The sequence below is a fragment of the Fistularia commersonii genome, chromosome 9, assembly GCF_037954325.1.
Source record: "Fistularia commersonii isolate RoL2024-O1a breed Wild chromosome 9, RoL_Fcom_v1.0, whole genome shotgun sequence".
NCBI classification, from domain to species: domain Eukaryota; kingdom Metazoa; phylum Chordata; class Actinopteri; order Syngnathiformes; family Fistulariidae; genus Fistularia; species Fistularia commersonii.
In genome coordinates, this window is record NC_141292.1 from 5023906 (window position 1) to 5140192 (window position 116287).

At 40.1% G+C, this 116287-nt stretch overlaps 3 protein-coding genes and 1 long non-coding RNA gene across 7 annotated transcripts; 1 reads left to right on the plus strand and 3 right to left on the minus strand.

Moving 5' to 3' along the window:
* Positions 1 to 3597: 3597 nt before the first annotated feature.
* On the minus strand, positions 3598 to 34257 carry nup214 (nucleoporin 214). The gene is made up of 36 exons (XM_086152116.1): positions 34078 to 34257; positions 33333 to 33528; positions 33057 to 33211; positions 31933 to 32131; positions 31733 to 31803; positions 31573 to 31630; positions 31301 to 31404; positions 29649 to 29755; positions 29475 to 29544; positions 28961 to 29084; positions 26866 to 27024; positions 25015 to 25432; positions 24703 to 24839; positions 23080 to 23159; positions 22507 to 22590; positions 22228 to 22377; positions 21421 to 21579; positions 21211 to 21314; positions 20932 to 21105; positions 20552 to 20640; positions 20379 to 20465; positions 19906 to 20214; positions 19571 to 19738; positions 19182 to 19293; positions 17431 to 17503; positions 16198 to 16261; positions 15938 to 16022; positions 15354 to 15400; positions 13704 to 15242; positions 13512 to 13579; positions 13257 to 13425; positions 12942 to 13091; positions 9587 to 9758; positions 7802 to 7947; positions 7446 to 7479; positions 3598 to 4851 (listed from the first exon to the last, which is right to left on the minus strand). The coding sequence occupies exons 1-36, from the start codon at positions 34117 to 34119 to the stop codon at positions 4815 to 4817; spliced, it is 5940 nt and encodes a 1979-aa protein (XP_086008242.1). The 5' UTR covers positions 34120 to 34257; the 3' UTR covers positions 3598 to 4814.
* Positions 34258 to 34288: 31 nt separating this feature from the next.
* On the plus strand, positions 34289 to 102497 carry LOC147231036 (uncharacterized). 2 transcript variants are annotated; one of them, XR_015106589.1, is made up of 4 exons: positions 34289 to 34371; positions 44973 to 45109; positions 57827 to 57928; positions 101578 to 102497. It is a non-coding gene; the product is annotated as an uncharacterized LOC147231036 (long non-coding RNA). The 2 variants fall into 2 exon arrangements; XR_015106588.1 differs by lacking the exon at positions 101578 to 102497 and having other exon boundaries at positions 34290 to 34371; positions 57827 to 58215.
* nacc2 (NACC family member 2) lies at positions 35019 to 75017 on the minus strand. Of its 2 annotated transcripts, none has more exons than XM_086152117.1 (7): positions 74788 to 75017; positions 45776 to 45939; positions 44908 to 45669; positions 42287 to 42463; positions 40858 to 40963; positions 40501 to 40598; positions 35019 to 40409 (listed from the first exon to the last, which is right to left on the minus strand). In XM_086152117.1, exons 2-7 carry the CDS (start codon positions 45885 to 45887, stop codon positions 39889 to 39891), a joined length of 1776 nt encoding a protein of 591 aa, XP_086008243.1. In that variant the 5' UTR covers positions 45888 to 45939; positions 74788 to 75017; the 3' UTR covers positions 35019 to 39888. The 2 variants fall into 2 exon arrangements, with proteins under 2 accessions (XP_086008243.1, XP_086008244.1); XM_086152118.1 differs by lacking the exon at positions 74788 to 75017 and adding an exon at positions 46953 to 47420.
* On the minus strand, positions 78397 to 80102 carry tmem250 (transmembrane protein 250). 2 transcript variants are annotated; one of them, XM_086153056.1, is made up of 2 exons: positions 79873 to 80102; positions 78397 to 79607 (listed from the first exon to the last, which is right to left on the minus strand). In XM_086153056.1, exon 2 carries the CDS (start codon positions 79438 to 79440, stop codon positions 79021 to 79023), a length of 420 nt encoding a protein of 139 aa, XP_086009182.1. In that variant the 5' UTR covers positions 79441 to 79607; positions 79873 to 80102; the 3' UTR covers positions 78397 to 79020. The 2 variants fall into 2 exon arrangements, with proteins under 2 accessions (XP_086009182.1, XP_086009184.1); XM_086153058.1 differs by having other exon boundaries at positions 78546 to 79607; positions 79903 to 80039.
* Positions 102498 to 116287: the final 13790 nt, after the last annotated feature.

Consider the following 116287-nt stretch of genomic DNA (forward strand, 5'->3'; position numbering starts at 1 on the left):
GTTTTTCACAATATTTCTCAGTATATTAGGCCCCATACTTGAGTCTTTGGGGCATACAATCAAGATTTTCCATGGGCATCACCAGACCTCCATGACCTGCAGGCTACTGACCGTGGAAAATAATCTTCTTTCGTGGAACGAATGAACTTTGCTGCATTTGGGAAACGTGAAAAATGGATCAAAACACACGCGCAAATGTGCATGTAATTCCAGTGTTTATCCCCTGGGGACTGTATGTCAATAATGCACTTTCACAGAAAGTGCTACAAAGATAAATGTCTTATTGTTTATCCTAACTGAATAGACGCACATATTATGTTTGGCTTGTCACTCCGTGGTTCTCGTGATGTTCGTTTCCTGTGACATTCGTGAATCTCCCCAACAACCATGATCAAGTCTATTAGATAAGCCTTTAAGCTCGTTCCCCGGTAATCCATTCATATGCAGAGTGAGGGTCAAAAGTGAATCGCTCTGGCGTGCACCTGTCTATGTGGTGTCAGGGAATTGTAACAAATACCTTTGCAGGAAAAGAGCTCTTTCTTACGGATGTTGCGGGCCGTGTTAAAATCCAAACATTTGGTGGAACGCTGCTTTGAGGTATCGGTTCAGGTGGTGATAATGAACTACATAAACCCTGTGAGTGGGTTTTACAGCGAGGAAGAAGGTGAAAAGGGTGTAAGCAGTTAATGGTCCTGAAGGTTGGCTGGACTTCAATCTCTCTGGGGTCATTTGGGTCCTGCTGTCTAGAAAAATATTGCAAAAAAGTTATAAGAAATTAAGGACACTCGGGTAAAGAAACTTCTCAGTTTACTTGTGCATTTCTATTAAAAAGGGTACATGCCTACAGTCACGGAAAACTAAAAAAAAAAAAAAATGCAGATCCTGATTGGAGAAGAGAAACTGCTGAGCTGGCAACCACACAGTTTGGGGACCGACTCAAAGAACAAGCTAAGCAAATCGAAGCAGAAAGAAACTGGATTTCGGCAACTTTTTCAGCTTGAGGAGGCACAGACCATCTGCAGAAAATCTTCGTTACTGTCATTGATGTCAATGAAAGGACCGTGAAACTTCGTGTTATTTCCTGTTGATGCATTTATCGCATTTTTTAATACAAGCCAATATCAACAATTATCAATTTCAAGCAATAGTCAAAACTCAACTGCTATAATAATGGCTGGAGAGACAAGAAAAACTTGAACACTTTAAAGTATGTGGCTTTTACAGGACTGGTAAAACTAATTGGAGTAACAGAGGGGTCCATCTGTTGCTACCTGATATCAAAATAAAAAAAACAACAACAAACTATCCAAAAACTCAAGAGTTTTGCGGATTTTGTTAAAAAATAATACTTTATTGATCCCCATTGGATATGTCCTGGATGTACTATCCTCGCCCTTCATGGCCGGTCATAGAGAAAACTTTGGTTAGAAATGTTCAAATTGCCACATAAATAAAAAAAGAAGCAAAAGGACATATAACACATTGTTCGATTTCAAATCTATCCGTATAACTTGAATGTTTTCCAGTGATAACCTGGATCGTAAAATGAGCAAGAATATTTATTACGGAGCGTAAGGCATTCTAGGAATTGAAAAAAAAAAGATAAAAAAAAAAAAATTAGGCAAAATAAACATAAAGTGTTGCTTTCTAAGTTAGAGCAGGATGTGTTAGAGAACTAGAAACCATACCTCAGTTGGGGGGGGTGGCTGAGAAAACACTGAACGGGGTGGGGTTGTGCTGGGGGGGCCGTGGTGGTTCAGATTGAGCTATTTATATCCGGATACCATAATGACAGCTGTCATCCCCCCAAGTGTCCGTGACACTTCCCTGCATTTTCCATCCTTCCGACGGGAACACAGGAAAGGAACGGCGCGCACGACTAATGACTGGCGCTATTTGCGGTTAGGTAAAATAAAAACAAACAAATGAAAAAAAAGAAAAAGAGCTCGGCTGTCAATGTTTTCAGGGAAGTCAGTAGTGGGGTGGGTGCTGAAAATCTCATAAGCTCATCCGCATTAGCTGAAAGCATTAGCGACTATCTAACTGTCCCTGCTTCTCTAATCTGTCTGTGCGTCCAACTGTAATTCTTTACCTGGAAACATCAAATGTATCTGCTGCTAATCCAGACCTTCAAAACACCTGAGAGAAGGTAAAATGGTTGCTTGTTGTTTCGTGGCTGACCACTCATAAAAAAAAGAACAGTAAAAGGTTGTCTTGGGTTTCTATCTTTTTTTTTTTTGTTGGATGTTTCCAGCCTGTCAGGTTCCTGTTCTGTCTATTTAAGGCTGTATGAGATTGTGAATTGTACCATTTGAGCAGGTGGCGGGTTCGAGGGGCTGCATCATGACCCTGACATTTCAGCGACGCTTCCGAGCAATTCCGACCTCCGCCCGTTCGTCGAGGTGAGATGAGGGTCGGCAAAGTGACGGTGAAAAAGCCTGAAGCTTTGGGTGGGTGGGAGAGAGCGATGGAGGGGGGTATAATTGTCTTCATGTGGCCGCATACTGCATCCAGGATTTAATATGAGCCATAAATCCTGATCAGCATTCTCCCACAATCCAATTAAGCCCAGAATGCAACCCAAAGACTCCTCACTGAAGTTGGAGGGATGGACTGAATATTAAGAAGGATTTGGTGCCGATTAGGGATCCATTTGAACACGGCTTTCATGCGAAAGCTCACTACCTCGGTCCACGGCCAGCGCCGGTTGTCAAGCGTTCTTTGTGACACAGAACCGCTCGTAACATAAATTAGTAACAGTTTCTCTTAGAATCTTTAAACACTTTCCTCATCACGTGTTTCTAATCCATCACTGTTGACTTTGTGGGTTGATTTCATTGACGAGAACTAAGCAAACAGTTTATCATCCTCTCCAGGATTTGTGTGTTTGGGGAAAAAAAAAAATCCTAATGTACAACACAGTGTTACACATCAGGATTTTTGTTTTTTTAGTGTGTAGTGTTACTAACACTACTCGAACATTAAACAAACACCTTTCTGATATGAGATGTAATCATCAAAATAAATAAAGCACCTGTTCGTTCCCCTGGAATAAAAACCCAGTTAAAAACAGAGTTTAAGAATTGCTGTATTTTCTTTAAGCGTGTTAACTATAATTTACTTAATTTCAAAATCTTGATCTCCGAATTGAAAATGAGCCGTTGTGATCACAGTTTAACACAATGGTATTAAAATTGTGAAAGTTTTCATAGATGAGTGCCAAGAGAGACGTAGAAACTTTTCAGAATATTTCTTTATCTTTGAGGTCAGTTGTCTGTCAAAAAAAGTCATAAATATAAATAGAAATGCATAGATTCAGGCATTTATGTAGTTGTGTAACACAGTATAAAAGACCCTTGTTTTCATTAGTAATTATTTTCTAAATCAATTGATTGGTCTATTGATAAACATCCCCAAATGTCCACATATCACTGATAATGAGCCAAAACTCAAAGACACGTAAAGGAATATTTGATTGACACGGAATTAGAATTGTATTTTTTTTGTTCAATAAAGTATGAGCCAAACTGATCACAACAGTGGATGATAATTCTAAGCTAATTGGAAAAAAAACATCACTAGACCTCCGGACAAAAATTTCATTTTGAAATGTCTCTTTTATTTCCAATTTTCACGTAAAAAAATACAGCGAGGAAGTTGATACAAAAAAAATCCAAATATATACTTTTAAACAGCTGAATCTGTATAATTTGACTACACTTTACACCAAGATGTATATTTCTGACATTATGATGACAGAAATTGATGTACTGCACGGTGCAAAGGAAAAAAACCCCACAACGTTTTACATGATTCCACAAAAAGAGAGTAAAATATACAAATGTGAAGCTGCAAATAGTCGACTTTTCATATTCAGCAAGCCAAGCTGAAAAGTTTATATCCCAAACCAATGAGGAAGGCAACTTTATCCCTCCAAATACATGCAGTGAGTATGTAAAAACTGCACAAATATTAGTCAGTAGAATTTTATGAATAATAGTAACACATTGATAGATAAAAAAAACACCTGCTTGAACTGGAACTAAGTAGAGTAACTACTGACTAAGAAATTGTGGAAAAATTTTCCCGTTCAAGTTGACAATGACAATTTCTTATCGCCCAGAGGGCACCTTTACCAATATGCCTGCCACTTTTTTGTAAAAGCTTTGCAAAATGCTATATAATGGAAGATGAAATTGCTTACATCCTTAAAAAAATTACAAAAAAAAAAACAAAACAAAACATTATAAAATACTTCTCTCAATACGTTGTGTGAACGTGAATAAAACACAAATATCATATCCATTACAATGGTCCAAGTTGATATTTTCACAAATGCTTATGTACTTTTTTTGATAATAGTGTGAGCCTTTTGCTCATTACATCCAGTAGATTTACTGTCCATACGGTCTTTGTTTAGTTATGGTGAAGTCCAAAAAAAAAGGTTTTCAGATCGTCATGATTTAATAATGTGGAAAATCAGGGCTGACTTGTGTGAAAACATACTATCTATGGAATATCTTTACATTCACTCATTAGAACCTCTGCACTCCTCACGCTGGACAAACTTGCGCTAGTATTGATGTAGACACTGCATTTCTTTCATTGAAAAAAATAAAAAAATAAAAAAAAATCAGCAGATACACAAATAAGTTGTGCTTTTCCTTTTATAAAGGAAAGTTATATACAATGAAAATGCATGGAAAACCTGGGTTCAACTTCACCACAGTTCTCCCCTCGCCCTCCTCCCACCGGGTACTTGATTGCAGACCGTACTACAGCAGTGACATCTAGCCTGTCATCCTTTCATATATCTAGCTTCTCCAGCCTGCAAATGTCTGAGCATTGGGTCTGGAAGAGGAAATAACACACAGAGCAGAAGGGATGAGCACAAAAAAAAAAAGCAGGAACTCCAAGTCATAGAAATTAGCAGCTCTTCATTTTCTTACCCAAGCAGGGACATTTGGATGCGATGAAGTTCAAAGCTGTCTATTATGGCTTAGAGGCTGAGTTATTAACACGTTGAATGTTTATGTCTGTACTGATAGAGAAGTCTTAGGGAGGGAGCTCTTCAGGCACTGAGTCTTTGTATTATTATTTAAGGATTAATGGAAATAAGGCCCACTGAGCACCGAACACATTTTACTTCAATCCCATCACTCACAACCTGGATTTGGGACAAGCTTGAATTTAATTCCTTTTGCACAAAAGTAGTACTTGGAAAGATGAGGGGTCTTGTTAATTAAAAAAAAAAAAGTGTCTGAAATGAATACGTAAATAAATAAGTGACGGAGAAATAAATGGTGGGAATGAACATCTGTCTCACAGTGTGATACACCTCGCCGGTGTGAAGAGCCTGTTTCAGCGCTGACAGGGTCGTGAACACACCAAAAACTTTGGGGGACAGTCAACTCGCATCCGTGTTGTACTCTTTTATTCTCTGAGGTAAGGTAACTGCTCCGCGTCATGAGATGGTTGTCTATGCTTATTAAACCGAAAACAGGAATAATAATTACAAGAAAAAACAAAAAAACAAAAAACTCTAAACCTCAGGGTATATGTATATATGAAGGCCACATTTTGTCATGTCTATCACTCATGATACTTTAATGGGGAATCTGTGTGACAGAATGACTTTGGAGAAGTCAGGAACGAAAGAGACTAAATGAAATGGAAAAGAAAGTTTTTTCTTTTTTTTTTTCGATTTTGCCTATTTGGTGACGCATGAATTTTTTTTTTCTTTTTTTCTTTTTTACAATCATACATGTTTGAGCTTGAGAGTAAAGTAAACCCATAAGAAACAAACAAACAAAAAAAAAAAAAAAACGAGTCAGAATCAGCCAGCAATGATGGACTAGACTTCTTTATCATTTATCCTGATCACTCTCGGGACCTTGAGCTGTTGCACTGGCATATCATTGATCCATATTGGCATGTTTAACCAGCTGTCCTTTTCCCAGTATGCAATCTGGCCCTTTCACTGAATTTCTCTGGCGGATGGTTGAAATAATTAATTCCCCTTTCTCTCTCACTGCCTTTGGCTTGTTGCTGCTTCACCTCACTTCTTAACATTGACGTTTGAAATTTAAGCATTTATTTTTTCTCTTTCTCTATGTGGCTGCAATGGCGACCAGCAAATGTGACTGATTTTTGAAAAGAGCATAAAACTTAACCTGCTTGTAATGGCTACAAGTTTTATTTGTAAATACGTAACTAGTCAATAACTAGTCTGTGAGACAACTTTGGCATGCTTTTGCAATTGAACATATATAGCATGTTATCTGCATCAGAGAGGAGCTTTAAAATTTTCAGATTTTATTTTAAGTTCCATGGTGACTGATTTCAGTTCAAAATTAATCAGATGTTAAAATGATCTGTTTATTTTGAAAAGAAAATAAGAAAAAAAAACAAACAAAACCTGTACGATAACGGACAAAGAAAAAAAGGTGTTACATTGTGAGGCATTAAAACAAAAGCGAAAAATAAAATACGAGGAGCATAATTACGGCAAGCAAATGCCTCCGAAAGCGGTTGCCTTCTGTCTACATGGCAGTGCACACTCTAGAATGCATTCCAGTGGAAAACACCCCAGGGAGCACTGGCTACCATGTGACGTGCAACAGCTAACACAGGAGGGAGGTTGAAAATGGAATTCATGGATGAGAGAAATTAAAAGGCATGGGCAGTAGGATGGGTGTGCAGAACAGATCACACAGGGGAGCTAATATTCGGCAATGGTCACCAGGTCATTATATGATGCACGGCCCGTGTCAGGGACAGTTACTTCTCACAAAGCTAAAAATGATGAGCTCTGGCAGATCAACCCTGGGAGCACTTCAAAGTATCACCTTTTTGCAACATTAAACAAACACACACACACACACACACACACACACACACACATTTTAAAATATATCATTACTATTTGCTTTTAGTCAAGGGTTTTGTGCACTGGATGACAAGAAATTACTGAGCTTGATTTGGCACAACAGCCTTGGAGATGAGCGTGTCTTTTAATGCACAGGGAGGAATTGGACATGAACGGGGGCAGATGAGGTGGTATTAAGTTAGAATTGTTTAATGGGGTGCAGTACTGTGGAGAGTAAGATATAAATTTCAGAGTTCACACTGAAGTCACAGCAGGAAACTGCCAAAGAGAAGAAAATGTGGGTTTGCACATGTCTTTGTGCACGAAGATTTACACCCACCAGCCACTTTAACACCCGAATAAACCTGCATCTGCTTATGGGGCAAATGTCTTTAACACTCAATGTAGGCATGTAGGACTGCAGACAGAGTGAAAAGAATCGAGTGAGATTTTGAATATGGAAAGCTCTACAAAGGAAAAACTGGATGCAGGAGCACATTGAAAAAAAAACAGAAGCTGGATATACGCATACATAAAGAATGGGCAATGAGAGATCATTAAAACTGAAGACACTTACTGATTTGTAGACCCAAAGGCGTTTCCAGAGAACCCTACACACAGGAGAGAGAAGCCTTATTGTATATGGCAAAATTGATATCATAAGCAGCAAAAGCATCAAACACTGTAAATAAACATTTAGGATACTCAGAGAAATGAGTATTGTACCTTGTTATAACTTAAAAAAAATGAATACATTGAATTTGGGATATTTATATTGTAAGGGGATAATGTTTTCAGTAGATGTGATGGAAGTGAAAAGCATTCTAATTAACTGTGTGTATTTGAAACTGCAGGCATGACTCAAAATTAGCTGTTTATTTAAAGTACATGTACAGATGATCAGGGAAAAAAAAGGATAGTTAGCGGTCTTACCCCCGGCCTGAGGCTGCTGTCCAAAGGCTGAGAAGGTGCTGGGCTGACCTCCAAACCCAGAGCCCTGCTGGGCTAGACTCTCAAATGATGGTGCACCCTGATTGGCTAAAGCACTAAAGGATGATGCGCTGGGAGGTGAGGCAAATCTGAAAACAGCAGTGCAAGTATTGTTATGTAACAAATGGGTATGACAGAAAAGACAAAAACAACTACCGGTATATGATTCTAAAAGGGGTTGGTAACAGGAATTAGTCAAAAAGAAATCAAGGCTGTTTCTGACACCTGGTTGGAAACAGATGTTTTGAAAGATATAAACAGAAAGAAGCAGAAAAGCACTGCACCTGCAACTGATATGCTCCGGCAATATTGCTTACTTAAGCACACTGGGAAGGCAGGAAGGGTAAGATGTTTGAGGTGTGTGTGGATCTGTGGGCGTGTGTGTGTGTGTGTGTGTGTGTGTGTGTGTGCATGTCTGTGTGAGGTGACTGGAGGATTGGGAGTTGAGGGTTTAAGTGGAAATCCTTTCTACAGGCCCTGTGCCCACTGACCCCCAAGGGAACGAAAAGAGAGAATAAACACTACTGGGGGGGAAGGATAGAAAACAGGCCAGTTTAATCTGCAGGCAGCTTGATCTCAGAATGAGATTATCTGCGGGGAATAATCTGGCGAGCAATATTGCTCCATAGTTTTAGGAGTGTGGCCAGGCTCAAAAGTGGAAAGTGAGAAAAGCATGCAATGGAGGCACACAGGTTGAGAAACCAAGCGTCACGCTCAAATGGTCAGTGCAGGAGGAAGACAAACGATTTTTCTCCCTTTTTATGTTTTCCTAAAATGAAATCTCAGATAGAATTATGCAGATCTATTGGAGGCTGTGTGGAGGCTCATTTACAATAAATCTCAAATGATCCTGTGATTCTTATATGAACAGAGTATGAATGCTCTGCAATAAAACCAATCAAAGGAGAATAGGATATTACCAATGCAGTGAATAAAAACAGGGGATTTATATCCATGACAATTATAGTGACTCCCTCTGTGTGCAGATATTTGCCGTCAGTTTCAATCTATACCCACAGGGCGGTACAACCATCTAATCATATTATGTCATCTGGCTTAGATCATCAGCTTAATATCATTAAAATCAACTTGCAGCAGCTTTAATGGAAATTATGAGCCTGTTGAAGCTGAGGTCATTTGTTCTGTTTTACTGTTAAAAGGTTGTGTGTATAGAATTTTGGATTGAGAAATATATTTCAGTTGGAATATTTATAGTTATTTTATTTTTTAATAATCTACAGAATTCAATATTTGCGTTAGCTTTACATTTAGTGGGAATGTGGACTCTGCCAGTATCAGCCATGTTGGATCTGGCGGCCAGAAAAGATGTGGAATTTAATTTTTTACTCAATGGAACTATTGAAAGCTAGTTCTTCAACCGTGCAAAGAACACTTCTCGGTTCTTTTAAGAAATGGTACAGGTTTTCCATTCACATGAGGTTTTTGGTAAAAAGCTCTGCTACAGCTGCATTGTTTACGTCCTTGTCTGGCTGATTGTGTTATGTTGAAACTGGCTACCAGTCAGATACAACAACTGATATCCCAGCAAAATATAACGGAGAAAAAATGTGGACAAGAGATCAACAGGCAGTAAAAAAAAAACAAGCTAAGGAGTGTGAAGTAAGTAAACAAGCGGGGTTGTGCTGTGTGATTTGAAGGAGGTGAAGCTACAAGAAAATAATCTGACTCGCATTGCTACCTTCTGTGCTTTTTTTCAAGGATTCTTACCCAAATCCTCCCATGTTGGCCGCTGCTGTTCCCTCTCCAAACACTTTATTAGCTGAGGAACCCATGGGACTGTTGAAGCTAGGGTTTGATCCAAATGTCGCAGCAGCACCAAATGACGGGGCTGAACCGAAGGCAGGTGGACTGCCAAAAACTGGTGCACTGCCAAAACCACCTGCAGAGGAAAATACAAGTTCTTATTTTTTGGTTGTCATTAATACAGAGTGGAAGAAAAAAACTTATCATTTTCTCAAGTGGCCATAGAAGATTACTTGTGCAGTTTAGTTGTCAATGAAGCATGCAAGCAATGCTTATTTACGTCTTACTATTCGAAAAAGAAGGGATCTACGACCCCTAATGAAGAACAAAAGTGTTGCTATGAATATGTTTAAATATTACCACGCATGTTATATGCAGTATGGCTGACACAACATTTAGGCTAGTATTAAAATGTTGGAGTTGTGTTAAGGGGAAATAAATCACTACAATATACATTTTATTCAATGTTTGTCAGCCTGCTAAAAATGATAAACAGATTTTTGTACACCCCCACATATATATTTATGTGAATATGAGAGGGAGAGAGAGAGTTCTGTTGGGTGGAGTGCATGACTGCGCTGGAGGAGCACATGGATACAGCTTAATGTCAGGATAAATACTTCACAGCAAGTTAATGCCTCGGATGTATGAGCAGCAGGGGGAAAAGTGTATACTTAAATTACAGGCAGGTGACCACCATACTGTGGTAAATAATTGATTGAGCTAATGTGACAATGTTACATTCACCGTACCTAGACGAGATAGAATAATAGTGTTTTGAAATAGTACCGGTGTTGTGGATGAACAGCTTGAATGGCTGCCAATACAACAGTATCAATTTATAAACCTTTGTTAAACATTCATATAAAACACAACATTGTGGAGACCAAGCCATTTGGACAATCTAAAAATTCTGGGTATCTTTACATTAATCCCCATTAATTTGCCAATTTATTTTCTATCTTTAGTCCTGCTAAAAACTACCTCTCACAACAAGAATCTCTGTTATACTGTACATAATATCATTTTACATTTCATTGCATTCAGGAATGGAATCTGTGGATTACAGGTAGATCTTATAATTTTACACAAGGTGTTTGCGTGTATCTGCTAATTTAATTTATGCTTTTTAATACCCTTATATATATTACCCTTTAATACCCTTTTCAATATCTCTATTTATAATAATGTCAATAATTTACATCTGGAATACATTTTGCACAGTAGCAGATATGTACATACTACCTTTTGAGTGACAACGGAACTAAAGAATCAAGTGGATTTAACTTTGTGTATAATTATCACTGCAAAGTTATTAGTTGTTTCCTTTTTGCTCCAACTCTGGTGTTGTAAGTTCGCGCACTGCCAGAATACTGGCTGAATTAAATAGCCGATTAAAGGATTCTGCTAGTCAATCAAGTCCGATCATCACACTAATCCAATCAAAATTATTAAATGGTTACATAGACAAATAAAAATAAATTTGCTAATAACAATGGTCTTTACAGATCAAGTGTATTTAAATTTTGAATGCTTCTAGACATTGAATTTAATGCTTTAAAATGCTTTTTAAGGCCTTAAATTTTGCTAAAGCTATTGAATGACTTTTAATGTTTTTTAATTATACGTGGAAACCCTGTTAAATCATATATATGAAATTGTGTATATTACATATAAAAATTGTATAAATTTGATTCATGGCCATTTGGGATGCTATCCTTGTTGCCTTTTGCCCAGGTCATCATCAATGAGAACTGCTTCTCATTTGACTTAAATAAAACAAATGTTAAACAAATAATACCAATTACATTTCAAATGTATGGAATATGTGAAATGTAATTTATGGTTTTCACCAAGGAATGTGATTGCATGGACGGATGTGTAACGTGACTGCTAGTATGTAAAATCTGCAATACAGGAATACAGATCTGATTAGTATTTTATTTTTGTTAAACATCTCTGCAATTTGGACACTTCACAATATAGTGTGATCTTTGTGAGGTAAAGCAAAGTCCTAAATCATCTTTTGAGGGGAGCAACAGAAAAACATTTCTTATTTGCACTTATATCTTATCTTGCCTGTCTTTTATCATAGACAAAATATATATTCTGTTTGTAAGTAAGACAACAGGAATATGGTATTTCCGAGACTCTTTTCAGTCAATAGGACTGTCAGAAATTCCTCAGTCAAATGTGGACTGTTTTGTCCATTGAACTAGAAACTGGCTATATTTTGCAAACTGAGAAGAGGTGTTTCTGATTTGATCTGTTTTGTCAAGAAAGCACTGACAGCAGTATTGTCAACCCCTTTCGAATCCACACAAGCCCAAGTGTAAGGTTGGTCTTATACTACAAAACAGAAAAGCACACTGTTGGCTGCAGGTGTATCATGCTTCTGTTTATACTTTCCCGAGCTTGCTTTTCACATGCATGAGCAGAAGGTCAATGTTTACATGGAAAATGACAGGGATTGCAGTTTGAAAAGCAGTTTTTCCAGTGTGGACACCCACAATGATACAGTGATGTGGTGAAGTAACAAAACGGTTTGTACCTTAAAAGAACAACAAAAAAAAACAAAAACGCAGGCTTACCAAACGAATTTTCGTTAAATCTCATGTGTTTGAACAGTTTCCTACACTAACCTATAGCTCTGTCTACACTATAGATTGAATTAAACGTTCGGTCTACATCGTGAAAAGGGAAAAGGCAGAATGCTGAATTGAGCCCTCAAGAAATGGCCTGCAGTGTAAAGTGTGACATCTAGGGGTAAAATGTGTGCATTGTCTAGTTAATTGTTATGATGACCAAAGCCAAATTACCATTGAATTGCAATATAGATGACACCGACTATATTTTCTTAATTACACAAAACACACACTGACTGATTTGTTTCCCATTAATTTGGCATCGGCAGTATTCTGGCAGGTGATGCTAGAGCAACCAACAACCTTGCTTTCCACTTGAGTGAGGAAAGAAGGGTACTTGCTGCAGCTTAGATCATAAATAAAGGGAAACATCAAAAAATTGGTGCTGAGGGAGATTGGGAGTTGACTGTGGCACAGATTTAAAAAGGCCTTTCATCAATTATTCTAATTCATGAATCTGTGTGTTTGTGTGAGAATTATCAACGTCCCTTTCTTTGCTGTTGTGGTGCTCATTTACATTGTCTCCTTTAGAATAAGACCCAACATGCTAAAAACAAGTAAGTCTTAATTAGGATCATGAATTATCAGTATGCTGCTGAATGCAATCAGAAATATCATTTCCCTGGCCTGTTATATATTAGTCCAAGCAGAAAGCTATTTGGAAAAAGCTGTACCTGGCTTTTGCGGGGTTGAAAAGGAGCCGAAGCCCTGTGATGCAACACTGCCTCCACCAGTGCTGAAGGTCCCACTAGCTTTCTGCTCTCCAAATGATTGTCCAAAACTCATAGCCTTGGATGTGTTTGTCCCAAAAAGACTGTTGGTGCCTGGAGGAAACACGAGGCCATACATTTAGCTTGAATGACCAGGAGAGTAAGCTGTGGCATCTTGTACAGAAAACAAGTATTTACTCAGTATAAGGACAAAAGTACAAATTAAAGTTAATTTTAAGGCCTTCTGATATTGCAATCTCTCTTAAAGACTTGGCCTGCCTGTCTGGGTAGACTGTCCAAATCCAGTGGCGGCAGTGGGGCCAAATGGATTCTTATTGGCAGCTTCTTCACTGGGTTTGCCCCCAAGGCCACTGAAGAGTCCTCCACCAGTAGATGAGCCTGCAGTGTTGTTGGAACCTGAACCAAACAGGCTTCCTCCTGACGATGGCTTTGGTGGAAAGAAGAAGTATATGATTATCCATTTTACCCTTAAAAAAGCCTGGACTTCCTAGAAATGAACCGAGAGGCGAATACCTGTCCAAATACACTCCCTGTGCTTGGTTGTTGACCAAACGCAGGTGTACCAGAGGTGCATCCAAAAGCTAAAGGAGAGGATCATACAGAAAACACATCTCAGATATATTCTTTGTCCACTCTATATACAGTGCCGGTAATAATACCAAATATCAAAAATACTTTGACATCCACTGTCATGTGGCCTCTTACCTGACTGCTGTCCGAAGCTGAATCCTGTAGATGAAGATGTGGTGGTGTTACTCCCAAACACAGAGCCCTGCCCAAATCTAGAGCTCTGTCCAAATGCCGGGGCTGTAGTTTGTCCAAAAAGCCCCGTGCCGGTGCTGCTGGCTGTGCTGGTATTACTCGTGCCAAAGGAGAAGGAACTTGCATTGCTAGGAGTAGAAGCACCAAAAACACCTCCTCCTCCAGTGGTAGCACTGCCAGAGTTTGCTCCAAATGCCAACTGTCCAAAAGAAAAACCACTGGCCATCCCAGCGTTGCTAGCAGGCTGGCCAAAGCCACTCACCTGGCCAAATACAGAAGTGCCGAAACCAGTTCCAGATGATGTTCCAAACGCAGAGGAGCTAAATTCTGTAGATACAGGTGCTGAGGGAGCAGAGGGTGCAGAGGAAGTTGAGGAAGCAGGGGGTGCAGCAGGTTGCCCAAACACAGTGGTAACAGCGGTTGGTGTCGTATTGTTTACAACTGTGAGGGTGGCAGTGCCGGTTGTCGATGCAACTGTATTGATAACTGATGATATTGCGAGGGTGCTGCTGTCCGTTGTTACAGGAATAGGCTGAGTAAAAATAGATCCGGGCTTGTCACAGGTGGAAGCCTGAAATGCCGCTTGGGTATCTTGTGAAACAGGGGCTACTGCAGGGCTGGTCACAACTGGTGTGGGTCCTGGTGCAGTGGTGGTGGAGTCCGGCGTGGCTTCTGTTGCCGGAGCAGCAGTGGCTGTCGCTGGAGGAGCTGCTTCAACAGATTCCAAAACAGCGGTAGGAGTGTCTAGAATTGGGGCGGCTGTGGCCAAAGGGGGTGTTGGTGACTTAAAGGTGGATGGAGCCTCTGGGGCGGGTGTGTCTACTGCTGCTTCTGGTGCTTCAAAGGTGGCTGTGGTCTCTGATGACGGTTCAGAAGCTGTGCCAGTTTGAGAGGTTGGTGTGGGCTCTGAAGCTTGTGAAGTCTTTTTTGGATCATCTGATGATTCTAAAGAGGCCGTGAAAGGACTGCCGAACGATTTGTGTGCAGGTGAGGCAGCAGCGCTAGACTGTGGCACAGAGAAGGCTGGCTTTGAATTGGATTCAGGAGGCTTGAAAATGCTGCTTGTTGCTGCTGTTGCCTTTGACAAGTCTGCTCCTCCGGAACCTTCAGCAGACTTTAGATCAGCACCTAAACTAAACTGTGCTGCTCCTTTCCCTATGTTAGCATCCCCGAAGGAAAAGGAGGCAGGCGTGGGTTTAGCGAGAGTATCTTTGGCTTCTTCACTCTGGCCTACTCGTAAATTAGAAAAAATGCCGAGAGTTTCTCCCCCAGTTGTTTTAGAGGGCTGTGGCTCAAGGTTCGGGGCAGTGGTTGAAGATGTAACTTTGGATGCATCGCCTGCAGGGTAAGCAGGCAAATCAGGTGATTCAGCGACAAGTGTAGGGGAGGTCGACTTTGCAATGAGGGGGAAAGGTTCATCTCCAGCCTGACCAAATGTCATCTTGCCATTTCCCACAAAGGGGAATTCAGTAATGTCCTTTGCTAAAATGACATACAGAAAATTAAAGAAATAGATGAGTAATCGCGATCAGTTCATGGAAGCTTGACATATTTCACGGTTCCCTGTATCCCAAGCTTTTACACTGGTTTTACCTGGTGCCATTGCAGCTCCAACAGAAGACAACTGGAAATTTGTGGACCTATGAGAGAAATAATTAAGTCAAAAAAGAAAAACAGCAGATTACGTTCAATTATGAAACTTATTTCTGAGTGGTGTAATTTTTCAAGAGATTTAATGGAACTTCAGATTAAACCTGATGACTTAACAAGATACAGAACCACACTGTTGCTTCTACCTCCAGTCCCCCAACCCATGTGAATTTACAAAGCTGCAAGGCTCAGGAAGCAATTCATTCATTTAACTACCTACTATTCAGGTAAGTTAAATTACTTGTAAATCTTCCTCCCGTTGCAAGAGTGATGTAAGATTGGTGAGGTGCAGTTTAGAGTGGCTGTGTAGAGGGCAGCGTTTGTTTAATTCAACATGTATTTGTATAGTTTCTCAAATGTGGGTCAAGTAAACCCAAAATTATTCAAGCCTTTTGATGCCTTTTGATTAATGCGTGATTTTTACATCACTTTGTCATTTCTGAGATGGTAACAGAAAGCAACAAAAAACACACCGCTCTTTCAGACCCCCAACCCCTTTTTTTTATTATTATTTTTTTTTTACTTACACTGGCGTGAAGGAGAAACCTTTGCTGGTGTTTTGCTCAGCCGAGCTAACAGAAGTGACAGAACTGTCGGTTTTGGATGCTTGACCTGAGGAACAGGGAAGTATGTGTTCTATCAAGATAGAAAAATTACCACTGATATAAATTTCACGTTAAATTGTCAGCATTTTAAATTGGGGATAAAAAGGTGTTGGTTACATTTATCTTATGAAGGAAAAAATATAGGTAAAACCAAGATGTATACATCCCCATTCAATTCTCACCAAACACGAAGCTTCCCTGTGTTGCATTTTCTGCGGCTGATTTCTGGACCCCTTGGGTTGTATTCTGCAGAATCAGCAGTAAAAACAGCAAATATGTTGAAGCAAATTTCAGGAAATAAAAATATTAAAACTAATTGTATGCATCTCCAAAGAATAAATTGCATACTCAAACACAGTATAACAAATTAGGGTACTGTTCAAAGAGCTGTTGTTTTTGATAGAATTCTGGTTGAAATCTCCTTGCTGGGACAACTGGACTTGAATTTTTTCACTTGAAGACGTTTCACACCTAATTTGAGAGGCCCTTTCCGTTCAGAACAGAAGAAGTCCAGTTGCCCCAACCAGGAGATTTTGAAAATAATTCACCATGACCTGGATGACATGTTATTTTTCTAAATAATTGTGAAGAACATGGAAAGAAAGTAAATGACTTATTCAGCAGGAGGTCACTGTGTCCTGTCACTGCCAGTAAGTTTAACATGGGCCTGATGCGTGACAACCATTTGTAGAAGAAGTTCCTCTGTCACCCAAGTGATATTTTTAACACCAGAATGCGAAAGCACAGGGAAATTTCTATCCCATGGTACTAAAGGTTAGCATTCACAAGGAAAAAATGTCAGTAACTACTTACAAAACTACAACAGTCTTCAATATATAATTCAATCCATTTAAAATAATAGCTGCTGCATTATAAAAAGTAGCATCTTTTTTTTTAATTACTTTTTGGGGTTTGGCAGTTTACTTACTTTAGTTTATTTTATAATAACTCAAATTAGTGCCTTTTCTGTTGAGTAAGTAGGCATAAAAAATTATATAGCTACAAGATGCCTTGGCTGGATGGAAGTTCATCATTGATTGTGCTTGACTTGCTTCATGATTTCATGATCATGATAAGCTTTTTTCTCCTCACTCACAATTCTGAGGGTACTCTTCAGTGAGAATAGTTACACTTGGAAAACTCCTCTGACCATACAGATGTTAGACATAAGATATGGCTAATGTGACGACAACGCTTTACAAACAGCCAAGAAAATTGTGATCTAGCATCATGTATTACATTAAAAAAAGATGTGAAAGAGATGCTGTCACAGATTGAAATGTCACGGCTTGTTCAATTAAACCGAAGCTTGGCAAAATAAAACAAATAAAAGGCATAGTGTCCAATGGTGTAATGCATTTGTGTTAATGAAAATAAAAAAAGATGACAAGAGTTATAGCTGCTTTGATACTCACTCGTTTCCCTTGGTTGGATGAAACTGAGGATACCCCTGGTTGAAGAGCAGCTGATGGATCTGAAACTGTTGAGCTGGTGAAAACAATAACAGTGGGAAGATGTAAAGATCTTAGTGTGATTACAGTGTTCTGTCCACGATTAACAAAATGAAAAAGAAATATTACCCACACATTGCGAAAACTGTAATATGTTGCATGTGGTATCAAGCTTTATTACTGCAGATGGGGATAATGCTGCCAAAGTAAGGGTTCTAAACTCAATAGGATATCAACCTTAGTTAACATAGTTTTTGACACATTTTGAAAGTAAAATGCAAAATGCATTCTTGGTCCCCTCATTGAGCAAAGAATATAATAGCTTGTGTCTGGGGCATTACTGCATGATGCCATGAGTATTTGAGACAAACTGTGGAAAAGGCTCCCAGTCCAGTCATCTTAATCTCACAGTGCTTACATTCGATATTTGTTGCTGTGAAAAGACTTCATCTGTGGAAAGCCCTAATGACGGATCGTTTGCCAAAATATCAAGAACAAAAGTGGAGCACATCCCAGAGGTGGAATTAGTAAGGTAGAGGCTAAAAAAATAAGTGAATGTGAAAGGACTGAAAACCACTTGAAAGAAATTAGTCAAGGCTATTTGAGGAGAATATAACGAAACAGTTCTACTGTTGCAATAGAGTCTTTACCTTTGTTTCAATTCGACTCTTTCCTAATAATATTACTGTCATGAATTACATTGATTAACAATGCTGCGGCAGTACAACTCATAATGTCAAATTGAAGATGATCCTATGGCATTGTAAAAATAAACAAAGACAGAAAGACTCATCGATGGATCAATATCTCCTGTTCAGCTAGCCCAATTTTCAAAAGAAAAACTTCATATACCTAATTATGGTATATATTTGGTATATACCAACCAAATGTACTCTTGTTTTTGCATTCCTATAACAGTAATAACAAATGATGAAAAAAAGGCGTTAAAATGTACCCTATGACATTTTGTAAGATGACGAGGAGTCACAAAGGTCAGCGCTTCAACAACTGAATGTACTGCTGCACAATGGGTATTAGAAGAGATGCACCTTCTCAAAAAAAAGTCCAGGACTAAGCAGCTCCACTCACTTATTATTTAATCTGCGCATTTAAGCTAAATTCTAGGTCAATATTTGAGCAGCTCATTAATTGCAGTCAGGGGACTTGGGTTGGGAGGCCAGTGAGGGTTTTTAAATCAGTCTGGTTAATTAATTTTTGCAACAAGTAACTGCCAGACACAGTGTAACAGACTGTTGTTTCTCTGACAGATTAATTGTGCAAATACTGATGAATTCAATCAAAATGATATTTCCAAATAAATGGATATAATAAAAAATTGAATGTATCTCTTAATTTACTAAAGGTTCACTCTGGAATAATATTAGTATTAATAGTATGAAATAATAGTATTTTTCTATTAGGTCCAGTCCTTACTACGGTAAAAACCTTAAAAGATATATATATAAAATGCTGGTAATTCATTGGAAATATAAGGAAATAAAGCCCATTTTTATTGCAGTAAATGTACCATTTGCCAGTTTGTTCTATGAACCACTGTTTTAAATAACAGTGTTCATCATTGAGAAGTACTGAATGTGAGCTGATGTGTGACATCAAAAACAAACTACATGCTGCCTAAGTATTTTCATTTACCTCTTGATAAACGGCACGGGATATTTTAGGAGATTCGTTGTATAAAATTAGTTTTTTGTTACCTGACAGCAGTAGGAACTGACACCGGAGGTCCTTTGTCCTTGAGTTCCTGAACATTGACCACCTGAGGGACCATTTTCAGCGTAGACTCTGTCAAGGAAGTGCTAACGACAGCTGCAAAACAAAAAATATGTTAGTCATACAGGGAGATACTCATTTTCATTTCATTTTTTAACTCGATGTTGCACATTAAATATCACATTTCTGCGGTGGTTGGAAGCATAAAAGGAATAACTAGTTTATCTCAGAAACTGGCTGGAGTTTTTTCGTGAAGTTTGTCTCCACCTGGTGAATTATAGTAGGTATAGCAAGCAGCTAAGTCTGTTCACTCTGATTTTAAAGCATTTATTTGATTTCACTTGCAACGAAAGACTCATGCATATGATCTAACCTGTCTTGTGATTGGCCATTTGCCTACGGAGAGCAGCATTGGCTGCAGCCTGCTGGGCAGGGATAGTGACAGGTGTTGTTCTCTCAGCTGGTGGAGCTCCATGTTTTACTGTCTTCGTAGCAAGAGCGGTGCTATCAGCACTGCTGAGGGCAATCTTATTGGTGGGAACTGAAATATAATAATTAATTGCATCTGTGAAACAAAGCATTCAATACAGTGTGCTTAATTTAAAAAAGGTGTTATTTTATGACTGATAAAAAACATTTGTCATGTGTCAGGTTTGTGTGTCTCATCTTTGACAAAATCTATGGCTGAAAGGGGTATAATTCACTTACTTGGGCTGGCGATGGGGCTAAGTGCAAAGGGCATCCCCTGGCCTGACTGGATTTTGCTGAGAGGGGTAGACTGGATTGCTCCAAAGCCTGGTTGGATTGAAGGAGTCCTCACCACAGTAGGGTGGCGAGGAATGGACGATGGTGGTGCAGCAGTCATGGGAGGGGGTTCCTCCTGGAGTTCCTCTTCCTCCAGCTCTAAGTGAGGCATTTGAGACTGCTCCATTGACTGGGACAAGGAGGAAGTTGAACTCACGTCATCCAGGTCCTCATAGTATTTTGGGGATAGAAAAGCTGACCGACATAGGTTGGCTGGAAATAAAGCAAATGAAAAGTATAAATAAAATGACTGATTTAGATTCGATTTTTTTTTTTTTTAATTCAATTTATCTGTGTTAACAATTTCTGACATAATATATTCCTATGTTAACTTTGAGATATTAGTTTACAATGAGTTTTCAGCACAAGAAGTTTACCTGGTGCTGTTGAGCGGACAGGAGGCATCTGTCCTTTTGAGAGAAAGTTACGCAGCTGGGACTGTTTGACAGGTGAGATCTTCGGAGCTGGAGAAGCGTTCAGTCATTTGTTGAAGTCAGGGCTGTGTTACTATTACTCTATTACTACTGATACAAAATGTAAAGACAATTACCTCGAGAGGTGGCTTTGGTCTTATTGTGGGTAGGATCCAGTGTAGCTCTCACAAGTGCATCCTTCAAACTCTCGAGCTCATTTTCGAAACTGTGAAACACAATTCAAATTTGCAATGCGAATGAAACAATATGCAATACCTAGCTGCTTAAGAAAAGCCACTGAGCCATTTAACTTGTGAATACTGCTGCACTGCATGATTTGGGTTTTTTTATATTTCTCCCAGACCATAGTATTATTGTTCATTTCCATTTGGCCAAAGTTCAACTTTAAATGAGGTCAAACCTAAACACTTTTTCACAAGCCAATAATCTAAAATTATGTCACTAATTTGTCCCACATATTTTCACATTTTTTGCTTCATATTATTTATGCTCCTACCCTGCCACTGTTTCTGTAGCACAGTTCAGGTTTATGTTGGGAGTCCTGTTGTAGAGTCGCAGTGAAGTGAGCTCCTTCACCAGCTGATCCAACCTGGTTTTCTGCTGGCTGATTATGTAAAGGTTGTTGGCTAGTGTGGTGAACAGACCCTCTCGCCCCGGTACAACCATGTGCCTGTTAGACGGAAAATGATTTAACAAGGGCTGATTGAAAATAAAGGACGACCGTGAACAGTCATGGTAGAATCTTAGACAGTGGCTAAACACAGGACGGGATTACCTTTGTTTTTTCTTTTTCTCCAAGTGTTTCTCCCATTCCACATCCAGGACATCATTTACATCATCCACAGCAAATACAACATACTGATAAAGCCTGCGGATCTCCTATGCAATCAAATGACACATTGTTATGAAAATGTAAGGGGCCCATTTCAGGTGTTTATGAGAGAAACCATTAAAAAGGAAAAGTTATCTATTTAACAAGTTTCACCTTGAGTTGTTCTTCACTACGTGGATCCAGGGGTCTTTTGTACAGCAGCTGCCTGTAATTTCTGTCTTTACTGAGTTCTCCCTGGGCCTTGGCTTCTTCTGCCCCAGCAAAGCCCTCAAGTAAGGTGGTCTTCAGAGTGCCAATGTCACCGTGGAGAGACTGAAGAGGATACACGACATGCGGTTTGGACAAGGCTTGTGTCATAATTTAACAGACAACCAGTGTGCACTCAAAGAGTGATACTTCCCCCCTTGATGATATATTTCAGGCTGACAGAAATTGATTTCTGATCGTGAATATGAATCAACCCCCAAATCTCATATTTTCCACGGCAGCGTTGGAATGTCATTCGATAGGATTTATGGAAACAATCACACTTGAAACTTTCAATAGAATATAATACAATTTACATAACAATCCACTTACGGAGGGACTAGGAAGAGTTTTTGCCAAAAATCTTGTTCCAGGAAATGTCTTCTGACAGCCTATCTCTGATAAATTTATATCCAATCAGAATTTTAATCTGACATTTAACCTTAACTTTATATTAGAGAGACAGAAACTCAGCATGTGTTTCATGCAATGGCAATGATCATATAAATTTAAGATTTTCTTTAGATTTTTCTAAATGTATCATCATAATGAATGAATGAGATATCTTTTGACACAAATAAGTTACAACGCATGCTCCTTCAGACTGTAAATTAACTTCTCCTTCTGTGAACTAAAGAGCTCCCTCCCCCTATTGGTTCAGTGCTGTCTGTGCAGTCTCTCAACATGTTTTGGTTTATTCGTGGCTTTTCTTACTTCGGTAGTTTCCTTGATCTCCAGCGTAAAAATGTGGAGATCTTCTGACTCTTTCCTCAACTCCTTCATCTCTTCAGTGGTGCCAACCTTGAAGTCAGCTCTTGAGCTTCGAACCTTCAGATCGTCAAGCTCCTTCTGGAAATGTGAAATCTGACGACAATTCAAGGATGGAGAAGATCAATTGTCACATTCACCATTGGGAGGTAAATAAATGTTTCACTACAAGTTGTTTTTAAGGTGTCTGCAAGGTATAAATTCGATTTTAATGAATAGCCTCACCTCCTCCAATATACCGGTCATAATGGGATCAGACTCTTTCTTTTGCTGTATTTGTTTCTCTGGAGCCTTCACACCAACAGCTGTCTGATATAGGAAATGATAATTTAGTATACCAATAAATTCATTAAAACATTACAAGTCTAAGCAAAAGTTTGCAAAAAAATCAAAGTAATTCGATATTCACTCTCTGCCAGTACTGGTTGACATCTTTTCAGCATTCTGTCACAAGCACTGTAACATTTAACACCATATTTCTCTAGCAGATGTACAGTTCTATATTTAAGTTGCTGCTTGGTAAAAAAGTCCCAGTGAAATGGTGTGCACTGATGGAGACTCTGCCACTGCTTTTTGCACAAAATGATAATTTATGTATATAGGTTTCAAAGTAACAGACAACCATAAAAAGTTAAGTTGATAGGACAACAGAAACATATACACAGAGATGAGCACATGCATTTGTACAATCTATGTATGTATGTATGTATGTATGTGTGTATGTATGTGTGTATGTATGTGTGTATGTGTGTGTGTATGTGTGTGTGTATGTGTGTGTGTGTTTTCCAAAGTCCCTGCCTGTGGAGGTTGGCTTGGGGTAGGATGTGAAGGTTTTGGAACCACTGTTGGTGCACTGGCTTGAACCTGACGCACTGGAGCTGAGGAGACAAAAAAATAATGATATAATCACAATAGGAACCATAATCATCCATCCATCCATCCATCCATCCATCTTTCCTAATTTATCCGGAGTTGGGTCCCAGGGGCAGCAGCCGGGGCAGTGAGGCCCAGACCTCCCTCTCCCCCGCCACATGGTCCAGCTCCTCTGGGGGAAACCCTAGGCGTTCCCAGGCCAGCCTAGAGACATAGTTTCTCCAGCGTGGTCTGGGTCTTCCCCGTGGTCTCCTTCCAGATGGACATGCCTGGAATATCTCCCTCGGGAGGCGTCCAGGAGGCATACTGACCAGATGCATGGGCCACCTAATCTGACTCCTCTCTATGCGGAGGAGCAGTGGCTCTACTCAGAGCTCCTCCCAGATGATTAGACTTCTCCCCCTATCTCTTAGGGAGAGTCTGGCCAACCTGAGGAGGGAGTTCATTTCGGCTGCTTGCATCCGTGATCTCATTGTTTCGGTCACTACCCACAATTCGTGACAATAGGTGAATGTGGAAGAATGTGGAAAAGTAAATCGACCGGTAAATTGAGAGCTTCGCCTTTTTGCTCAGCTTCCTTTTCACCACGACAGACTGGTACAGAGTCCACTGCAGACGCCGCACCGATCAGCCTGTCTATCTCCCACTCCATTCTTCCCTAACTCGTGAACAAGACCCCTATATAAATAAACTCCTCCACCTGGGGCAGGTCCTTTTCCCCGACCTGGAGTGGGTATTCCACCGGTTTTCAGTTGAGCCATGGTCTGGGATTTGGAGGTGCTGATCCTCATCCCGGCCGCTTCACACAGCGAACCGTTCCTGTGAGAGCTGGGGATCATGGCCTGAAGAGGCTAACAGAACCACATCATCTATAAAAAGCAGAGACTTGATCCTGCGGCCACCAATCCGGATCCCTTCAACGCCCTGGCTGCACCTAGAAATTCTGTCCATAAAAGTTCTGAACAGAATCAGTGACAAAGGGCTGCCCTGTCTGAGCCCAGCTCCCACTGGAAACGGGTCCGACTTCCAACCACCAATGTGGACCGAGAGCCGGGAATCAAACCAGGAATGTTCAGTTCCAAAGACGATTGCTCTAACCCCTGCACAACACAACCCCAAAGTCTCCCACCCAGTTGGGGTATCGAACCCTGGTCTCCTGTGTGACATACAAGCCGGGGATACTAAATACTATACTAACAAGGAGTGGCAATTACGGGTTAAAATCATCACAAGTTAAGCATACACAATGTATCAGTTTGTCATTCGTAAAAATAATGTATGTTTACATCAATGTCCAAAAGTAGTTCAGTTACTAAATAGTTTCAAGTAAGCATGAAACAATGGCTTACAATTTTAAGATGAACATGATTACTATACTATTTAGACATGGAAACGTAATGAAGTATCTACGTGGGTCTTCACAGTCCCACACAATCATTTCAAGAGCCATGACACATGTTAGACTTCATTCAATTCTTAACAATACAATGCTATTTGGTAAAAATATAAACTACATGTCTGACCACTATGTCACTTTGGCTGTCTTACTTAGAGGAGGCGGTGGCTTGGTGGCTGTGAACGCAGGGGTGGTCAAACTGCTGGCACTGGAGATGGCTGCTTTAGACAGCGGGGAATTGAAGGAGAAGGACTGCGTGGCTGGAGCTGGGGTTTCCACGGCTGAAAACCTTTGAGAAAACCAAGAGGTTTTATAGGTCTTTGAACGGTGGTTGTTGTCGTCAGTTCTATTTCACTAGTTTGGATTCCTTGAATTCTAGCTTAAATTAAATAGCTGGTTGCTCAAAATATTTAAATAAATGATTATCAAAGACAATACATTGTGAGTTTAGAAACAGTATTTACCTCTCATTTAGATTTAATTTGACAGAAGGCATGGAAGCAGTTGAAATACTTTGGGCTGTTGAAGTTTGAGCAGGTGGTTTGATGGAAGGGGTGCTGAGAGAAAATGCTGAAGGTGCTGAGGGGGTATCAGATGGAGGTTTGGAGGCAAAAGAGAAGCTCGTGGATCCTGAACCAAAATGTGATGTCGCCCCAAGGCTGAAAGCTGAGGGTGCAGAAGGGGCACGGTTTGATGGCAAAGAGAAGCTGAAGCCTGACGATGACGAAGATACAAGAGCTGTGGGAACAATGCTGAAAGGGGCAGCAGACGAAGAGGCTGGAGCTGCAGGAGTGGAAACAGTTGCTGAAGTAAGGCCAAGGTTTGAGAAGGCTGCTGGAACTGCTGTGGCAGCACTTTTAGCTGACTGGGTTGCCAAGGAGCCTATGAAGAGAAAACCGATCAGAAATTTACTTTCATTTGATGCCTTTGATATTTGATTAAGTCTATGCTCTTTGGATTAAGTATTTTTAGAGTGCTATCAAAACGTAATAGAGTCAACCTGTGAACATAAAATAAATGATACCTGACAAATAAGAAAACGAAATTATATTTTAACAGAAAAAAACATTGTTGCTCTGTTCAGGCTCATGTCCAAAAAGCCGTTTTTGAGAAGCAGTGTCATTTTACATTGAAGAGCAGCTGTATCTGGCCACAATGAGAGAAGGCACTGCAGCCAACAGTTTTATACTTTACTTTTTATACTTTCTAATGGATCTCCTGTTTCTTTGCTCCTGCTGTAAATGTTTGAGTTTGACAATATCGGAACATTAAAAAGAGTCTTGCGTTTGATGCATTATTTAAAGTAGCCAATTGTATAACTGCCCTAGAGTCCCTTGCCACATAACAATAGAACATTATGATGATGTTCTGAAGTGCTTCAGATTATATATGCGATCCGATCAACCAGACAATGAATCTTCCTAGCGTGTTTTGTGCTTCAGGTCCACGCATACACCCCCACATGAACACATCCAACATATACAAATAATCAAGTAATTTCAGTTGTTGTCATAGAAATGTGACACTCATATGCAGCTTGTTTTAATTGTGTTTTTACCAGAGCTCCAAACTGAACCCCAGTGCTCACAAGACCACAAGACCACTTTTTGCTTGGAAAACATGCTTTGAGATTTTGGAGGTTTCAAGCAAACCGCATAAGGCATACGTCTGGAATGTGTGCAGGATTGACAGGCTTTTTGGCAGTGGCTTTTCAAACTCTACCTCAAAAATAATTGAAAAGACCAAACAACTAGCTGTAAAATGCATGTGGAAAGCCATTAGCTATATTTAAAATGGTCAACTTCATCACATTCGGGAATGGACAATTTTTGCAGCACTGCATCAAATAAGCCCCATTTGGGGCTATAAAACTTTATAATGCATTGTTATGATTAATAGCAAAGCCTCTGAGTATTCTGAATAGAGATCCTATTTATGAAGTCTAAAATAAATGGCACTTCACACAAATAGTGAGCAGCATTGTAATAGAAAGCATTTGTGGTGACCCCCTCCCAAACAAAAAACAATAATAATTTGAACAAAGGCCAAAGTTGTCTACTAACCAAACAATTTCTGTATTAAACCAAATTGATACACACCAGGAGATTGCAGAAAGGAACTTTCAAAAATTATTTCCCAATGTAGGATTGATAGATAGAATGGACCAACATTAGCTTGGTTGGCACGGAGGCAACGGCCAACTAGTCATGGGTGGGTACATTCGGTGAAGGTGGTGTCAAAGAAATAGTCTATGAAAGCACAGGTATAAACTGTACCAGAATCTAAACATCTGTGTTATTAATTAGTTTTCTCACCTGGCTTGGGGAATCTCTCACCCTCCAATGGGAGGTTTGAAGGGGGTGAGATCAGTTGCTTAGCCCCAGGATTGAGGTTAAGCAGAGCAAATGGACAGAGTAATCCTTCTGTGGACAGCATTAGCAGTGTGGGCACTGGAGGCAGGGTCTTCTCATCACCTTGAGAAAATGAAAGGGTCAAATACAGACTGAGTCAGGCCAGTGTACATCCAGATACAGACACTGCCTCCACAAAATGCAGTAAACTGAACATTTTGTTTGTTCAATAGGCGCGTGTAATATCTGAAACTATCAGTGGATGACTGCAATGTTGTTCTTAAGTCTCTGTGTTTGATCAATTACCCCTGACTCACCACTGTGACTGCTATTCTATATTTTGCATCTACAATAACTCTAAGTGCTGCAAATGCTTTTGGCATTGTGCCAGAACATTAGTATTTTGTCTGCATGAATTTAAGCCTACCTACAGACGGAGAAACAAAAAAATACAGACAGAAGGACCCTAATCAAGCAAGTAGCAATTTGAGGTGTAGTTTCAGGAAATAAAATGCAATTGCATAAAAGTTTCTGGAGATAAAATGCAATTGCATGGATAGATGGTGCAGAAAACCAAAACACAAAATACACTGTCTGATATTTAGTTTTATCTGAGATATGAAACTTTAGTCGAAAGATATAGAGGGTGAAAGAGAGAGTGAACAGAAGGGAGAGGCACACAGTAAAACTCATCAGCATTCTGCAACAGAATTGTCTGGGCTTTGTTGTTTGTTGTGGTCCTCCAGTTTGTCTGAACCATTTTAATGAGAGTATTTTTTCCCTCTACAGATAACTCTCTTGTTACATTCCTTTCACTTTCTCTTTCCAGTGTCTCACCTCAAATAGATTTACATCAGACTACAATCATGTCAAAATGTTTCTCAAATTGCAGGTCTTTTTTTTTTTTCCTTGGTGGGGAACAGGTTCTTAGAGGGAGCCACAAGAGATGTGACTAGACAGCATCAGCAGCTCTACGTGAATGTCTGGCAGACTGGGCCGGTTAAGATAAACCGTGTACTGAGACTGAAGCTCATTACTATTCATTTCACAAGCTGCAATAGAGCACTGCAGTAAATTCTATACGTACAAAGAAACATCGTGGATCTGCTCCTCGTCAATTTTTGGGGGTATTACTAAGCCTGGAATGTTTTAAAATATAAACTCGACAGAGAGAAGAAGAGAGCGATACTATAAAATTGACTTAACACAAATCATCTTTATGTGCGGGTTGTGTTTGCCTTTAATTTACAATCAGGATTGGAAATAATACTACTGTATATAGGATTCTGGAAAGAAACTGATCCGCCTACTATAGTTTTCAGTTGGACATGCTTCAAAACATGGCATTAACATTTGTTTTCATCGCCGCTGCTTTTATAACACTGATTTATGAAAACCAGTGCTTACTGGTATGACAACATATTTTTACATAAAAAAGGGAATAACCCACAAGACACTGTCATTTTGACTGACGGTGAGACTGCAACTGGGGGTTGGAGGTATCTCCAGCCATCCAAACTCTGTTCCCATATTCACAATTTGACTTAATGACGGTGAATGATTTTCAGTGATGAATTATTAAATCACTTTTCAAAATAGTCTTTATTTCAACATCAGGCTTCCCAAATATCTGAGGATACAGATTTTTTTCAGATGTCATCACATGAGCTTTTAAAATGAAAATGAATCCGCTTCATTATTACAATTTGCATGAAGACACAATAAGTGGCTTACTGAAAAAGTATGTTTTCCTAAGTGCTGGCTGTTTGTACAGATTGTTGCTGTGGTGTAAAGTAATGCCAGAAGAAATCTATTTTGGAAATTGGTCATATCCTATGTTGCTCCTGTGTTCAACCTCCTTTGCTGGGTTTGGTCTGTGTTGCTTCATTTACAGACGACATAAAAGGTATTTTTGTCCAAACAGTGTTCGTTAAGTAATGTGTGATGGAAACAAAATTAAAGTTGCAGGAAGACATTAAGTGCAGTTATGTATATATGTAAATCTCGCTTAGCGTGTCAGGAGAGAATAAACGCAAAAAATTAAATAACAAAAACTTACTGATACTTAGCTCCTGCTGGCTTGTGTAGTCTATGGCCAAACCAAGAGGGAATGTGTCATCACTTGTATCAGTCACAGGAAGTTCAGCTCTACTAGCATCTTCAAGGTTCCAAAGTTCCCAAACCTATAATGACAACATTTACTTATTTATGCTGACCACCAATGACCATTTGACACGATAAATCCTCTGAAGGTTCTCAGTCATTCAGGTCATGGTTAGCCAAGAAACAACTGTGGGCAGAAAAGTTTTAAAAGTAATATTTTAAACCCAACAATTAATGTGGAATATTTACAATAATCACCAGTCATGAATCACCAAAACACCAAAATCAGAGATTAAGGTAGACCACTTTTTACATTTGCAAAGATTATAGGTTAGCTATGGTCCATTGAATCCCAACTTCACTTTGGGGTTGCGACTGGTCAAAAGTACAGGTACAGTTGACTGGTCCAGACTTTGGCTGAATATCAGACCTGTCAGCACATTTAAAGATTCAGATTTTCATTTAAATACCTTGTCCTCTTGTCCTTTGGCTATGACACTGACTTCTATGGAAGCAGCTGATGCTGCAAAAACAAGGTCCCTGGATGAAAGACAATCACAAAATACATAATTTTACATGACTTGAACTTGGCCATGATATTCTTTTTGATGCCTCCAATGCCTACAAATTTTGACTATCCTTACCAGTCGTCTATGTGGCTAAGGAAGTAGTGGTGTTGTCGCTCCATGCAACTGCTGTACACAATGTCACCGAAGTTCACATACTTTGTTTCTATCTTCTCATCATTTTTCTGTAAAAATTAAAGGACATAATGTTACTGATTTTTAAAAACAGCTCAACTGTATGAAATAACATACATATATAACAACAAGACTTTGTTTAAATTATGACAATCCTGAAAGTTATCATACTACTTTTAGACTGGGCCAGTACCAGACAGCCAGTTATATAGAAGCTGGTGAAATTGATGATGAATTTCTAAGGTGTAGGGACAGATTCAGGGCCATCACTGATTTGAGAATGGGGTAAAAGCCACTACGAAATCAATTCCCAAAGTAGTGTAATTTCCTTTTGTCAATGAAACTGAACACCCCCAGCCCCCCTGCGTCTCTGACTCTGGTCGTACTTTGATCGAAAGCTCAACATAAAATAATTTTAACAATATTATTATTATTACTACTACTACTACTACTACTACTATATCAGTATACATGGTGATAATATTGCTACAGCTTGTTAAATGTAGGCTAGTACTAGCCAATTAGGCTTTAATATGTAGAAAGCAATGTAACAACAAAATAATGATGGTATTGCTTTGTAATTGCACTCTTTGCAAATAAGCTATTATGCGCTGAAAACATTGCCTCATCAACACAAAGCGCTGCTATTAGTTCATAACTAGTTTCCATTATCACCTGGAGGCCATATATATTTATATGTTAACAACTGGATATTGTAACTTTTGAGGAGGATTTATCCATCACATGCTAGAAAGTATTTGTAAACAACCAACCAAACAAAAAATTATATCTGAAAGTGATCCTTACATTGCTGATACCTAAAAATGTCCACGTACAATAAGCTATGACCAGATCACTTATAAGTAAACAAGGCAGTGCAAAACAGACAACACCATACTGAGTTATCATTTTGCATAGTTTGACTTTAAATTGTAAGGCCAAACAATTCTTTAAGAAGACAACAAAAAAATAAAAAATAAATAAAAATAAATTATGTAATAAATGGAGATTGTGACAACATAATGTTACTTTATCTTTGACTAACTTTGCCTGGGTAAATATTTTTATCTGCTTATTACAAATAATGAATTAGTTGGAACAGAGTTAAATGAGATACACTGATCATTGCAAAAACTCCCTATTTCTATCCATCTTGCAGGCTGAAAGCTCACATCCATCTTTAGATTTAATGTGCCTCCAGCTTTTGCAGTTTCTGTAAAAAGTGTTTTGTGAGCCCAACAAGACACTGGGCTTAAAACAACTGTTTGAAACTTTCATTCAAAGACATTCTTTGATGTGTTTAAAAACACTTATTCTAAAGGAACTAGGGTCATACCATATTTTCAAATAGCACTGATTTAATGACAGGCCCTATTGAATAAAGTTATATCTTCTTAAACTTCAACTTTATGATTCCACCCGAGATCCAAATGCTGCTGTCTTATAATGTTCAGACTGTCCGTGTCAAATAATAAATGCCTCAAGGCTTGATAACGTTTCAGGAGAAACCCCTGGTTAAGCAACAAAAACTGGAAAAAAATCAGAATATGACCTGGACTCAGTTTGGGGGTGGGTATATGGTGAGATGCACTTACAGGGACATGGATCAACACAAGGTCAGGGGGAGTAGCTGGGGATCCGTCTGCAGAAGCATACACCACTGCAGACACGAAGGTTCTGATCCAAAGCACATCCAGGACTGTAAGGGACAAAAGAAGATTAGAAGCCCCTGGGACATGACAGTGTTGACAGATCGATGCTTCAAAATGAGATCAACTGAACATATTCACTTTAATTAGAAGGAAAATATTTGGATTAAAACATGCAGCTCAAATGACTTATTTAAATGGGCTTAGGGCTATCCCACCTTTGACAGGCTTTTCAGAGATATGTGGGCATTGGATCACCCTCTTCTCTTCCAGCATCTTTTGGATAAACGAGATACATGTTACTCATATGATTATCTAAGGTAGAATGTACATCTCATGGAGCTGTAACTCAAACTACAGTGAATTATTTTCACTTACAGGGGTATAGTGACTGACAGTGGCATCTATTTTCCCTGCAGCAACTTGTCTTCCTTTTGGGCTCCAGCAAACTGTGTGAAAGAGTAAAGTCGGTACATTTTCAGCGACACAGTAAAACGGAAACAAGGGAAACGCACGTGCCAATTCTCCTAAAGAATAGGCCTAACACAAACAGCCATACTATACTGTGTCACACTCACTGCATGTAACACCCTTTGAAGCAGGTAGCTCTGCTTGCACTACGACACTGTCAGTTACACTCAAAATGACCAGGCTGCCATCAGAAAGGCACACAGCCAACATGTATATCTGGAGAGGATTCCACTTCAGGTCCTGCACCATGGTTCCCTGAGGAACTGATGGCAGCCATGATGCAAAAGGTAACTTTTGTGGTCTCGTCTGGAAAAGTGCAAGAACAGAGAGAAGAAGACAAACACAAAAAAAAAAACAGGTAAAAGGTTTTTAATGACTGACTCTGGCAGAAACAGGGGGCTTTAAATTAGACATGATGAGCAAAAGCGTTATAATATACTAGTGAAGTAAACCCACCTTGAAACATCATAGGGTGTATGGGGATATTAACTATACCTCTCTGCAAGGACCGCTCACATAATCATATTCAAAAGTACTTTCACACTTTGGATCTACTCATGTATTTCATTGACTATAAATTCAGATGACTTTTCCTTTTATGTTTAATGAAATTTTCTTTCAGGTTTTTATTCATCCACTGTCTATCCTTCACAGAGGGTCATAAGTGCTGGAATCCCATGCTGGAGGTGTTTACAAACAGGCTGCTTTTTCTGCTATTCATTACATGGCAGCACAATATTCCCATTCCTGCTGGATGGTTATTAAAAAAAACTAATTGGTTAAAAAGAAAATAAAATCTAAAATGTCAAACAAATTAACTCACAAGTCAGAAACTTACTGCATCTAAATCAAATGATCAAAATTTTAATGAGTTTTGATTTTCTCAACTAAATGTTTCCTCCTATTTTTCCATTTTAATACCTACGAATGTTTATTATACAAACAATAATATCTATTTTACACGGTTATTAGTTTGTGGGTGAGGTTATTGACTAGGTTATTTACAACATCAGCATTTCATCTCTAAAACAGGGACAAACAATCCACAAAATTGACAACAAAATTGTGTAGGTAATCCATGTAACAACATGTTGAGTTAGTTTACATAAAGAACCAGCAGACTGAAGCAGTTTGCCTGTACTAAATAAGCAACGAGACGATGTTTATAATTCTCCCAAAATAACATAAGCATGTGTACTGGCACATGAGGTCAACCGAAGGATGGGGTTACCATGTTAATGAAGGTGCGAACATCGTAGAAAGTGAGGGATAAACCAAGCTCCTCAGACAAGCCACACACAGACAAGGTCAGTTCATCAGAGCTGAGAGTGAGGTGGTGCAGAGTCAGCTCCACGGTCACCTCAGCCAATGGAGCTGTTCCATTGACTACACCAGCAAATGGAAAAGAAACAGAAAAACACAGTGAGAGGAGCATGATGTATCATTGATAACTCGCGTCATTGTTTAGGGAACACTCGCAGTTTCACTTTAGCATTTGTGCTCATACCAATTTTGTTGGAGTTGCCATCTAGTTTATCAGCAGCAAGAATGGCCTGTGTGAGATAAACCTTAAATGTTCTGTCCTGCCCAACAAAAGTCAAGCCGTATTTATTTGAGACACAAAGTAGACTTGATCTTTCTTTTGGTAAGGTTCCTGTGGGTTCAAACACTCTTGTTTTCTTCATTTCACGAAACTGGAAATCCTGTAAAAAGAAAAAAAAGATTGACGTTTTTCGCAGACTAACAATTATGTGTCTTGTTTGGTGACAATCAATTTTCTGCTATTTAAACGATGTGAAATTATACAGATCGCTTTCGTGTTAATAAATTCTGGCCGCTTTAAAAGGAACATTACACACAAAAATATTAACTTTCAGATCGGCTCGAAAGGGAGTCTGAATTGCACTTTTTGTAAGTCGCTTTGGATAAAAGCGTCTGCTAAATGACTAATGTAATGTAATGAGTCTAATGACGCAAAAACAACTGCGTGAGCTAGCTTCTACCCGATGGTAAATGTTTATGTAGAGACAACCGTTTTTCCGCTATAAAGTTTATACCCTAACAGTGAAGTCAATTCCTTGTTTTTTCTTTACTCCCTCAACATACATACGGGACTGCTGTGCGAAACTCAAAAAGCTAGCTAACTGTTTGAGCTAGCCCCTCTGCCATTGAAGACGAATGGAAATATTGCTAACAAACATTAGCTGACACATGCTAGCCAGCACAGGCAACTTGTGGAGCACAAAACCTACCTTCATTTCCCTTTCGGGATGGGAGTCAATGTCGTCGCTCATTTTAAAGGACAGTCTCTGGGCGGTTTGAGAGCAGAAGTGTTGTTTTCGCAGAAATTCCAACTTTGCCAATGGCTGTGTGAGATATGTGTTGTACCACACTAGTCTGCCATGACGGTTGATAACACGACGCGCGATTTTGCCGTGAAAGAAGGGCGTCCGACAGATGCAGGACGACTAATCGATACGAGAGTAGAAAGACACAAGAATCCGACAACTAGTGACTGCTATGGGATGAAGGAATCGAATTTTTAAGTAAGTAAACACAAAATATGCCACATTAAGTTTTGATTTAGTAGCCCCGATTTTAACATCTGACTTATATTATAATAGAAATAAAGGGTGAAGAAGATGAAGTAGTGTTGTCTGCCTTTTGCTATCGTGATGAAATATACCATCTATCAAGTATGCCTGAGTATTAAGTTCCCTTTCGTTTTCTAGTTTTTTAAGGTATTTTGTAAAATGTATTTTACTTATATCAATTTTGAGTATGTTGTGCATAATAATGTTCTGGCCCAGTATTTAGATGTGAGTGGAAGAAATTATCGAAAGTGGTTTTATTGTGAATCTAAACTAATGCTATTTGATATCATACTATCACACTTCCCAATAAAATAGTTACATATATTTTTCAAAGAAGCCCCGTGATATCTGAAAATTAAATGACAAAAGTTTGTTTTACTTTCCCCCATAAATGCTTTAGAATAGTTTGAAACATTGATTTCCATATGTGTTTGACAATATGAGGGTAGAGATGGTGAACATTCCTATTCATAACATCCCAGACATCTACAAAGCAACTCAAATGGCAAAACACAAAGAATTTTGATAAAAATTAGGGTTTTTGTTGTGTTGTATATGAATGAGTGTCAGCAAACAGACAGAATAAGTAGGAGGGCAGCTTATGGTGACGTAAGGACTTTTATTAGAAAGCAGATTTTTCTGTATTGCATTTAAAGAAATCAGGTACTCTTGGACTACACAACTGAAACTGGTGAAGGCAAATACCATAATGGGAATGAAAGGTTGATTTTCGCAACATCAAAATGGCAACTTGCATTTCTGTTATATATATTATTGATGCTCAAGTCAGAAGGCGCATGAACATTTTTAACATTTTTCAATTGAAACATGAAGCAGTAGCAACACTGATATTGTTCCATCAAAGTTGGCCTGATCCAAGCCCTGTTGATAGTGAAGAACATTTCCATGATCAAAGTGTATAGTTGTTCCTCTTTTAGCATATGGACGCCAGTCCATCAAGAGGTTACCAAGAAGCCCAGACTTTGGACCAAGTCTGATCCATGCTTACCAGAGCATTAGAGATATTGTCTATGTCAATATGACAGCTCTGTTCACAAAGCACCAAGGTATGAGTCAGTAATCAGTCAGTCCTTGTTGCAGAGACACTTTTGACCATGAAGGCCGGAGTTGACATGGCCATGTCCCTCCACCTTGGAAAGTAAGCCGTCAAAGACCAAAGCAAGCTGAAGAATGACAAAGCAAACAGCAAGAGCACAGCAATTCATGTCAGATCTCCCATAGTGCATCCCTATTCTGATTGTCAGCGCTCTGAACACATGGCTTTAAAAGTTATTCTCTTTTTTACCTAATCTGCAATCTTGTTTTTCTTTTTCTTCTCTTTTTCTGTCTAGAGAGCTCTAAAGTGCTGGTATTATGTTCCAGGACAAATACATACACATTCAAACTTTAGTGCATTTTTTCTTTTTTTTTTCTGAGTTTGCTGAAGATTCAAATGCACACTTGACTGGGGAATTAGTCTTTGTATTTTACTCAGTATACTACTTTTCTGTCATTATTACAATAGAATCAACTTTACACAAACATTCACTAAAAGGCCAGAGTGTTTGATAAAAATACAACCTGACCCTCTGAAAGACTCCACGGACTCCATAGTCTTTGTTTGCTAACAGTGACAAAAGTTATTTCGCATAAATGGTGCATATAAGATCAGAGGTTTCATCAGGTTAGAGCAAGTGTCTGAATGGCATGCATTTTATGATACAAGCACCTCTTTGCATATAAATGTACTGTTTTCAGCATCAACTATTCACTGGAAGAAAAACTACCGTGCCTGTTAGTTTTTACAGTGTGGGGAGATGAATACAGCGTAAGACCAAGGGGGGAAAAAAAATCAACAATTTATTTGCGTAGGTTTGACTTTTTGGGAGAATAGTGTCTTTTCAACCAAACGTTTCGTTTTGAGATTATCACAAAATACAAATTTCTGTCACATGAACCAAACATTACAAAGATGGGGCTATTTTCTTTCAGCTACCTCAGCAAACACTTATCCTCCCGAGGGTTAGCCATGACATTCTCTCAAAATTCTTCAGTTTATAGTGGAAAAAAGACAACAACCGAAACAAAAAAAAAAGACCTCAGGCAGAACAGAAATAAGAAACAGATTTTTGGCTGGAACAGAGTCAGACATATTTTGCAGGAAGACAAAAAGCGATGCGCTGGTTGGAACATGCTATAATTTGAATGCATCAAAGGAAATCACTTATCTTGTGTGTAACTAGTTTTTTTTAGAGGACAATGCCAAAACATATTTCCTTAGAAGGTTAATAGTGAATGTAGTGTGGACACACACAAAAAAATTATAAATACACTTAAGCTTTTTTTTGGGTGGTCTCTCAGTAATCACTCTATCAGTTGATATCTTTGATCGAAGGAAGATTAATCACTTACAAGAAGTAAACTCAGTCAGGCTCAGGCTTCTCTTTGAAGAACAAGAGGACAGTCAAGTTCAAAATTATTATGAGCTCCTAAATTATTACTCGTAATAGTTTGTGGGCCCAAGTACAATAGAATTATAACTTTAGCAGAGAAGAGCGGTGCATATCACATCATCTGTACCCAGACAGTCACAATCTAAGGCACTGCTTCACGCCCATTCTAAACAGAGGAATACATCAAGATCACCATCCCTATAATTTTTTTACTGCATTTCCCCTTCTTTTGCAGGGTAATGCATTCAACATGCAAAATTCAGCCATTTAAAACAGATTATAGACACATTCAAAAACCCTAGGGTTAACTTAACGTGTATGGAAAAACTTGATATTAATGGCACAGTTAGAAAGTGGTGTGCATGGGTTGCAAGCCAAGACATTTTGTGAGCTGTTTACTCCAAAGGGAAAACACTTAATATTTTTGCATTTAATTCAGTAAGGAATTACCTTTGGTGGACAAATTCAGGACACAAAACTTGAACAAAATTACCATTGAATTTTGAATCGCAAAATATCACAAGTCAATATCTTTATATTTGAGCTTGTGAACTAAAATGGAATAAATTAAAGAAAGTAAGATAAGACATTTTTTCTGACTCTCAAAGTGAATTTCCATCTCTCTCAGAATGTATGTATTTTCATCATATTTAACTCTGAAAATGGTTTAAAAAAAGATCAGGATGTAGATGTAAAAGAAATATGCAATAAATAATAATCAAGTAGTGAAAGCCCAAAGCTGAACCTTGTTCAGTTATCTATTTATTGGGGAAATGCTTCCTGGTTTTTACCACATTGGAAGACTGATTCACAACAATTTACACATCACATAATGGCTAAAGCTTTTGGTCTGCGAATCCCCTAATTATTTTCACTTTATGGCCCATTTATTTATGTTTAAAACATTGAAGGACAAGTCTTTTTTTTTTCTTTTTTAAATTGTTTGACCCTATGCAAAAGCAGTGCTACAGTTTACATTCATCCATTTCTCAGCCGTTCATCTATAGCCCTGTTCCCAAGGACAAAAAAATCTACCCCCATCAAAAAATCAAACCCAAAATAAGCAAACACACAAACAAAAACCTGTAAACTTTGTCATTACCTAGTGCAATTATAAACCTGCACTCCTTGTGCAGGACCATCTTAAAGCTTCCCCTAAAGAACGTGAAAAAAGATTATAAGAACAATTATTAGAACACATAAAAAAAAAAACCTTATCCAACATTGTAAATAGCACAGATTTTAAGAAGAAACACAATTTTATGCCATATATCGGGGGCATTGGCTGTTTATTATTCTGCAGTTTTTCCTATGCTACCAATTTCTGCAGAAGAAAATATGTGACTGATTTTAAAAAGAGTTAAATCTTATGTATTATCCAGCTATTACTACAAAAGTTTCTGAGATGCTGATCACGTAAAATACTTTTCATCCTTCCTTGAACCCTTGTGGTCTGATTGAATGTGCTTTTTCTTAAATCAATGCATGACAGTAAAGACAAGCCTTTTGGACTGTGTAGCAGACGACATTAAAAAAGGTACTTAAAAAAAAGCAAATGAATAGGAACAATACAGGTTTTATGTCCCTGTTCGACATTGCCTCACTACGCTTCATTTCATAATACAGAAACAGTCAGTGTCAGAGGGACTCCTTGTTTTCTTTGCAAAATTCACAATCCTATTATCAAATCATTAAATCAATTTGATATGAAGAAAAATTGTATTTTTGAGTTAAGTCACACTTGGCAAAACTTGTTCGTTTCTGACCCTTTGAAATTTTTTTTTGAGTGCAGATGCAATAAGCCAGCAGAAAATGCTCTTGCGGGTTAATTCAATAATTTCACCCCCTCCCTCTGGTAATAGGATGGAAGCAGGATTATATCTTGGTGCAAGTCACACCGCCATGTAAAGATAGAACAGTTCTTCTCCCTCACAATGCGGTGCACGTACTCTCACTACCTCATACACTCAGTCTCCTCTATCCATGGTTACATAAAACAAAAATATAATTGATACTGTGTCAAACACATTGACCTCCGGGTCACACCCAGGTCAGTTCAAACATCTCAGACTGAGGTATGAGCCGAATAAGAGGTGATATGAAGTCCTGCTCATTAGTTACAGTTTTTTTTTCTTTCTTTTTCTGAATGCAGGTTTGTGGCATCGATGTTAATTTTTGGTATCTATTGTTTTTACTCATGCATGCAAGCTTGGATTTAGTGCACGTTCTTCTTCACGATTCTCTCTTTACACCCAGAACATAGTTATTTTCATTTAAAATCATTGTCAGTTAAAAAGCATTGTTGCATTTTCAAACACTGTTTTTTTATGCATCGGTTCAGATATTGAAGGCTAGTATCTTTAAGGAGGTGAATATGCACGCGCATATGTGTGTGCATGTATGTATGTGTGTGTGTGTTTGTGTGTGTGTGTGTGTGTGTGTGTGTGTGTGTGTGAGTGTGTGTGTGGCTGGAAGGGGTGTTGTCTAGGGCGGACACAGGCATCACATTGACAATCTAATTCAATATGTGACGGGCAAATATGCATAAAAAAACAACTCCATGTGATACATTCTTTTTCAGATTGTGGAGAATTTTTTAAGCTTTCACAGAAAAACCTTTTCATAAAAATGGCATGCTGTTTACAAAGAACAGAAAATTGCCTTTGTAATATTGCTGTGAGTGCTGAAATACCGAGTAATACTGTATAAACCAAGTCGATGGCGGGGCAGAGAGGGCTGACTTTATGGATAAATTAATGCCATGCCTGTGTCCACTTCTTTATCACAATCCCCTTCCACGATCAGTGAGTGTACAAAAGCACACCTGTGCGCATGCATGTGTGGCAAATTCCTGTGTAGTAAGATCGACAAGCGTAACTTTTGTGCCGAGTAATTTCTGTTGAGGAAGCACAGAGGAGAAGAAAGATTGGTGGAGGAGATGTTAGAGTAAGAACAAGCAAGAGAAAATGCCGTGTTAAACAAATTTCACAATGTGAGAGGCAGCCCAGTAGGACATTCACTGTCCATTCACCCTTAGACCTTGTCCAAAGCCTTCCACCTCCTCCTCAGGCAGCGCGTCACCACAAGTGCTTGCCTCAGCTCCAGGGATCAAAGTTGGCGCCCCCAGTGATCTGTCTACTCCCTCTAAACCAGCTTCATCCTCCTCCTCCTCCTGTTCCTCCTGGACGACTCCTTCGCCCTCGGCCTCGGTTCCAGCTGCCACAGACCCTGGGCTGCCCTCTGCCAGCGGAGTCCTCAGAGGCTCCTTGCGGTCTGGATACAGCCTTTGCTCAAGATTCTTGAAGTCAGGCTCAAAGGGTAGAGGCACCCCTTGTTGAGGGGTGCTGAGGGCCAGGCCCAAGCCCACTGCGGCTCCCATGCCCATTCCTGCACGGTACACCTCCATGCCATCGGGAAGCATGGACTTGATCTTGGGCAGCCATCGTTTGCGGACACGTCTCGCGTTTGTGCACATGTCAGCAGCAATCACATTCATTTCACTCTCCTTGAAGTTAGGGTTGAAATTCTGACAGTAGACTACAAAAGAGGAAAGGGAGACAAGTTGTACAAAGGACACCTTTTCGAAACTAAAAATTGAAATGGAAGACGTCAAAATAAATAAGCTCACGTTTGACAGCGTTTAGGACCCTGCTGTCCAGGGGTTTCCTACTGGGGTCACTCGTAGAAGAACGGATACCTGTCCCACAGCTATTGGCTAAAGTGTTTCTGGAAGTCAATGGACACCAGGGGGCAGAGTCAGCAACAGGCACATGCGGTACATAAACATGTGATCGCACATTAGTAAACCAAACTGCACAACTTGCCCACAGATGGAGTGTGAAAGTTGGTTTGTGACAACGGCAGTAGTGTTGGAGTCATGCACAGTACTCAAATGTTACAGTAGAGCATGAGAAAACAAAACAAAACAAAAAAAAAAACAACAATAGAAAATGTGCGGCTCAGTTTTGCACGTGTGTCGACTTACCTATCAAAAAACGTGGCTAACAAACGACGAAGCAAGACTTTGTGTTTGATACCGGCACATAGATGACAATTCATCAGCTGGCCTCGAGTCATGAACACCTGTGTACCTGTGTGATGAGAAAATAATTTACTATTACGAACCTTTCTTTATCTTTAAAGAGTATTTTGGTTCAGTCCCTCTCCCTTTCCCCTTATGAGTTTTTATCTGCCATTCTTCTTCAACAGCACATTTCAAGGACTTTTGAGTTAATCAAAGCCTCAGCTGTCCAAAATGGGATCAGAAATCTGGTGTGTAATTGAAGTTGAAGACCATAACAAAAGCATATTATCCATTGAGTTGGTCTTTTATTTTTTCAACTGCATTTTTCTGGATATAAATGTGTTATATTCATCAAGTCCCGAGTACATAGGAGTATTGCTGTCCACATTTTTACCCTGTTCATTTTAAATTCCATTCAGCCGAAATGTGTTCATAATTTACAACTACTTTCTTTGCATTGGTTTAGTAAATCACTCTGTGCACCGAAGACAGAAAACCATTATGGGATGTATCAAAGCTCAGCCTCTGTATGTATATGACAAGATATCAAGATGGAGATGACATGCCAAGAGCAATTTCCGCCAGTCGGGCCAAAGAGTTCAGTTTTTGTCTCATTATACGAAAAAAAAACAGTTTTTTGTCATGCTCATCGAGCACTTCAAGCGCCATTTGGCAAATCCGTGCCAGCGTGTCATCTTCCTTTTACTCTAGAGTGACTGTCTACCATAGAGGCCTGATTGATGCATGACTGCAGAACTGTCTCAGAAACTCTTTAGCTTTGTTTTATCTCCTTCGTAGCAACGGAGTGTTGCAGGTCAGAGTCACTTGAGCGACAAACATCCATACTACTTTCTTGACTCGCCTCTTGACTTCAGCAGAAGGCGTGTCAGGCACAGATATCCTAGTCTCCTTCCATTGAAACACACAAATGAATATCATTTCATGTCTTTGAAATGGAATGATACATGACATATACTATATATGAGTTGTGTTATGATGTCATTTACACTTTTATAATTATAACATCTATATATATGTGTGTGTGTGTGTCTGTGTGAGTATGTGTATTCACACTCATACTTATTCCCTGTTCTGAACAGTTAACCTTAGGGTCAACAAAAAGTCAAACAAAACTGGGAAATCTATAGCATATTTACTCAGCACTGCATTCTTGGGGGGTTACAATTCAATCGACTTGATTACATAATCCATTATTAGTTACGAAACGCACATTTTTTTGATACACAGTATGGCTTCACCCTTTGTTAAATGTGATTTTCATCACTGAATTATAGAACATGTAATCTGAAGTCTTAATATCTACTGCAAATATCAGTGACTCTCTGGGTCGTAATGGATAGAGCAGAAAAGAGGCTATTTTAATGCCTACCTGCTACTAACTCCAGCTTCTCCCCGGGGTCTCCCTCAGTGTAGAGTTTAGGGTGGCAACGATAGCCGATCTGGCTGATGAGGCTTGCGGGCAGAGCAACCAGGTCCCGACGGATCAGCACACAGTTGCGGTTCTCCAATGCCAAGGGCACCGCTGCCATCTCTGGCTTGTCCTGGACTGATGATCGAGAAGAGACAGGGGAGGTTTCAGTCGTAAATGGTGTTGACACATTAACGGTAAATGCGTGGACACTTAAGTCTTCTGTTCTTACAACAAAAAAACACAAACCAAAAAAAAGTCCTCCTTCTGAACCACATTTTTTATTAAAAAAAAAAAACATGTTTCGTTGTTACAACAAGTTAATGTTGTTAATTTTTCATTAATCCTCCTGAGCATTATAGATCAAGCCTAGATAAGTATTAATCCTACATCAGCAAATAGTCTTTTGGAAGAGGGTCAGATCCCAAGTTGAGAGTTTGTTCTCACTAAAGTGTTTCACCAGTCCTTGGAGATGACTTGTGAGTGCAAAAATTAGTCTTTGCCACACATGTTCAAACAGTATAATGATGCGGATTAATCCATTTGCATTTGCAAACACACTTATGCCTAATCACTCTACATAGACACATGGACAGGATAGATTTGCAGGCTTCTTAAATATCCCACAATGTCACCCTGGGGTGCTCTGACTGATTGCAGATGGAGTGGCTTTCATAAATATCTGAAATTCTAGCATTACAGGGGTAGCTCTTACAAACTCTAACAACCCTGTGTGATGCCTTTCAGCTGCAGGATGCTAAGAATGATGGAAAGTGTTTATGTGTTGAATGCACATCTGTGTCAGTTGGTGTCTGATTTCTGTGTTTGTACAAGCACAAGGGAATATATCAACTCTGCCTTCATGTGTAGACAAATGTTCACAAGAGTGGTGTTGTGGAAGTGGAAACAATGTAAAGTACAAACCAGCTGTTGTAGCTGTTGTTTATCCCGTTGCACTCCAACCATAATTCCATCAAACTATCTTTATGCTGAAAGAACCCCCCTCCTCCCCACACACACACTGGAGGCTCAACGTCTTGCTTTTTCAAGCTATGCATGGTACATTATTCATGAAAGATTAAATAATGTAACTGGGATGAAATGGATGAGCATAGACAAGGAGCAACTATGGTCCAAAAACGTTGCTTTTATGGTAAAATACTGTGCAGCCACTTGATTGTGACACATTATGAATATTTCGATTGATTTAAATCCTGATTATTAAATCTTTATTTGTTGCTCACTAATACTGCCTCTCTCCAACACATCTGAATTCTTCAAGCCATGTGTCATAATTTGACTCATTCAAATATAAATAGCTGACAATTTTATACTACCATTATCTTTTTTGGAGATATATTCCCCCATTTTATTTGCTACTTTTTGTAACCAGGTTCTCCCACAGAACGTCTTTATTGTCATAAGTTATGGTTTTATGGGACATCCAATTGAAATAATCATGCTTTCATTTCATTTCTTTTCAATGTAGAGAGTCTAAATGGGCTTTTTGGTGCTATATTAATAATCTTAAATAGAGCAGAGTCAATATGCTGGAGGTTGTGAAGCTTAAATGCTAACCTCTAACTATGGCCAGTGACTGCTATATATTGTGAATTGATCTGTTTTGCCTCAGAGCATAATGTGAGGGACACATGTTGGCATCGAAACGTGGAAAACCAAAATCATGACTGAAGCTGTAACTCAAATAATTACTCTGCTGAGGGGGAGGACAACTGAAATTTCTCTTACAGTATAACTGCACTGAGTAAAGCATAGAATAGTTGAGAAACTAACTAATGTTAAGGGGAATACTTGGCTAAAACGGCCCAACAGACACCAGACAGTTCACACAGCCCAATATGATACAAACACATGCATACTGATGAGAGAGGTTACAGTAAATGATGATTAATCAAGGCTAATGGACTGCTCAATTATTCAGATCAAGTGCAGTCCATTTAGATCACAATAGTAATCAGATTGATACGGCATCGATACTCTATAATTGGAGGTCACCTACTTAAAATGGTCGCAGCGGCGTGATGTTTGTGTACTATCAGTTTCCAAAGACTTAAACTTTCCCGCCAATCTCACTACCCTATTTTGGGAAATGTGGTGAATTTCTTGTGGCTATAGGATGGTTTGACGAACGATAAAATTCTATGTACCTGCTTGGAAAACAAAATCAGCTGCAGGCAATAACCCTGGATCAACAGTTTACAATTCAGAAGTGTCATGACTGTGCCCTAATGCCCATTGCTGCTGTGTATATCTTGTGTGTATGTGTTTGTGTGTGTGTGTTTACCCTTTGAGTTACTAATATTTGTATCTAATAATCAAATATACAAATATGTACGCTGTCAAGTGATACATGGCAAAAATGATAAAAAATTAATGTTTCTTTGCGTAATTATGCATTCTTGATTTTTTTTTTGGGGGGGGGGGGTTCAACGTATTGAAATATTAATGATTAAAGGGCGTACAAAGGTTGAGGAAAGCTATGCTAAAGTTTTTAAATACTCTCAGTGGTGCGATAAGCGCCGCAAGTCCTTCGAAAGGTATCGGTCTGAGATGATACTCACTTCCGTAGGGGTTAGCTGAACGTCCATAAATGTGACTGTAGACATCTTCTGTGATTCCATCATAGGGTTCTTCCTCAAACTCCTCATCCTCATTCTGGTATGACGTGGGACTGTCAGTAGTGGGCAGACTGGATGCACCTGGACTGGACCTTTCAACTCCTGCTCCTCCACCTGAGCCACCCCCAGTGGCTCCTAGAAGATGGTAAGGAGGCATACCGGGTATGGCGGTCCCTCCGGCCATCGTGTAGAACAGTGAGCTGGCCCTCGCGAGACGACTCCCGAACTCTGCAGACGTTATCTTGCTTTGTGTTGAGGTTGTCAAAGGTGTGGGTTCAGACCCCTCTAGTTTTATCTTACGCTGTGGCATAAGTAGGGATGGAGACCAGCCAGGGTTTGCCAGAAGTGCTGCCACCGCTAAGCCGTTACCGTTATTACAGGGACTCTGCGGCTCGGATACCGTTTCTTCTAGGGAGCCTGCTGTTTGTGAGTCACAGTGAGGCGAGTTTGCCTTAAACATAAGGTCCATGCCTCTTTCAACTATATGCTGAATTTGGAGGTAGCCAGCTGTGTACATTACCACCAGCTGCTCACTAGCTGCCATTGTTAACTTCCCTGTATAGCAGAAAGTTAGGATCTGCTCAAAGCAAGCAGGTGTTACTGAGGAGGGCAACTCAAATTGGGTCTTGGTGGAGGTGCTGAAGAGGTCGCGGAAGTAGAGGCTGCTTGCAGCCAAAACAGCCCGGTGGGCTTTGAAAGCCTGACCTGGTTATTAGGAAAGAGACAAGGGGGGGCAGCGCTTGATTAAATGTTGTTTTCTAGTACATTAACCACAGGGGGAAAAAAAAATCAGGCTTTTCTTTTAACTCACCTTTAACCAGAATGGATACATCACAGTAGTGCCCCAGCAGGCGCTGCTCATTAAGGGAGCCCAGAACTGTGGCTCCAAAGTTCGGGATCTCCACATGAAGCAGCTGGGACATGTTGGAACCGGAGAAAGAGCTTCGACTATTTACTGTAGACACCACCAGCCATCTGTTTAAAACAGAAAAGAACTCGTTGTGTAAGAAAAATCTCATAGAAGGACGCATGAAATAAATAAAGATATGCCGGAGGGAAGAGTCAAAGAGGGGAAAATCAGGAGAATGTTGGAGGACATGAGGAGAAAGAATTAAACTAGAGTTGAGATGAAGTGTCGGAACTGAATTCAGTTGAGGGAGAAGTGAGAGGTGTGTGAAAGAGATATGGATGTGAAGAGATAGTGGGTGAGAGTAGAGGCAGGCAAAAGAAAGGAGGAGTTCTGTCAGTCCGCTGAAAACAAATGCAGAGCTGTGCCTACTATACATTGGAACAATATGAGCCACCTTAAGGCAATGCTGTTTAAAATGACTAAAAGCCAAAGAGCCTTGGACTCAGTCCACCTACTGCACAACTATAAGGACCTGTAAATCAGCCTTGACAACTTTTCACAGCGAGGAAACTGCACCAGAATTTCTCTTGTGGTATTTTAATCATTCTCAATAGATATGTTGACTAACACACCCTCTTCATCATTATCTTCTTATTTAGTTTTAGACAGAAAGCACAACACGTCCTATGTCACAAACACAGTTTTACATTAGCTGGCTCGCTTTGCTACGCATTCTCAAGGCATATTTGTTCCGTCTTTCATTCCATGAACTTTGCATCATTGTTTTTTTCTCCTCAACCACCCCGCGCACACACAAACACACACACGCATGCACGTACACATGTATATATACGCACCAGTTTCATTATTGAGCAATGCTGCATAACAGTTTCCAGGAATACAAACTGAAAAAAATGTCACCGCCTCTCTCTCTCTCTCTCACACACACACACACTCCCTCTCTTTCCCACTTCATGCCCATACAGACAGACATGCACTCTGGCTTACTTACATAAAAGTATGCACGCCTAAATACACACACACAGGCACACACACACACACGCGCGCACGCACACACACACATACAGTACAGGCTGCATTGGGAAATTTCTGTGTACTCTGGCACGCAAGCACTCACCTGGGGAAAGCAGCATACAACAGTCTCTCTCACATGCACAAATGCCGAAAAATGTGCTCAGACAGTTATCCCAGACTGCTCTGACCCGCGTCTTCTGGTGGAGACACACCATGGAGCCCCGACGAGCGCAAACACACCGCTAACAGTCAGGACCAACAAAGCACAGAAGTAGTTAGAGATGGAAGGAGAGCAATCTGATGTTCTCCGTCTGGCCGACGCTCTCTCTCACTTAGAGCGTCATTCCTACTGTCTCAGAAATGATTCTCTCTGCTGTCTGACTGACTTCTCTCTGTCGGTCTTCCCCGGCATATCTTCTATCTCTATATCCTCCAAAGCCCTACTCTCCCTGCTCACTGTCAGTTCTAGCGCCGTCTCAAAGCCTCCCTCTGCCTCCCTGTCATTATGTCTCTGTTTCTCTCCCATCTCTCTATTCTCCAAGGGCTGAATTCAACAAGTGCCAGTGTGGAGAGAGGGAGAAAGAGAATGGGGAGAGAGAAAGAGAGCAGAGCGAATCAATGATGAAAGGAGTGGGAGGCTCAGTAAAAGTGTGTGCATGTGTCTGTGCGCGTGTGTCTGATCAATGCAGTATCTATACGTCGCAGGGAGTGGGAGGGAGAGAAAAACACAGGCTACAGTTACAGACGGAGACAGAGACTGGGCAGAGCTAGAGAGAAGTGAGGGAGGGGGGAAGTTGAGACAGAGAGAAAGTCATTTGAGGACAGTACGAGTGGAGAAAGACAATTAGGTTGAAGCAACTTCTGCCACTTGCCCCTGGACACAGATGCTATACGGCCTAACAGAAAGAGGAGAATGACTAAGAGAAAAGAGGAATGGAAAAAAAAAAAAAATGCTCGGAAGGTTGTAGACACGATTCATCAACAAGAAATTGCGGTGTCTGAATTTTATATCATACGTGTACTCTTTATGAAAAAAGGCCACAACATAGCCGCGTGATACTATCATCTGACCAAATGCACAAGAGCCTGAGGGAGTACAGATGTATGGAAAGTCCCAATCTAAGAAAAACACCTAAACAAAAGAACGATTAAGATAACGGCTAACCGCTAAACATTGAGGCCCCATGATGACATGTATGAAGAGCTTATTCCAACCTATGTGTTCTGGTCATAAACACCATCGCAAGGCCAATGCATACCAAAATGTCATTGTGGAAAAACATAAGGATGCCCGAGGGTTAGCGTACAAAATAGCCGTAAGGTTCTTGGAAAGGTCAAGAAAAGGAGGATGGTCGAAAAGAGATTGGTTAACTTGGTTAACTTTGAGAAATAGTCAATAGTCAAAGAAAATGACATCAATAGAACTGACATTGTGTCCCTCCGATGTGATTTACCAAAAGAGGAGGAAAATAGGCAAAACATGGACCCCATTAAAATCGGGATTTGCCTATTATAGAATAAAAAGAGGACAGTTATGACACCAATAAAAACAATTTTTCAATCAAACGAACATGTCCAGTGAAGTAGATGTGAATAGCCATGACCTCCGGTCCTTACACACTCTTACACGTGTTTCAGATATTTTGTATCATAAACGGTGATGATTTGTGTATGTTCGGCGGAACAGGTCCGGGTTTTACTTCTGCATGAAAAATAAAACTCTACTCTGCCGGACACTGGGGCTCAATGACGTCGGTGTTGTCACTACGAGACGAGGCCGGAACTCTTAGAATCCTTGCAAAAGGACAATTACTTTGCAACAAGAAATAGGTGTAGAAAGTGTCCAGTTTGGGCAGGGCCCTAACGATTTGGTCCGTTGGAAAGTGGGGCTGATCCCTGTAGAGGTAAAAGTCTCCAGGGAGGTGGAGCAAGACAACAGAAAGTCTTCTGAGTTTACAGGAATTTATTACAGAAATAATGCATCGAACTGCAATGAACAACCAGCAACAGTCAACGCGATCAGCAGTCATCTGCACCCAGATCCAAAGCTCAAGTCTCTATTTGGCCGAATACCGCGCGGCCTCCTAAAAGACTGGACACCGATTGATGTTCTAGACAAGCTTTTATAGAGACAAGGAGAGAAAGATCCCATACATATATTTGTCGGTTAGTTAATAATTCCTTCTTAGATACATTGGTATGTCATGTCAATGACACATACCATCGATTTACTTGATAACTTGATAAGACAGGTAAAGTACATGTTTGCACAGCTGTCATACAACACAGCAAGAACAGGCAAAGTACATGTTGCACAGCTGTTACACAACAAGGATAACCTGATTTTTCCCACAACCCGCACTCGGCCGACAGCCGGGCCCTCCCGGTCCTGTCTAACCCCCCCAAAAAAGCCCTCTACGTCTTCTGAAATCCCAGATGGATCGACCGTTACGGCGTGTTAAATTCACGTGTTTCTCGGTAAAGGATCAGGAGAGTCCTTCAAGAGGAAATGAGCTTAAATTTAAACAAAAGGAGATGCAATATTCCGCTTCTAATTGAAAATACAAATCAGTTTTTTTCTCAATCTCCTCACTGTTATTCTGAAGACAACAGTTAAATCGTAGGTTCTACTCTTGAGTAAGTGTTGTGTATTTTCTCTGAATCATACAGACCACTTTCCCAAAACACCTACACACAAGCAGAGGGAAGTACATTCTTCGCGCAATACCATTTTGTAAAGAAACGGATGAATTAAATGATTAATTTGTGCCTCCAGTTTGGCAACGAAGCCCGCGCTGGAAGACATTTCTGTTTCTTTCTGTTGTTATATTTTTCGCCCTGCACATGGAAGACCTCCCCTAATGTTTCTTGATATGGATAAGGGAGGACAGGAGCCAGATGTCGCAGCCTGTGTCAGGGAAGGAAAGAAAACAGCTAACAGAGTGGAGAAGTTCCAAAGAAAAGTGAGTGGGAGGATATGAATGTGAAATTGCTGTGATAGATGAGTGAGTGAATTTTAATATTATGGAGATAATGTGTATACACACTAGTCTAAAACTGTATTCCAATACAAACTCAGTGCAGCATTTTGGATAAATTCACGAACATTTAATTGTTAATTTTCTTTTTTCTTTTTCTCCCTGACACATGAGCTGTTATAAAAACACATACTCAAAAAAAAAAAAAAAAAAAAAAAAAAAAAGCTGACGCAGTTCATCGTTGTATATGAGCTTGTGTCCAGAAATGTTTCAAACGTATTGTGCTTGATTTTCTGCCAGAGAAACCTCAAGAGGAGACAGTTGTGCTAAACTGAGCTAACTTCTTCTCAGTCACGGCGGAAATATAAAAGGAAGGATATCACAAAGCTTTGAATAGTGTGAGTCAGACTTCGGTTTAAAGAGCTTTGCCCGGTAGTGTGATATCTGTACGGCACATATAGACTCACATGAGCGAGCACACGGAGAAAGCGCGGTCGAAAGAAAGACACACAAATCTGCAAACACACTAACACAAAAACACAAACGCACCACCGGCAGGCAGCACGCAGTCAGGTATTCTCCCTTTGCACACTCAGCAATACACAATGTCTGTCTGTCCGTCCGTCTGTATGTCTGCGTGTCTGTCTCTCTCCTCCCTGAACCTGTCACCCTGCTCGCCTGTCGGTCCTTCCGTCATTTATTGTGACTATTGTCCTTACATCACCTCTTTCCTCTCCTCTTTCCTTTTCTCTATCCTTCCCGCCCTGCATACCACGTACCCACTGCCTCTCTGCCAATTAATGCACACAGGGCTGCATTGCAGTGAAGTTGGCGCGTGCCACGGCAGCAAGCATAGTACACAGTCTACAGACGTGCATGTATGTGCCAACCGGGCAGACTGAGAGGAGCTGAAAGAGGGTGGGGGGATGGGGAGGGGGCAGAGGAGGGTGAAATGAGAATATGTTGAGTCAGGCAGACAGGATGGTGGAGTGCCACAAAGCACGTATAGACACAACGCCGCATATTCATGGTAATATATGCACAAATGAATATGGAATAAATATGCATGTAGATTATAGGGGTAAGTGCAAAGACTCTCACATACACAGACGAACTCCCTCGTAAAAGCAAACGTATACGTACACAAACATGAACATGCAAATCGCTATCGCCTTCTGTCTGCATTAAATATAGACTTTGCACATCGCTGATAAAAAAATATAAGGCATGAACTCTCTCAACTTGTTTTCCAAACGAGTGATTATATGTGTGCGTGTGTGTGTGCGCGCGCGCGCCCGCGCATGCCTCTACTGCTTGTGTCCTCATTTCCTACTGTGAGTGTTTGCATTTCCATGTCAAAGTTTCTTGCATACCAAGTTGTGTTTTTATAATCATCACTGTATAACCATTTCTGTGAGTTGAGATATGAGATATGCATGCTGTTCTGACTGCTGTTGTCTCCTTTGTTGGAATGTGTTACATCGATTTTAATCAAGGATTCATACCTACGCAAAGTGTTATTCACTGTAGCAGCAGGTCCAGGCATATTTGAATAATAGAAAGAAATGAGAAGATAAGCCAGATGGCACACACACACATACAGTACACACAGATTTTAATTGGTAGTTGTAGCTACCTACAAAATGACAATGGGGGTTGTTCTCCAAGTGAAAATTTACACACGACCATTGATTCTTTTGCTAATATTTCATACAAGTTCAGTCTCAACGCAAAGTTTTGCGACAACTTTTCTTTTAAATTTATTTCGTGAGAACTTAACAAAGCCGCACCGGGAAGATCGATGTGAATAAAAGTGCTAATTCACGTTGACTAATTGGTCAATTAACTCAAATGACATTCCGCCGAGGGGGAAAAAAAAAACAAAACAAAAAAAAAATGAATTTAATCAGTTATGAATTGAGCCCAATAGATCCTTGCCCTCTTTTTTTATGTTGCCTCTATACAATCTCAATATGAACAGTCCCCTCGTTATAAATATTCAGATCCTGCAGTTGTTCTCATGTCTAAAGTGTACCAGACAACAGATTCTATCCACGTTGAGACGGCAACGCTCCCTGGCAACAGTTCTACCAATCGGGACCGAGCGGGTGTCTGCCTGAGTCTGTCTGAGTATCATTATGGGATGTTGAGAATGAGAGAGACAGAGCGAGAGAGGGAGAGGGCGAGAGAGACAGAGGGAGAGAGGGAGAGAGACTACTTAACACTGCTCATAATGCAACATCATTCTCTGTGTATAGACCCGCTGGGTTAAGTCGCTTGCACATAGAAAGGATCAAAATCTTTTTTTTTTTTTTTTTTTTTTTCCGAAATGTCTCTATGATTCACAGTTACGTAACAAACAGACAACTATGAAATTATTTGTTGTGGGCTGATTGTCTGGTTTCTTTCCAATCGTATTCAGTCAAAGTGCACCGATAATGCGGTTCGACAAACAAAAAGAAGGCTGGATTTCACGTTCGAGAAAAGCCACAGTCATGCCAGTTCAAAGATGGCCGAGGCGAATGTACGGTCATATAAATCTATATGGCCGGAAAATATGACCTCACGCTAAAAAGTTGAGAGTGACCGATATCTGACTTTCACAGATATATCGTGTCAGTCTACACCTTGTCTGATATGAATATTTAGCTCCTCGCTGTTTCAAAATTTATGACCGGCCTGTTTTATCTACGATCTCAGTCGGCACCCAGCTGGACGCCAACATCGTGGGGATACTGTTGTTTTGGTCGAGGGAAGGACGGGACATGAATGCCAGGGTGTCCGAAACACCTGTATGATTTTAAAGTCTGACGACAGCCGGCAACGGTATTGTGTTTTAAATGTCGTGGCTTGTCGAGTGAGATGGTCGCAAAGACCAAATGTTCCCTTTTTAACACTTTTGACTTCACTTATGTCCCTGATGTGTGAAGAATAGATCTGTATTTTGAACTCAAATATCAATGAAACAGAATTCATTTAAAATGCGATTTGGATCGTAATAAAATGTTCATAGACATGATTATTCGCCTCTTAATTAGCCAAATCAGTGACTGATAATCAACTTTATTTAAGCTCACGTGTTTCCTTGTCTTGATCTATTCGCAAGGAGCAGGTCAGGTTTCTGGACTTTAGGGGTGGATTTAACAATGAGTGCACATTTCACAGCACATACTGTACCTCAGCCAGTGCCAATGTAATTTATCTATTTATTTTTTTATTGCCCATGTTCCTCTCTTCTACTGGGTTTAATCAAATTCCGGCCTGGTATGTTTTCAGGCAGCATTGCAAACATACGGTCAAGTGAACGGAAAGACTCTTAAACAAATTTTGGTAAGACAGCCTCCTTGGCAGTGTTTAGAGTGGCTCAAATGACTAAGTGTAACGTGCATGGGATCAATTGCTGCAACAGATCTGCGGATGTATCACTTCGCTCTGCACCTCAGTCTCCTCTCATTTTGTTTTGGTTTTTGCGTCCTTTGCGCCACGTACAGAAATTCATCTCATTCGAAAACTGATTCCGCCGCAAATGTCACAATGAGCCGTCTGTACTTTACCAAACGAGGCGAGGCAGGTGCATCACCTTAGAAGTCCAGTGTTTTGACTGAAACCAAAATAGCTGAGTAAAACCAAGTTTTCAAGGCAAGGAATCTCCGTTAACGCGTCCTTCAAAGATGTAATGATAATTTCTCGTTGGCCTGGATGAGAAAAACCAAGTTACCAAAGCCCATGTGATTTATGGATTGATAACATGAAAGTGATTTAGATGTAGCCTGCAGCCTGTGTCCAATTAGAAAAAAATACCAATCCTCAGTAGTTCGGACCCTGGCAGATAATTTACTAGAATTATTAACTTCAATTGGGCATTTTTACTAAGGCTGGATCTGTCAGAGATTCATATTTTTCGGCGAGGTTTGGCCAATTATGAATACCTATTTTGCCTCCTGTGTAAATAACCATCCCGTAAAGCGCAACTCAGATCGTGCCTGATTAACAAGTGTCAGTTCAGTGGGCCACTGCTCTCGGTTGATTTATCTATATTTTACAGGGCGGTGAAGTCACAAGGTGGCGTATGTTTATGTTTTTATTATAGTCATAATAACATAAAATAAAAAAGCTGTAAAAGCTGAATATTCATTTGTAATGTGTAACAGTCGAGTCTTGGCTGGTTTTATTTTAGGACTTTCATTTATTTGTGGAAATTTTGCACTTGTTCCCATTAATACTTTTTTTCTTTTGCAAAGTGTGTCATCCATTGTTTCCTTGTGTGTATTCCAGTAAGTCCAGTTTTGTTTTACTTCTTGATTTCTGCGGTTTTTACCCACCATATTTTTCATTCATCATTGTTTTGCTCAAATTGTTGCCAAGACATCAATCTCTAATTGATTTGGTTGTAATTGCTAATTTCATTTTTTTTTTGGCAAAGTCTTTTTTGTCAGACTTCTATTTAGGCCTCATTAATTTATTTACTCTTATTTATTATTGCTGGCATTTTAATTTTATCTGATTCTTGGCTGATTTGGCATCAGGGTTCTAATGGGCATTTTTTTTTATTAGAAATATTTGTCCCTTACTAGCGATACATAGCATCAGAGTAACTTGCACTGTAGATCTTAGATGGCAACCTGATGTCGCATCATGTTAGAACTAAGTCTAATCGGTCAGTTATCTTGAGCCGATCCCACCCTTCGGATAACTGGTTTGTTGTTAATTGTATCCTTGGCTGTGCATTTTTATGCATTATACAATTTTGTTCCTAATTGAAAATTGCCAAGTAAACACGGCTTTGTATTAAGTCTGGCAAACAGATGTAGATGCCAGGGTGAATGTCAATCCGAGCCCTGGCCACTTCTTTTCTTTTTCTTTTTCTTTCCCCCAAAAATGCATTCCTATCATTTTTTTATCACATTGACTGTGCCTAAAATGATGCACATTGATACTGATTCCAACTGTAAAGTTATCGCAGGTGCATTAACTTTTCCCCGGTCTGCAGTTTCTTTGTCATCTTATCCAGCTTTTACTAAAAACATTGTCCGCAGTGATGTTTTTGCTTTTAGTGTCTAGTGGGGATTTATACTCCTTATACTTGTTAAAACCAAAGGTTTATTGAAGCATGAAGCATACAGCGCTGGGCTTCTCCGCGTGTGATTGGTCCAAAACTGACCCTTTTCTGTCAGATGTTTAGAACTCAATGGGGAAAATTGGACTCGCTGAACATGTTGATAACCACACTCATGATATCGCTTGGTTTTATTGAACCGGCTCACTCAAACATCGCATATGCTGACTTGATACAATTCCTTTTTGGTAATTGTTAGAAACACTGCTTCTTAAGCTCCCGCCTGCTTCTGCAGATCTCGAAAGCTACATCCACCTAACGCGATCATAACTAACAACAAGCATCTGGTCTTCAGAACAAATTGTTGAGGAAGAACGAAAATATGCTATATATGTCATTTGTTTCGCCAATGGGGTGTTTGGCAGCACTTAACAGGAAAATCAAAATGGTTGCCTCTACCCAATGGGATGATGGTATATTTTTGCGAGTAGGTACATGACTGATCTCCTTAAATGAATACAGTGCAGTTTGACACCCAACTCGCTGACACATTATCAGCGGCAGCGATTACAAAATAACACTCTGAGACATCACGAAGGCTCGACTCCAGACATTGCACATATCAACCTTTCATGCCTCTGAACTTACGCAATTGCGTTTAACCATACAGTTTAAAGAGATTTTAGAAATAAAGCCAGGAAGAGTGCAAAAGTACATGTGGGTGAATTAACTTGAGAGAAGTATGAGAATCATAAGGTGAAAAAAAAAAAAAAGAGTAAAGAGTTTTGCGTGAAGGGTGCAAAACAGGACAAATTAAAAAGCCAGAAAGGAGTCGACAAAGCACATTTGAGTGAAGACGGTAGAGCGCAGAAAAGGTTTCCTAGGGGAGAAAAGTACTCGCAGGACACAAACGGTCTTGAGAAAAAAAACCTAGTGACAGGGTTGTGAGACCAAAACCCATCAATTAATCCTCATCCGAAGAGATTCCACTTCCACATTACTGACTTCAAAATGTCAGCAACACCAAACAGGCATTGCAGACCTGACCGTCTTCTGGGAAAGTAAATCCCTGCAATACTAAGCTCATATTGCAGAAGCATGGGGCAGGCAGGTCATTCAAGTTTATAGAAACACATAAATGACGTTACGGCAACGAGGACGGACGCACGGCAGATATTTTAAACAAACTCTTGACACAACACTAAAAATCCCCCCGTTTTCCAAATTAAAAGGAAGCTATGTAAACAGCACAGGAAGAGAAAGAAGGAAGATGGATGTGCAATTGAAGAAGCTGGTGCAGCCCCGTTGAAACTGACGTAAAAGGAAGCTAGCAATGACTGAACAAAATAGAAACTTAGCTTTTGAAAGTAGTCGGCTTTTACAAAACCGTTGTTGTGATATAGCAGTTCTTAGTCACTAAAGATAGTATCCAAACATGGTGATAAAATGCTTTGTGCTTGAGATAATATTCACTAAAGATGCAATCCATATTAACCTTCTTTTGTTGTGGTTAAAATAGTAAACGTTGGCATCTACGTGATCAAACCAGGCTCCTGCGAACTTTTGACTGCCCCATTTTCTCAGTTTGAAGGCAAACTCATGAAAACGGTTCGGACAGCAAACGGGGACGCAAAGAGATAGCACGGATAGTTAAGTCTATATCCTCGATGATAAAATTAAAAGTGCTGCGGGTGATGGCCGCTCAAGATAGTGTCAATGAAACACACACACACACACGCGCACACACACACACACACATACACACGCACGCATCTGTGAACAGAATAAATCCATGTTAACGGCATAATGTCTACCATGTGATATCTCTTTTTTTGGACAGTTTCCAAGTAATAAATCCTTTACACTGGCATCCGCACAAGGCCACCATGTGACTTAGAGGGCGTCCAAAATATAACACAGAACTGTGCATTTTCCATGAGCCTAAGGCTGTTAATTTCATGCTAGTATGTTACTGATCTTCTGCCAGCAAAGTATCAGTTCTGATACGCCAAAGCTGTTTTTTCCCCCCACCTTTGCCTATTTATATCGAGAATTACCTAACATGGCTTATGAAGAAAGAAGGTAACAGAGGGCAAACTGGCAATGATGTCACTTCCTTTAAATGAACCAATCAAGCAGTGTATAACACCACGGGGGGGGGGGGGGGGGGGGGGCAATCATGTGATTTCGATTGATATTGCAAAAGTAACACTAGTAATTTAATACACAATTTTACTGTTCTCATCCAGAACATTTCTTTTCCGCAATTAATTAGCTCCACTGTTTTAAAATTGTGTAAATGCATCAATAAATTGGCCTTCAGCACAACAAACAAATCAGCAAAACATTACCATAAAATGAGCAAAATCTTACCACAAAATTTCCCAAAAAGAAAGCCAAAAAAAAATGATAGATACTGTTTTTTAAAAAAATTGGGTAAAATTTGCTAGCATTTAAAAGAAAATAATTATGTATCAAAGAATGAACGTTTTAGATTCACGTGTTATTTATATTAAAATATAATTTGTGTCTGTCCCTCCCAACCTGCATACCACTCTGCCTTTTTTTTTTCTTTAATTTTTTACCCCAACTGGTCAAGACAGAAGGCCGCACACAAGATTTCTGCAAAGTTTCTAAAAAAGGCAGTTTTTCCTCACTGCTGTTGCCAAAGCGCTTTCTCATGGCGGGACTTTGGGGTTCCTGTAAATCATTTTAAAGAGCTTGGCCCAGCCCTTCTCTACATGGAAAGTGGCATAAGACAACCGTGTTGTGCTTCGTGCCGATCCCTGCTCACATCGGGCAAGAGGCGGGGGTTTGTCCCTGTTTGGTTGCCAATCAATCGCGGGGTTACACATTGACGTAAAGCTTCTCACTCTTCCATTCCCGCTTATGGGCGATTTAGTGTCTTCAATTAACCCAATATGTGTTTTCTGACTTTGGCAGGAACGAGAGAACTCGGAGAAAGGCCACACAGGCAAAGGGGGAACGTGCAAACTCCACAAGGGAAGGCCCAAGACGGATTGGTACCGGGAACTTGAAGCGAGGGTGAGCGTGAGCCATTGAGACATGATGGTGCGGCGGTGCAGTTTGCCGTTAGTGTAAGAATTTTAAATGTTTTTCTAGTTTTTTTTATTCCTTTAATAATTACCGTAGACTACATATTAAATTACGTAAAGACATACAACTCTCTGCCGGCTTGATTTGACCTTAGATAAGTTAGTAAAAGCCCCTTAACTTCCCTCGCAACGGTTGTGACTTGTCATAAAGGTTTGGTTTGAAGCGGCCTCCAGAGATACTGCTCAATCTACCGTAACATTCAACATCACTGAAAACAACAGACCAAAATTACTGTTAAATTGAAGCAACGTCTCATTGAAACACTTTAATTAAAATCTGAACATTATTGCTTTCATGAAGTGACAATTTACTGCTTTAATTTAAGCCTGATGCGCCCAATAAACTGGCAGCTCTGTGTAATAACTAAAAAGAAACATGTCTCGTGCAGAGAGAGCTGTCCATCTCCAAAAAAGTGAGCTCCTCTCCGAGCAGGCAACATTTTCCCCTGGCATCCGTAGAAGTGTTATACTCTTGCCTTGTGACTCTGCTTTGACAAGAACATCAGTTTACTCTCTCAAGAGTAGGTTTTGTGGGATCTCAAAAGTAGTCCTTCATTTCCACACTGTGATTGTGCCATGGCAGGTAATATAATGTTTAAAAAAATGAAAAGAAAAAAAAAAAAGAGCTAATTGGCTGCAGTTGTCTGCCTGCAGAGCTCCTCGATAATTTATTCTTGTAAGTGTATGGGGGTGGGGGTGGGTTATTCAAATTACATAATGTGGCTTGTGTTGAATTAAAATTACATTTGATGGAAGTCATACAGTCATCCTATGAACATGTGGTGTGTTTCAACCCAATCATAAAAGTCTTCACGTGGACATGAACGGTGGTAATCGGTGATGATTAAATCTGTTGGTCACAAACTAAACCCAAAAGTTAAGGAGAAAATGAAAAAGGGAAAAGTTGTTATATCATGATGGGCGTGTGTGCAAAAAACAAGTGTTTTCAGACTCCTTGGATTGTTAGGGGTAAAAAAAAAAAATGTGAATATAATTTTTGTGATTGCATTTAGCCCTTTGTTTTATAACGGAGCCCATTTGATAAAACTGGTCTACCAGTCTATCCCCAGCCGGCATCCAACTGTTTAAATTCTGTTGTTTGTTTGAAAGGAGGTTGCTTGAATTTATAATGTCAACCTGCTGTTGGACGGACATCAGGTACGGTTGATACAAAATTACTCAAGGAAATCATTGACTTTACAAGGACAACATTTAAATACTGCTAAAGTACCACAGAATTCAGAAATAAACATCAGCTTATTTTGAATAATGTGTATTTTAATACTGATTCCTCTGAACATCAACCGATTCCCCCACACAGTATGTGTATATATTTTTTTTAATCTATTTTTTACGCCAAAAAGCCCGGCTTGGCTCTACATCATAGATTCAACTTATATCAAACTCTTTTGTCAATTTGAAAAGTGTTCCGAAACACTGACAACATCTGTTGAGCTTTATCTCCCACTCAAGTTACACAAATGACAAAGTGGGCCTGTCACAGCTACACTAGTGCGTCTGATACTTAACTATGCTAAAAGTCAGCACATCGATTCAAAGAAAAAGGGCCCTAAAACTAAATTCATGACCTTGATTTGGGGACAACAGGGGCTGAGATGGCCTGCGGAGTATCACTGACTGTCACACAAGGACCACAATTAAGTTAGATTTCACAGGACGTCTCTATGTTTGCAAGCGTATCAGTGGTGACACACCCTATGCATTTGTTCCAAACATGATTTGATTTTCATGGTGCATGAGGCAGTGAAACATGAAGGAAATAGGATGAATCAGCGTGAAAAGAAAGCCTATCGCTGTGGATTCTGCACAGACATTTTTTTTTTTTTATAGAAAAAAGCAATACCAAGGAATGAAGCGGTGAGATAATGTTTAGCTTTTATCTGTGGATGAAGCTACATCCTGTCTTTATTGCAATGATGATCAGCAGAACAGATTTACTTTGAAAGATGTGGTCAAAACGGTTGCTGTTACGAAGTGATGATGCAGCTCTGATGACAAAAAAAAACCAAACAGAAAGGTTGATGCGTGACCCTGGACTAGTTGTATCCCACCGATGTCAGTCAGAGAATGATCAGGTGTCGATAAACGTCACTGTCAAAAGGAATTATACTGATGCCTCACTCCAATAGTATTTGTCATGGGCAAATATAATTAGGCCAAGCTTTTTCCAAGATGGAAATGGCAACCTGGGCATAACAACTTCAAATGGTCTAATTAGTCTAAAAAATAAATGGAAGTGAAAAAGAATGGCCTGAAACCACTGTTGTTTCACAGTGTAGCTGAGGATCGAATCTATAATCAACTTTTTTCATATATCGATGGCTGGATGGCAAAACCTCCTATCTTTTGGGTAATTTTTCGATTTTGGGGTTTTTGCATTGAATGGTGAGATATGGGATGGCTCCACATTTTCAGTCTATCTGCAAGATTATCCCGCCCTTTCTTTTGACATAAATGTCACATGGCAAAACTCCTATGTGCACAATGAAGTAGAAAAAATTAGGAAAAAACACTTATCTGCATTGTCAGTGGTAAAAATACGTGCTATGAATTTTTAAATTATAACATAGAAATATAGTCTGGAAACAACAGAATATACTTGAATATCTTTAACAAAGACCATACTATAATTAAATGAAATGTCTTTTTCATTTCCTGAAAAAAGTGTTTTTTTCAGATAGGAGGTTTTGTATTCCATATATATATATATATTATAATTGTAACAACCTTCAGGTAAAAAGAACTGAGACAACCAAACCAACAGCTCACTCACACAATAATTTTGCTGTCATAAGTGACTGAAATATGCATTATGTATTAAACATGTTATTCTGTATAATTTATACTCCTCGCATTGCAGTGAAGCTCGAACTTGCCTCATACATTCAAAAGATTTTCCTCAGAATCAGATTTTCCCATTTTAACGACGAAACTTCTGAACTCCTAAATAGCTGAGAATTTGAAATTTGCATTTATGAAATACTCACATGGTTCATGGCGACTTATAAGAGATGTTGGGGTGTTGCTGGCAGTAATCCCCTCTTTTGCACAACAGTTAGTACACATTGTTCTTTGGCAAAAATGTTGACTAGCTTTCGAGCGCTTAGCTCCATGCAGGTTCCAAACACAGGTTGTGTTAATGAAGTGAACAAGCTACACGAGCGGCAAAAGATAAGATTTAAGTGCACTTTTCACACTGAATTCCTGCATTGACTGCAGCCTAGCGAGTCCGTGATGACCTAATAAAATACGGACCCCCAAGGTGAGCCTTGGCGTGAGGTTTGCGCAAAGCCTCCATATGTCCACATTGAGCCCATGATCCTATTAATTGTAAACAGCTGCACTATACATCCATATGTTTTTTTGTCCTTTCTTTTAATTTTTTTCATGTTTTTGGTTTTCTTTCTGTAAAGAAAAGTAGATCCTTATTGAGATATTTGAAAGTTTGGGAGTAGGATGGCAAGAAATCTTGCAAAATAATTGCAAGCCTATGGTATCATTCGCCTAACTATATCAAAAATCACATTGTTTTTCATAATGTCCCAATGCACATGTTATGACTTGTGCACAAAGAACATTTTGGAAAAAGAAAATACGTGCCATGGAATTTTGCAATGTTGTATTTTCTCGCTGTCATATGCCACTGGAGTAGCTACCTGACAAAACTGCCGGGTTCAGTTACAGCATACAGTCTCAGAAGAAGACAGTAGAGTTTCCCTGTGAGACGCATCAGCTCTTAAAGGAATTTAATTTCAACAAACTGAACATGTTTCCAATGTCGCAACTGAAAATGTAGACTCCTACATTTTGATTCTGTTTGCAGACAACGTTCAATATGCTTGTGTTCTGATGGAGTACAGAACAGACTATCTCAGTTACAGTCATCCATCTCCTTATAGTGGCGCATCTGTGTCTGCGTCTTACAAAAGGCTTGATAGCAAATGGACTGATTTCCCCCAAATTTTCCTTCGCTGTTTAAACAAATCACAAAGCGCGTGCTTGAGGGCCTGTGTGTGCAACAGAGTAAAAAGAGTGACATAAAAATAGGGGTTATATTGAGAGTATAGACCTGCCATTTAAATCCCCCCGGTGTCTTTCGTGAGCATATTGTTCTGCAGTGACACATGCGTGACATCAGAACAGTCCAACATGGCTGCCAGACGAGCGGTGCGGTGCAAAAATGAGGGCACATCTTTCAGCATCAGTGCCCTACTGTCTGCACATAGGCAAACACACACATACATGCAGAAATGAGAGTACAGTGCGCTGCTGTTTGAGTTCAAGTTTATGTATCTCAATCAAAAGAATGTCTCGTGACTTGCAGAAGATTTCCCAATGATTAAAATCACAATGTTGTCCAGTGTTATAACGTATCATAAAGGACAGCCTGTTCAAGTGCATGGCAATACATTTATTTTGAGAGCACACTCCCGCCCTCCCCACACGCACTTTACTGTGGCCTGAGAGTCTTCCAGTCAGCACCAGACCAAACTAGCATGCATGTGCTCAAATAACATCATGTCACCTTGGATAACCTCATCACACTGGTCCCTGGAAGAGGCCCTATCTGACCTGTGTCAACACAGCTGTTTATCTGTCTCAAGTCACAGTAGAGAAATAGGCGGCATTCAAACATAGATAAAAAGATCCCATGCATATTTCACAAATACACATATGTTGCTTTTTTACAAACACACACACACACAAATGTCAAGTGATCTGTGATCATTTTCCACATGTTCAGTCTTTCCATAGAGTGCAGGGTGACCTATTTCAGGTAGCAATTAAAATTTCACGGTTTATGTCTGAGAAGTTGTTTTACATATTTTGGAACATGCGTCACACTGATTCACTATCTTGTCAAGAGTTAAGTTACATATTTATTGCATGAAAGGTACCGATAGCAGCTTGAAATCTTAGTTTAGAGTGCATGATGATGAGGAGAAAAACAGCTAGCCTGCTTTGGTTAGAAGGTAACAAGACTAAGGCCCATTCAAATGGGATTAATGTTACAAGAGGAGGTGGGGGAATGAAATATTTAACCATCTGGAAATGAAATGATCTGATCTGGAGACATGGACATTTAACAAAAACCAAAAGTGTCCCAGGAGAGTGCGTCGAAGTTGAGGCGAAGGTACTGCCAGAGGATATTCGTGAAACATCATACTACTTCTTGGAAGCCTGACATGGTAAAATTTTAACAAAGAGATCTTGAACACACACTTTAGGCCCTAATGACAAATCCTGTGATATCCGGAGGATACCCGATGCCCATTGTGACTAAATGCACCGTAAATCTTAAGAAACCATAGAATAAAAGATACCTCAAGTTAATCACAAGTTTCCCGGCCTATCGTAACAACCCTCTGTCCACGCATGGGTTTCACGCGAACGGCTCATTATAACAGAGTTAAATTGTGTATAATCACAGAATTACATCTGTCAGATGGTCGTTCTAAACAATAAAAGATTGTCGTACGCACTAATCCAATCTCCAATCTTCCTTGTGTAATCTAAACAGGAGAAAATCATGGTGGCGCAAGAGGAAGCATAAGTGTATACATTAGACGTCTGGAACCATAAATATCTGCACGAAACAGGTGCAACTGAATCAAGCGTTGTTTAAATAACTCAAAGACAGTCATCTTGAGGTTCTGTAGTTAATGTACCAGGAAGGCCTGTCTGTTATTTATCAGGATACTTTGCTCCAAACTGCGCCTCTAAGTAATGACATCAAAGAAAACAGTATACCTCTAGAAGACCCATGGACAAGTATATATTCATTGATTCATTCTCTGTCCCACGTATCCTCCACACAATCCCTGCAGATAACGTATATAGAGACTTACAACTATTCAAAGTCATACTCACACCGACAAATAATGTAGATTTTTTTTTTCCTGTCTTACAGCAATTCAAAATCATACTCACACCGACAAATAATGTAATTTTTTTTTTTTTGTCCATTAACATTCAAAATGTCTGAGACACTTTTTTTTTTTAAGGCTAAAGTTTGTTTTTAAGGTTATTTGTTGTCTTCAGAAAGACACCTGAAAGGCAAGTCACAAATTTTTGAGGCCAATTTTTCTCTATCAGGAATTCGTTAAGTGCCAAGCGCACAAGGCCGACTCATAGTCATTCATTTCTCATTTCATTTCACCAACAGTCATGACTCTAAGTCGTCCTATTGTATATTAACATAGTAACACTTTCAAGCCTAAAAATAAAATTTGACTTTACTCATAGAACTTCACTTAAATGTGTTAAAAGGTAAAAATAATACAGTTTATTTATTGTTGCATGCAACTGAATTTTACGTGTTTACAGTTGGATGGTGACTCCTCCTAGGCCATGCTAAACCGCTTTCTTCATATTCCGGATAAAAATATCGAAATAGCAGTCATCTTTCTTTCTAATCCACTGCAAAATGGTGAATATTCTCCCATAGAATGAAAAAGTAAATTTATTGTTTTATTGTTAAGCGGCGCAGAACTTAATCTCTGCGTCCTCCCATTTTTTTCAGAAATGAAACACATTATGAGACAATAAATGTCACGGTAACATTTTAAAGACGGAGTTCCTTTCACCTTCAATGTGAAACACACACAAAAAAAACATCAGGTATTTAATTCTGTTTTGTGGCAGTAATTGCTAACGCATGCCAGTTGCAGAAATAGGAGGAGGCGATGTGAAAACTGGCCACCTCTTTTTTTTTTTTTTCTAGTGGCAGAAAGTATTTTGCAGAGCTTTCAGCGCATGAAGAGCACACACAAGTTATCGTCACCAAGGAGGTCACTTCACTTACTACCTTATGCACTAATTTGCAGGCTGTGTTTACTGGCAGGAGCCTTGAGAGAGGCTTGAAGTTTGCAGAAATTTAATTATGCACAGCACACAGCAAAAGAGCATGGAAAATTGAGGTGGGCTGCAAGGATAAATGCCATTCAAATTGCTCTCTCTCTCTCTCTCTCTCTCTCTCTCTCTCTCTCTTTCTCTCTGTCTCCTTCTCCGTGAATGTCTGCATGATTCTTCTGGGCTTTATTTATGTGTTTTTCTGTGCATGTGTGTTTGTGCATGTCTGTGTGCGTCATCCACCCAAATTACAGGTTTGGCTCTCACAGTACGTCTGATGTCCCCCCTCACCGTGACTCAAAAAATGTGATTTACAGCCAGAATAACGTCTGAACTTATGACGAAGCCATTACAAAGAGATCGGCTGGGGGGAATGGATCATGTTAGTCGACACCTTTTCACTTTAGGTAGTTAAGTGGTGAGGCGTAGTGAGCCCTAAATGTGCCGTAGATCCAATCCACAACAAAAGTTCAACTCGGGGTCCCTCAACTGGGAATCAAACGCCAGTTAATACTAAGCACGATTACACAAGTATGAAAGCCTTGGAAATCTTTCAAGCTTTTCAGAATTGTTCCTACTGAATATCAACCCTCCTGAACTCGGCAGAGCACCGATGCTACTGATACGCATTTTCTTCACCGAGTCTTTGCACTGCAGCAGAAAAAGAAGATAATTCTCCCCAAAACGTACGATGTAAAGTCCTTGACGTCGAGTGAAAAATAAGCTAAGCATCTACAACAATGTATAAAACAATGTCCAGGCGCTTTTTTTTTGTCCACGTCGGATTAATGACTGAAATAATCAGGCTACATAACCTTCATGAATTTTTAATGTGCGTGCTGATGCCATAAATACCGTCAAATGAGGCGAATTAGCTTTGACTAAAATCTAATTTTCCATCCTGTCTGAGAACACAATCTCATGACTGTATCATAAATGCATCCCGTCAAAATTCTCAGCACTGTAATTCTTTGCAGTGGCAACGTGCTCCTATTCATGCTGAAAATACTTTTAACATTCAAATGTGCACATGTTCCCTTCCCTTTTTTTTCCCCCCCTGCTCAGGCATAAATGCACAGACATGCACAATCACGCAAACACACACACACACACTCAGACACTCAGCACAGACACGACATTCATGCCATGTGATCTTGCTAGGCATTATGCCAATGGCCAAACATGTCACTTACCAGAAATCTCTGAGACAGAGCTCAGAGAGTGAGAAAGAGAAAACGAGAGAGTGGATTCTGCATTTTTGTCTGTTTGTAAGAACTCCTTGTCAAGTATAAGTACAGTACATAAGACTAGGAATGTGAAATGTAGCTGCCATAGTTATCTGCAATGCACTGTGGTGTGGGGGCAGTCAGTTCTGAGAAAGGAAAAAAAAAAGGACACGTGATCTTTGAGATCTAATGTGGAATTGTTCTGAGGAACATGCCATGTTTACTGTTCATTGTCTGAAATCTTGGAAGGCTTCCTGAAAAGCACGTAGCGAGCCAAAGTGATCCAAATCACTTACATTTCCAGATTCCTAATAGCTTTCGCTAATCCTCTCTTTCTCTCACTTGGTCCTTGGCTAGTTTTCCACGTCTCTGTTTTTCCGCATATACATATGCTGAGCATACCTTTGTATTTGTGCGCGTTACGCAACAATGAAGCAGCAAAAACTGGACACTATGGTTTGATAAACTTAAATCAATAGCAACATTATTATCTTGTGTGCTTCAAACCGCTTGGAGGCAAGGGGGGTAGGAATGAGGGGGGCACAAAATAAACAGAAAGACACATAAATGCTTGTTTTAATCTTGCTCTCCAATCTGTGTTTTCCTTCTCCAAAGCTAAAAGAAGGAGCAAACGGCAGCACCGTGCCAACTTACATTTTAAACGAACAGAGATTAAACAATAATGGACCCACCCAAACTTTTGTTGGCTTGGGTAATCAGCCTTTACACTACAAACACATGGTTTGCATGTGATATGGCAGCCTGTCAATAGTGTCATAACAAACGCACAGTCCTAGAAATGTAGAATGCAAACAGTTTAAAATGTTTTTTTTTTATTATCCCCGCTATGGAGCAACTGAAAAAAAAAAGGACTGGCCATCGTTGGTTTTTCTTTTTTGGAGGGTAATTTTCATGTGATTTCTGTCATATTAAGTAATTAAATTAACGGTCGAACCCCATCTGTGCTTAATTCATCAGATATCCACCCGGTTAATATGTTTGACAGTGATTGATTTGAGTAATTTTTTTTCTTTCGTTTCAGTATTTATACTTCATCTTTTTGTTGATTTTAAGAGTAAAACGTATCTGCGGTAGATCGTTTAGAGAACCCTAATGGGATTCCACATTTACCTACAGCATACAGTCTGTGTGCACAAACTTGCACAAGTTTGCTGCACGTTCATCGCACAAACAAAACCACTTAAGACTTTGACACCCATTTGTCTCATCACATTAAAATATCAAGATGTATATACAAATAAAAATCTGGCAAGATGTTTTTTTTCCAGGGGTCAAAGACAGAAGTCACTGGTTCTCTTTAACATCAAGCTGTACTCAGCCTGATAGTCCACTAGCAAATGCTTGTTTTGAGAGGTAGCTACAATCATAACATTGCAAACAAATCTTCCTGCAACTGGAAGATAATTGCGGCTGTTCTCCCAGATCTTCTTTTGAAGTTATAATTACAAGTCATTCCAACTAAAATAATATCTATGTAAACGCATAACCTGCACACCAACATTTTCCCCCCTTAGGATGCTTATGTGATATTGCTGCAACAACAAATAGACCCTTTAAATTTTCCAGGATATATTTATATATACATATATATATATATATGTATGTATGTGTATATATATATATATATATATACACACACGTCAGGAAACATGTTGCACCATGTTCAGAAATGCAGCAATCATTTTTGCTTATTAAATTAATGTGCGGGTTTTTTTCTGAAAAGGTTTCGCTGGACACACTTTATGGACAATTTTGAAGAGGATCTCTTTAACTTTATTAGGGAGACAAAATTTATCTCAGAATGACCAATTTTATGCTGATTAAGTCTCCTACCGAGGCAGAATTACAACTTGTGTGTGTAACTGCTGATATTTTTATTGGAAGCGAGTATTTTTGGAAATGTCAACTTTGATTGGGAAGATTCTGTAACTGAATAGATAACTGGCTGAAGTATTAATGACTGAGCCTTAAGAAGCTGTTCTCACCCCGTGGCAACTCTTAAAACAGGAGGTAGATTTTGAGAAAAATCAATGACGGCTCAGTAAAAAGAAGGTAACGAAGTCAGTAAAATATCACACTAATGTTTTTGCTTATGTATCATATTACACAGTACTTCACAATATATTTCAAATATCACATTAAAAGTAGCACAATTAGATGGATGTTATTTACTTCTCTATATGAGGCCTTCTGATCCAGGGGTGACGGATACAAGGTGAACCCCACCTCTCGCTTATTGACAGAGCTGTGGAAGACAAACTATACAAGGAATGATTAAATGACTATTGTATTAAATATTCAAATGAGTTTCTGGAAAATAGATGCTATCAAGGTAAATTGGACCGCTAAACAGGAGCAATGGACAGAGAGAACATGCTCTCATCAATCAATTCCTGAACTTTTCCTGTATCGTTTAAATTTCTGCTATCTTTATTTTTATTTTAGTTTGAAATACGACAAAGTTTGTGACCGTACGTTCAAAATTTACAGGTTGTAACGGTGAAAATACATCCAATTGTGTTTCATCGCCTTATTAGACATGACCTTTGCCTGTGGAGCACCAGGATAAGCTACTGGAGCAGTGAAAGAATGTCAATCAATGACCAAGTCTTAACAATCAAATAAACGCCACAAGCACATCGCACATTTTCTCCACAGTCCCAGAAACAAATAGTACTGCAGTGCAGACACCAAGACAACTAACTGATCTCCGAGCTGTTTTGAACATGCTCTCACATCCAGTTGCTTAAAATAAGCGACTAAAAAAGCCTTTACAGAAACTATACGACAAACAATGTATACAAATTAAACCATCACGTTATGTAAAATGTAATTGAGAATTCATTAACATTTTGATTATTCTGCTAATTATTGAAACTATGAGGGAGACGATACAAGGACAAGATTTTAAATTTGAATTAAATTTAACTTAACATTTGCTCCTTTCAATGTGATAAAAAGAAAATGCTCGGTGTATATATGTGTGTGTGTGTGTGTGTATATATATATATATAAACATATATATTTATATATTTTTATATGGCAATATATATATGTGTGTGTATATATATATATATATATATATATATATATATATATATATATATACACTTTTTCTTTTTTTTTTTGCATACAAGTATGTAACAAAATCTCCAAATGGGTTTGGTAGCATGTAACAACTTTTTGATTGTTTTGTTATGTGAAGTGCTTTACCCTATATTTCATATTTGAGATTCGTTTGAAAAAACGGTAACCGTCCGCAGGCTTATGCGGTGGCTCCCTCAATGAAGGCAAGAGGGAATTACGACCTCTGCAGCTGTCCATCTTCTCCACTACATATTGGCAGTTCTCCTGTTAATGACCTACTTTAAACATGTGGCTCATAACACTGGCCCCTCAATACAACAGCCAGAATCCTGGCAAACACTGACAGAGAAAAATCTCTCATAAAAGACAGAAAAACTTGTCAACAGAATTAAAAAGACTTTAGAGATTTGAAAGCACCAGCATCATGTATTTTACTGATGGTATCATCATGTTGCCCGGAAAGGATTAGAGTGGATGTAACGTATAGAAAAAATACTAAGGGCAACATATATATAAATAGTTGGCAAACTTTCTTGTTCAGGGCATTTGACATACTGGCTAGCTTTAATCAAATATCGAACTATCATAAAATGCGTATTTTTCCCTATGTATCGCTCTCATGACTATACAAATACATTTCTGGACAGAAAATGTGCGTAACAGCTGGTTGACGTGAGCCCAGCAGATCGCCGCTGACGAAGGAAAGCGGACGTACCGCTGTACCTTAAACATATCGAGAATGCATTGTCACGTCAAAATGAAAGTTGCTTTTTTTAAACATGTGTTTTACACCGTGGCTATATAATAAAAGAGAAAGGCAAGGTCGCTGGGTTTGACTACAACGGTTTTGCCTGTTTAGCCGGTGGTATTTAAGAAGCATGACATTGGCGCATACTAACAGGCTTATTGCCAAACTGGATCCTGACTGTTTATCACAGAAAATGCTGAATTAAAGGTCTTACTTTGAGGTACTCTTTTAAAAACCAATGCATTACCGACTTGGACATTTTATCTGAATTCATATTTCACAACAGACGTGCTTCTTGAACCCCACACAGTCAATTTGAAACTACTGTATTTTGTGGAAGAAAGAAAAAAAAAAAAAAATTGCGTTGAACAAATGCATGTACATTGGTGATACCTGTACCGTGGCACTCAAGAAATGAAGAGGGCCATTACTTCAACTTAATTACTTCAAGTTCAGTTCCATAAATAGCAATCAACAAGCCCTGACACACACCAGGAAAAGCAGTTTTTATCCACCAGGGTTTAAGTAAAACATTGCCTGAGCTACATACAGCTTATGAGAATATAATGTATGACTGTTGCCCTGTATCGCATACCATCAGCAGTGAGTCATCACCGTCCCAGGAAGGGAAAATCATACACATATAAACACCCTCTCCGCATAAATATACACACAAACAGAGAAAGTGCACACACACGGCAGATTAAGCAACACTAGGGTCCTTCTCATACTGACTGTATTGTTATGGTGTGGAAATTTCATGGAAACTTTTTTTTTTCTTTTTTCATTTGCTTCTCTTTCAAAAGGAACATCTGTCATTGAGACGTTTTTTGTTTGTTTGTTTGCTTTTTATTTGACTTCTTCTGTCTGCAAATATTTGCCGTCAAATGCAGGAAATTACCTAAAGGTGTTTTTTTTTTTTTTTTTTTTTCCATCTACTCCACATAAGCGGTGGTTAATGCCGGTTTGTATTCCGAGTGAAATTTTTAAATAGCTTATGTATCTCTGTGTAACAAGACAACCCTTCGTTTAAGGGTCAAACACGAGAATCTAAAAACCCTTGCCTCCTCTCACCCATTCTCTTTCTCTCCTCATCAGTTATATTTAAAATTGTGCTGCCGTTTGCTCTCCTTGACACTCCCCTCTTGCACACAGCCCCAGGCCCCCTTGTGGAATGCTATATAGTGTGAGGCCTATGGAGGAAGGGCATCCCGGGACACGGCAAGAACACACACGAGCCAACACACTGTACACTCACACACATGCACGCACACAGAAAAATACAGCTGTTGAGAGCCATCACGACCCTTTGGCGGGCATCCAAGTCAAAGACGAGAAAAGCTGGAAGGCCATAGAGAGAAAGAGAAAAAAAGTACAGTATGTCGTAGATAGAAACTTGGCTGTACGAAAACATTACTCTGAACTGATTTCCCTATAGTGTGTGTAGGAGTGTGTTTGTGTGTGTATGAGGGTAATCATAAACTAAAAGCTATCTCTGTATTGCCTCAGGGCTGGTAGGGACAGCTATGTATATATAATAATTTAGTTATTCATACAGGAAGAACAATGTGTGTTGTCCAGCAGGATAATTTTACAAACTCTCAAACACTCTCGTCTCTGCAATTCTGAGCTGTAAAATAGCAAGAGGTGTTTCTTTAAATAAGCTGTGAACTTTACACTACACCACTTGAATGATTCATGTGACTATAAGACAGGCTTTCAGCATCCAACTCGTGCATCCATGATGCTTGGAAACTCAAAGTTACACACTTTGGCTTGTTCACATGACAAAAAAAAAAAAAAAAGCAAATGGTTAAAACCATTTCCCACTTGTATAGTTTGGATTTTTTCGTTTTAAAATTTGAGGACAAACACACAGCTTGATATTGGACTAGATAAATTTGTGTGTGAGGGAGGGAAAGTGACAGGAAATGAAGAAAATTGCCACAAGCTGCATGTCGCCTTGCCACACACTGTAACCATGTACACAGCGTTGGGGGAGGTGGTACAGTGCGTGCTGCCACCTGGATCATAGTGGGTTCAGAGGAGATAAACGTGGCTCCAACTGACGCGTCTGACAGCGAACAGTTGGATAGTAACGCTTACATAAAGCAAACCTAGCTTTACTATCACTCTGAGATGAACCTACACTGACTTAATCGGCAAGATCTGATCAGGGTTGGTCCTGATCAAGTAAATGATTTCTTGTCCAAAGACGTTTTGGCACGCAGACAAACTTCTGAAAGGAGGGGTTGCCCGCGCTACCGCCCCAGTGCAGAGATACTGTCACAGAAACTTTGATTGAAGAGCAGGGGATGTACAAAAAAAACCCCAGAGGAAATAGGAATCCTTTTTCTGGGTTACTATATGACTGTTACATTAGATTACGAAGTAGACTGTGCTGTTTTGAGTAACATGTGATGCTCTTATGAGGTATCTCCTCCTTTGGAACAAATGCGCTTCCTCTTGCTTCCATACATGGGAAACAACAGCGACTGGAAACGTCAAACGCATGCCCTCTGCATGAACAGCGCATGACCGGAAGCCGACCGGATTAAATGCATGGACAAAGTCAGAACAGCCAATGAGAACCACGACCCGGGTCTAAAACACACTGCAAAATACACTCCTCGCTTTCTTTTCTTTGACCTTCCGATCTTATATCATGACCTAAAGATTTTTCGTCCCCTATATAACCGTAGCACAAATATATATTATATTCGCCACTGCCAATGTGTGACTTTTTGTTTCTTGTGCCTGAGTGCAACAAAGAAACTCTTCTAAAATAATTTGCAATGGTAAATATTCATTCATTCATTCATTATCTATACCCCTTATCCGGCACACAGGGTCACGGAAGTGCTGGGGCATATCTGAGCTGTTATTTGTGCAAAGGCAGGGTTCATCCATGTTTTTGGAACGTGGGAGGAAACCCTGCAGCCGCGGGGACAACATGCAAATTCCACACAGAAAGGTCTCCCTTTGGAATTGAACCACAGACCTTGCAGTGAGGCAATAACCACTGCAATAATAAATATTTGACTTAAAATAATGACTTATAGATTTGATTACTTGCCAACTTTTTCACAACTTCTAAAGTCCAATAAAATCACTATTATTATTAACAATAATAAAAAACTCAGATAACCAGATATCCTTTTGAGTCTTATCTTGAGGAAGAAAAGTCAAAAATCATGAAACACTCATCAAAAGTGAATCATTTCTGGAAGTGTTTACCTTCCAAGTGAGATTACACTTAACCTTATGGGATGTCCGAGACACGGTCTTCAGCAACATCAGCAGGAAAATCAAAAGTGAAAATATTCATTCATTCTCTATACAGCTTATCCTGCAGTCAGGGTCGCGACGGCGGGGGGGGCTGCAGCCTGTCATTGGGCGAGAGGCGGTTGTTCACCCTGGACCAGTCAGCAGTCCATCATAGGGCCACATGTAGAGACATACAACTATTCAACCTCTCATTCACACGTTGTACTGAGACAAAAAAAAACAAATATTCACATTAACGCGTCGTATAGACATTCAGCCATTCACACGTCATATGAACATACAACCATTCATAACTCATAGACGTCTATTCACTCGCTTGTTCTCAAATCATATAGAGACAAAGATTTTAATCTCTCATTCACATTTCACAATAACATGCAACATTCACTCTCTCATTCATACGTCATATCGACATGCATTCCCGTAGACATATAGCTATTAAACCTCTCATTCACATGTTAGAATAATAGAAACAACTTTTCACTCAGTCATTCACGGCTCATACAGAGACATGCAAATATTCACTCTCTCATTCGCACGTCATTCAGAGACATGCAAATATTCACTCTCTCATTCGCACATCATTCAGAGACATGCAAATATTCACTCTCTCATTCACATATCTGGGCGATTTATGGTGTCCGATTAACCTGCAACATGTTTTTGGACACAAACACTGGGGGAACATGCAAAGCCCACAAAGAAAGGCCTCGAACCGGGGACCTTCTTCTGGCTGTCAGGCGGAAGCAGTAAACCACTGCTAAATAAAATCAAACCACAGACAACGTTCATTATCCATAGGTTGTTCTTGTGTTTTGGCTTCTAACCTAGTTAAGTTCAAATCGTGTCCACGCCAGAGGAGCCCAGGAGGAGTCTCCTCGGACCTTTCCTCCTCCTCCTCCGTGGAGGAGATGTTTGATCTCACACCGGGACACCGGCATCAACGTCGCTTTGTCGCAACCATGCATCACACGGGCACCACAACAGATGCATTGTGGGCGGAGACGCGCTTTTTGTTTTGACTTCATTGTGACGCAAGTCTTATTGAAGGGTGGAGGGGGAATTATATCATGGCACTGTCTCCATTCGGACAGTTGAGGACTATGACAACACAATTTACTGTGTGTGTGCGTGTGTGTTTTTTTAGTGTGAAAGTGTGTGTGGAGGAGGAGGTGGGTGGGGGGGGGGGAGGGAGAAGACTCTGATTCAGTTCTGTTAAGTCCACCTATGCGGGGATCAGCCATCATCCCGTCCCGTCACTTTGCGAAAGTTTACGCGTCCGGCACAAGTTTAAGAGGCGCCTCTGCGCGAATGAATGCCCGCGGTGTGGCGTTCACGGACCGCCGGGGAATGCAGATGCCTACCGCACGTAAAAAAAAAAAAAAAAAAAAAAAAAAATTAAAAAAAGAGAAGAGGAGGAGGAGGAGGTGGTGGTGGTGGAGGGAAGGGAGAGATAGAAAGAGAGAAGCGCTGTGGATAAAAAAACCTATGCGTCATGTTTAAGTCGGGCGCAATCGAACCGCGGGGGGAGCGGCGCATATTTACCCGGGTTTGACGCTACTCCATCGGGCTGCGGCTGTCAGCGGGCGCCGGGGTGGCAGGCGGTCTCTCCGGATCACCTATAAAGTTTGGTTAAAAAAACGCAGGCCCCGGGTTTTTTTTTTTTTTTTTTTTTTGCTCTCGTCCGCTGGCTCACTCTCGTCCTATCGTGGCTACTCGTCCCCCATCTCTCCCTCCCTCTCTCTCTCTCTCTCTCTCTCCTTCCTCTCTCTCTCTCTCTCTCTCTCTCTCTCTCTCTCTCTCTCTCTCCAGTCCCCGTGCAGGAAGTGAACGCAGCTCACATGAACACTTCACGGACTGCGCGCAGCCTGACATCATGTCCCATTTGGCGAAGAGTATTTTTTTTTATTTAAAGACGCAGACATTTCTATGGGGATGGGGATTTGGGGGGGTGGGGGGGTTGTGTTGCGTTATCCCGGACAACAAACGTGTATGTGTGTGTGTGTGCGTGTGTGTGTGTGTCGGTGCGATCACACCGTGCGCCTTTACCGACACATGAACCCGGTGCACTCTGCGGGCTTAAAGCTATAGCCGCATGTGGACGCGCCGCAGCGCAGCGCAGCGCAGCGCCCACTCCGGCCGCCGTGCATTGTTCCACAATGTGACATAAGATCGAGTTTAGACGTTAGAAATCCGGGTGGCGGGGTTCTTTGTGCAGCACAAAAGAAAGTGTGCATGTGTTACCCGCCTCACGTGTACCTATATGATGACAACGCGATGCGCAACGATGCGCATGTGTGATGTGCGGCTTATATCGGAGGCGCCAACTGCTGGTGGTGTGACCTGAAGTCAACTTTTCTTTACTGCAGGCATGCAATGTAATACACACGCACGCACACGCTAAAACGCACACACACACACATTGCACTCACCGGGTCACAGCAACGCGGTCACTCCAGGTGCTTTGCACTCTCTTTATAACTCTGTTATAAAGCTCGGCTATACGAATAAAACGCGGGTCGTTGTTCAAGATTTATGACAATGTCTTGTTAAAAAAAAGAAAAAAAAAAATCTTTTTTAATACATTTCCAAATCCCCCCCCCCCTAAAAAAGGGGGCAACACAGCAGAAAACGGTCAAAACTTGAAACAGATGTGTGTGTGTGTTTGTGTGTGTGAACTCAGTTTTACCACCATGTGTTCCCCATAGCCGTTAAGCAAGTACAGCAGTCTATCTATCTATCTATCTATCTATCTATCTATCTATCGATCTATCTATCTATCGATCTATCGATCTATCGATCTATCGATCTATCTATCTATCTATCTATCTATCTATCTATCTATCTTTCTTTCTTTACCATGTCCTTATTGTGCCTCTCAGTAAAAACTAAATAAAAATACACCACACTGCAATGCATATATATTTATATTACTGGGGTTTTAAGGACCACAGGAATGCATAAACATGTAAACACACTCAGCATGACGCCCGCTCAGAGGACCTGACATGAGTAGCCTATATTTATGTGCACTTAAATATTCAGGAGTGTGCATATTTGGATGAATATGTAATTACTTTCTGTCTGTGTTTATGATTGGCTGCTGGGTGTATTGGATAAATCTGAACTGAGCAATAATTGCATGGACATGAGGAAATTTCATGATATTATTTACTTGTGGTTTAATAATGATATCTGGATTTAATATGAAATCCACCTTCATAATTATGTTCTTGAACAGCTCGCATAAATAAGCTTGTAATATCGCCAATTAAAATGACCGAATCCTTAAGTACGTGCCATTAAATGTTATTTAAGGGCCAAATTCTTAATTCAAAGAGCATTGTTCGTTTGGACAAACGTTTTTGAATTATAAAGAAGAATATTCATGAATTTCTCTTCACCAATCAGCTACCTGTGAACCAGCTGAAAGGCCGCGTACAGAAAGGTGTTGGTGTGTTAACAGCATTGAACAGTTGTGACTTCATCTTAAGTGTCATATCTCACAAGAAATATATATAAATAGTCTCTTTAGCTGCATTGTTGGGTGGCTTATAAATTTAGAATAAAGCAACATTGAATTTTTCCAAATTCCTCCCGATCCTCAATCCTGCTGGGCCCAACCGATTGTCTCCGGTCTCATCGAAAAGTCAATGTAGATATACCTAATCTATGATCAGAGGACTTCTGCAAAATACCATATATGGTGCTGATCTTTGTCGAAGTTACCAAAAGGAACATAGCCTAAACATATATCTCACATGTTGTTGTGGTGGCGGCCCTCAGGGTCAGGCCGAGGCGTGTGCAGGGCGATCTTGCAAACAGAAGAGCAGGGGAGCCGTCATTTACAGGAAGACTAACATGCAAGTGGAAAGAAACATTAACACCAATATTCCATACTATTCATGCATTTTATACTGATGGTTATTAATGCAGGAAAACCACTTTATATGCAATCAATTATTTACTTGCTTGTTAGTGTGCAGTTATAAATAGTGCCATATCTTCATATGACTCATCATTCAATCTCCCCACAGCACAATTATCAATGTTAACGTAATAAAAAGGTTGGCGGGGGGAACCAACAACAAAAAAAAACTTTCAGTATATTATAACTAGTTGTGTTGACAGACAAAAGGGAGAAGAAATGGAACCAGACCATGACTTTTTTATTGACAGTAACAACCCATTAACCCATAAGCATAAAAATCACCAAAGTGGGCGCCACAGTGGCGCGACGATTATCGGCTCACAGCAAGAAGGTCCTTGGTTGGATTCCAACAGAAGGCCTTTCTGTGTTGAGTCTCCATGTTCTCCCCGTGTTTGCATGGGTTTCCTCTGTTTTTTTTTCGTTTTCCTCCCACAGTTCAAAAACATACAGTAGATTTCAATTCCCCAAACATGTCAGTGAGACAGTTAGTGTGAAAGTGATTTATTTTTTTTTGTCCCTATATGTATCCCCATGACCCTGTGATTGACCAGCGACCGATCAGGGGTCATCCCCCTCCTATTTCTCAATGACAGCAGCTTCAAGACCCTGGATAGTATAGAGAATGAGTGAATGAATAACATCCAACATTTTTAGCCCTTTGGTTAACTGAGCAGTTCAGAGCAAAGAGTATATACTGTCATGTGCCGAATCCCGGGAATAAATCCCATCATCGCCCAATGTGGACTTTAGGCCATACCAGCCTCAGACACCCAGATCAGGCCACCGGTGTCGACGTCAACGCTGTATATATAGGGATGCCAAACAGACACGGACGTCTGTGCTTGTAAATAGCAGCAATGCGGTAAACCATGAAGGGCCACTTCAGTACGCCGACCTGTTGTGCCGTCATTGGACGAGTGAGCAAACTCCATTCTATGTGAAAATGAGGCTATATAAGGTGATTGGGACACAGCCATGTCCATTGTTATGCTTGGCAGAAACACTAGGGTCATGTTGTGGTTGGTGTTTGCGTGTCGGGGGAGGGGCAAGGCCGAACAGAGAAGTCTGTCATCGCAGCTCGGAAACCATGTGAAGAGCGACTGATGGAACACTTGACCCAAAGCCGTTCTCAATTTGAACTGTCACACACTCTTATGACACAGCTCCAGGCGTGCCATTACGGGTGTTAAACAGCACAGTAAACACATTCACACAGCCGCACATTTCATCAACAGTGTATTTATTAAATAATGTTACAAAATGTTGATGTTTGGCAAATGTACAATAAACTTTCCCCTTGTTTTCCTCTGGCGTTGGCCTTTCCACGAAACATGGTTTACAACTTAGAAGTAAATGAAGAAAATCGTCATCCATTTTTTCTTTTTTATAATATTTTGGGAAAAAAAAACAACAAAAAGCATAACAACACAATGAAGTTTTCTTGTTTTATGTCTTGCATCACACGCATATCCAGTCCTGACACTGATTTTGGACAATGGAGTCCAGGGGCCCTTCAGGATGTGTGACAACGGTTTACGTATGGACTGAAAATGGAATATAAATGTAAAAATTTGACATTTTCGGTCTTGAGAGTCCACCTACATGATGACTCAAGTCTGACTCGTCTTCAGACTGACTTCATACTTTAGAAACTGTCCTCTTTGATCTGCCCACACGCCTCTTATTGGATTCTCTCACACCTGAAACTAAACCAATTATATGAGTCGACATCAAACGGGGCTTTTTGGCCCAACAGGATATGTTAATAGTACTTGTTGCCCATAACACAACACAATGCATCGACATTACACACGCACGCGACACTTCCCGCGTCGCCCGTGCTGCAGCTACATGTCCACAAACACCATGAAGCACCAGCCGAGACCCCCCACCAGAAACATGGTGATCTGCATGCTGTAGATGATCAGGTCGTTGAAGACGCTAAAGTCCAGGCGCTGGTGCCCCAGCAGAAGCAGGATGACGGAGAGCTTGTATTGCAGGCGGAGGAGAACTCGCACGCTGACGTACTGCAGGAAGAACAGGGCAGAGAGCGCCACCCACAGCAGTGAAGTCAGCAAACTGCAGCCAAAGTAGAGCAGGAAACGTAGGAAGCTGTACAGGCAGCCGGAGCGCAAGTAAAGGTCAAAGTTGTTGTATTTGGTGCGCACTAGCTTGGTGGCATGTGTCGGCCCGCAGGCTGAGTGCATGCAGGTGGTGTGGGGGCCATGGAAGCTGCGCACCCGCCGAGGGATGGGGATTACAGGCATGGGTGGGCTACTGGAGCCCGGCGCTGCAAGCAGGGGTCCCCGGGCCGGTCCTTTGCGAGCGCTGCTTCTGGTTCTGGATCATGGGGGGCCGCATTGTCCGGTGGCCCAACCGAGATGATTTCTTGCGGGAGGGTGAGGCTCTTCCTCCTGGACGCAGAGGCAGGTTCCTGACAGAGACAGAGGGGTCAGTTTTAGCATCAGTACCATTCTGTATCGCTCCGACTGCGCATGTGCAAATTGTTGCATGAAAACACAAGGCCTTTGCATTCACTAATTCAAACTTATATACGTTTACATTTCTAGCTGCAGCTTGCATTATAATAACAAAACAAAACTAGCATGTTTAATGTTTTGCAAAAAAACAAAAAAAACAAAAAGACAACACCTTTAATCAATAACCTCAGAAAAGAAGGCATCGTGTAACGAGCTTACATGCAAACACATCGACGTCCGTTTCCTCACCACTGACAAAAGAAGCCGTTTGGCTAATCGGCGCCTTGTCACATTCTAACCAGCTGACTGTGATTTAAACACGCAACATTTTATCCGACTCCAACCCTCCCTCACCACCACCCAGACCCCCCTACACACACACACTAACGCAGATGTTGAGTTTATGTTTTCACGCCAGCGGGAAACGAGACGGGAGCCGGCGGTCACACGACCGCGTCGCAAAATTTATGAGTCGTCCCCTCGCGGTGACGTCAGCGGCGCCCTTAAAGGGGAAGTGACCCTCATGGGCGGCAGTGGAACTGCAAGTCATCACACAGCGACTGCAAAAAATAAAATAAAATAAAATAAAATAAAATAAAATAAAATATTTGTATCTGTTTTTATTGATAGAAATATATGATATTGAAGTTGAAAAACAAAATCTTTGAATGCATTTGGGAAAGCTGTTGTCACTCCACATCGAAATAAATGAGATAAAACAAAATCGAATTAAATATTTTTTCCACATTTAATGGATGAACCTATATGATATTGAAATTAATAAAATCTCGGAATGAATAGGGGAAAGCTGTTGTCACTCCCAATGTAAATAAATAAAATAAAACAAAATCAAATCAAATAGTTTTTCTACATTTAATAGATGAACCTATACGACATTAAGCAAAAATCTTGGAATGAATAAGTTTCATTCCACATGGCAATAAATAATATCAAAGAAAAATAAATAAAATATTTCTTTTTCTGCATTTAATAGATGAATGTATATTAAACTGTAAAAAAAAACTTGGAATGCAATGGGGAAAGCTATGTCACGCCACAAAGCTAATAAAATATTATTCTGCATTTAATAGATAAACCTATACAATATTGTAGTTGGAAAATAATCTTGGACAGCATAGGGAAGGTTGTCTCATTCCACAAGGCAATAAATAAAGTAGAAACATCTGCATTTAATAGATAAACGTATACAATATTGAAGTTGGGAAAATCATGGACAGAATGGGGAAAGCTCTATCACTCCATACGGCAATAAATGGTTTTGTGGATTACACACACACACACACACACACACACACACACACACACGCACACACACACACACACACACACACACACACACACACACACATATGAATATATATATAAAACAACCCTTATTTGGATTCGAATATCCAGTTTGCCTTGTGACATTCTGTTTTCTCCTGCCATCCCAGCGCTTTTTCCTCTTTGCAATGTTGATATGGGAACATTCAATTTGTAACTAACCCCTTTGTTATGGCTTTGTTAAAATCCCCTTGACATTGAATCTGTTTTCTTTTTCAAAAAAACTCCTCCTCTGATAAGATGGCCATTTAATTATTTGACCAGCGACTAAAAATAGAGCTCCCATAGACATGCAAGAAACAAACATTCACTTTCTGTGCTTACATCCAGAGCTGCCTTGGAAAAGAACATTTTCTGTATATGCCAGGTCATTTTCTGGTCCTGTGGCCTAAACTAACAGGTAGCGGTAGTTTAGGAGCCAAACCGACAGCCTCTCACTCTATGTGCAGCAACCTTCACAGGGCATTATGATACGAGCTGGATGAATAAGCCCAGTGAGAGCAGCTACCAATAAGTCAGTCATTCAGACAAAGTAGGAAATCAGCTCAGGACAGACTCATTAAAATAGCAGTATTTATTAGAATAGCTGTTTCCTTTGTCCGCAAGAGAGCCTTCTTTGTCGCTGACTGTCCTCCAGGTACTTTCTTCTCTGAGCGCATAATGGGATTTTGTGGCTTTGCCCAGTATTTCACAAATACCACCCTCAACACTTTGTGGTTTGCTGTGTGTTGTTTTCTTTTCTTTCTGTCTTTCTTTTTTCCCTTTGGCAATTTTTTCCATGACGATTCTATACCTGAAAGAAAAGGATGCGTCAGGCTGTGTCGATTTTCACTCCAGAAACAGGGCGAGACTTTACGCTGCCATTCCGAGAGGCAATTGTTGATGTTACATGTGCTGCCAACATAAATATACAATATATGCCAGAGACAAAGGACACAAGAAATGGTCATTTTTATAGCTTGATAAAACAATGCAAGGATATCAGAAGAAATATATATATAACAAAAATGGGCATGTGTGAAATATGCGGTAGGAAACAAGAGAAAAACTTTCAATACACAACATTCATAAATGGGTGTGTAATAACCATGTTGTATGAATTGCAGGGGCTTTGGCATGGCTCAAAAAATGGCAATGTGGCAACATAAGAACAAAATATGCGGGGAGAAGTCCATTATCCAGCCAACCATGTAGCATTTCATGTGGTTTATTGAACCATTAAGAAAGTGAACAAAGATAATGGTGTCTAATCTATGGTTTTGAACTCCATGAACCCGTTCCTGTGCTTGTTCTCTTTCTCTCTCTCTTTGCCTCGATTCCCCCGGATCCTCGGTATCTTCTGTGCAAAAAACTTTTCAACAATGGTATTGCAGCAAAACAAATTAATCCATATCTATTTAAAAAAAAAGAAAAAAAAAAAACAGAGGGTAAAAAAAGAAAACAGTAATTGAATATCCCGAGAAAAATAAATAGTTCCAGCATCGCAGCTACGTGGTGGAGAAGAGTTATGTGAAATCGGAAAGTCGCCTGTCACAGTGTCTGGTAGACAGTATTGCCGTACATTCTTGTTTCTTTTTGGATTTATTTTTTCTGTGGCACTTCTGAGGTCACGACAGCATTCGGCTGTTCGGAGACTGTCTGCAGGGTGTCGAATCGGAATCGGAACGGCTGCTTTTAATCATCTGTAGCCAACACACAACTGCGGAGGTCTTCTTTCGAATAAGAAAGGAGTCTTTATTCAGCATAAACAGACAAAAGATGCATCTAGTTTGTTTGTCAAAGATACTTCGGAGACTAAATAGTGGTGGTAGGAAAACCCTAAACAAAACCCAAATATCTCTTGCACATATTTTATAATTTTCCATGTCTGCAGGTATTAGTTTGCTGGCAAGAAAAATAACATTATTGCAAGAAACATGTACTGTAACCACATTGCCCATCACTCTTTCAAATGCATTGATTTTATTACAGTTACTATTCAGTCCAAGACTTACATCAATATTTGTGTGAATGTCTGCACAAAGAGATTTTCACAAGCCCTTATTTACTTAATTATCCATTTATTGGACATATTATTGGGTACTATTAATTTGTATCAACAGCATCTAATACAGTTTTAACAGATACATTGATTGTGTGACCTTTTGAGAATTTATGACATAATTACCGATCCACCAGCCAGCCTTTTGATTTATGCGTAATCTTTTATTGACTTTAGGTATTCCAGTTGAACATTCTGAGGTTGGACATTGCCTGACTTCATAATTCTCATGATAAAACTCCCCTGATGACCCTGAAGCCGTCAAAGTTTGAACACCAGTGTGCCGCTGACATTTATTCTCAACTGAGAATATGTTTTCTATCTTTGTGTTTGGGGTCTTTGGATCCTACCGAGACCGAAACCCGCTCCCCGAGTCGCTGCGCTTCTCGTCCCAGCTGAGCGAATTTCATTTGGCAAGAAGCTTTCCTGCCAGTCTTCTCTCTATATCTCTGTTGATGGATGAACCCATAATGGATCGCACTATTTTCTAGGCAGATGATTCATCATGATCTGGTTGACGAAAAAAAAAAAAAAAAAGCCTGGAAAGTCATCCCTACTGGCTGCGTAGTGAGGAACCGGGCTCATTTTTCATGGATAAAGTACATCAAAAAAAGAAACAAGAGGCAGATGGCATGATATTTAGTGGAATACAACGTAGCCAAGCATGTGGCAACAGGTAGAAGAGATTCGTTGCAGTTGAAATGCTGATTTCCAGACCCTTTAATAGTCTCTCATCCTTGAGCTCAGATTTTAGGAGGCGTCCTGTTGTCCGCTGAGTTTCAACTCGGTCTTGATTCCCACGAGTTGACCTATTTACAAGGCTCGCTGGTCAAACATAACAAATCAGTGCAATATTTGATTTGATGCCAAGTTCCAATTTAGGGTTTTACAATGGGGATATCCAAAAAGCCTATCACGGAAACAGACGTGAGACTTTCAAATGATAAATAATCACATATAATAGAGGAGACTTTACTTTTGATTTTGATAGATTATTATACATTTGTATGTATAAACATAGAAGAAAAAAAAAATTAATAGTATTTTAGTTGTTAGATAGAGGCAGAGGAGACTTCTCTTACTGCAGAGCCAAAGGAGAAAGTACATTTCTCACCATTAGAGGGAGCTGTTTGCCAACGTTTTCATGCAACTATAGGCGTTTTCTGCAGCTGGTAAAGAACGACAAAGTCAAGGGCATGGCCCCGGTTTTATCTTACTCCCTTCAAATATGTGTCTGTCTGAATAAAACTCATTTCCAACGTTACCACCGTCCGTCTACGACAAACGGACGGACGGGACGCCATTATGTGCCGCAAAGACCACCAATTAGCGCTGAGTTTAAATGGCGCTTCTGCATCTTCGTTAATAACCACGTCCGAGTGGGAAGCTCCAGTGTCTTGTATCATTGCCAAGAAAAACGACGGCGATAAAGCAGACGCCGGTGATTTAGCCACCCGAGTGCCCTTGTAAAGAATGTATACTGGCTCTAATCGTGAATTATGGCAATATTATTGACTCATATTTTTCTCTTCCAAAACATGAGGACCTTAAGGGGATTGCTTCATCATTCTCAAGATGCAGGGGCGGTCGGGAAAAAGAAAGATTTGGAGTTTTTGAAAGTTAAGGAGTTGGAGGTTTTCAGTTGTCGCTGGCCCATATTTGCCGGGTACATAAAGCCGTGACAAACAAGTACAAACCGCAGATACCTCCCTCGACCCCTAATATACTTTGCCAATTCATTGATACAATTCGTGCAGAGTGGGTGTGGAGAAAAGCAAGATTAAAGGGGTAATGTGTCAAAATCCCGTTTTACTCTTCCATATACGCTTGAAAAAAAAATCAATTAATTCATTAACTAAGTAGAGGTCACCGCTAGTAGTTGAACTAAAACAAATTAAATCAATTATTCAGGCTAATAAGATGAGGAAGACTTTAATTAGTGAAAGTTTAATCAAAGCTTGTAGCTCGCCGCTTTATGAAGCAGCTCATTGGATTTCTCACAGGATGATCCATGAGGAACATCAGACAAAACTATAGCTTCATATTTGTCCACACGTTTTTTTTTTTTTATATACCTTGAGAATTATGAGAAGACGCTTCCTTTTTTTTTTTTTTTTTTTTTTTCAGTGACAAGCAACCCATTTATTAATGAAAGATAAACACGAAAAAAGGGGTAAATTAACGAAATTCAGCACTGAAGGAGGAAGATGAAAGAGGTCGGGGTTCCAACACTGATCCATTTCCAGGGTAGTTAGGTGTGTGTGCTGGATGCCAAGCCAGGGAGAACAAATTAAGTACCCAATTAAACTAATTAGAATACAGCGCCATGCAGGCTCCGGGGTCAGATAGTGCCTCCCAAGTTTCTTTTGCAACATAAATTTGAATTATTAAGGAAGTAACTTCAGGCTTATTCCTGCACTTTTATTCCTCATCAGTTTTTATTTCTTTTTCACTCTTCTAATGCATGTAAGTTTGTCAGGAAAGCTCATCCCCGCGTGTTCTCATGACCCCATCTGGCCGTCTCCCGTCATCGCAGACGAGTCTCGTCCGTCAGGGTTTTTCACTCGCGACTTGGAACGATACCGGTTCAAAGTCTGCCGCCTTTTCTTGCTCTGCCACTCAAACCGACACCAATCGGTTTTCTGAATTTGCATTCGCTGACTTGGACCGCATGCGTATTTACAACATATGGACAAGTTTTAATGCAAAATTCGAAGCATCGATGGAAAACTAAAACACACGCTTGTAGAATTCTTGTGCGACTGTTTTTCCTATAGGGTCTGGTACAGCCACATGCTGCAGGATTGGGCCTGGCTAGTGTTAATCCGTGGCATAAGGGGTCTAGGCTGGATTATGTGGAAGCAGATGTATGGCCGGATGAGTAGGTTGTGAATCTTGGCCCAAGAAATGGATGAAGGGGGTCACTGGATCGGGGTTGGAGTCAGGAGACCGGAAGGCCAGCAAGAGCTCCTTACATCAATCTACATGTATAATGTAATGTTAACACCTTCACCAGGTAATGTATTGGTTTGGACAATTAAGCCAAGGATTCCCCAACTAGAGATCTGGAGACAGTTTTTTTTTGGGTCATTGCTTGACTTTTAGGAATCCATTTTTTTCTTCTTTACTGATTGAAATATTAAGACAATTTCGAAATATTTGAAATTTTGTTCTGAAAACAAAACAGGAATTTCCAAAATGACGTCAATCGATGTTGTCTCGTTTCCCGTTTTCACCGCTCTTGTGGAGTGACTTTACAACCTTTCCATGTTGTTTTTGTCACAGGAAATTCTTTGACCATACATTTTAAAAAAGAATTAACCTGTATATGAATAGTTACATTTTAAAAATCTGCAAAAGAATTATATTAATTCTGAAAGACAGAACCAAACACTAAAAAGTGGGATCAGTGAGGCCTTAAACCTCTAAGGCTAACCCCTGTAAAAGAAGTCTCTGATGGGAAACTTAGGAAAAAAAACATTTTCAAGTGTCGCCAGTCACAAACAAGAAGTCAGACATTGTTTGAAAGTGTTAGGACTCCCCAGTTGTCGGGCTGCCAGCACACAGCCGCTTACAAAATCAGCGTACCTCCTCTCCCCCCTTGTTATGTCTCTCATCTTGGATCTCGGGCAAAATACAAGGTTCGGGTTTGTGTTTTGCATATTTTATATGGATCTATTTCTATCTGGTGGTGATACATAAGGCCATTAATATGCGGGGATGATTTAGAGGGAAGGAGAGATGGGGGGGGGGATTAGGCCTGCTTCAGTCTTCGCTGGGGGGAGTTTGAGGAGGGAGGAGGTTTACATCAACAAACGCTGATTTACGTCGGCGAACAGATGGTGGAGAAATTGCTCTGTTTGGAAAGATGTGCAATTTATTTCATTTCATACAGTGAAGAGAGAGAGAGAGAGAGAGAGAGAGAGAGAGTGAGGGAATTGATCGTTGCAGAGGAGAAGTGCGAGGATGCAGCGAAGCAAGTCAGCAGGACCTGCCGTTTATCCAGCGAGTGAACTCGACTTGATCTCACCCAGTAAAACAACCAGTGGGTCTCCTCTCTCCGTTTCATCCACCTTAAATCAAAGAAATTTAATGTTTCTGTCCAACTTTGGATCCAATAATTGCCAACTCCCAGGAAGCTCTACGACGCTTGTAGTTGCAAGCGCTTTGCACTCGATTGCATTCACTTATTCACACTCCAATGGCAACAGAGTTGCTGCGCGAGATGCTAACAGGAGGCACAGTGTTTTACCAAAAGCCGCTTCGGCATGTAAAAAGGAGGAGCAAGGAATCGATCCCCCGCATTTGACAATTAAAGCTATTATGTTCATTCATTTATTTACATTAGCTTCACAAGTTCCTTCGATTGGAAGGTTGGTGGTTTGATCCCGAGATCCTCCTGTCAGCATGTTGGAGTATCTTTGGGCAAGACACACTCCGGTTTCTGGCCTGGTTGGCACGTTGCATGGCAGCTCTGCCGCCATCGGTGCAGGACTGTATGTGTGAATGGGTGAATGGGATGCAGTGTAAAAAAGTGTGATGTGATTAAAATGCTACTCTCATGGAGACCGTTTACCATTTTATCATCACCGAACACCAAAGTGCTGGCGGTGTATAGAGAATATTAATGAGACAGTTATTTCAATTGAATTATTTAATATATGACATACATAGTTAATCTAAAGTGATGCGTATCGAAATCTTAACTTTAAAGCGTGCATTAAACATGTCAGGTAACATTAGCAATGTTAATTGCAATTAGCAAAACAAGCCTCAGGTACTCAGCCTGTGGAAAAGACCCAAAATCACCTCATTTCCTGGTCCCACCTGTGCTGTGATTAGAAACAACCCCTCCCTCCCCTCAGTTTATGTTCTTTTCAGCTGTAACAATACTAGCTGCAGAGAAATCCTTCTGCCCTGAATTTCCCTATCTCAGGTGAACCTGCAGCTTAACACCTTAAACAAGGAGATTTGACATTTTATCGACTGATAAACTCACTTTAATACCTCCGACCAGTGCTAATGTGGCACCGTAAATGTGCAGTTTTGCAAGGGAAGCGTGTTCATTTATAACGTCAACAATTGCTGTTTCATCATCATAATTTGGCAGCGTTAATTAAAGCTAGAGATCTTTGGCAGAGTCTTTTGTCAGCTGTATTGTGGACATTTGTATGATGGCCTGCTGCTCATTTTGGCTCGCTATGGGTTTATGTTTTAATTGTCACTTCCGAGAAGCGTGAGGCGATCGGAACACAACAGCATTTAATTTTTTCTGTTTTGGTTGCAAATGGTCAAACAGTAGTCAGCTTGGCTTGACTTGTGTCCAGATGTGGGTCACTGAACTGGTCACTGAGGTGGCCCCTTCAGGAGGCTGCACACACCCCGACTCAGAACTATGACATGTCTGGGCCAAAACACTCATTGCGATCTATTTTTGCTCCCTAACTACCCCGATGGGAAATATAGGGCTCTTTAGCAGCTGAATACTCCACAATGTTCCCCAGCTGCTCGCTATCTCTGTCTGTTTGCAATTTGGTGCCGAGCAGGTGGCGTACAGTGAGTTTTTAAGAGCTCTTCCTCGGAAAAACAGCTGCGGCCTGCGACACAGTGAGAGCTTTGAAATTGAATCATCACAATAAACCCGTAAACCAGGCGGATGACCTGACACATAGCAATGTAAAATAATACCTTAGTTAAGCTGCAGTGTTATGTGATTCATTATTTCCTTTTCATTTCAACAATTTGATTTTTGATTTTTTTTAAGTTTTTAGGTAAAAATGCATCAATGCGAAAAAAGATTATAAAACACTGAATGCTATCGATACAGCCATGTTACATGTGCTTAAACACACTTCAGGAACTTTATTTTCAGTGATTTGCGGAGGTTACTGATCCACAAACAGAGCACGATTGGTCCAGTTTGTGGTCCTTTTACTCTGGAGTAAAAATCTCTGACAGTGAGTCATGAGTTATTCGAACTTATGAACATGGAGGCCAGTTAGTAAAAAAAATATATTACATTTTATTGTCTGCAAAAATGCAGGGTTTAATACATGGCGGTTGATCCAAAACACTCCCCTGCATCACTGCTGGGATCTAATAAATCATGGTGTTGACTCCGAGGTGATTTACTGTGAAAAAACTCCTCACATTTTGCCCAATGGTAGTGTCTCTGCCACACACTCTATTCTGTAAATTTAAAACAAATGATAATGGGATGATAATAGAACGAAAAAAAAAAGGTAAATCTACAGATAAAGTGCAATTTCATGCATTTCCCAGCAAACTAATACTTCATGTCTGTATTCCACACTGCTGAAAAAACGAAGTGCCTGGCAATCTACTCTCAGCACAACTTTTTATTCATGGAAAATGTAATATTCATATGTATGGAAATACACGTCAATATCACAATATGTGGCGGCATGGTGGCGCAGGTGTTAACGTTTCGCCTCGCAGAACGAAAGGTGGTTGGATTCCGACAGAGGGCTTTTCTGTTTGGAGCCTCGATGTTCTCAGGAGGTTCATTGCAAACCCAAAATTTCCCAGATGTAGGATTGAGCGTGTGAATGCTTGTCAAAATCTGAATTTTTCACTCGGAGAGTTTCACCCCTCATCCGAGAGGCTTCTTCAGTTCATAAGGTGAATGTCCTCAAGTGAGGAAATTCAGGTCTAGTTGCCACGACAAGAAGATTTGGACAATAATTCACCTTCGCCTGGATGACCGAGAACCACCGTAGACGAGAGAACGAATGGTTGAATGCCTCTGTATGTTTCCCTGTGACTTGTCCAGGGTGAACCCACCTCTGACCCAATTTTAGCTGGGATAGGATCCAGCCGACCCCCGAGTGCAGGATAAGCTGGATAGATGATGAAAAACAGGACAGTGAATCTACCTGCAAATCCCGTTACAATCAAAATGATGTTCTCTCGTTCCCTTTCTTTCCTACGGCGATGACAGAATGACACGGCGAGATGCGCACAATCTTGTGAAAGCTAATGTTTGCAAAGCACGCGCCCAAAGCGAGAAATGCGGCTGACCCCTGCAGAGTCACTGCACGGTTGAAAGTGGAGCGGAGTTTCAAGGGAAAGTGGCATTTGAAGTCGAACATTGGTCTGTTTATCTGTCGGCCTTCGAGAAACCGACGTCAATATTACAATAAGGATCAATAAATTCCATTCCTTTGCCTTCATGCCATTAAGTTTTAGTGTTTACTTCCTCTTTGAGGCTAAAGGTATTGGAAAAAAAGAGACATTAAATTGACAGAGGGCATCTTTGGGAAAAATCTATTTGCATTTCCTAATTCGGAGTAATAATTATGACTTATTCCCTGGTGATAGATCAAGTCATCTTTGTAGATTGTCGTATCACGTGTTTTGCAATTTGCAACCACACAGAATTAGTTTTGTAATAAAATGTGTTGGAGTGTTGAGTTTAACAAGCATGCAGTGAAAGGTCAATGCTAACGAGAGCGACTCAGTGAAGGACGTGCCAATACCAGATGTTAAGACTGAGCCGGGTTACAGACCCAGGGTGTGAGATAGGACTGGACGTCAATCTGTTTTTATGTATGTGCACGCGGGTATAGTTGCGCCCACAGATAAGGCTGCAAATGAAAGGATATTAGTGAAGTAAAGCCGGAACCGCTAGCCGCCATTAGCCTGATTGGTCCGAGAGGTCAGCGGAGGTCAACTGTTAGGTCAATCGGCGTGTCCACTCGTGGCTGGGTCATCAAATCGACACGCCGTTCGCTCTCCTCCTCCCTTCGCCTGACTTATTGTGCGTTCCAGGGTTACGTTACATTAACAGTGAAAAATCCATCCGATCACTTATGCTGATTTACATTTGGACTGCACTGCCCCATTAACCCTCTTGACCAGCCCATGAGAACATTTTTAATATAATAAGATTTATGCTTACCCGTAGTAAAATAAACGCACACGAGATGTGACATTGGAATAGCGTGTTTATGTTAGATTTGTTTAATCCAGATGGGGTAGCCGAGCATAAAAATACCCAATGGAGGAATATTGTATTTTTATGGGACATTACAGAGACTGTAAAAAAAAAAAAAAAAAAGTTATTTAATTTTACAGCGTGTTCGCTTTACTTTTTGTCTCAACATATATCCCCCGGTGTCGATGTATCAAATGTTGCCATTAATATTAAAAAAGCCAGACCTACATGGTCATTGAACCATAATGTGGCCTAGATAGCAAACACGAGATAAACGCATCGGTTTTCGAAGCCCGTCGTCTTACGTGAGGCAAAGAGAGGAGGTCTCAGTGTCTTCATCGGTGCCCTATTAATGATATAGCAGGTACTTGAATACCTCAGCTTCAATACCAACACTCCATTTCGAACCCGGCGAACCTGTTCGGCTCAACTGCAAAATGCAACGCATCCACGCGCACCCCTTTAAACGGCGTACTATCGCAGATCATGTTAGCGCTCTGCAAAACAAGTTGCCTAACCTGATAGCATCATATCCTATCATATGCTATAGCATCACACCGTATACACGTGTTAACCCGTAACCTGTAACGGTCAGATAAGCCGGTATTTATTTTGTACGCTTTTAAACAGACTGTGCTGACACGACATTGTTTCAGTTTATTCTTCCCATATAAGAAGAGTAGGAATATAGAGTATATCAGTGTATGTAAAGGGCATGTGAAGACTTTGCAAAGTTTGCTCAAGAAATATCATTAATTCACTATCCCACTACCTGACTGCAACAGTGTATCTTGTTTTTCCCCACATCATTCAGGGTTTGACTATTTCGGATTCCTTGGATTTAATTACCAGTCAGCTCTGGGTTTATGTTATTTGCAGATTTACTAAACAGCATTCACTTTCATTGGAAAAAAAGATATGTTTATATTTTGAAAATGAGTGGAATTGCTGGATATTAAGACCATACTTTTACCCGAACTAAAGGAACCACATAAAGCGTATATTTACCCGTCCATGAATATATATTTTAAATTTTCTGAAAATGTTCCTGTCTCATTTGATTACTTATATTTAATTCACTCATTTAGATTCACCATTTTAGTTCGAAAAAAATGAAGAGAAAAATGATGACGAAAAAAACGATACATGTAGAAAATGTGACATACATTTTATTACTGACTTCAGCAAATGAAACAAATATCAGGCCAAGGATATCAGATTTTTTTTTTTTTTTTGAAGTTCTTTGTCCTGCCGTACTACAGTAGATCAGGTGTCCAGCCTCACACACGGTGACCCCAGGTTTTCAGGTTTGCGGTTACCAACAACTCCTTCAATATTAAACACAGCGACCTGTCTCCCTTTACCCAAGGATGCACACGGAGACACGCCAGCGTGCGCCTACATCTTTGGATGTTTTGTCTTCCCTCTGGGTGCCTGTGTGTGACTGTTTGTACGGACAATGGATGAGCTCGCCATGAAATATTTAAAGAAGCACTACGTCGCCCACGAGGTGTTAAAGGTCATCCGATGAAAAAAGGAGAAAACAAGCATCGGCTCTGTGGTGACGGGTTACGTAAGGGAAATATAGATTGAGTCTCTTTCTGGATTCAGTTCCAGCCCGGGTGAAAGAATTGACCGAATCTCCTTTTTTTTTTTTTTTTTTTTTTTTTTTTTTTACAGATGCCAAATAATTATTTTAATTCTTTGAAATAAGAATTTATCGCAAGTATGTTATGATATTTTTACAAAGCTTACTGCGGAGCTCATGGTGGCTTATCCTACCCAGGTGGGGTTTTGTCCCGGTCAGCTCTCTACAAAGAGCGTTTAGCCTCTCCTGAATAATCCAATGAGAGCATCCAGCAGATGGGGACTCGGGGTTCGAAACCTGAGAGCGACATCTGACACACACACAAACACACACAAGCTCACACACAAGGCTTCGGGGTGATGGCAGGGTGGCTTGCGGACATAAACAAAAGCTCGCCTCTGCCTCGTTGCCTGTCGACGGGCCGGTTTGCCTCGAAGAATGATGCAGTCTTCTCTGCAGCTGGACCAGGGTTTTTTGCTTTGTGAGCAAAAATAATAATTGATTCTTTAGGTGGAGCGGTTGAATTGCGGGAACATTTCGATTTATGTCATGCAAAGATATGCTCTAATATTTTGTTTTTGGCAAAATTACATGCTTGCACCTTTCGATCCAAAGCTTTGGTACAAGCTGTCTATATGTATCAAAAGAGCTAATTCACTGGAAAAAAAGAAAGCTAAACATGTTTTAAAACTTCAACGAACACATACGTCATGCACGTCTTTGAAATGTTTAAAATTTCCCTTTTTTTCAATCCGTTTTCCATTTTTCTACCATGAAATTCAAATGAATTTTACAATTGCCATTTGCAACAGCTTGTCAATATTACATAATAAACTGTTTTATCTCTGCAGTCATTAGAAACCTGTGTTTGTGTGTTAGACATATTGTATAGTTTTCATACCATGAAACAAAATAATTTTTTCACTTTAACTTCTAATATGATGTGATCACTAATAACATGTATATGTCCATACAAAACAATGGTAAATTAAGGTTATTAAATCATGCTTAGGCGACACAGACTTTACAGGAATGTGAGGTCAGGCTGAACCGTAAGTGAGCAATATCTGGCTTATTTTTTATTTTTTTACTCTGTAAAATCCAGATTTGTTGTTTTGTATTGAGGCTGTAATGGACAATTCAGTATCCAAATAAGTGAGATGAAAAATAAACGTTAAGACAGCGTCTTATTGGTTGACACTGTCGGACATAGTTGTCGAAAGACAGCGGAATTGCATCGCGAGCATTTCCCACTAAATATACAGGCTTCTTGTTGCAGCTGTCAAACAATCACAATTACTGTATGTAAGCTGAACTCTCTGCCGACCAGCCCCTGGATGTGAGGCTCAGTAACTTATCGCCCTGTCCCTAACCTTTCTGGGCAGAGGGAGCATCCATCATCTTAAAACGCCATCTATTCCGGTCCACCTTCGGTCAGAGGGGAGGCCCGAAGATGTGTGTGTGTGTGTGTGTGTGCGTGCGCGTGTGTGTGTGCGTCGCCACAACTTATGGGCTGTCAACACAAAGTGCAGGGCCTTGCCGGAAACTGACAGCGACTGAATGACTGACAGTGACATTGCACCATAATGCTCCAGATATGTGTGTGTGCATGTTGTGTGATTATTAATCATGTGCGCCGAACCCGCATTCAGTTATATCTCTCCCTCGTTCCTCCCGGGAAGCTTTCTTGCAAAGTGATGTGCAGAATCACCACTCATCATTATGATGGCTTCATCACTGTCACCTCGAAATGTGGCTGTTTCAAATTAGACATGCCCCTCTCGCTCATTGCTATGCTAATGGCGTTCGTTCTCGCCTTTTTTTTTTTTTTTTTTTTTAAGATTTCACCGTGTCGCCGGCGTTCATACTTCACACCCAAAACACCCTCTTTGTAACACCAAAAGCAGCTGAACATCCTGCCATTTTCTAACTTTCCCGGGTCGTCTTTGTCGTACCCCTTATTTTTTTTTCCCCTTTGTGACTCCTCCTCCTTCATTTCTCCTATTTTTTTTCAGAACTTACTTTCAAATATTCACCCTCCTTTTCCGTCTTTCTACTGTGTAATCCCTCGCTCTCCCCTCCCTCCCCCCCCCCGGCCCTCCTCTTTCCCATCAGCACCCAGGGGCTGATGAATGCGTGGCCTCCTATTGATCGCGATGGGTGATGGATGATGGCTGGGAGATGAGTGATGGGGTGCAGGCTAAGGTGCCAATAAGGGGGCAGCTGGAGGGTGGGGTCTCCGCTACTGGCGCTAATGGGAGAAGACTTGGGGAGATGGCCACTGTGGCAACCGCTCGGCAACGCCTTTTTAACCCCAAACGCGGCTGTTGTTGTGATTCGGCCTCCGTATTACATTTCCCTCTCACCACTTTCCCCTCCTTGTTGGAGATGGCTGATGTGTGCGTGGAGTGTGTGTTCTTCCCGTGCTTAGTATGTGTCCTTGCACGGGCGATGTGTTTTGTACGCGTGACCGTGAATGTGTATGTGCATGTGTGTGTGTGTGTGGGCGGGGGGGGGGGGGGGGCAGTGTGGGTGGAGTGCCCAAGTGGTAGTTAGCAAGAAAAGATGATGGATGATGGGGCATGAGGGGAGGACTGCGCCGCAGTTCCAAATTGATATCCTCGCAAATGTTTTTGTCTGCTGTGAAAAATGGTGCCGCAACTCTCATCTCCGCCGCTACCCCCCCCCCCTCCAACACACCCCGTCAACCCCCCCCCCCCCCCATCCCCTGCAACCCCCTCTTTGGTCTCACTTTGGGCTTCTCCCTCTGCAGTGAATCACACCCTGCAATCTATTTCCAACACGCAGCGCTTTACCTCCCTCCCTCCTCCACCCAGCATTCTGACAGAACCTGATCACGGGCGCCGGCACCCTGCTCATATCGTATACCTGACTCTAACATCCTTGTTACCATAGAAACGTGCCCTTTATTATTGTTCATCGCACCTCATCCTTTATCCCCTTCTCTTTTCCAGTTCCCGCCGCGGCGTTTAGAGAAAGCTACCCATTGATGAGATTGATAGAGCCCCCCCCCCCCCTTGAACTTTGCGAGTGGAATTTTGGAATTTAGTATGCAGTACTGCAAAAAGAAACAAACACACAAAACAAAGTAAATTCATCTTTTCTGAATAACGTATTAAGCATCAACACAACAACGTGATCATGAGAGGATCACATGTTACAAGGCCTCAGGTTCACCGGCCTGCGATAACAGGTAGCAGTTTTGCACAAAAGCTGTAGGTTTAGATTTGAGTGAAAAGACATTATTTATACTCATATAATGGAATAATAAATTCCAAGTTTAGGAAAAAACCTCAGGATTCTTGATTTGAACTATTGTTTCAGAAACACAGGCTATTGGCGTTTTAAGTGTGTTTGTACTTGCCTGTAATTGGAATTCCTCCACAGTATTTACGTGTCATGAAACGTTTCCGATAGTAGATGTATTTGATTTTTAAATAAAAATGTCCCCTCGCATTAAAAGTCATTTTGCATGTTCAATTTGACACGTGTCTGCAGTATTTTATAGAAAGACTATAAGACGTCGTGGTACATAGTTTGATTTAATACATGCACGGTTTGGGGTTTTTGGTTTGATATATCTTCCATTCGGAAAAAATAACATTTCTATTTGTCATTTTTAATTTTTTTATTTCAAAAAAGGCACTTTTGTTTTTACCCGATTCATGGCAATTGCAGATGTTTATTGTTGCTTTTTTTGATTTTTTATACTCATACATTCCTCGACCATTCTGTCCCTTTTTGCCACCCTCAATTTATTATTGGAGTATTATTTAGAAATAATAAGCAGTGTACACTGATGTGTAAAATATGTCGGGAATACAACATGACTTGTATCAGCTCTGGTTTGATCCTGTTTTTGGAGGAACGCCACGGTCGAGAGGGTTTCGACCTCGGCCACAATTCTTTTTATTTCCAGCTCGAGTGGTTTGAAAGAAAAATGCTGCACAGCGAACTCGACGGGTTCGTTCGCTCGGGCTCGGGTCACTACTTTCGCCTTCCCGGGGAAAAGTCAAGCGTTGAGAATGAGAAATGAGAGAGTAGTGTCGGGAGAAAGGGATAAGTGAGTTGACAGATAACGGCGGGATAACAGGAGAGATAGGGATGAGCTCACTTCTTTTGCTGTGCTTAAGGAGAGAACCATCTGCAGGAGAGATTGTGCCTCAGATTAGGAATGAGGCGAAGCTCCAGTGGAGAGGATTACAGCTGCGAAACAGAAGCAACACTAATAGAGGACGGCCCGGCGGCCTGGAACGAGCTCTGCCTCCCACATTGGAAGACACACAAGCTCAGAAAAAGGGAAAAAAAATAAAGACAGAAAAAGACTGCACAGTAAATTAAACACACCTACCTGCACAGGAGTGGCTTTGGCTAGCACTCTAAGGATCGGAAGCGGTCGGGCGGTAAAGTAAATGCAGTATTTGGACGACAAGCGATAAATATTTATCTTTCTGACATCATAAATCCAGCTCTTTATTTCTCTTCTGTTCCCGGAACGCCTTGCCGATCCGTCTTTTTTTTAATAGGACGGACTTTGCTCAGGTGTTTTCACTGAAAAACACATTATCAATAAACAACCGGCGGGGGGTACATCTCAGCTTCGCCTTCAACGGCAAGGACGTCGGACGTTGTCTCATGGTCACGAAGCCGCGGTTAGAATCTGGCTATGTTTGGCTCCAGGATATGTCGTAACTCTAATCCTAGTTCAGTAACTGGGCTGCCCAGTGAAGGGGCCAAGAAGCCTACTCCCATAAGACCAATCTCTGACATCTGGGCCCTTTGCCTTTCTCTGGGCTTCAGACAGATGTTGCAGAATTGCTAAGCTCCCAGGGTGCTTAGCAAAGGAGAGGCAAGGATGGACTGCGGCTTGATGGGAGGTATAAAATAGTGTGTGTCTCCCGGGAAAACAAGATTAATAAAAGTTTTTTTTTTTTTTTTTTTTTGGACAGGATTCTTACAACTGCAATGTACTGGAGACCAATCACAGTATAATACAAGGCTGTGGTGTAGGGATCTTCTTTTATATATGTTATTTAATATATATGATAAAAAAACATAACTGTGTAACAGAGATGGTGAGCAAAGACATTGTAACTATTAAGAGGAAAGTCATTGATCTTTTAGTTTTTATTTCTTTATTTGCAGGAGGTTTACAAATAAGACTGCATTATAGATACTAATCCGATGAACAAGCTATGTGCAAGAGGAAACACCTAAAGATATTTCAAGTATTTTAAGTGCATTCGGTACATTGTTTCATGATTATATTGTAAAGTCTTGTGATCAAATATACACTTCACCGTTCAGTGTTGTCACATGAGCTGATTTGGTGAAGGCAAGCGGTGGCAACATGGCTTGCAAAGGTTCAGGGGCCCAAAGTGCTGCGATCCACGAACAGAGAAGAAGTTAAAGTGAGTTTCCAAGACTGTTTTTCCCGATTTGTATTGTAAGAGTGTATTATGCAAATATTATCCTCATATTATATAATGGATTCAATTGATTTACCATACAAAATGTACATAAAGTCTAAAAAATCAGAAAGAACATTTCTGCATTTGATTTAAGTTGGGCTGTTTCCTAACAGCAGAACATCCTCCCATGTAAAATGTCTGGTCGATGTTTACATACTAAAATTCCTATCGGGATCGTTTTCCTGCCTCTGCTAACTTAAGCATCCAACCCCAGATTTACAGTCCGATGTCTGATCCCTTGTTATTTTCAGACTGTGAAGATTTATGGACTTTGGGTGAGTCTCCCTGGTCAGCCAGTTTAAGGAATTAACTTATCAGGGGGGCAAACATACACACACACACACACACACACACACACACACACACACACACACACACACACACACACACACACACACACACACACACACATAAACAGGGATGGACAATAATGACGATAAACTGGACTAGAATCATTGAGAAATCGATGGTGAGGTGCACACAAACTACTACACGTACAATGAGACATGAATGCATTTATGTTCTATGCATTCCCAAAAATGCAAACATTGATGTGATTTATCAAAGAGAAGTTGGTGACAAATATATTTCTAAATGAATGCGTTACCTCATCAGTATTTTTTGACATTTGCATTCAGTTAAGTGTAAATCATTGGGATGCTGTGCAGTTTCAAGATATGTTAAAACTACTTAAAGCATCTGCTACCTGTCAGTCAAATTAGAATATGCACATTAATCCGTGTATAAGATTTCTAAGATTACATAATGCTCAAGCATCCCGAAAAAACCTGAAGTCACAATCTCAAAAACAAAAAAACATCACATCACAAAACAAAACAAAATAAAGTGCAAAAATAAAATAAAATAAAATAAAATAAAATAAAATAAAATAAAATAAAATCGAAAACAAAACAAAAAAAAACAAAACAAAACAAACAAAAAAAAAAAAAAACAATCGCCGTGTGTCTTTAAAACTCGGTAATCAAATAGTCAAACACACACACACAACACACATCTAGGATTACGCTGAGTGGAAATGAGCTCACTGTTGGCAACATCGTGCTCTCACAGCGAACACGGTGGCTGGGTGTGTTTAAAAAAGCAGACCACAATCCAGCTGGCCCGAGCAATTCTAGCACTTAGTGAATACTGCACACCTCCCATAGATGCTAAAATGCACTCTGATCACCCCATAATGTCCAGTTGTGTCTCTATAAAGGCCATGATATAGTTTGATTGCTAGATTAAACACTTATCCATCCCCATCCCACCACCTTATTGATTTCCCCGTCCCCCTGAGCCCCCTACCCACCTCTCTCAACCCCCCTCTCAAAGGTGAGGTGGACGCGCGGTCTGATAAATAGCGGAGGATTGATTCGTATTTAATTAACAATTTGCCCGAGACTCTCTCTCCCTCTCACTCCCGCCCGACTCCCCCCCCCCCCAGCTTTCTTCTTCTCTCTATAAGGTCTCTGAAGGCTCTCGAGACATGCAATGCGTGGAGGAGAGGTGATGCATGGGTAATTTATTGTCTGATCGATAAGTCCTGGCCTAACATCCACACCGCCGAGATACAAGGGCTGGGAGGACTGTCAGGGTCCACAAACGAGGAGGAAGGTGAACGCTGAAAAAGGAAAGAGTGACAAATGGAGAAAAGAACGACGAGGGCGTGATTAAGGACGGGGACGACAGTAATGAAAATAAAAACTCAAACGTGAACTCGGATACTATGATAAAGGCAGGATTAAGAGGTTCGCTCTACCGCAGTTCTGTTCTTGAATTGTCTTTGGTGCGAGGGACGCGAATACCGATCGCAAAGTGCATCCATCATCATGCAACTGCACAAAGACAGACGGACGGTAAAAAGACGGACGCATGAAAACCCAAGCATCCAGTCCTGATTGTGGTTCTGCATCAAACCATGGATAAATCAGCAATGAGCTCAATATATGGGAATAAAATACATCCAAATGTAGCTTCAAAACATATGAAATAGAGCATACCTTATGATATCTATATAAAATATCCCATCGATGCCTCTGGCTCGCAGCAGGATTCGATTTCAAAACCTTTCTGTGTGGAGTTTGGATGTTCTCAGGGTTTCCTGACACAGTCCCAAAACACTGAGTAGGTCAAGTAGAGATCCTGAATTGACTAAATGTGAGAAAATATGAGGGATTTAATGATTGTTCATTGCTATGTTGCTCATGGCAGCTGGTCCAGGGTGTAACCTGCCTCTTGTCCCATGACCCTGAGAGCAGCATAAGCAGTCAAGGTAATGGATGAATGAATAACTACAAAATATTTTTATTGCGATAAAAATATATCTGTAAAAATATAGGCAAAAAATATTTTTCAAAATTATTATCCTGTATGTGCAGGAAGTAAACAACAAAACAAAACAAACGAGACAAAAACAATGAAGTGAAAAAGGAATAAAAAAATATAATAAACAAAAATTAGCTGAACTAAATGTGCTCTTTCTACCTATTGGAGTGAATGCCTTGTTACGGTGTGTCGTAACGTTGCTCTAAAAATGTTGTGGAAATTACACCAATGGCACGGTGTGGGGTGAATACAATCGTATACACAGCATCCATTTTTTTTTGAAAGATTCTCATCGCTTATATCTACTTATAATTTTTATTTTTCATTTTTTCCATTTTATTTATATGTATATTTATATATTTTTTTCATCATATCTGTGCGTCCCGCAAACACAGTGATCATCATTTTAAAGTGCCAAACAGGGTGTGCAGGTGTTTTTAAAAAAAAAAAAAAAAAAAAAAGATGAAAAGAAAGTTTGGGATTTATTTGTTGTCATTCACCTTACAGACATTACAGTATTAAACCCCCGGTTGCTGCTACTTGAGACACATCCATCAGGGGGCAATGCTGAGTTTGAATTCTCTGCTCCATCAGTGTCCGCACACAAAATGAAACCAAACCCCTTCCCTTGAAGCCAAACTGCAAACCCATCCACACATCATTTGTCTGCACAGTGAAAAGAAGCCCTCATTTTTATAAAAACTCAAAAAAGAAAACAAATAATCATAAAGGTAACGACGCTCAGGAAAAGGTCCTGGGGAGAATTAAGAGTTTGCACCGACCAGGAAAGGAATAGTTTCATTCGTCAAGGTGAGGACAAAGACAATTAGTGTGTGTGTTGGTGTCCCACACTTAGGAGCCCTAGATCTGGACACTGGACACTGTTTGCTCCGACGCGCACACACACACACACACACACACACACACACACACACACACACATACACATACACACACACACACACACACACACACACACACACAGAAAGAGGGGAAATGGGCCGCTGAGTGGACACAGTGTGGGATGAGACCGCTGCATTTACAGCCCTCCCCATAAAAGTGTTTTATCACATATCTTGTAATGCAACACATTAAGGGCTGCTGTTGTTATTTCCAGCAAGGTCATTTTTACCCTCTTCTTCTTCTTCTTCTTCTTCTTCTTTTTTCTTTGCAGTCCTGCATCTCACACTCTGCGGCACCCGTTCTCGGTCCCCCTCTCTGCAGGGCATGTTCGTGTCATCGTGCCCATAAAGGTGTGAGCCGGGTTAAAATATACGCAAGTAGGAATGGCAGTGGGCTGCGGCATGACAAGGTTAGCCGCCGCTTCGTAGCATCTGCTCCACATTCCCAAATGAAGCTTTATCTGTGCGGCTGCTGTGTGCATTTCTATGTTTCCTTTGGTTCAGCCAATATGCACATTTCTTTTTTTTTTTTCCTTTTTTTGTTTTTAAGCTTACGTGAGCTCCTTGTGTGTAATCAGTGTGTTTGCACATCCGTCCTCTGTGTCATTGTCGGACTGCTTCCTGGCTTATCTCGGGATTATTATTCTCTCAGACCTACTTTTACTTTTCTTTTTTTTATCAGTATTTCTAGCATTTCTTCCATGCTGGCGTTTCATTCAGCCATCATCGTAATGAATAAATATATGTTTTTTTTTTTTTATTATATTCTTTTTTTTAATATTCCTCTGTCCGCAGGCTTTTTCGGTAATCCTATCAGTTTGGCCTTACCCCTTAACCCGAAGATTCTCCTCCAGCTCCAGCAGTAATAAAAGAAAAGCATAATCCAGTGTTTAGAAATATGAGATTTGCTCTACGGAATCTGGCAAGCCCCATCTGGATTAAGGGCCTCGAGGTGGTGGCTCTGTGCCCCCTGGTGACTATTACGGTCATGTTTCTGCTGGGTTGACAGAAAGATAATTACAGTAATGTGTGAAAAGCATAAGTCTGGACGGAATTCAATGGCGAACAAGAGTAAAATGATACTTTGGCTTCAGTGAACATTAGATATTCATCAAAAGAAAATCTATTTTTGCAAATGTTTTGCCTCCAAAAATAAAATGTGTCCCGCCCCCCCCCCTCCTCATGTCTGCAGAAAAAAAAGAGGGAAAATTACCTTGTCCACAGATGTGTCCAATATTTTTATTTATTTTTTGCCGTGCAAATGCGTGTGTGAACAAGAGTGATCGGGAGAAGTGGGTGCGCGGCGGCTTTTATTTATGGTTTCCAGGATTTGAGATGATAGAACAGGAAATTGGGCCGCTTTTTCATTTTTTCCCCCTTTCCTTCTTCTTTACCGCACTCTGCTCATTTCTTTAATACCCTCTAAAATGTAAATCCGTATGCACACATGCATCCCGGACAATGCCCCCGATGTGAATTTTATGTAAAACGTACCCATAACTCTAGTTGACGATGTAACATATGACTCTGTGTAATTTCATTATGTAAAAGGGTTTTGTGTTTGTTGGAGAGCAGGCACCGCATGTGTGCATGTCTGTATTGAGACCACATGTGTGTGTGTGTGCATGTGTGTGTGTGTTTAGGGTTAAGAAGATAGAAGAAGCGATTATCAGCAAAGCCTTAAGTAATACGAAACACAGTCTGATCTCAACTTTATGATAAATCTAAATAAATCCAGTCTATTATTTTAAGTGTTTTATTGGGGGATTTCAAATAGCACCTCCACACACACCAGGAGCGCATCACACAGGAAAATGTGACATGACAGCATGCTGGCATGAGAGGTTTGATATGAGTATTCAGTGTTCTTATGAGGTTTTAAACGTCACACGGTGTTTGTTCTTCTGATACGCTCGCCTTTACACACACACACACACACACACACACACACACACACACACACACACACACACACACACACACACACACACACACACACACACACACACACACACACACAGGTGTATACTCACATTATGCATTTTAAGGAAGTGATTTTTAGAATTAAACGCTACAAAAATATTTAACAAACAAACACACCAGCCTCAAGACCCAAACTATCAAGTAATTCTCATCGGGTTATTTTTGTTGTTCTTCATTTTCTTTTTTTTTTTGGTATTCTTGGTATTCCGAATTTCAACATGCTTGTGATTTTGAGATTTGTAAAGAAAAAAAATAAAAAATAAATAAATGATTGAGGATAACTATTTGCTAGAAATGTCTGCAAAAATAAAGAACAGTCAAAAGTGACAGAAGTATAACATAAGCCTAGATGTTTTACCACAAACTTATGCAAAAAAGTAAAGTAAAATAAAATAGAATAAAATAAAAGTGTACATTTTTATGGGCATTTCTTTTTACCTTTTGCACCAGAAATCAGCTATTTCGGCTTGTGTATTTCATAATATTTCATATCATCAATTATTTCAATGACCATTATTCCTTAAACCAAGTCTTTTTTCCCCAGTTATAAACTACCAGTAATTAAAAGTATTGATAGCATTTATCATGATTTCATGATTAATGATAAACATCAGTTAATTGGAAAGTTGACACTTGACAGCAGGTTCTTTATTCATAAGCACAGAATTATTAAGGACTTTCACAATCACCGTATTGCACATTTGTGCATACATTTCCCTTCGCCGAGTTGATCGGATGAAATCATCAGAGTGCGGATGTCAAAGCGGTGACACGGGCATAAATATTCCGAATGTTTGCACGTATGAATCTCCTGAGTCTTGGCGAGAGTTTGTCTGCTTTTTCGTGGCTGCGTGCTATTATCTCCGCATCTCTCAGCTCACGCCATAATTCTCGCGTTACACGTCCTTTCACGCAATTAGTGTAATTAAAGGTTGAGTCGGGTTTTCTATCCTTGTCCGTGTTGTTTTTTTATGCATCTCCCCCCCCGATCTTTCCACAGGCTTGAACCCGGACCCGCGTTAAAAGGGTGAATAGGTAAAGGACGCAAGTTGTACCTTTTATGATAAAGATCGCCCGAAAGGTCAAAAAGTACTGCAACAGCCGAAACATGACGTGTTCTTTCTTCTCTACCTTTTTCTTTGGAACACGTCGACACACACATGACGGTTACACACATCGGCCAGCTCATACACAGATGCACCTTTTCTTTTATGAAGGAGCTGCCAATCTATAATGTAGAAATCATGCTCTGCAGGTATCGATCGAGGGAGGCATGGTGGTATAACGGTAACCGAGTGAGTGCAGTTGAACACACACACGCACGTAAATATATTTGTGCGGTGTGTGTGCATTTTTATGTGTGCAAGCTGTAGCAGACACTCCAGTCTATTGGATTGAGATTCATTCGCTATTTAAGGGTCAGGGTTCGGGTTGTATGTGAGCTGCATGCCTCACTGATCAATACCTCCGCCGCACACCCTGCCTGACCCCGGCGTTTTGTCACCGTAAATCCCCAAGCTCTTTTTTTTTTCTCTCCTGTTCACCCACCACCCCCCTTTCCCCCCCTCGCCTCTTTACCCCCACCTCCCTTTTTAGCCTTTTAACTCATTTAAAAAAGTGATGGAGTCAAGGGGGAGCACTTTGTAAGATCTAAATACTTTTAATATATCAGAGGATGGCTGTTTGATGGCTAATCCTCAGAGAGTCGAGTGCTGGTTTCATCTGGGATGGGATGTGCAGAGGGCTGAGCAAGAGGATTTGAGACCCTATTCTCCTGATGGCTTGTTTAGTACGCCGACAAAGTTTTAAACGGGTTGTGAAGTGTCAAAAACACACGTGAAATGTAGTCCAGGGGTGTTTCTTTCTAATTGATATGAACTATGAACCCAAATGTACCATTATTTCACGAAGAGCTAGGTATTTATGGTAACCTAAATCATGTAGGATTGCACATAATCCAACATGTCTTGGCTTCCTTTGCTGATTAATGTGACTTTGCAGCTCCGATAATGAATAAATTAGTAGGAAACAACGAGATCAATTTCCATCTATTTTCATAATCAATAAAAAAAAAAATCAGCGTCTTAAGTGTGAACATTTATGTAAATATTACTTCCTTATTTATCAAAAATTGGCAACTATTTATTTAAACTATTTTGTGTTATATTTATCATATATGAATAAATTACAGATGATGGCGAAAAAATATGTGTGCATGCAATAAACCACATACTCATACTTTTTGGTTCAATTTATCATTGTTAATTTTAAAGTCAGCTTTATTGTCAATTTATCCACAGGCACTGGACATACAGCAGAAAAATTAGATGACATTTCTCACAATCCACATTACACTGCTATTTAAACAGTAAAGTGAGCTGTTACATTAAATTGTAAAACTATAAGGTATAAAGTATAAAGTGCACGCAGATACAAACTGCTGCTAAGGTGAAAAAAATTTGACAGCATGCAAGAGTAGCATCAAATATTTTTTTTTAAATGCATTTATTTTTTTATTTTTAAATGAACATATTTTGAAATATACTCTGAAATCAACCACTTGCATTCTTTTTGAGCGAAGCTGTACTCAGAAAGCATTGAACATCTTCAGTGCTAAACGCCGCTCTCATGTCTGTCTCTCCTGTCTCACAGGCCGTTTCACGCGGCGGCAAAACCCTGAATATCCATCACCTTCACCTTTGACTGTAGTTAATGGAATGTTTAATGCAAATGTGATGCATCCATTCCATATGGAAGTCTACAGTGTCAGCACTGTGACCCCCCCCCCCCCCCCCCCCCGCCCTCCCCAAACCCACATCATACTTTTCTTTGTCATCTCTTGGTCTATTTCGCCTCCAGGCTCTCCACTCCGCTCCCGAGCTGCGACTGCTTGGCGGGGAGGAGGCCGCTTGGCTCTCGGCCCACTTGGCGACGCCTGAAGTTGCTCAACGTCGAGATCCATCAAATACGTTTTATTTTACACGGGAATTTTCGTCATCGAACGTTGTATAGACTTTGTTGATGTGTTCTGTGCATCGATTACATGTCCGTCCGTCCCGCGGGAAGAATCCCTCCCCTTAAAGTCTGGTCCTGAGGTTTCCTCTTGGACTACTTTTAGAAAAGGTCGCTTTGGTTGTTTTGTCAAAGGTTTCACGATCGCTCAAACCGACTATATATACCGCATATACTCACAGAAACACAAATATCTCAGCTATCACATGATATTGAAGGCTATTTGGATGATATAGTGCAAAAAAATCTAATTCTCCACCTCTTTTTGGTGGAAGCCAGGTCTGTTAAATTTTATAATGATATGAGAGAAGTTACTCACATGCTAGTGACGTAAACACATCATCGATGTTTCTTTTTATTCGGAATATGAGAACGCTAGCGGGATTAGTTGATTCCCCTGAATATGACTGTGTCTATACCCATAACTCCAGGACTACCTGGCACGCATACATTTATCTCCATTCACAAGTACTAATATATGCAAATATTCAGTCATGCAAAAATAAAAAAACACATTTGCCCTTCAACTATGTCCTTCGCACCTCTCCTGGCGAGTTCCTCATTCCATCAAAAATGCAAACATCAATGCAGACGCTTCCCCTTCACCTCCTTTTGGCATCCCCGCCCTCGCCTCCCTCCGTCGGTCCCTTCCTTCCCTCCCTGGTGTGTCGAGCAGCCGTCACACCGGAGCAGACATGTCTGCATGTCTGCTTTGATATAGTGGCTTAGGGTTTACCTGATCACCAAGGTCAGGGACGAACAATCTATTCAATCCACTCATTGTTATTAAGGGGTATAAATAAATTTGGTTGGAAGACTGCACCTTGAACTTTGAACTCTCCCTTACGCTGAAATGTGCCTTATTTTTTTTTTCTTTCGTCCTTTTTTCTAAAATTGCTGCTCGGAGACAAAATGTGTCTAACTAGTTTTTGTTGGTGCCGCCGCTCTGCAAATCCATTAAGTAAATGAGATGCTTTATGCAATATTCAGAGAAGCAGAAGAGAAGGAGTAAAAAAATAAATAAAATAGCACTAATGTATGTGTGTGCTAATACCATTTTTAATTTATGAAGTGGGGGTTCCTTAAAAAAATATGTTTAAGGAATTACATTTTGTTTTATATGGATTAGTTTTGGTGACAAGGAATACATTCAAAAATATCAAAATAGACATCAAAACCCATTTCCCATCATTTTCGGTGTCCAATATGAAAATACCCATTTCCAAATTGTGATTCGCTCGTGTTTTGGTAATGTTTACAAAACTAAATTGAAAGAGGGTTCAAAAACATGTAGCTGGGTGGATAATAAGCGGGTCAAACCCAATAGTTGTTTTTTTTCAAATCATAATTTTGACATAGCCCAAAGATAACCAGTTTTAAGGCCACCCGAGATTTCTACATCTCCTTTGCAGATCTGCACGGTGGCGTTTACTGAATACATGATTTATCAGACCCATCAGGAAATGTGGAATAAACAGCGCAGTCATAAAATCACGTATGTATTCACAACCACAGACACATAATGACTGACTCCTTTGCCTTGGTTTCAATCAAGGATGAACCCCAGCGACAGGAACCCCTGATAAGACTCAACTTGCACAGACACGACCTCCAAGTGGTTAAATAACAAATATAAAATCTCTATTCATGTCTCAAAGCTCTCACATAACATTTCGAGTGCACTCTGTACTTCATTCTATTTGTTCTGATATATTTATTTAGGGAGAATTTAGTTAAGGTAAATAATACCAACTGGTATGTAAAAAAATAATGCAAGCGATTTTTTTTATTATTTTTCATTTAAGTGTTAAATGAATTATTTGTTTATTTCTTAACTTATTATCTTATTTTCTCGATTTTTTGATATATTTAAAATTTGCTTCATATGTATATTTAATTATCCATCCAAATTATTCATTCATTCTTTCATTTCTTTATTTGAACTTGATGAAAACACACCTGGAAAATAAAGAAAGCCTTTAAAGTTGCCGCAAGGCTTAATTGTTTGAAGACAGTGGAGCTTAGTTGACCTTGAAACTGTTTATATGTGACGTATTTTTTACAAACCTATCGCCCCAAAATGAAGATGCCACATTAGAAAATATTGGAATTTGTCTTACAGTTTGTTTACGTCCTGCTAATCCCAAATAGCTGTCGGAAATGTAGAAAAAAAAAAAAGCATTGAGAACAAATTGTTTGGCATCAAAAACTTAAATACACTTGTTTGGATTCAAAACAGCGTTGAGGAAGCGTGGGAGCGGGACGACGCCTTTGAAAAGAGAATACCGTCGGGACAACAGATCTCATTTGGATGAATATTTATGTGTGTGTGTGTGTGTGTGTGTGTGTTTTAAGTTCAGTCCCGCAAAGCACTTAAATCTTTTTTAGATACAGTATTTGTGCAGCTTAGAAACGCACAAAATGAAAAGTACGTGCTGCATTGGGTTTTGCTCCTGTAAACAATAGTTCAGCATCTCCCTCTTGTCTTTGTCCCTGAACTCTCCCCACCCTCCCAGCCCCCAGAAAACAAATTATAAAATCATCGAGAGCATGATGAGATTGCTGCTCGGTTATTAATCTTCAATAAATACATCTTGACCCAGGGATTAAGTGTATGCCCTCTCCACCCCCATGTCCTCCCCACCCGCTGCCCCACCCCTCCTAACCCAACACACACCTCCCGCACTCATCTCTCCAGAGATCCTGTGACATGAATTATGAAAAAAAAGGGGGGAAGAAAACAACAACTAAGGGTTGAGGGAGAGCCCGGCTGGAAAAATGCTCCAACCTGGATTGAGTGCTGCTGCCGACTGATGGCGCTGACCTTGGGGGCCCCGCCGGTCGGAGCCGGATTACTTCTCTCCAGTGAAGACAAATAGCACCGCTGGAAACACGGTCCAATTGCGACCCGTGATGTAGAAACAGGTTGGAGATACACAATGACGTTGTTTTTTTTTTTTTTTTTTTTTGTTCTGTTTAGTTTTCTGTTATTGTTGATTCTAAAGAGAAAGAAATAGATCCCAGGTCTCTCTCTAATCTAATCCCCTCTAAAATTGGATTAGAAATATTGAGATTTTATCTAAATCCATACTTTACTGTATGAATGTCTAAAAATGGGGTTTGACGGTATGACAGACTCAGGCAAAAATACAATAGTTATACAAAATTACTGCTTTGCATTCCACAAACAATGAAATTAAAATTTGCTAATTTTTTTAATCACTGAGAAAAACAATTTGAACGTTGGCAGCCATTGCAAGCTGGGTTAATGTAGATTTTTTTTTTAATACGGTCTCTAAATCCCAGTCTGAGAATTGCAGAGCATTAGGTGACCTGACCCCTTAGAAATGCTGCAAACCGGAAACAGGTCAACTTATTTTGTCCAAACAGAAACCATTGCAGTATTTTGCCAGGAAAATCAATAAAAGACCCGACCTGTGAAATAGCGGCGGTAAAGGGCGTGATAGATATCGTCCTGTTATGTCAGGCTTGATGCTTCTGGCGTCATTGATCACCTTTTAGCCTCCAGACGCAGCACTTAGCCGGGCCTGGGGAGATGGAGGAATACGGTGGGCTCTGCATTGGAAAAAGAGCTGAACGATAGAAAGAAACGTTTTAATAAAAGGTCCCAAAACAGAAATGACGTCACTTGAGCAGCTGTCGGTTGTGCATATTAGTGTATGATATGGAAATGACCATTTCAGCAGATACAGACATTAATACGTATTTAGCTTTTTTTTTCTTCGTTTATTTGGAGATCACACAACAGTTCATGGTCAGATAAACAAAAAAAAAAAATCCCTGTTTGCTTATCCAGGAAAAAAGTTAATCACTTTAGGAATGAAGGTTGAGATTTTTTTGTCTGAGTATTTTAAATTTGAAGGATTAAATTAAATTAAATTAAATTAAATTAAATTAAATTAAATTAATACATCAAGTTATACTTAAATATTTGGTTGGAGTTAAATTAAATGGTTCAGTTATCTGACTGATTTTCAGGTTCAACGTGAATATTTTCATTCTCTCTCTCTCACCTGTCACCTAATAAGTCCCACTTTTTCTGCTGTTGAAGATTGCTTCTTTATTCCAAGTTAGCTCATTCATTCATTCATTTATCATCTATTCTGCTCATCCTGCACTCAGGGTTGCGTGAGGGGGTCTAACCCCGGCTGTTAAGGGCGAGAAGCAGGTTGACGCCATCGCCACACACGGAGGCGTACAAGCATTCACCTTCTCATTCAAACATCAGGGCTGTTTAGGGTTTCCCTTGAATCTACTGTTTGTTATTGGACTCCACATGGAATGGCCCCCCGTTGGAATCAAACCAGGGACCTTGTTAATGTTATGCAAAAGTGCCAAATTAGTTGTTACTCAAAATTATAGTGAAATAAAAGAATATAATGATACAGTAAAGTTGGAATACTTGTAATGGGAACTCCAAATGTTGAGTCGAAGAAACGCAAAAGACAGGAGACACTGGATGTTTTCCGGCGAGGATCTCAACAAGCCGCCGCTAAAGAGGTTGTATCTGAGGACGTGCGCCGGCACGATTACGGAGGAAGCTGACAACGAGTCACCTGTTCAGTAAGCACAGCGGTCTGTAAGTCTACGGTGAACAGCTGATAACAAAAAGTGGAGTTTCTTACAACGGACGCTTTTGCTCTTTTAGCATAGTCGCACACACACCGGGCGACTTTAGCAAACTCTTGACTTTTCGACTCTGTTCGTTTTTGTTTTGAAGCTTTCCTGACTCACATCTCTCTCGGGTTCAAATCAGAAGGATTGGACGGATGACATATTTTTGCCCTGTACGGTAAAATTAATGGAAGGTCAACCTCATGAGACAGCATGGCGACGTAAACAACAGGGCGACCTACGAGTGAAAAGTTTTTTTTTGCAATTTTTTGACAACTAAGATATTTTGAGAGATTTTATCATTGTTTTTATAAAGCTGGTACTAATATTGATAAAATAGGGCAATAAAATCTAGGTAAGCGGGGATCTCTTACACACCGACTGACCATTTTGAATTCTATCTGCATTTCGTTAGGGTTTTCAGTGGAACCAAAGTCAACGAGAAAGAATCTTGAATCTTGAGCGACCAGAGAGGGGAACTTTCTGCCGAACATCCAATTCCCGAGGAGGGTCGGGGTTGCTACCTTTTACTTCAACACATCCGAGATATGACCAGCCGTTTGAATCGCGTTCGATTATACGCGCCGAGATCCAGCCAATCACAAAACATGTGGAAACGCATAGAATGCGACTATATCTTACATAATGGGCGCTTTTTGTTAGGAAATGGGTTTCAGGAATCTTTCACCCCCCTCCTTGCACCGAAGCAATATGCTAATGAAAAGACTCACAGGCTCTGGGTGTTCAGTCCCTCCCTCTCCTTTCCTCTCTCTCTCTTTCTTTCTCTCTCTCCCACAGGGGCAAAGAAATGTGAGCCGTAATTGCTTCACCCGGCTTCTCTCCTTTGGCCACTTTAACAGTTGGAACCAAAAACAACACTCATATAAAAAAGATCCGTTAACTCCGGATGAAGATATCATTTGCAGCAGACGCTATTATTTCATATTTTTCTGATTATGTGTTTTCTCATAAACTGGGATCAATGCTTTGGGTTATAAAGAGTTAAATGCAGGAATCCCCAGTCTTGCTCCCTCTCTCTCTCTCTCTTTCTGGCCGCTCTTCTCTCCCCTACAGCGGTGACAGCTGAGCAATGGCCTTCTCCATGCACGTCGCTGATTGAAAAGCATGATGGCTGGCTGCTTATGTAGCAACCATCTGTGAGTCTGAGTGGTTTGGTGAGTGTTGCGTTCATGGGCGGGGGAGGTCGAGGGTTATGTGAGAGCCAGACAGCCTCCCGTGGGGAGCTGTTAACACTTCATAGATGCCAAAGGCCCAGAGAGCCTTAATGAGAAAAAGGGTGATTATCTTGGTGTGAGGCAAATATAAGCGCGTGCCGTTATGAATACCGACAATACGGATAGGGAGGTAAAAATCTTGCGGAATTTGGTTTAAAAAAAAAAAAAAACTATGCTAATAATTTCTCTCCAAGTTACATGTTACATCACCGGTGGGATTCTCAAATTAACCCAAATAATTATTGATGGGAAGATTAATTACCAAACACTGATGAATAAATTAATTCTAACGATTCATCCACATCACAGAAAATTAATTACATTTAAATAATTTCTTAAATGGTTAATTATTTGTTTTACTCATCCATCATATAGGGAACAAATCATCGGGGGTTTTCCACTAAATCTTTATTTTTAATCTTGAAATAAGTGAAAAATAATGCACATTAATCCACTTGATATTCTGACTGTATTACAATTATAGTAAAAGAAGAGATATAAAAGTAAGTGCATATACTTGTTTATGTGGTTTCAGTAAAGATCATAATTTGATGATTAATTGTCCTTGTTTGGAAATATATTTAAGAATAGTTGTTTCAAGGTTGTTGTTCCTCAGTAGTTGGGACGAAACGGTACAGTTTGCACTGGTTCAGGGGAGTCAGTGAGGAACCCGATGAACACATTAATTACACAAAATTATTATTGTTCTTCTTCTTCTTATTGTTACTATCAGTATTATTACCATAATCATAATTATTGTTATTTTAATGAATTTTGCAAAAAACAACAAAAAACTAAAATTAAAACAAGAAAAAGACAACTTAATAGTTTTGTCATTCTTAATTTTCTTCCCAAATAATTTCGGAGCTGCTGATTTCACTCCATTTTATTTTTCTTATTCATCAATTATCACTTAAAAATGTCTAAGAAAAATGTTGACACCTTTCACACATTTAATGTTTAGTGAACTCCCACTCGTGGTTAATAAACAAATCAATCAATCAATGGATCAATCATTTTAAACAGGTCAACTGATTTGGGTTAGAAAAATATATGTTTTTTCTTATTTTTCATCTTATTTTTTTATTTATAAATTTATGAAGATAACTGGGTTCACAATCAAATTCTATGTTGATAATAATATGTGGAAGCTTTATGGAAAATCTGCACGTTAGCTACATGCACTCTTTGTTCTATGCCAACATGACGTGCTTTGCTGGCTGCATAAAAATGCCAAACATCTTGCCAGCGGTGAGAAGAAGAGCCGATTGATACATAGCAAAGACATTACTAACACCAATGTCCCTGAATGCATTTCAATCAACCATTGCAGACAGATTACCTGGTATCGCATTCCCGTCAAAGAATGAAATGAAGAGATAATTATGCAGCTGACCGGTAATGGAGAGGTGGAGCTGTGATGGATTTGATTAAAGTTGTCAGTGAAAACACGCGCTAATGACCGCGCCGATTAGTTAGATTGGTTTAATGCTCCGGCCGCCATTAATCTGCAGCATAAACAAAAGTAGGATCCTGGTGGTTGGTGCAGTGTTGGCATTTTTTTTTTTTTTTCATGCATGTGCCATTGTGAAGACAATCTTTCAATGCTCGTTGTTTCCCTTTTTTTAACATGATAATATTTCTAAAAATTAACCAAAGTGTCGGCAATCTTTAAACATGCAGAGTAAAATCTGTCATATTTGGCTGAACGGCTTGCACACACACACACACACACACACACACACACACACCACACACACACACACACACACACACACACACACACACACACACACACACACCAGCTTGCAAACAACCAGGAAGCTTGAAACCCTTGAGAATATTCCTTGTGAAGGATTTGCCTTAATTGATATTTGGACCGCCAGCGATCCACTTTGCTCCTCCTTCTCTGCTCTCCTCTGCATCCCTCCCCTCCTTGCTGTGTGTGTGTGTGTGTATGGATGTATGCGTGCATGTGTGTGTGTGTGTGTGTGTGTGTGTGCTTCTTGGGGTCCCAAAAATTAAAAAGGAACACGCTTTGGATGCCATGCATCCATGCATACATTTGCATGTGTGCACAAACACACGCACACACACACGAATGCACGTACATGCGCACGCACATGCATGCATGAACCAAGCGGCCTCCCCTCCTTTGCTGCTCCATTAGGTCTGAATTGTGGCCGTGATGTGTGGGACCCAGGGGAGGTGTTATTGTCAGACCTGATTTACTAAGCACCATCTGACATGGGCCTGGGGGCCTTGTGTGTATTTATGTGAATGCCTGTGTGTGTGTGTGTGTGTGTGTGTGTGTGTGTGTGTGTGTGTGTGTGTGTGTGTGTGAGTGAACCGGCATACGGCCAGGCTTAGAGTCCTTTACAGAAAGGACAGTCAAAAGCAACAGTTTAACAGTACCCTCAAAGCAATAGGAAGCCATGAGAGTCATTGCAATATGAATTTATGTTTCATAATCAACCACAGTCTACCAAAATAAGCTTTACAGGACTGTTTTAGAAAATTAGAATATTGTGGTAAAGTTCTTTATCTTGTGTAATGCAATTAAAAAAACAAAAAGTACTTTTTCATGATATTCTCATATTTTGAGATAGGATTTTTGAGTTTTCTTAAGATGTAAGCCATAATCAGCAATATTAAAATAATAGAAGGCTTGCAATATTTCAGTGGATTTGTAATTAATCCAGAATGTATGACATTTTTGTTTTTGTGATAAAGAATGTCATCACAATATTCCAATTATCTGAGACAGTCCTGTACATCACTTAATGTTTAAACTTCTTGCATGGGTAGTTTTATAAAGAATTTATTTGTGTTATAATTTAAGTTCAAATTACAAAATATATATACAAACTATAGTTGAATTACCTCTATCTAAAAGAAATAACGGTTAAAAACTGTATTAAAACAGACTCAATCCCAGAAAATAAAGAATATTAAAAGAAAATGCAGTGAATTAAAATGAAAAAAAAAATGAATTCTCTCTCACGTTGGTGTAAATCACCAAGTCTACTGAATTCTTCCAAATAATGAAATATGTAATCTGGTAAAGACACATTCTACTTCTACATTCTATTGCTTCTTTAACAAAAAAGCAAAAAAAATAGCAAAAGCTAATTTCATTTTATAGAATTTAGGAAAAGCTTTAAATGTCTCTCATAATTTTCTTCAGACTTAATTCTTTGAACACCATTTCAGTGCAAAACACCGAAACCAAAATTGTAATTTTTTTTTTAATACTAAAAATTCAAACTAGTGAATTTTCAGCCCAACAACAGGTCACTCTTGTTAGAAAGAGGAGGACCTGCAGTAAACTGTCAAGCTTTCACTGCTGCGCAAACAAGCCGTCAACTCCTGTCCCCGCCATTTAACCAGCCGATTGTATGGCCTGGACATTGTTGCCTCTAACACCTGACCGAACTCCTCTTTTCACCTTTTGTCATTTTCGTACCGCTCATCCGACAAATTGAACACTCTCTTAATCTAATTCTTTACGCCAAAAACTGTGGATTTCCTACTCAATCCGAAAGAGTGGATTGGATAATCCTCCCCATTATTTGCTTCAGGGGTTCAACTCTTGGTCACTACAATCCCACACCTGCTTTTTGCCCGAGCTGAGATCTGACTCGGAAAGAAAATACGACCAGTGTTGACACACGAATCAGCGTATATTCAATATCTACTGTTTTATATTGTTTATCTGGACACAACTCGAGCACAATTACCAAGAAATAGTAAAAAAAAAGATCCATTCTCTATATCATATCTTGTATAATTTCTGAAAAATATGATTTTTAACCGAGAAACCATTCGCTAGATCAAAAATCTACCGAACTCTTCGAATGTACTTTGCGCATGTCTATTCTTCAAAAATCACATGTTCACATTTAAGCAATGAATCAGCTTCTCCGACCAAAATTGCAAATATTGTTTGGGGGACAATCTCAATGGCCCGTAGGATTGCATTAACACAACCTTTAACACATTTCTCTCACCCCTTCACCGTCAGCGCCAAACACTGGTTGGGATCGAGTTACACTCGTGTCCTATTAGCCGGGCTGCAGCGATACCGGCCATTCAGCCGGAAGGATTCAGTGGAATA

Bases quoted from the DNA above. Each gene is read 5' to 3' on its own strand.
- nacc2 (XM_086152117.1), bottom strand. From the start codon at position 45,887: ATGTCCCAGCTGCTTCATGTGGAGATCCCGAACTTTGGAGCCACAGTT. The intron at 40,599-40,857 runs GTAAGTCGACAC...ATTGACTTCCAG, and splicing joins TTAGCCACGTTTTTTGATAG to AAACACTTTAGCCAATAGCT. The intron at 40,410-40,500 runs GTGAGCTTATTT...CCTCTTTTGTAG, and splicing joins GGTCCTAAACGCTGTCAAAC to TCTACTGTCAGAATTTCAAC.
- nup214 (XM_086152116.1), bottom strand. From the start codon at position 34,119: ATGAGCGACGACATTGACTCCCATCCCGAAAGGGAAATGAAG. The intron at 29,545-29,648 runs GTAAGGATAGTC...TCTTTCATCCAG, and splicing joins CTTAGCCACATAGACGACTG to GGACCTTGTTTTTGCAGCAT. The intron at 13,580-13,703 runs GTAAGAGGCCAC...CCTCTCCTTTAG, and splicing joins CAGCTTCGGACAGCAGTCAG to CTTTTGGATGCACCTCTGGT.
- tmem250 (XM_086153056.1), bottom strand. From the start codon at position 79,440: ATGCCTGTAATCCCCATCCCTCGGCGGGTGCGCAGCTTCCATGGCCCC.